Genomic DNA, 121292 nt, shown 5'->3' with positions numbered 1-121292 from the left:
AGAAAATGAACGGTCTACATATAAAGTAAGTGTTTCCCTAAAAAATTTATATAATATGGGTGGTTATATGAATTGGAAAAAAATATATAAGTTTTGAAGGGTAAAATAGTTTTTATAAAAATAGTGACCAAAAAATGATTAGCAAAAGAGGTATTTTCTTTATTTGTTGGTATAGATAAACCCATCAATACCATATAAAAAAGATATTTTATATATATTGTTAATTATTCTCTCCCTTTTTTATGCTATTAAATAAATTTAGCAGTAAATAGGCGTTTGAGAAAATTATGGAAAGTTCGAACGAAATATCGAAGGTTACTTTTTCTCAATCTATCTGCAAGATGGCTGGCGGTTAAAAAATAGAGAGAGGGAAAAAACAAAAACAAAAACTAGCCGTTAGAAGGGGACACGTGGCGGTGTGGCAGAGGATGGGAAGTAAGTGGGTCAATGACGTGGTGCTTGGTCGGCTGTGTCGGTTGTTTTCGGAGCGAGTTCCGTGTACGTAAGTGCGTGGGTGTATCGTGGACCGTCACCGCAGTGGATCACAGACTCTGTGGGAAACATCAAACAAGTGTGTGATGGCTTGATGGACGGTGAAAAGTGGGTAACCGAACATGAGAGTGGGTGGAGCCCACTGGAAAAACCCATCTTTTTTTAAGTTCGTGGTTTGACGGAGTTTATTATGCGGCTGGCGGCTGTTGCTGTTTTGTGCTTTTGGTTGGTTGCACGATTTTTGCCATCATCATAAATCCAACACTTGGGGGCTTTTATGTCTTTTCATTCTCTTGTGTTTTTCTCAACCACGGTCTCTGTTTGGTCAAAGGACTCAAACAGAACCATTTGTTCTTTCTTGGTGTAATGATAAGCAAAGGTAAAGTGTTAAATGGGGGAGGAACTAGGAAGTCTAGTGTGAAAGAACAAGGAACATGCATTAGATTAGCCACATTTAACGAGAACATTTTTTTTTAATCACATGATCCATGCAAATTTATTGACTTCAATAAAAAAATGCAGGAGAACATCAAAGAAGACTTCCAAATTTTGAAGAGATCTTCTATTAAAAAAATTGATATTGTCAAGTGTGGTGATTTCACCTTTTATTCATTTAAAATATCCCCTATACTGTACAATAAAAAAGAACATTGTATTCATAAAATTTATTAAATGACTAAGATCTCATACAATGACAATTAATGTCACTAGGAAATATATTATCGTGGGAGTTTTGGAAGAATTTAATTTCTTCTTACTCGATTTACTTGAATCCAAACGTGACTAGAATAAAATCTAATAATTTGGGTTAAATTACTTTTTTTTCTTAATTTATTTAGTAGGTTTAATTTAATTTTTTTATTTGTTTAAAAGGTTTAATTATGTCTCTTATTTTTTAAGATAGAGTGTGTGATATAATTGTATGGTAGAGATCATGATAACTATCATAATATAAAAAATAATAGTGATAATAATAATAATAATAATAAAAATAATAATAATGATGATGTCAGTGTGATAATCTAACCATAGTGATAATAATAATTACAAAGCTGATAAAAATGTCAATAGTGGCAACACTAGAGCTCTAAGATATGTAGGTTAACTTGCCTCACATAAGCCTGCAAGTATATGGCTTGTGCTTGCAAAATAAATGGTCCTCATTTTATGAGACCTGCATATCATCGTGTAGCCTGCAAATTAACAGGCTGACCCGCAATCCAAAAAAACAAAGTGAAAAAAGAGTCAAATTTGCGCAATTAATCACAAAACTTTCTAAAGTAGTTATTGAATAATTTCTTATGTAGAAAATATAGTTGGTCTATCATTTTGTCTCCAAGCAATAAATGAGTACAATGAATCTGATTATACTAAATAACCTTAGTTAACTAGAAAATTTTGTCTCACAAGGAAAAAACAAATAAAGTTGTGCCTTTATTAGCTTTATTCAAAAGCTATTTTTATTGAACTAAATCTGAAAATTATCGAATCTATTGTCATTTAGTTTTTGTAATCTACATTACTTGACGAGGAATATTAAAAAATTGATCACTAAAATTAACTTACTAAAAAAGCTTGCAAGTAGCACGGAAAGCAAAAATTTTATTTATTTATGAAGTAAGCAGCAACGGGGGCGTCGCTTCCGGTTCCCGGTCTGCGAAATGGAAAGGAAAATGAATTAATTGTACGGAATGAATAGATTAGATTACAGTGGATAATGAGAATTGAATGAAGAGAAGAGGCGGAGAGTGTTGTCGTCGGGGAACCATCGGGTGACCTAAGAGAAGAGAGAAGCAGAAGTTGAATTTGGACGTTGCCGTTGGTTACATTGGATTCGGATTCAAGCACCTCTTCTTCTCCCATCGTTTCTGCTACTGGCACAACCTCGCTGCTAGAGATGGAAGCTTTAATTATAAGCGCCCAAAAAAACGAACTTTGTTATTTTTAACATCAACTTTAATTATAAAAAAAAGTATAATCAAAACTAAATCAATGTTTATGTGAAACAAAATTGATTTATAACTTCTTACTATAATGAAAAAAACATAGCTTTTGTTACTAAGAAAACAATATAAAATTTTAATTTAATCTGGAAAGTATTTTAATAAATCATTAATGGATTTGGATCATGTAAGTGGGCTAGGAGTAGGAATTCAATCCATTTAATTCATCCATGTACAAATCAATTAATCAATCCAACTATAAAAATAAAAAATCGTTGAAAATTGAAATGCGTCGCCATTTGTTGTTATATAATGATTCATCCAACATATTTTGTAGCTCATTAGATCAAATAAATCAAAACATAATTGGTTGAACACAAGTTTTTATAGTTTAACTTTTACCCATCCATTATAATTTAATTTAAATGTATTGTCCATTTGACACCGTATCTTGATTCATGACCTTACCTTTTTAATAGAGAAAAAACATAACAGTTGATTCATAGGAACATAGAACCCACGTAGGATATATGAGAGTTTTTGGCAAATCTCCTATAAGATATGTCAGGAGCTTAATGATCAAAATCCCCAATAGGCATGTCAGATAGTAAAAGGCAAACAATGACTATTTTTTTCAAGCATTTCTTATGCATGTTCCAAATCACATTGCATTGTGATGATTATCATAGGCTATAATATGCAAACTGCTTTTGAGTTGAATAACTGGATTATAGACTTACAACAATTAACACCAGGGTTTTCTTTGACAAGAAGCTATGGGATCAGAAAAAATGGTACTAAGAGCTTCTCAAATACGAATCATTCTTAAAACTTGAATACAAGGGAAGATCAAGGGCCCTCTCAGCAACTCTTCGATCTTCATGAATTTTAGCTACCAAGCTTTCAAGGGATGGAAAATTGGCCTGTTATGCACAATGCCCAATTTTAGTGAAACTTGAAAAGTATATGAAGGACAGTACAAGGATGACGAGGAGAAAAATAGTAGAAGCGAATATAATATACACATTCAACTATACCTCGGGACGTATGTAACCAACTATAACAAGCCGCAGTTCTTCTCCATAGAAATCTTCGTTGAAGTCATGAAGTAACCATGGTTCCTACAACAAAAAGGCATAGATAATACAAAAATTCACAGGCAAGTAGTTATATCTGGAGGTGTGCAGTAAAACACTTACTATAGTCTTCTCTTTGTTGTTGAAATAAGGATTCCAACCAATGCTCATCACCATTTTAAAAACACCTCTGGCTGACAATCCAGCCCAATCAAAATAAACTCCCGCAGGATGCTCTGAAAGGAGATCTGAATAGCCCTTTGTTGATAAATTTGCTGGAAGAAAATAGCGTACAAATTACTATTAATATAATCATAGATCACAGATTGTTTAAGACAGTATAATAGACCAAAAATTGTTCAAGAAATAAGTTGACACAAACCTGTAGGGATCCCAAGTACCTTCGAGTCACGACCAAATCCCTTAACGACAGGACCAACAATATACCAAGGATCTAGGGGCAAAGTTCCCTCCACCCCTGCAAAAATTTAAAATACTAGTTCAAATATAAATGACATACAATAAAAGAAACACAACACATACAAAAAGGACTATCTTAAAGTATTTGGGGTATACAATCTTCAAATGGAGGCAGACCCCACTTTTCAAGTCGCAAATCAAGTAGGGAATTGATCACCTCATCTGCTGCAGTATAGAGATGCAACTGTTTTGGAAGTGATGGTACAGCAACTACTTCCATTTCAGCAGTCTTACCTGCAGTAACCCCAGGTCTGAAGTAGTCAGGTATACATGATTTTAGAAACAAGATATAGAGGAAAAGGAAGTATCCAGTAGACATAGAGAGAAAAAAGTCTATGATTAAAATCACTACCAAGTCTACCATTCACTTTTAGAAACCTTGTAGGAACTAAGCAAGCAATCTTCACCTATTGTACAGAGCTATGATATTTACAACATAGTGGACCATAATGGAAGGGGAGGGTTCAACCAAAATGTAGTACGAGTCAAACAGTGCTTATTTTGTGTATCATGTTCATGTCAAAGAAACATATAACATGACAGTGCTAGACAAATCCTTTGAAATTAATATTGTAAACTAAATTCTGAAGCCTAGTTCAAAGTATCAAAAGAGTTTCATGGGATATGGACACAGTTCTAGAAAGTGGTGACAAGCCAAGACCTATATCAATTGAAAGTGAGGAGATATCATAAATTAAATTTAAATCATAATAAGAGAGAAAATGGTAATTCAATCTGAACACACATGCACAAAGGAATATTATGGGGGAACTTTGTTGAGAGGAAAGAAAATATTATATGGATTCTCTCAAATTTCTATCACAAGACACTAAATCTCTCTTCATCAATCACATAAGGTGTGTTTGATATACATTGAGGGACGGTACAAGCAATTGAGCAAAGCAACACAGTAGGAGTTACAATACAGCTTTTTTTTTTTTTTTTTTTTCTGTCCATGCTTGAATCTAATTTTGGAGGTGAAGCAGGGAATTGCAATGGGTGTGATTCCAATTGGGTTGGGCTTGCTAATTGTTCTCCATTGGAATTAATGGGGTTTGGCCAAACTGATGAGTATTTTTTTACCTTTTTAAGTAGTGTGGTACTGGGACAAAAAAGTCTCATATTCCTGCGACGCCAACTCCCCCTCCGGCAGGACCTTGCCGTGCGCTTCAGGTCTTCAAAATTCAGTAACGCTTCTCACTCACCTTTTTATTCTTCTTCTTGACTTCTTGGCATTGTTGAAGGCGTCGAAGGTAGCCTGAGGTTTGAGAAGTGTGGTAGGTGTTGCCGTGCTGCACAAGGTTATCAGATCAGGGGAAAGGGGACAAGGGTGTCACCCTGATCCGGAATAATTAATTATTCTTAAATATAAAAAATTATACTATTTCGAAATAGGTGTTTTGTAATGGGTTTTTGAATTATTTATTCCTATTTGCGAAATAGAAATAAGTAATTCGAAAAATCATTTCATAATATTTATTTCAAAATACAACTTTTATATTCTAAAATAATTAATCTTGAAAGATAATATTCTTTCAAAATGTCCATTCTAAAATAGGGCGAAAGGGTGTTCACAGTGGCGAAAGAGTGTTTGTTGACGGTGGAGGAGGAGGGGAAGAAGTCGGTGCCGGTCAGGATATTTGTATCCATTCAGGTCTTTTGAGGTGTGCAAGAAGCAAAATACGGGGTGCAGGAAGTAAAATAAAATAGAATCAACATCACATATGAGCAAATGGTGAATTTAGTTTTTGGAATTTGTATTTTATTATTAGAAACTAAGAAAAAATTAAATACGTTTGATGTTTTTAAAATTAGAGTTTCTATGAGGTACCTAAAATTAATCTTTTTCTCTTGTCATTCTGGTCTTGTCCAAGAACTTAAGTGATAATGATAGCATAAGTTTAAGAAAAAAAATATTAATTTTAGCAACTTAAATGAAATCTTATAAAATTTGAGAAATTTATTTAAATTTTTCTTAGTTTCAAAAGACTAAAATGACAGTGAAATATAAAATTAGAAACTAAATTGACCATTACTTGTTAACAGCAAATGTAAGTTTGATGGTGTTTCTTCACGGATTTTAATGTTAATATGTTAGGATGTTTTCCTTTCCATTAAAAAATCTAAGCGGAGATAAAATAATTTACCCATTTCTTTTTTTTTTTTTCCATTTACCTATTAATGTAAATATTTGAATTAGAGTTGAATGTAAAAATGTGAGACTCATACTAATTTTAAAATTTATTATTTTAAATATATTCAGGTGTAAATCAACCAAACACAGGTAAGGAAATATTTTAATATTATTTATATACTTTTTTCCCCTGGTTGAAAGCGAAATACATAAAAAGAAATCTGTGTTCTTTTAACAGAGGCAACGGACGTATTTATTTTATTCCTTTTATACGATCGAACATAGATAGCGATCGGATACATATAAAGCATGAAGAAGTTTTTGTTTCTCCTTATTGTACATTTATTCAATTAGACTTTTATATATATATATATATATTGGATTGCTGACACGACTCAATTCACTTTGCCGTTCACACACACCCATTGGCCCACAAAGATAGTGTTACAGTTGATATTAGGATTGATCTCAAGGAATTGGCGTTCCTGAAGAATGAACCTTTGAGTGATGGTGAAGCAAGTTTCACCTTCTTCTACGCCATGGATTATGCTACATACTGGGTCTGCAACTGCAAAATTTATATAATAATTATTAGATTAGATTGTAGTTTATTATTATTATTATCATTATATAATCTATTATAGTCTCATCATCGTACTGTTGCATTAATTCTAAAATCTCACTTCTCTACAGACTAGCTCCACAATCACTAAATGATAAGGTTTGATTGAAATTGAATTTGAAAATTTTAAATAAGATCCCAAATTTAAGTTTGAATCTTATAGATAAAAAAAATGCTATTAAGAATAATTGATCAATCAGATTTTTTTATATTTTGCATGTTATGATAAAAAAAAAACTATTGAAATTAGACACCATAACTATTTATTGCCCCACAACAAAGTACATTATATAAAAGCTATAGACAAGTTTTGCCAATAGCACTTGGGAATCACTCAATATATATATATATATATATATATATATATATATATATATATATATATATATATATATATATATATATATATATATATATATATATATTACTGACTAATTAAAAATGCAATTGCACATACCGGTTGGTGTTGGTCGACTTTCAGCTATAAACATGGTAATGAGAAGAAATGATAAAATCAGAGCAAAGCTGATGCTACTAAACTTCATCATTCTTCCTCTTTAAATCCCCTTACGTATCTCTACCGTTAGTGTTGTGATTTTAGGCAGTGAACTTTTAGTTTATATAGGAAAAAACAAAGCTGCATAGGGACAACTAGTTTTCGAGGTATGTCATTGTGTTTTAAGATTAAAGCCGGCTATACCTTAATATTAGTTTCCTAGGCAAGTCATTAGATTTTAAAATGTTAATTTCTAGGCTGCAACATGTATATTATGTTGGATATTAGTGGCCTATTGATGGGTACGTTTTTGCAATGCATGCTGTTTGTGGCAGGCTGTAGCCGCTCTCACAAAAGTCACAACCATATATTCTTCACATTGGCTGTGAAATGTAAGTGAGAGTGTTAATTTGGATGTGAAATTTTTTGGTTGATAAGCAATTAATCTTCGGGGAGGTGGTGCTTCCAATGCAATAGACCAAAACTTTTCTTCCTCCTTATCCTGCAAAACGAGATATACTAGTGAAGATGGATGGCATACCACTTGATTTTGAAATATTTTATGAAGGAAATAATATCAACACCAATTCATAAATTCAATTTGGTCAAATAGTATTATAATAAAATATTTTCTTTTAATTTTGAACAATATTTGATGAAACATGACTAATTAAGTGTGTGTTTAGTTAAACTCACTTTCAAAAATAAAAAAGAGCATTCCTATAGTAGTTTTTTTTCACCGCCAGTAACCTTAAGTGTAACTATTTCGCAACCATGTCCTATTTTAAATATAAAATTACTCATTCATCATAAATAATATTGTTATTGTTTTCGTAAAAAAAAAAATCTAATTTATATCTATTTGCAAACATGTCTCCCACGGTGGGAAAACATTTTATATCCATTTGATTAACTCAATTTAGGGTGCCCCCTGTGATGCACTAAGAAGTTTGTTTTAAGAATGTGATGGACCTTAGTAGGTTTTTTTGTGAAAACCTAATGGACCTGCAAGACAACGAGGCTTGGAAGATGTCAGAGATCCAATGGACGCCATGACAATGGTTCATCATTATGGAAAATATCGAGCCAATGCTTCATCTGCTTAGAAGTAGAAGGAGTAAAATTGAAAAAAATGGTAATTAATTTTTAGGAAGGATCAGATTTGTGGATCTTATACCATTATAATCATTAATTATAAACTGATTATACTTAACTGTAGGATATCTGCACCTAGAGTTTAATTACATGCAGTCTATTTGGTTTATGAATATATAGGAATAAGAAGGAAAAGCCCAAAAGATGGGTGATGCATATTGTGCATGACTGCATGTATGCATATTGTGGATACAAGAATTCCAAATTAGGAAATTAGCAAAATAGGTTTCCGGTTAAGGTAAAAACTAATCGAATTTCTGAACCGGAAACCTATTTTGCTAATTTCCTAATTTGGAAATCTATTTCCTCTACTTTTATTATAATGCCACAGAGCAACTATAAAACAAACTTCAGTTGGGTTGAAAATCATCTAGCTAGCTTACTATACAGAATTGAATACAACCTGGTAAATGCTGTAAAGATCCTAGTAGCTAGCTCCTTGTGATTTCACTTGGAGCTTGCCAAGTTTAAGCAGCATTCCAACAACATGCTTCAGTTTAAAAACGAGCAAACCTTCGAGTCTTTACAACTTGGATGCAGGAAAACATCACAAGCAAAGCAGTTAAAGAAGAGATGTTGCAGAATGATATTCTTCTACAGACAGAGGTCTATGCACAACTGTTTATGGATCAAGGCACAGTGGAATCTTTAAGTTAAGTCTGCACCAAATAATTCAGTCCAGATTTCATATCCTTGCTCGTGCTATGAGATTTCAGCATGACACCAATTCTGAATGTCATGAAAGACTAAGAAACCTTGGATACTATAACCAGAAAAATTATTGTTCAGATCACTAAATATCAGTAATGCCCCCCCAAGATCTCTATGGGTCATCCAGTTCAACGAGCTGTGCACGTCTCTCAGCAGCCTGTTTCCGAATAAAAATACCCCATCTTAAAGCAGCCTTCAGCTTGAGCCAGCCCACAACAGCTTTTCCCGAGGAACGGTTTGGTTCATCATCAAAATTGTAGCCCATGGGGTTTGCAGAAATGTATGTAGATGAACTAGGGTACCCATCATCCTGAGCATTAAGGGTAGGATGTGATTGGCCTCCCATGTTAAAAATACGGAGAAGATGCTGCATATCGTTATTTTCTAGCATCTCATTACTTCTAATACGAATTTCCTCCTCTGGGAAGTACTCTTCAGCTCCTCTGTAAGTAGGATTTGAAATGGTGAGAGGCTCAAAACCATGCGTGGATGATTGTGGAGGACCAACAGTCCGCCCATTTTCATTTCTTGGAAGTTGGGTATGGTGTGAAACACTCATCAACTGGTTTTGCAGTGGAAATGCATTATCATCAAACTGAATGGAAGAATTAAGATTAGGATGTGGTTGCAAGGAGAATCTGGAAGCTGTCCCATCATGATAACCTGCAGACATTCATGTCTGGTCAGCAGTCAAAAAATTCTCATTGGCTCACCATTTTTTAAGATCGATTATAAGCAAGACAAGTCTACAAAGATTAATGTGGAATGTAAATAGCTCACTGCATTGTTCTGTGATGCTGTCATTCTCTTCTACTGTCAATCATCAAATGTGTTTAAATTGTTCACCATGTGAGGCACTAAAAATTTATTATATCTAAATCATGTCCTGCACGCTAAGTACCATTTGCTAACATTATTGGTTTAACCAGGGAAAGTTGAGGTAGGAGTATTCAAAAACCAATTCAATCTAACAAAAGTTGAAAAAATCAAACCTAACCTAAAACGAAGGTTTATTTATTTCCTCTATTAAAATAAAACTCATATCAAACCCAATAAACTAATCCAATCCAAATTACTTTTTATTGGATTGGATTTGAATTTAGTACTAAATTGATTGAATGATAAAGTAAAATAAATTCATGGGATTGGATTTAACGAATTTTCTCTTACAAATCCAATACTAAGAACAACATAAAAATCTGTCCACTTTGAGAGAACATGGGTTTTGAAGAGATAAATATTATGGGTACTGGGTGTATGAACAAAGTGAAGAAAAAAATATAGAAAAGAAAAACTGCAGGAAAAAAAATAGAGGGGGGGGGGGGGGGGGGATCAGAAAATAATATAAACCAGAAATAACAGCAAGAACCTTTTGCTTTTGTTGCTAATAATTTTTTTAAATACGAAATATATACCTCCAACGGCTACTCCTGAATCCACTGAAGGCTGGCCAGGATGTAATGGAAGTGGCAAAGCTGGGATGGATATCTGCTGAAGTGAGTTTGAATATTCATGGGAAGTCATTGGAGCCTGAGGATGAGTGGTATCCAAAGTCTTATCCTCGTTGTCATTTATCAGAGACTTCCCATCATACTCAATAACATGCATCCAATTATCATATGCCTTCTTCACCAACGTGTCTACATAAACCTACAACAGAAATCGTTGGCAATTTCAGAAAATTCATCGTTTTTTCCCCCTATGGTTTTGAAGAACTTTTAACATCTTTGTAATCTCCACTTATTCTTTTATGGAAAAAAATCCCCATCTTATCTTCTTAACACTTATAAGCCTATATTAAGTGGTAAAGCCAACTGCCAAGCTGATTTATTTAAACAAAGTTTCAGGAACAACAATAATTATAGATACCCTATGCCTGAGTATGAAGTTAAAGACTAGCAAAAATTTTAGGACCACTAGAAAGACTCCAAGAATAAAACAAAACTAAGCAAAAATATTGCAGCCAAGCACAGGACATTGTTATATTAATAACATTGGGAAGCCAATTATGTGTATAGTCTATTTTAGTTAGATGCTTTATACATCACTTGTGCAAATAACCAGATTGCACGGAAAAACAGAACTTTTATTATATGGCATAAGAAATCAGGTTAATCATATCATGGAAGAAACTCAACGGTGTGGTCTGAATTCAACCACAAATGGAAAATTTTCTGCGATAGTGCTCTTACCTTCTGATTCTCGGAGAGAGAATCAGCTGAGTAATATTGGTCGTTGGCAATTAAGCCGCTTAATTCATAAATATTATTGAAAACAACACCCACATTTCTTGCATCATCAGGATAGTATACATAAAGTTTTCCACTGAGAACACAAGTCTTTGCATGCTCAACAAGAATATCCCACATCTTATTTGACATGCCGCTCCCAAGAATCTACAATAAGGAAGTATAGTTAACCAAATAAATCCTTTGACATATAAAATAATTTTACATCATCAATTCAAATACAAATCAAAAAGAATTGAACATTTGGTCAATTGACATTAAAATCCTAAATGGACAAAAATCTAGATTCTTACATTCCGCAATCTCTGAGGGTCTCTGACCACAAATCTTAAGAAGTCTTCAACCGTATATATTCCAGCTTTATTTAGCCTTTTGTGAAATGACCCATCCTTACCAATCTTCTCCAGTCTCCAGACCTCATCATTCAAGGCAGGCGGGTAGTGTTTCTTGTATACTATAATTCAATTGAAGTTTCATTACAACAATTCTCTAGAAAGATATAACAAATATAAGGAAGTTATGAACTTACATTCTCCACGATGATCCTTAACTGTGAAAGGTTCTGATTTGGCTTCACGGATACGCATTTCCTCACAACAACCTGAGGCAACTTTCAGCCCCAATCTAAACTTCCTACTCCTTATCCAGCTAGAGTTGTCTGTAAATGTAAGCTCACCAAGTGTACCTAAACCCTCCTTCAGTGTGACTTGCAGATCACCAGTTAGAAGAGGCCTTTTTCCTTCCCGCTCTTTCACAATATGACTATCAAACTCTTCTTCATCCCAATTATCATCATCCTCATTATTGAAATCTCCCTCTAGTACAATAACATCTAGCCTGACACATGACTCTGGCCCTGATGTGACAATATGGCCAGTATTTGCATCAATCAAAACAATATGTATGGATGTCCCTTGCTCACCCTCCACTTTCCCACCAGTAAAGAGGGGAAGGGATAGCCTGGTCTTGAAGTGCAATTGTAAAATTTTGCCATCAGGGCCTTCTATCCACTTTGGGGAAGACCTGAATTTTACATTGAGTATTAGAGAGACCAATTATAGATATTATAAACTCATGGCGATAAATAATATCAGATGAACCTAATACTAATCACAGAATAGATATGGGTCACTAAATTTTAGACTTTAAAATGTAACAGAATCTCCATTAGCATAATAGACCATCTGTCTAATTCCATCTTTCCAACCTCAAGCAAAGCAAGTTATTGCAGGATATAATCTTGCTAATTGCCATTAAACCATAAGCAGCAAAAGAGCAGGAGAACCATGCGTGATGTACATTCATCTGATTTAAACATTTTCTTTAACAAGAGGGAACAAAAAAAATACCTGCCAGTATTATTAAGCTTGGCAGGGCCTAGTTTTGCCAAAGCACGCTCAACTTCTTCACTAACCTGTTCAGCAGCAAGCATTAAAATAAGAAATAAGATATGTCCTTGATCAAACATTATTCATGCAAAAGTAGCATGCATTCACTTTATTTATAAAGCTATTTCATTAAATTATATTTGACAACACTCAAACCTACACACTGCAGAACAACTTATTCCAGAAAGCCTCTGATGGATGAGTAAAATGGGTGACCTAGGGCATAAGGCTCCCACCTAATGAGGCTTGGGATGGGTATAAGAAGCCTTACCCTCCCACAGCAGAGAAAGCTGTTTCTAGCATGTTAGAGGACGTTTCCTCTCATAGATGAGTAAATGGAAAAAATGAAATACATAAACTTCTACAGTTTTGAATCTGAGATTACTAATTTCCTACCCAATTCCATGTAAGCCTGAGATCAAGTCAAGGCCTACCAGCTTGAAGTACAGTAAATTTTAGCTACAGGCCAGCAACCAGAGGTTGTAGTTTATGTGGCTGATTAGGTGAGCAGTAAAATATGCAAGTGATAACTTCAGGTACTATTGACCAATAAATAAACTAAAATTTTCACAAAATTAACAGATTAGCATATTAAGAATAAATACCACAATGAACTGAATTTTCTTACAACTCTGCGTAGAATAGGCTCCAGTGATGAGCAAAGTTTCTGCAGACTGTCCACCTTCAGGGCCTCAACAATTACACTGCAAAATAACATAAACAATGAATATAAGAAATTACTAGATATATAACCAAGTTTAAGACACCAAATTAAGCTTGAACATATAGAAACATAACTGCTTAAGTATAACACTAAGAAATAGCCAATCACGCCCCCACAGGGATTCCTTTCTTAGTTACATACTCATCTATTGAGATTTGAGACACAAACTCAGTTGAATTCACGTTCTTTCACACTTGACTAGTCAAAAACATTGCTGCGATTTTTTCCTTTTAAAAAAATTAAGCTAGCAATTACAATGCGACAATTCTAACTTCTCTATCAACTTTTCTGCAAACTCACTACTTCTCTATCAATTTTCATGCAAACATTGTAGCCTAAACCTCAAGGTTTTAAAAAAGTCTGTTATTGCAATTTTGGCCGCAATATCAACAAGGTTTTTCAAGCGTCCGCCACCGCAATTACGGCCGCATTTATCTGCAATTTCCCGCAACATCAATAAATGCGACGAAACCGCATCTGCGACCCATATTTAAAACCTTGCGCAAACCTAGCAACGAAGTAGGAACAAAACAATCCAAAAACGGAAGAGCACAACGCAATTAGCATTTACCTAGCCAACGCAGGTCGTTTCCGATCAGGCTGACCTTCTTCGGCGGAAGCCAAATCCAAACCTCGCTTCTCTTGCGCCCTTCCGTGCATTGTTCCAATCACAAACCTGTTTGGTTCTCGAGAAAGCGAAAGAAAAAGAGAAAAAAGAAAAAAGCACGGTGGCGGCGGCGGCGGCGGCACACAAGGTGACTAAGTAGGTTTTCTCAGTCAGGTAAGCTTCAACAGTTCATTTTCAGTTGACAGAAACCTAAACAAACATAAATAAGCGGCAAATAAAATACTAGTACTAAAATGGAAAATGTTATGATGCGAGTTAGTTAGCCCCACTTTTGCTTTCGCTTTTTTATGAGCCAGCCAAACCGCCGTGCATGGTTGTCGCCATGCATTCTGTGTTTGGTTTCATGTTTAGAATTGATTTTTAAGTTTAGAATTTATTTTAAATTCATCTTTAAATGTTTTGAAATTAATATAATTTTTTTATCAGATTTAAAATTTTATACCAAATTTTATTTTATGATAAAAATATTATAACATAAATCATATATTTTATAATCAAATTTAAACAAAATCAATTTTATTTAATTTTATCAATGTATAATCCTAACAAATCTAAAAAAAGGTGGGATGCGAAAGATCGTAAAAGTACGAAATGCGGGAAACTTCGAGGAAACGTCTCAGAATTTTGTTTTTGGGGGTCACAATGCTATTTTGCACTCTGACGCTTGTTTTGTCGCATGCCTCAAAACAAACGTGCCACTCCGAAAACTCCTTTTAATCTCTTTTCTTCTCGCTTTATTGGGCTTTCGTTCGGTGGGGAATCTTTCACGTTGTTTTTTTTATTCTTCCACGTGGCGAGCTTTGGTTGGTCGGTTCCTGACAGGTGGTTCAGTACGCAGCCGTCAGATCTTTCCGTAGTTCTGTTTTATTTACCTCGTCCTAGGTTCGGTTTCAGTTTTACGCTTTTACTAGGGACAATAATACTATAATAGTAATAATACACCCTTTATTCTTTATTCTTCTTTTTCTTTTCTTGGATTCTAAGATGGAAGATGCTCAACATCTACTCTAAATTAAGGAGAGTGAACAAAAATGATCAAATATTAAGTGATGTGAGAGAAAAAAAAAATTGCTTTGATAATTTAAGAAATTTATGAATTTGAACTCTATAAAATTTTGACATATTTACATTATGATGATGAAGATCAGATGTGTTATATTTTATTTAAAAGATGAAAATTAAAATATATAATCAAAATATGAATCATTTAATCTATATTGAACGGTTTAGATTCAGAATTATAAGATTGCGTGGAAGTAAATTGAATTTCATTATTCACAATAACCTAGACAAAAGATAAAACAACAACAATTAAGAACAAACCTCAAAGGGTATATAATCACTAAACTAACATGTGATGTGTGATAATAGAATCCTTTATTTTATTATTTCATTCTGTACGAGTTAAGAGATTCACAATATTGATGATTTATTAGAGGTAGATTTTGTCTTCATGTGTAGTAGAACAATTCATTCGTTGTTTGAGTGGATTATATTAACAGATACTTGTAAGAAAAACGTTCCAAAACTTACACAGTGAGAAAATGAGAATGATAGAGGTTTGTACGAATTCTCATGCCTACCCGAGTGAAGATAATAATATTCCTTATATAAAGCTACTATAAGATATATCTCATAGTTGTGTGGGATCAACTTAATAATTGAGAACATGCAACAGCCTGAGAATGCAAGATTTGGCCTTGCATACTTGTGTTGTGTGATCCTTGCTTAAATCTTTTAGAACACAGAGCGGGCATTGAAGGCGATGGGTGATAATTATACCGAACTCAAACACGCATAAAGTGTCAGAACACATTAAATTGTCAATTGGCTTTTATAGAAATGAAGAGAATTTGTTAACAGATATAGTAGGGTAGGGAGGATATATAACGATAAATAAGAGATGGTTACATGTGTATAATTCTTTTCTTTTTGTAAAAACTAATCCTCAAAGGACGGGTAAGCACGATTTTGAAAATAAGGATTTATATCCACTTCCAAAATTATTTTCTAAAACGTTTTTTTTCTTTGCGAAGAATATATATATATATATATATAAACCCAATATCTTATTTCAAATACATAATATAATGATAGACACTGGAATACAAGTTTGCCCTTATTTCAAATGCAAAATAAAATTTGCAAAGAAAAATTAATAAGTAAAATGGAAGTTCAAACATTTTGTCAAATAGAAGCCATTAAAGCCCCTAGTGCTACAAAAGAAAACATCAATCTAAGCCAAAATATGAGACAGAACAAAGTCCCTTTGGAGTTGTTTCGAATTTTATGTTGTGAATGCTTTAGAACAAGAAAGAGGGACTCTGAGATTAATTATAAATTTTCGTCATCCTTCATCTATCCGCAACACCAAAACATGAGACAGAAGAATGCGTGTAAAAAATTCTATTTGACATTAACATTGATTTTAAATATAACTAACGTAGAATAAGATTATATATATCAATTATACATATAATTGATGAACAAATGAAAAATGATTAACATCAATTTCTCAACTCAAGATGATGCCTCCGGTTATGGTATAAATAGGAGACATAAAAATGTCACTTAAAATAGTGTCTCTTACATCTTATATGACAAAAAAAAAAAAAAACTCATATCATGTAAATTATTTTCATACTACACTATTTAAGTATTTTGTTTTTTATTTTTATCCATTTTTGTAAAAAAATTGTAAAAAGACTTTCTGATTAGTAACAAATAGTTCCAAGTGGGCATAAACATATTCATTGAGTAGCTCTCTTGGTCCGTTCTTGCAAAATTAAAGACATTTTTTCCTTATATGGATATTTTCCTCTTAATGAGCAGTCATTTTTCTCTTCTCAAATTTACTATTGAGGTTCATTTAAACCTGCAATGGTTGTCAAAAGATCCTATCAAGCCCTTGCATAAGACGCAACTCACTTTTGAAAGAACCAAGCCTTATAAAGACAAATATTTTAATTTTGGTCAAATAACATCCTCGAAGTTTTATCAAATTTTCTGTTAAGTCACCATACTCTAGAAGCTTTCAACTAAATTCTTATTGTTTTCAAGCTTTTGCAACTAACCAGAAAGCCAACAGTCATTTGAACTTTTTAAATTTTGGGCGATAAGGCATTAAACATTTTTTGTTAAGGTTTTTTTCCTAGGTTGGTATTTCTTGGTTAAGGTTTAAATGAAACCAACTGCAACAGGTTTGATCTTGAAACAAGCTGCAACTTACTATTAGGCTTATCAGAATAAATACATTACCTAACTCATCAAATTTAACATTACTACGGTAACGGGTTATATAAAATAAAGCTGATTAAAATCTTGTTTAGATAATATTTTAAAAGTATTTATAAAAGAAGAAATAAGAGGGTAAAATACATTTAATCTTTTCCACAAGTTAAAATCAACCTTAACTTTTGAAGAAGTTAATGAAAAAACTTCTATTTAGAATATGTTTGGATACAAACTAGAAGTCCTTTTTGAGAGCTTATCTACTAAAAAAAAGCTTTATATTTTCAGTAGAAAAACTCTTAAAATCACTAATGGATTTATCCAAACAGGCCTTAAGTTAAGTGGATAATAAGTTGATTTCAGCTTACACAAGAAGCTCAATTCATTTTATCTTATCTTCTATTACATACATAAATTTATCTAAACAAAACCCAAGAGATCTTGATTCATTATAACTCTCCATATAAAGATGAATCATAGCGCCCCAAAAGAAACTGAAAGCCTTCTCAGAAACTAACATTTGAAACAATAAAAAGAGAAAAGAAATGAAAAACTAATAATTAAAATATGTGAATGAAGTAAATGTATAATACACAATAGATTACCGATTAACCAAAAGAAAAGGAGAAAAATTAGGTGTTTCTTCCATAACTCTTGAATCCCCAAAATGGAAAGTCAGGAATAGCCCTGAAGAAGAAACTCCTGTCATGGACATTAGGAACCAGTTAGGTAACCAACTAGATGAAACACGTCCAAATCCTGCAATATGAAAGCATGAGTTTTCACTTCTAGGAAGCCAAATTACTGCACTTAAAAAGCACCTCCACAAAAACACACTTCATCGTAGACTTGGAATGTTCTGAAGATGCAAGATGCTTAGCTTCCATTACTTCTTGCCCTGCTTCTTTCCTTTCTTCTTATCTCTCTTACTTGATGGCCTTGGCCGAGACCTCTGTTTTGCAACCTTCTTGAAAGATTTCTTATTACTTATAGGTACCCCTTGCCTTTTATCAGACACAACAGAAGGAGGGATCACTGCTGCCTCCTTCCTCTCACTAGGATAACTACCGTCCTCAGGGTTGATCTCACTTGTTACAACAGTGACTTTCAGATCATCATTCTCGTATGTCTTTGTTTCTTTAATCAATAGAAGGTAAATTCAATCACCAAATGTGAGTCACAACCCAAATGCACAAAGGAAATCAATCACACATCACATTTTAAAATTCCACTAAATAGCCTCGGATTCAAAACATAAAGTAAACAAACTTCGGACAGGTTTTACTAAAGCCTTTCAATAGCGTGTTTGGATTAGCTTCATGCTGATAATCAAATAATTTGAATTTCTCAAGATGAAGGCGTGAAGGTACTGCAACAAATAGTTAGTTCTACTTTTACATTCATAGTATCGCCATGATTGTGTGGGATAAAATTGATTCTTGTAAGTTATCCAAACACACTACAAGTCTAGAAGTTACTTATGTCCCAGTAAATCTTAAGCACAACACGAATCCATGGCTTAGGTCCTAGTTCTCTCATTAAGCTTATGTATAACCTAATTTGTAGAAACTCTCTCATTTAGCTTCTCCAAGAAAGCTGATTTTGACTCATGTATAAACTAATCTTAGCTGCTTATGAGAAAAGCTAAATTCATTTACATTCTTATCAATAATTGAAAAAAAAAAACAATGCAACTTAGAGGAATATTCCAATTGACAGAGCCAAAGAGTTAAGAAAATGTACCAGCAATAGATTCAACTTGCTCCTCGGTTTCTTCTTGGTCCCCATCAATTTCATCAGGTGGTGGCACGCCTCCATTAAGAACATGTTCTCTTTCCAACTTCCTCTGCAAAATAAGTCCAATAAAAACAGATAGCAAAACTAAACAAAATAAAATAAAAATCCAAATTTCTAGAAACCCTAATAATATGATAGCAAAGGGAGAGTACCCTTTTGCGTTCCTCGGTGCGTTTGCGGCGCAGAGCCTCGTTCTGTTGCTTCTGGGCTTCCTTTCTTCTCTTCTTCTTGCGCTTGTGAAAGCCGGTGACGTAGTCAGTGAGATCTTTCTCGTTGAAAGTGATGCCCAAAGCTTTGTTCTTCAGAGCCCTCTTCTTCAGGTGCGCTCCTTTGCGCTGTTGTTGCACTGCCTCCACTTCCATCCCGCAATCAACCAAAACCTAGATTACACAACTCCTTTTCTTTTCATTGCTACACATGTTTGTGATTTATTATTATTGTTTTAAACAAGGTAACATTTTATATTTAAGGAATAAGGATGTCTTTTTTTCAGGCCACTATTTATTTTATTAGTATAATTAAAATAAAATAAAAAATCACGTGAATAGTAGTATAAGATATAGAGAATTCAATTTTTTTATTACTTTAATATATTTAAAATAAATAAAGATAATTTTTATCTTTAATATTTTTAATTATCACTTTCATCTTTGTTTTTAAATTGAATTTCAATATATTTTAGAAAAAATATCAATAGTTAAAAATAACCTTATAACTAAATATAATTTGTTTATCATAAATCTAAAATATAACTCATGCATTTAAAATATTTGTTTATAACTAATTTTAATTATAATGTAATTCATAAATGCAAAGATGTTTTTATAATAAATTTTAATGATAATATAACTTATATATTAACAAAAGAAAATTATATGGACTAAGTACATTGAAAAAATTGTTTAGAGACTAGAGTAGAACTTACAAAAACTTTAGGGACAAAAATATAATTAATCCAATAGTTTATAATATTTCAGAAAAAAATATTATAAGCTTTTACAAAAATAAATCATGTCATGAAAATTCAAATATAAAATATTTAAATTTGTATAATTTATATTTTTCATTTATATATTTTGGTACTTTATAAAAATATTTTATTAATTTTTTTATTATCAATATTATAAAAAATAAAATAATAAGATTAGTATCAAGTTATTTTCTTATTTTTTTTCTTTATTTAAAAAATAAATTATCTTATGGGGAATTTTTTTTATTACACATACAAATAAAAGAAAATCCTTGTGAGAGCAATGGCCCTTGCAAAATTATACATGCATCGCCAATGATCATTGTGCATGAAATACTTGAATATTATTTAATCTTGATTGTCTCAATAAAATAATTAATTAAAATTTAAAGAATCATTTATATTTAATTGCATAGGACAAAAAGAACGATTAAAGATAAAATTCAAATTAAATGACGAATATAAAATATTTTTTTTTTATATTTCGAGTGGTATGTTTTTTAATTGTTTTGGATTGGGGGTAGAATAGATCCATGTATGATGTATCACACAGCCACTTATGACACGGCACAATCTATTTTCTATTCAATGCATCACCTCAACTTGTGACTCTTGTAAAATGCTAACACGTAATACTCCCTCCGGAGTACACACATCAATTTTTTGTTCCTTACTCCCGAGAGTGGCAGAAAAAACAATGCATAACAAATTGTTATACCTCTAAAAAAACAAATTGCTTTAATGCAGAAACAAGAAGAAAGAAGAGAAGGAGGAGAAAAAGAAGAAGAATGAATAAATTGCAAAAAAAGAGTAGAGAATAAATGAAAGAAGAGTAATACCCTATGCAACACGTAACACGTAAGTAATACCCTAAACAATTCATTAGTCGAAATTTCTTCCCTTTAATTTTTCTCACTTTTTTTTTAACTTAATACTTATTGTAGTATTGGAAGCAAGAAAGGTTCATGAGAAGATTGAAGATTGGAAAAGCCAAGAAGAGCAAGAAGAAATCGCCAACTTAAAGACTTCTCGAAAGAGAAAAAGCGATTACGAAGCATCAGTCTTTGAGTGACACGAAAAAAGTAATTCCTAATATAGAATTCCTTCTCCTAGTACTCCTTTTCTCAACTTTTTCTTTATAATTTTTTTTTATCAACTTTAATTTAGTGATAAGAATTTTAATCAAATAATTAAAGGTTAATTGACAAGTTGATCATGCATGTGGCTGTGGTCTAAGATGTACATTACTATTAAATTTCTTGTGAGAGTAAAAGACGTGAAAGATAGAAACGTGACATTATTAAGAGTGATAACAAAATAGTTTCTAAACTGGAAAAGAATATTTTTTTTCCAAGTAAATTAGTAGGATACAAAAAACGATTACGTATAAGTTATTTTAATTGAAGTAACTTATAAAAATAAGTAAAAATTTACTATTGAACTCATGTGCCAAACATAATTATTTTGTTTATCCTAACTTATAAGTAATAAAGCTAGCCTGTAAGTTATTAAACAAACATAGGTTTGTATTTTAATCTACACTATAGTAAATATAATTACTACATTAAAAATAATAATTTATTGTAAATGTTGATGGCATAAATTAAAATAATAATTAATTATAATTTTGTATATTATAATCTTAGTTAAAATAATAATTAATTATAAGAAATTGATTACAATTTTTTTATTCCCCAGAAAAATCAATCCAAAAATAACTTTTGCCACAATACTTAATACTTATTATTGAAAAGATCATTCTCGGAGAGAGTATGAATATTTGAAAAAAATTAGCTAAAAAATATCGTTTATATGTTAAAAATTAGCCTCACAAAGACTATATTTGTCAGAAATTAAAATTAAGAGAATTTATATTTTAGAAATATAAAATTTGTTCGGTGAAGTCGAGAAAGAATAAGAAAATCAATAATAAACTAATCAATCGTGTATTCGTGTTGGCTTAAAAAACAAGGCAAGCAAACTTTATTTGGTTTCCTCCTAACTCAAGTCATTAGCATTCTTCTTTGACTTTTTGGTCTAAAACCGGTTTCTCTTGTCACACCAAATGGACCGACCCGCCGCCATATTTTCCGACACCGTCAACCTCAACGGCACGGTGACGCAGCTGTCTCTGCTCGCCGACGGGAGGCTGTGGTGGCCGGAGGGCGGTCAACGCAATTTGAGCATCGAGAAAGAGGTTCTCGGGTTCACCGGCGACGGTCCCGATATAAGGCTCAAAACAATCGTGGAAACCGAAGATGGATGCTGTGGCGGTGCAAGCAGAGCAAAACTAGTCCGAAACGACGTCGTTTTTCGGCCATCGTCCGAGGAAACGCATAGGCTCTGGTGCCAGAAGCTTGGCGAATTCATCGATTCTCTCGGTAGCTAGTTAATTCGAATCTTTTTTTTTATCTGGCAAATGCAAGTTTGTTAATTGTTAGAGTGTTAGTTTTGTTAGCAGTGAGGATCCACTAGCTTCCTTCTCACTTAACCATTTAACCCACTTTATATCTCCTATTCAAATCTTTTTTGGTAGCTTGTGTGGCGAATTCTAATTTAGGATGTGAATGGAACAGGACGACCCAAGAGGCTTTTTGTTTTTGTTAATCCATTCGGGGGGACGAAATCTGCTGTCATTGTTTTTCGTGATCAAGTCAAGCCTCTGCTTGAAGACGCACAAGTGCAGCTTACAGTCCAAGGTTTTTGAGTTCCCCTTCATTCCTTTCTTTTATTAGTTCTGCAACAAATTATGTCTATCACTCACTTTTTATGATTAAAATTTAGGTTAAATTAGTTTTTTATTCCTTTAACTTATTATTTAGGTTTAATTTGATGTTTTTTTTTAATTCAATTTGATCCTTTAATTCTTAAAAATAATTCATATTTATATTTTTATGTATCTTGTGGTGAATTAAAATTATTTACTGACAACTTTAAATCGTCACAAAGTGTTATTTTTTATCATTTAGATTGAAAGACTAAATTGAATCATTTTAAAAATTTAGAAAAATAAATTGAACCCAAAAATAATTAAAGGATCATATTGAATCTAAAATACAAATTAAAAGAATAAAAAACTAATTTAATATTATTATTAGTTTAATTTTAATAAGTGTAAAGATTTTTTTTATACTGAGAAGCTATAAGAAATTACTTTTAAAAAATAATTATTACAAAAGTCAAACAAATTTATTTTTAATGCATTCTAATCAAAATTAACAACAATAAAAAAATATATATACAATCTATGCATCTGAATTCTTTTTTGTTTGTTATTATTTATCAGAAACTAAGCATCAGCTCCACGCAAAGCAAGTTGTTCAGTCATTAGATTTTTCAAAGTACGATGGGATTGTTTGTGTTAGTGGAGATGGGATCTTGGTCGAGGTTAGTTCATTGACATTATTGTTGTTGGTTGCAGTTCGTACCAAGTACCATTGTGATTGTGGTAATGGCTGTCAACTAATGATTGTTTTGATGTTTCTTTTGTACACATCATTGTCTAATGTTTCTCTTTCATAATCTTACTAGCGCCACACATTTTTAGTAGGTTGTAAATGGACTGCTTCAGAGGCAGGACTGGGACACTGCAATTAAGATGCCCCTTGGAGTAGTTCCTGCAGGTTTTCTTCATTTATTTTTTTAATTAAAACGTGTGAATGATGATGAGTGTAGTCCTACAAATTTTGTTACGTGAATATTCTAATTTTCTCTTCCATAATGTTTTATATAAAATGATTGATTCTATATCAAGGTACGGGAAATGGCATGGCAAAGTCTCTTCTTGATTCAGTTGGTGATCCTTGTACAGTACCCAATGCTGTTCTTGCCATCATACGAGGTTTCAAACTTTCAATTCATTGTCATTCAAACTTATCACATTTTCACATTTTATGGCCAATATTATTTTTTTTCAATGTGCTGATGAAAGTTATTAACTTTGTATTAAATGCTGTCAGGCCGTAAGCGAAAACTTGATGTGGCCACCATCACACAAGGGGAGACCAGATTTTTCAGTGTGTTGATGCTTGCATGGGGTAATTATAAATTACTGTCACCATAGTCGTGTTTTGGAAACGAGTGAATGTGAAAAAGCATCTAAGTTACTTGTGTCAGCATCTGGTTCTGGCCATGATATTCGCCGTAACATATTTGAAAATTTTAATTTTATTTCAGGTCTGGTTGCTGATATTGATATCGAGTCTGAAAAGTATAGGTGGATGGGAAGTGCTCGTATTGATTTTTATGTTAGTAAGCCATGTAATAAGTACCATGACATGCTTGTTTATGATGCTTTTCTTCATTGTTGTGTCCTTTTATATGAATTATCTTTGCATTAGTTATCTTCTAATACTTGGTTGAAGGCAAGAACACAAACCAGAGAGCAATTAATCATCATATTATATTAGTCATCTAAAAAGTTTACAATAAAACCAAAGTACCAAATTTAAAAATATTCTTTTGATTTCTTGCACTAGAATTATATATGTATGTCTAGTAGCGAACCACACTTCAGTGCCAATCTAGTTTTATGATATGTTTTCATTGTTATTTTCTTTACATTACCTATTGTTGTAGGCTCTCACTCGAATCTTGCATTTGAGGCATTACATTGGATGTCTTTATTTTGTGCCTGCACCTGGATTTGAAGCTTACGGGGACCCCACTAGTTACCCTGGAAGTTCTAATAACAAAGGCAGCAATAGTGAACTAATTGATGAGGAACCTTTGAAGTTACAAAGGCTAGGCTATCAAGGACCTGAAATTGACCTGGAGAATCAGAGTTGGAGAGTTTTAAATGGACCATTTATTTCTGTCTGGCTTCACAATGTGGCTTGGGGTGCTGAAAACACCAAGGCAGCACCAGATGCAAAGGTTAGTCTTATGCATAAAAAATTGTGTATACCATTACTCATACTTTTCACCTGATGAGTGATTTATAGTGAGAATTGATTCATATTACTAACATACTAAGGGTTTAGCTCAGTTGGTCACTTGGTTGAGCAGAGTGAATTAATTGTTATAAATCTCTTAGTACTTGATTCCTAGTAATATATATATATATTGCTAACATGGCAGTGTTGGCAACACTTTTAGAAGATCAATCGGTATCAATTTGGATCCAAACAGGTCCCATGGAGGCTAATATATTCAAACAAATGAAATGAGGAATGACTATTGGCATAATTAATTGCTTGATTTTAATGACTATTAAATATAAATGTCCATAATAAGCACCATACAGAATAGATCCATAGAGACACTCCAAATGTTGTCAGAATTGACATAAATGCCAGTTGACCCCACACCCCCAAATTTCCTCCCTCTATTGTGGGACAACTTTATTTGTAATTGACGATATATAGTTGCCTAAAACCATGAACTTGACAATTTAATTTGGTAAATTCAGTTCTCAGATGGTTATCTGGACTTGATCATTACGAAGAATTGCCCAAAGTTACCATTGCTGTCGTTGATGTCAGATTTGAATAATGGAGGTCATGTAAAATCACCATATGTCATGTATTTAAAGGTGTGGTCATCACTGTGCCTCAAGTTTAATACTTTTTCCTGCTTTGATTTATTTGCACAAGATATGTTACTTTGTGTATCTTGAAACAAATTATAGGTGAAAGTTTTGGTCTTGGAACCTGGTCCACGCTTGGGGGACCAAGAGAAGGAAGGGATCATAGATGCAGATGGTGAGGTTCTGGCAAGGGGGAAAGGGTCGTACCAATGTGAGCAGAAGGCTTTGATGGCCTATGATAAACTTCAAATAACAGTAGATCAAGGTTTAGCTACTATTTTTTCTCCAATATAAAAACCTTGATTTTTATAACAAAAAAGAAAAAAAAAACAAAAGAAAGAATAATCTTGGTTTAATAATTTTGGAAAAAAGCAACTATCAGTGCAACCTTATTTCAGCCTGGAGAGAAAGAGATGTTAGAGAGGAGAAATGTAAATATAATAAATTGTAAATGATATAAGAGATGTTCATATATCATTGTTTGATAATTTTCATCCTTCATTTTATTTCATCTATTGTTGGTCATTCATTGGATCGAATTAATCCGACAAACTTAACTGTTATTTTGATATATCTATATCAACGGAAACTGAATCAATTAAACTTGATCTCTAAGTAAATATGCTGAGTAAAAATATTATTTAACATTATTTATTTATTTGGTTATTGCACCTAAAGTTTAATTAATACATCATTCATATATAATTTTTAACGTTTTACTATTTTTTTTATAAAAATTATAATGAAATAAACCAAATAGTTTTAAAATGTAAAATGTATATAATTAATGTTGTATCATAATTTGTACAAACAGAAGTATTTAATTAATAGTCTACAAAAATAAATATTATTAAAATGAAAATGAGACTCGCACAATGGCGAATTGCCTTACAATATATTTTCAAGCTACAGCTAGGCCAGCAACAAAAATCCATTTATAGCAATCTTTTTTTGATTCTTCGGAAACCATATACAGTAATCTAGCTACATGAATACAACACATTGGATAGAGAATATTTAGGGGAGCACTGTCCGTATCAATAAGTCGATAATCATTTGTAGTTCTAGCCCAATGCAGTTATTTTGTCCAGAAAAATATTGTCTTACTTATTAATATTATTATTTTTAATTCTTTTATGTTAATTATCCAATCTTATAAATCAAAATCTAATCCAGCCGCCGTCGGTTTTTCTTTTCAAAAATAGAATGACTCTACAATGGAAACCTATCCATCATAGGCTTCTATCTATTATAAGCTCGATTAATTTCTTTGTAAGGAGACGGGAACATCTAATCCATTTGAGATTGTATGAAAATGGAACATCTAATTAAACAAACTACAATTTCAGCTCAAATTAATCCCCCTAAAAATAAAATAAAAAAGAGCACAAGTTTTGAAAGGACAGAAAGAAGACGACCAAGTCATAAAAAACCAACTTAAGATTACATTTAAAAAAAGTCATTACCTCCAACTTCTAAAACATCCTTGTTCGATTAGCATCAAGTTAATTTGGCTGGTCTTTCTTTCATGCTCACCATACCCATCTCTAATGTCTTCCAAGAGTATCACCACAAGAAGAAGAAAAACTTAATTTTCTCCTCAAAAGTCAAAACCCTTCCTTGGTGACAAATACTACTTGTTTTTGTCACCTTCTTCTAGCTTCCTCCCCATGAATCAATTGATCATAATCCAGAGGAGGGTGAGGTCAATACATGCACCTCAAAATTTTCATCATGAGATGGAACATGAACATTATCGTACTGTGTTAGATAACAATCATCTATGAATCTATGATGGTCTTATGAGTTAGAGTATTAACAAAGCAAAGAACTAAAAAAGATAGTCGATTAAATACTGCAAAAATGAATGACCTATTCTCAAACTCATTCAAGAAATACAGCAACCTGAAGCAGCAGGCACACCTCGATGACGTAGAGGCCGGGAAAGAAACCGTGAACCTCGACAAATTCTTCGAGGACGTGGAGAACGTGAAAGAAGAAATGAGAACGGTCGAGAAGCTACACAGAAAACTGCAGGAGGCGAACGAAGAGAGTAAAGTGGTGCACAATGCAAAAACAATGAAGGAGCTCCGGGCGAGGATGGACAAGGACGTGGAGCAGGTCCTTAAGCGCGTGAAAGTAATCAAGGGGAAATTAGAGGCCTTGGAGCGTTCCAACGCCGCCAACAGAAACATCCCTGGCTGCGGTCCGGGTTCCTCGGCGGACAGAACCAGAACCTCGGTTGTTAGTGGATTGGGGAAGAAGCTGAAGGACATGATGGACGATTTCCAAGGTCTGAGAACAAGGTTGTAATTTGTCTTCGACGTTAAAATATTATGTGTGGATTTCTATTTATTTATTTGTAGCTGAGATTGTTACTCTGGTACGTAACACGTAACAGGATGCAGATGGAGTACAAGGAGACCGTGGAGCGAAGATATTTTACGATAACCGGAGAGAAGCCCGATAAGGAGACTATAGAGAACTTGATATGGAGTGGGGAGAGTGAGAGTTTTCTGCAGAGGGCGATTCAGGAGCAGGGGAAGGGACAAATAATGGACACAATTTCGGAGATTCAGGAGCGGCACGACGCGGTGAAGGAGATTGAAAAGAATTTGATTGAGTTGCACCAAGTGTTCTTGGACATGGCGGCTCTGGTGGAGTCGCAGGGGCAGCAGCTAAATAATATAGAGAGCCACGTGGCGCATGCGAGTTCCTTCGTGAGACGCGGCACGGATCAGCTTCAGGATGCTAGAGAGTATCAGAAGAGTTCGAGGAAGTGGACGTGCTATGCAATCATTCTTGGCCTTGTGCTTCTTCTTGTGCTCTTGTTTCCAATCTTGATTAACCTTTTGCCTCATTTGTTAAGGTGAACAAGTGGTTGAAGAAAACACTCTTGAGGGCATTGCCATTTGCATTCTGAAATGAGCCTGTTTTTGCCATTTCTTGTGCGGATTTCAGGGTGCATGAGATGGAATCCTACCTTCCTGAACCACACTGTTCCTAGAACAGAACAAGGCTATTCTGAATATTTGATTAGGAAGAGAACAACGGGAAACCGGAACAAGATATTGTTGGAATATTGTACATGAGCAGGTTGACACATTTTTGGAATGGATACTCATTCCCATCGAACGGAATCAGCTTTCTCCATTTCTTAAAATTTTCTTACTCTCTATACTGATGATGGTTGAAGAAGTTGATGTTCAACCATGGGATGTTTTAAGAAAAATTACACTGTTGATTTGATTGGGGGTTGAGTAGTTTTGGTGTATTGTATCCAAAAGAATACAATATATGATTGTATAATTAAGTCAATAAGTAATTTGCACTATATATTCATTATTAAAACAAGTGTTAATTATTTTAGGCTCCACACCACATTGATTGTACTAAGTTGATGTTAGTTTTCATGAAAGACTAAATTGATATCACTTACCTTTCAAAGTAAGTGTTAATTATTTTACTCTCCAATTTTACAAAATTATCATTTTACTCCATAAATTTATAAAAGAGTATTTATTTTAGACCTTTTAAACTTTATATTCCATTGTCATTTTACGTAAAAAAAAAGGATAAAAGTGAATGGTATATTATTAAATTAGAAACTAAAAGTTGGAATTTTGTGCAGACAAAGTAATTAAAGAGTGAATGGAAATTCAGTCGATCTGAATTCAACCTAAAAATGGATGTGTACTCAGTATTCTTATTGATAGGTTCTGACCTTAATTTGGCGACAATGCCTATTGTCATTCAAGCTTCAGTCAGTGTTAGGCAGGCTTACTGAAGGTTCCATCAATGCTTGGGAGACTTCTGTATAAATGCCATATTGAATGACTGCATTTCTACCTGCTACAGCCATATTTTCTTTGTGCCATAGATCTGTTATCTGTGACAGCAAGCTTCTTTGTTAACTAAAAGGTTTAATTACATTTTTTACCCTAATTTTAATTGATTGTCACTAGCACTACAAACAGTTTTTGGTCATCACAGAGAATAATTTTTGTTCAAATTTTAGTTTAATATCTGTCTTCTGTTGAAAATGGACGAAAAATATGATGTTTATGTTATAGCGGACTAAACTAGAGTCATTTTTTATACCACAAGCAAATAAAGCAATCCAGTCAAATATCATAGGGAGTAACCATGATTAACAGGTATACGGTATACCAACTCTTTTTGACTTGCAACCTTTCAAACAAATTCTAAGTAACTGTCGTTTTCCTTATAATATTATATAATGTACACACAATCCCACCTTTTTCTTGAAATATTTTGAACACCAGAAGTTCAGAACTTGATATGAAGCGCACCGCTTTCTATTAATCAATTTATCAGATTTCAGGCTGAAATACTGTGCATAATGGCTGGAATTTATGGCAGAGTTACCATCTTTTATACAGCACCACCTTTCCACATGAACATCATTCGTACCATTGTTTTATCAACCGTAGCTTATTGTCATGAAAACCTATTACTGATATAATCTTTAACTCTCTTAGCAATTAAAATAACCGAGAAAAAGAAATGAGAAGGAAATTCTATATGATGCTATGCTTGCCAATTAATTAAGATGATATCATGGCAAAAGTTTGGAAAACCAGTAAAAAAAATTCCAAACAAATATTTGACTGCAGAGATCATTCAGATGTTGAATGCTTGGAAAAACCATACTACCAAAATGCCTTGTATTCTTGGTATTGACTTGTTTTATGCAAGAAAATGGAAATGTGTGTATCTTCAGACTACAATAAAATAAAGCATGGTAGAGGGTTTTCCAGTAATTTTGTGCATCTTTGGAATCTACGGTCTCATTGGATGTGTTTAGTAAGGTGAAAAATAGAGTGAATAGAAAATCGAAAGAAAGATAAAATGAATAAATAGGAAAAAATAAATAAAAAGAAGAATAAAAAGATACATTGTCAATCAATTTTTGCAGTGAACAAATAGTAATCGATTGAAATGTGTGAAAATCAATTGGTGTTTATGATGAACAATCATTCATATATATATATATATATATATATATATATATATATATATATATATATATTTGTGGCGGTTGCCAGTAAATACCAAAAAACCACTGCTACATATGCACAATTTCTAGTGATTTCTGACCGCCAAAAAAACGAACCACCGTGAAAATTCTGCTCATGTTAGCAAGGAAATAATAAGGTGTGGTCCCCACCTATTTCCACACAACCAAACCACCACCCCACTTTCTCATTTCTCACCTATTTATTCTCTCCCTTCCCTGTTTCCCCACCATTTCTACCCTAAAATTGCATAACTCAGATATGGGCTTCTGATTATATGCATATATCCTGTTCACCAAAAGCTATTACTTATGTCAATTATTTGAAGGATCTACCTCTCTGTTATAGATTAGGGATTAGGGACTAGTGCTGAAACACATTTATTGGTACAAAAGACAAAGATAAACAGCTGTAAACTCAATAATCAAGTTTCTGTAAGATTTCACCCTTGCTAAGAGGAAAGTCACTCAAACCAAACAACTGCAGGTAAGAAAACCAAAGCTGAAAGCACATCCACAATATAAAATAAAGCTTCAATGATCAGCACAAAGCCATCATTTGTAACTATCCAGGACCCAGCATTAAAAATGTATAAGCTGTAACCAAATAGAAAATTCCTTTCCAATCATCAAGATTAGTATCCAAAGAAAAAAAAAACATGAAAAAAAAGGAAATTCTGATTTAATATACAAGCACTGGCCACTCAGTCATGTACCAGCATTGGGCAGGGCTGCCATAAAGGAATTGTAAGAAGACTCAAGATCAAAGTGAAGCTGCCTCGCCTGTTGTTCCGTCAACTCATCAGCTGCACCCATCTTAGATAACCTTGCAATCCATTCCTTCATTTTGGTTTTCCCCTCAAAATCAGGCGGCAGGATTGTCAACTTATTAAGCGAAGCATAAAGGTCCGAGAGCAATGGGTGCACCTGATCCACAGCCACCATGTTAAGTTTCAAGGAATCCATTGAAGTAATAAAATTCTGAACACACTCGGCCACAGTAGCGGCAGAGGTGGAAGCAGAGGCAGCCGCAGTTGCACGATGCTCCACGGTGGCAGGCACACCAGAAACCACGAGACGGTTAATCGCTGCAGGGCACTCCATCTTGTAAGTATCTGCAAATCGCTCAATGCTAGGCACAGTGTCTTTAAGGGTGGAAGCTAAGGTTTTGAAATGAGCTATGAGCTTCTGGCACTCCAACTCATATTCCTGCGGTGAAATTATATCTCTAACATAGGCCTTCTCAAGCCTCTCAGTGGCTTTGATAATGGCATAAAGCTCCCCAAAGTTGTCATACATTTCTCTTTCGCGCTTGTCATTCCATAGCTTAATCTCCATGGTAGTCATGGCTATAAGGTTTAGGATCAGATCACACAGTGGGGATGGAGGAGGATTGGAGAAGAGAACGGGACACGCGCAAAGAGAAAGGTTTCTTCTTTACTGAAGAAAAAACACAAGACCCAAAACTCAGCATGATAACTACAGCTAAAAGATCACAACACCAAAGGGAGATCTAACAACTAACACCATTATTTCATCACACCAAACACCAAAATGCAAACAAAACAGTGACTAAAAGACTTAAACAAACATCCAACAGAAGAAAAAATCTAAAAATCTCAACTTTCTCTCAAATAAACAACTGGGTTGCAGAAAACTTATATCTTCGTATTGAAAATCAAGGTAAAACGTGGTTTTAAACAGTAGTAACAATAGTAACAGCAGTGGAAGTTCTAGGTTTCTGAAAATTTCCTAAAGTTTCTCAGCAACCAAACAACATGAGACGACAAGGGAGCATAAAACATTGAAGTTAACATACAATTCAGAAGATAGGAATGAAAAAAAAAATGAAAAAACAGCCACAAATCATAATAATCAACCCGAAATTTCAGAAAAAAAATTGCATAAATCAATAGCAATAGTCAATAGAAAAAAAAATCAAAATATGAATACAAGATTTGGAGAAAAGGAGAGAGAGAGAGCGAGAGAGAGAGGAGACTTACAAGAACCAGAAGACGTTATCGAATGGTGCGTTGTTGTTGCTTATGGTTTGTATATTAAGAATGGAAGGGATTGCATGACATAAATCTGGTGCGGTACGGTACACGGGAAAGAGAGAGAGAGGTTGCGTGTGGGCTCCCACATACTATTATTATTATTATTGCTGCTGGGCTTACGGCATTGACGTGTAGCAGTTGAAAATCAAATAACTCATCAGCAACGCCCAAATCTCAACGCCTCCTACTTTTTTCCGATTAATACAACATCTACCTCCAACAAGGTTAAAAAAAAAAGTTAATATTAAGTGAAAAAAGTCTCTAACTTTGTTTTACTAATTTTTAAAAAAGTTGTAAATTCATATACAATTTTATAAAAAAGAATGTAAAATTTGTAATTTGATTTATGACTTTCACTAAAGAATAGAAAGAAAAAAAATCAAAACATCTAAAGTCGAAAACGACTAAAACAGAATACAACTACACAGGTCGAATGTCTCAAACACGATTTATCCTATTTCAGATTATTTTTCAAACTCTACCATTTTTAATATAATTTTTGAAAAAAAAATTACTCCTCTAAGATTAAAAAAAAAACATTTGTTAAACCCATTGGTGGTAATTTGAATTGTTGCGACCGTCAGTGGTCACATGACATCTTGGCTTTTGATAAATGACAATTTAGGAAGTTACTTTTTGTTGGGGTTTGGGTATTTAGGAATCTTAGGCTTTGCCTTGCACCAAACTCATATTCATATAACACTCCTTCCATTCTTGTATTCTCGTATTAGCACAAGATTTCGTTTTTGTCTATCTATGTCCCCATCGTAATTGATGGTATAACATCAACATGCATATGATTATGGGTTATGAGAGAGTGAGAGTGCTGTTTCTTCTGTTTCTGATACCACTGCCAACGGTTCTGGGTTGGGGCAAGGAGGGCCACTATGCCACTTGTAAGATTGCACAGGTAGTTAACCGTACCACACTCTTTCTAGATTCATTATCACTATACCAATTATTCTTAAATTAGTTTCAAATAGTATAAAAATAAAGTTATAGATGGGACAGTGAAGTGTAAAACCTGCCATGAATAATATACTTTTGATGTTTAAATGAAGGGTCGGTTAGAATTTTAGTTGGTTTGGGAATACAAGAGGTTTTGGGGTTTTACTATGTGTTGTTTATCCTGAGACTGCAGTGTTGGTAAAATGTTGTTGGATGTTTCGAATTCTAGGAGTATCTTAGTGAAGATGCTCTATTTGCGGTCAAACAATTGCTTCCAGATTCTGCTCAAGGTGATCTTGCTGCCGTTTGCTCTTGGGCTGATGAGGTTGGCCATACTCACCGCTATCATTGGAGCAGCGCTTTACATTACGTTGACACACCGGATTTCAAGTGTAACTATGAATACTGCAGTAAGTTTGTTTGGCTCTTTGGTACATTGGCCTCGATGAAATTGTTGTGTATTTAGGTCCTCTTTGGATAAACTTATCAATAAGCACTTGTAGGATAAGGAAATAAGAAGATAAAATGAATTAAACTTCTTCCATAAGTTAAAATCAGTTTTTGGAAAAGTTAAATGAGAGAGCTCATCTTATAAAAGTCGAAGTGCATAAGTTGATTTTAACTTGTGAGAAAAATTTAATTCATTTTACCTTCTTACTTTTTTCTCCTATAAATGCTTATTGAGAAATTTTCCACACAAGAACTTAGACTGTTCAATGGCCACAAACTTTGCAAATTACTATGATTTGTTTTTTTTTTCATGATTCTTGTAGGAGACTGTCATGATTCTTACAGACATGAACATAGGTGTGTTAGTGGAGCAATATACAACTATACAATGCAACTTAAATCAGCTGATGCAGGCATTTCATCTGAATTTAACTGTACGCATTCACAGAGGATATTCTTAGTTTATTTGTTACATAAGAACATAGGTCCTTTAATTTACTGTTCTAATTCTGCCTTTACAATTACAGATAACTTGACCGAGGCACTTATGTTCTTGTCACATTTTGTTGGGGATATTCATCAGGTTTGTTCTTCCTAGTTCCTATATAGAATCTTTTTAAAAAAAACAGAAGTTGTTATTGGTTTATAAAGTAAATATGATTTTCAAATCTTTTGTCCTTGATTTGCATGAGTGGTGAACTAGAGTTTGAGTTTACCTGTGGGAAGGTAAGTTGGGAAATGAGAACTTGAAACTTCAAAACAAGGTTTGGTGGGAATGAGTCATGATATTATTCTCTATGTACTATGTGAAATTTACAAAATTACAATCACATGGTTCAGTATGTGTTTTTTCTTCTCCAAACTCGTGGTATAAAGGAATTGTTTTTTATTCCCATTTTCTGGTGCAGCCTCTACATGTTGGTTTCACTGGAGATCTGGGTGGAAACACAATAACAGTTCATTGGTACCGAAGGAAAGCAAATCTTCATTATGTAAGTGTCTAGAATCAGATTCTATGCTAGTTGATGACATGATGCAGGCTGATGGCCTTCTGTAACTTAATTGTATTAGGCATTTTCTCCCATTGTTTACAGTGTTTGTGATTGACTGAGAATATGTGTTTTTTTCCATAGTCTTTTAAAAACAAGGAAAAGATTTAGGATCTCTATCCATTTTTTAAAACAAGGGCATGAATTTTATTTTCAATTTCAATTCTATTTCCATTTATGCTTTTGCAGTTTGCACTGATTCCTATTTCCCACACTTGGCATTTGGTGCCAAATTTAAAGAAACCTTATTGTATACTCACATACTGTAGTTACAAGATACACCACTTTTGAAATTGCTTCTTAATTACGTTGTTACTTAGATTTTCTACATATTCCTTTGGTTTTGATATGTTGGCCGTAATGTGCTCATGCAATCTGTCTCTGTCAATAATGCAATAAATTGACTAAATTCAGTGATTTGGGTTTTTGGTCCAGGTGTGGGATGACTTGATTATTCAGTCTGCTCTAAAAACATTCTATGACTCTGATCTTTCTATTATGATACAAGCCATTCAAAGGAATATTACAGTGAGTCTTATTTTTCCCTATTTTTTAGTGCATTTATTCAAATGACAAAGATACCCAACATAGAGAAAATGAAGTTTTTTCTTTTGCCATCATGATTATTGCTTGCTTGGACTTGTAATATAGATATGTATAGACCTAGAGGCTGACTAATGATTTTTACTCACTATCTGCAGGATAATTGGCTAAATGATGTATCAACTTGGGAACATTGTGCTCACAACTACACAGCCTGTCCAAATCGGTATAAGCATCATACATTTCCTGTCCAACTTTTTTATCATTTTACTCTCTAGTTTTGTCTGATACTCTTGATTGGTTGCTTATTATTAAATTGGTTACTCTTTGCATTGCTTGGTAGTCAATATTTTTCTTTGTACATTAACAGATTTATATTCATTTCTTGTGCCTCATTATCATAACTTTTCTGCTTGAAAACATTGTGAATTGATAGAGTTGAAATACTTATCCAGTTATCCTAATCAATAACGAATTCTTGATACTAATTAGTTAATATGTACGTTTTCTTGTATATTTGGATAGCCAGGGGTTCCTTTTGTTTTGCCATGTTAGCATATTACTGGCAATTACAATACTTCTCATATACAACTGATATAAAGAATTTGCATCTCATGATTTGATTGGTTACAACTTACAATTATTCAGGTATGCTTCTGAAAGCATTAGCTTAGCATGCAAATTTGCTTACAGGAATGCTACCCCAGGAAGCACTTTGAAAGGTATTTCCTAGTTTCTCATCTATAAAAAAATATTAGATGAACTATTGAACTCCTGGATCTTCAGCTAGAGATTTCCTCTTCCCCTTCTATTGTACGTAGTGTTGTTTTTTGAACCTCCTTGTTTTCCCTTTTGACTGAATCTATTTGTTTCTTTCCTTTTCTGTGTTTGTGTTCCTTTCTACTTTAGGAGAATTATTGGTCTTAAATCTAATGCCATTTCATTCTCTTTTTCTTATTTTGAATCCTTTTTTTTATCAAATAATAATAAATATAAAATCTAAAGTGTGTATCACATTTTTCTCTGTACCTGAGCATGACCGATGCAATGCACCGAATTATTCAACATTAGATGATTGACACCCCTGATTTTATTTATTTATTTATTTGGTTTCATAATATCTGAAGGATGACCTCTCATTATTTGTTACTCTATTCAATAATGTAGATGAGTACTTCCTTTCTCGGCTGCCTGTTGTGGAGAAAAGGCTGGCTCAAGGTGGTGTGCGACTTGCAGCTATCCTTAACCGTATTTTCACTTCTTCCAAGACCAGAATTGCTCAAGCTTGAACACACATCTTCAGTGGATCATTCCATGGTAATTATAGCTGTCATTTGGGCATGCACCAAAAGTAGAGAGACCTTCAGTGCTCTCTGCTTGTTAAATCTTCTAATATGAAGTAGCAGAATTATTGCCCTTGACCTGTTTATATGCCATTATGCCTATTCATTGAGCCTTGTGTAAAGGACAATTTGCTTGATTTGGACAAGGCACTAGGCACATGAAGTTACCTAAAGCATTACGCTCACATGTTCCCTACCGGTGAGGCCTATAATGGTCTCTAGAAAATTAAGGATCATGGATGGTTCATGATCAGAGCCATATACTTTGCATCAATTAATGAAATTAATTTTGGACCATTGTAGAAGCCACCATTCTGTACCTATTGGAAGTGGTGTGATTGGCAATGGGACTCCTTTTGAAGTGAGAAATCTTGTTTTCAACAACCTTATTGTATATTCAGTTGCTTACAACAGAACCATCAACATGGGTCATTACCTCTTAATGGAACAATTGATACTTTCACTTCCCCTATATGAATTGATTATTACTTCTCTGTTGATAATTACTTATTTCTAAATTATAAATTTGTTTAAATAATTTTGGTTAGACGTCGTGTCAGTAACTGGCAACACCTTTGTAAAAGAAATAATTGGTCCCTCGAGTATGAGAAAGATGTGAATATGAAGTTTATTCGATACAAGTGTAGCCCAATTCATCAACTAAACGAACAAATTTTAATTATTAAAATTAGAATTTTATTTCAATAACATAGATCTACCTTTATAATTGACCTTTACCATATATGTTATTGACATTAATTTGATTATTCTGCCACGAATCATAATATAGTCATAAGAAAACAACACTAGAAACATTTATATCACTTTCGAAGTTAGAAATTTTGTTTTTTTTTAAGACTTCGGTAGTCTGAATGACCAAAGGCTGAAATTGAAACACAATAAAGAATAATTTTAAATCCTTTTATTTATTGAATGTGCTTTATATTTTTAAGACATTATATATATATATTGGTGTAGGACCTTTGACTTTCCCGGTAGAATGTAAAGTTTTCCTACAAGTTTTGATCCTTTAAGTCAAATATAAGAGTCTTTGATCTGAGACTTAATTACAGTTAGAGTTTATCATCGCTTTCCAACTCAGTGAGTTTTACCAACTAAATTATACTCATTTGGTAGATATAAAATATTTGATTGCTCAGCGTTAAAACATAATAATTCAAATCTTCCCTTGACAGGAGGATGAAGTAAAATGGATGTATGCAACATTCCCTTTGGGCCTAAAAAGCCCAATTGGCACTTGCAGATATTTGAGAGCAGAACTCATTGCATTTGACACGGAACCTCCATGAGACTATGACCAACGAAGTAGTATGAAACACAAACTGCGGGGCCCAGCCCAGTAAGGAATCAATCATTATCAACCGTTGATCAAACAGATTTATTGCACCTTCTTTGACCACTTGAATCGGTAATATACATTAACATTACTAGCTCTTTCATTGAAATGGAAGTTTCTAATCATGATCAAAGATGGAATGAGCAAAAGTCTTATTTCTCCTCCGCCTTCTAAATCCATATACACGTAACGGGGTTGTTAACCTGGGCACTTTTCATTTCTCAATTTTTTTACTTTGAATTTTTCTCAATACTTTTCTGTAAATATATTTTATTTGATACTTTCTTTATTGAGCCTTAGAAAGGCTTATAAGAGCATACAAGTATAATATTATTCTTTTCTATTTTTTCTTAAAAATAATAACCATCTATTTATTTATATCAAATAAAAAGCATAAATTTTTAACATCTTAAACTTATAATGTTATAAAATTAACTTTATGGTTGAAAGAAGAAGAGAAAAAAGAAAGGTTGCAAGTTCATACCTCTTCTATTAATATAAACTAATCATTAATATTTATTAATAAAAACACCATAAACATATACAAAATATTATTTGTTTAATACTTAAAAAATAATAATGAAGAATTGAATGATTTCATTTACTTTTTTAAACACAAAATCCGTATTTTCTTTCACTTTGTTAAAAATTTGATTTAAGACCTAGAATCTCAACTGCACCCTAATTTATTGGGACACAGGTCGGCGTACTGTGTGACATGCGACTGGAGGTATATTGGTGTAAGATGGTATTAATAACTTACAATACTAAGTTGCCTACACGCATCATATTTATAACCCTTACAACCTAAATACGAGAATTAATTTGGCACACACCAAAAAGGCGTGGAAAAAAGTTATTGAATCTTCGCCTCCAGCAACTTCATTACCAAACCAAAGGTTGCTGTTCTTAAACATCATGGATCATCAATGCTATTCTATTGCTTTTTATTCTCATTTGCTCATGTTATATTGAAGAGCTGTGTTGATTTTCTTCAAGATCTATATAGTATAAGTTTGATAGTTAAAGGAAAAGAAAATAAGAAAAAGACGCAGGTTTGATTTTTTCTTCTGACAAAACTAATATTCCAATAAAGTAACATTTGTTTATAAAAAAAATACTGTTTGCCATTTTTGGTTCATAAGGTTCATTGCATAACACTAAAACTGATTATGGAAATAAGCTGTTCTTTCTATGTGTTTTTTTGTTTCTTTTATCATGATTTTCTTGTAACTTTCAGCATTGATGTTATTTTACGGGATTGTCGCCGTGACAAACCAAATTGTTGATCTTTCTATGCATTTGTTTTGTTAGTAGGCAAGTAATAAATTTGCGTCAATGCAAACTCATCTTATTTTTTTCTTTATTTTCAATGCAAACTCATTTGATGATTTTAAATCTCACATGAAAAGAGTTTCAACAAATTTTCTCAATCTTCATCTCCTTAATCTACATGCTGTAAAAAGTTTTTTTTAAAAAAAAAAATTGGGTGGAATAAGCTTACAAGAGTAATAAATCATGGTTGCCTGGCTTATGATGATCACTCTCAGCATAGCCTCTAGGGTCTATATTGTTGGTATAGTTATTTAACAACAGCAACTGTTCAAATTCAAATGGTTCTCTTGTTTTATCTTTAATATTCTGTTGTTATCTCTTATGCATTTATCTTTAAGTTTAAACTGAACCTCTACTTATGTATATATATTACCACACTCTGATGGAATAAATGAGTGGTCATTCACGCTTCTATATGGTATCAGATTTGCCTCAAGCCTAACAGCCCTATTTCGATCCCACTCATGGATGGCTATCACCACCACTTCCGCTCCCCTTGTAGAACTGACGCTTGTGTACATATGACAATCTAACTCGCTTAGTGTTTTGTAATTTTGTTCAATAAGACGATTTTCTGCAGACAATATGTTTGATGGCATCATCAAAAAGTAAATCTTGCGTAAAATTATTGTAAAATCAGTTACAGTTTTGGGAGTTTCTAAACTTTGTGTGGACCTTTGTAACTGCCAAAGGCTGATGAGAAAGACTACATTAACCTTTGTTTTTGTTGTCCAATATTCTTGGAATTGATGGTTGCCAACTTGTCACAAACTGTGAATTTCTTTGCAACCCTCAAACTCCCTTTTGTCTCTGCTCATGCTCTTCTAAGAACCTAATTTGCATACCGTTTGTATATATAACTTGTTATTTCTTGTAAAACATTTCATCCTTCCCCTTGTTGCAGTTCAAACTTGGAAACACTAAAACCTCTGAAATTTGATATTTTCAGTAGGCTTAGGAAGTGTAAAGACTTGTTCTCTAACAATGGCATTGGCAAGGATTGCTAGGGCCAACCTGAGAAGATCAGGAGGTGCTTTGGGCAGTTCTGCTCATGAGAAGGATATGTTCAATGTGGGAGGATACACAAGCAGATCCAACATACCTTCCCATAAATTTTTTGAATCAGATCGAAAGTTTTCATATGTTCCAAGAATTAAGGAACAGAACTACATAAACTTTTCAATGAGGGGAATATCAGGAACACCATACGATCACTTTCCTTCTGCTAGCACACAGACTGTTATAGAGGAGTCCGAGTATGAGTTTGAGAGTGATCGGCAAAGATATGCAGGACTACAGCCAACAAAGCCAGGTGAAAAGCCTAGGGTGGTTGTTATTGGTACGGGTTGGGCCGCGTGCCGGTTCCTCAAAGGGATAGACACCAGAATTTATGATGTTGTGTGCATATCACCAAGGAATCACATGGTCTTTACTCCTTTACTAGCTTCAACTTGTGTTGGAACCCTGGAATTCAGAACTGTTGCTGAGCCTGTATCCAGAATACAGGATTCATTAGCAAGGGACCCTAACTCCTACTTCTTTCTAGCTTCTTGCACTGGCATTGACACAGGCAAACATGAAGTGAGTAAAATGATATACACCCTTTGGCCTATGTTTTTCTCTTTGGACATTCATATAGTCAAGGAATGCTCAATGTGAGATATATAAACTTAATAACTTACGTTTGTACGAAATTTTTCTATAGAATGCTGCAGTGCATGCTGAAGTTTTCCTAGTGAAATGCCTACTCTTTTTTTTTTCATGCCAACAGATCTATTGTGAGGCAGTTAACAATGGTGGATTGCCTCAAGAGCCTTACCAATTCAAAGTCGCGTATGACAAGCTTGTAATTGCATCAGGATCTGAGCCTTTAACTTTTGGTATCAAGGGAGTAAAGGAAAATGCTTTTTTTCTTCGCGAAGTGAACCATGCTCAAGAAATAAGGAAGAGACTTCTCCTTAATCTGATGCTTTCTGAAAATCCAGGTGGGTATTTCATATCCATCATAGTTTATTTTTAGGTATTCTCATTGTAGTTATGTCATTATGACAGAGAATAAACCTTGGTAAATGGTAGTGCAACACTGTAAGTATTATTCACATATTCTGTTTTCTTAGTTCTCTTTCTTAAGAGAGCGTGAATTTTCTTTTTCTTTTAGTATTATTCTTCAGCAGGAGCCATTTAAAGTTGTTACACAGGATTTTTATTGTTAATTTTTTCACTTTGCTTGTATTAATAACTATGAAGTTGTCATTTTCTTACTGAAGCCTAAGCTAAGAACGTTTTCATGTAACAGGCATATCGGAAGAAGACAAGAAACGCCTTCTACACTGTGTAGTTATTGGAGGTGGTCCTACCGGAGTGGAATTTAGTGGTGAATTGAGTGATTTCATCATGAGAGATGTTCAGGAGCGCTATACTCATGTCAAAGATTACATTCACGTCACACTCATTGAGGTACTTGGCTGAATTCACTTCCATATAGGAAAGCCTGTAGGGTGAGTTGAGGTTAAAATTTGTGTGCTTAACCATTATGATTACTTTTTATGATTAGGCAAACGAGATACTGTCATCCTTTGATGTTAGCCTACGGCAATATGCAACAAAGCACTTAACAAAGGTAAACCTTTTGAGTTTTGATCATATATTTTAATCTGTCTAGATTAGCAACTAGCTCACGGCTTCAACTTTCAAGTGTAAGCCTGACACATTCAATGTTTGTTGTATCAGTCCGGGGTCCGTCTTATGCGAGGTGTGGTGAAGGAGGTGCATCCCAAAAAGATAATTCTGAGTGATGGAACAGAGGTTCCTTATGGCCTCTTGGTTTGGTCCACAGGGGTTGGTGCCTCTGAGTTTGTGAAAACACTAGATCTTCCTAAGTCTCAAGGTGGAAGGTATGTGTGCTGCCTAAAAATAAAAAACATTGTTGCTCAATTGCGATCTCCATTTAATCGATGTTGTTGATTGATACAGAATTGGTGTAGATGATTGGCTGCGTGTTCCCTCAGTGGAAGATGTATTTGCCCTTGGAGATTGTGCTGGTTTTCTTGAACACACTGGAAGGCCTGTGCTTCCAGCTCTAGCTCAGGTTTGCCTTTACCTATTTTGTTTCTGCCAAATGATATCGATAAAGTGATCAAGAAAATAGTTAATTGTAAAGTTAAACCTATGCTGATCTATAATTTCCTTGTATCCAGTGAGAAAAATCCCAAAGAGGGTAACAATGGATGTAATTGCTAGTTGCAGTTGACATCTATTTATGTTTACTCCCGAACATGGAATGATATAAAGCCTCTTTCCGAGTGCCCTTTTGGTAGCTGCTCAGGAGGCTTACTAAAGAGGGTGTGTTTGGATACACGTTGGAACCACGTTGAATGGAAACATCACACTTTCCAAAGCAAAAATGTCAAAGAAACTATGTTGTAGCTTTCATATGAAAGTCCATTGACGTTGGATTCAACTTGATTCTCAAACACACAGAATATGTATATTTTGGCTTACCAAAAAATCACAGAATATGTATTGCTATGTACTATCTATTTGTAGTGTTAAATTGTTCATGTGACATTGTGCACATAAAAAATAGTAGTTACCAGCAACTAGGCATTCTAGTCACAATACATTTTCATAAAAGTATATTCCATTCTATGCTTGAAAAACAAGCATCAAGAGCTGTTCATGTCCCATGAACTCACCAATGTATTTGGTTTTTACAGGTTGCTGAAAGGCAGGGAAAGTTTCTTGTGGAGTTGTTCGACGAAATAGGGAATCAGAATGGAGGCAAGGCTTATTCTGCGAAAGGCATGCCACTTGGAGAACCTTTTGTATATAAGCATCTTGGGAGCATGGCATCAGTAGGTGGCTACAAAGCACTGGTTGATCTACGACAGTCAAAGGTACATTATAGGAATGTTTCTAATTTCTAATTCTATCTTTGATCTTTACTTACCTTTCAAGGTTTTTTTTTTTTTTTGGCAAATGTTAATTTTTGTCAGAATGTTATTTTTTTTTATTAATGGAGGAAATTGAGCTCACAACCTTTTTCATCTTCATTTTTTTCTTAATCATTCAACCCACTTTATATCATCATTCCTTAATCATTCAACCCACCTTATATCATTAGAGTTAAAGGGTGGTGTTATATGGAAATAAAAAAAAAAAACTGAGCAAAGTAAAAAAATAGCTTCTGATTTTGTGCTACATATATGCTGTGTAGGATTCAAAGGGATTGTCACTTGCTGGTTTTGTTAGCTGGATGATATGGCGCTCTGCATATCTGACACGTGTCCTTAGCTGGAGGAACAGGTTTTACGTGGCAGTCAACTGGGCCACCACATTAGTCTTCGGTAGAGACAACAGCAGGATAGGTTGAAATTTCATTCATTAAAGAAACAGCAAAACCAGTCAAATATTTTTCTTGGTAGAGTTCCTGATAGCAACACAGACATACATCATGATCCCAACTCAGTAAAGATAGAAGACGCAGCTATAAAGGCCCAACCGCACCTTGCGGATTATGTGTAACAGACTATGATATTAGTTAGCAGCAGTGTGGTTTTGTTCTGTTTAGCAAAATGCCAAAGTTGGTTAGTAGTTTGTGAATTCTGTTAGTAGCCTCGCTGATCGGTGAGCTTGTTAGCCACCAAAAGCTTATATAAAGAACCACTGAAAGAAATAAAACACAGAATATGCATTATCAGATTTTTTATTTTTTTTTAGTAATCGGAGATTACTTGACCTCGAATTCAAGTCCTTTATCACTGTTACCTCACACATCTGACCTCTGCTCCTATCAGTTTCACTCTATATATGGAGGTTAAATTAATCATTTTGTTTTATAGTTTTAGAATTTGTATATTTTAATTACTATAATTTAAAAGTGGTTTTTTAGTTTTTATGATTTATATTTTAAATTTTTTAGTTTCTATAGTTTTATTATGAATTCAATATTATATGAATTAAAAATAAATTAAAATACAAAATATAAGAATTAAAAAAATTACTTTAAAAGTTAAAATTATAAAAACTAAAAATTACAAATGATAAAACTATAAGATGAAATTAATAATTAATCCCTATATATATATAAAATGCCCCTTCTTTTTCTAATAAACCACATGCTCTTTTTTTTATTATTATTATGTTTGGTTTGTTTCAAAAGAATTAAGATGCTCCTATCTCTACTCTCTTGTGGTCGTGGGTTTTGAATCATTGCCCATTTGTTGACGATTTTGACCTTCCTTTACTTGTGCCACCGCATGAATTTTCTATTTTCTTACATGGGGTCATAGAGCACCTCTTTCTCTTGGTTTGAATGTTTGACATTGACCCTTGAACGTCACAGTCAAATTCTACTATTCAACAGGTCATCTTCACCTTGAATTTGTCCAAACAAAGGAAAATTTAATTCATTACCACCAGCAAAATTGATATATTTTCTTTTAAAGCTTAAGTTGGATTCTCGTTGCTAATAACTTCTATTATTCCTGTCCATGTGATTTATATGACACTTAAATTAAAGAACTAAAAATATTTAATATATTTTTTAAAATAATTTATTGAAATATGAGAATGTTTGTTAACATAATTTAATAAGAGGTTAAAAATAAATTATCATCTCTTTCATTTATATATACAGACAAAAAATGTATATAAGGAATGAAGAACAAGTACACTAACACGTACTCGTACTAATTTGTCCTCTCATAAAACTACAAAAAATCATATAAAAAGGGATAAAATTAAGCAAATGATATATGTATGTAGCTTTTTAAGTACACATGCATAGCGTCATTAGCGTGCATATATAAAAATAAAATTATAAGTGTTGTTTGTTCATATTATAACAAGGTCAACAGTCAATTATATTCATTACCACGGCTTTGAATTGTGTAGAACAGAATAAAGAAAGAAGGGAAAGTCGATGGTCAACAGTAGTTAACTAGAGCAAATCCTCTGGACTTTGAATGTTTAACAAAGGCCAACAGATTGTCATGATATCAGCGAATAAACAAATTCATCACTGCAAGTAAGATGCAATTTTTTTAAAAGTTATTATTGCTTCAATTAATCAGTAAATTATTTTGAATTTTTATTTTATTTTTTAAAAAATTGAAGTAATTACTGTAATTTTTTAAAACATATTTTAAATAACAAGGAAGTTTAACTCAAATGATTAAGTATGATATGTGAGTTGTTATAAACCTTTGGTACATGTCTTTGATTCATACAATAAAAAATGTTTTAATCAATTTTTTATTTATTAAAATATCACAATCAAATCCTTATTTAATAATAAAAAAATATACTTTGTAACATTCCATCATATAGGAATAAAAAATCTTGCACTAATAAATTAAGATGAAAACTAAAATCATGTTTATTTTGGTTTGGAAAATTTTAAAAGCTAACATCCAGCCAAAAGAGCAAATTAAAATCGAGACAAAATACTTAAGAGAAAAAAAAATATTTTTCTCATAAGCTTGAAAGATATGAAATGCGATTAATTAGTTTATTGTTAAGGTAGTTGATCTTCTTACTTATTTCTAATGAAGACAAATAATCAAGTATATATAGCTCAAAAAATCTGACGTAATTGGCCATGTAAAGAGAAAGATATACGACTCAATTGAAGATAATAGATACAAATAGTTACATATCAAGATCTGTGCATTAGTTTTGTCATGATATAATACGAAAAATAGTTAGAAAAAAATTAAGATTTGATAATTTATTATTATATTTCACAATTTAAATTGTAGACGATATATAAATACACACATATAATGCTTTTTACACAATTACATACAAACAAATAACTTTATAGTATTATAACTTTTATAATCTTATTATAGTTAATTTAATAAAAAAAAAGTTTGATATAGTTACGTTCTAATTCAACCATCTATTATTTATGTAGGGTGTCAAGATAAAAGAAAAGAACGTGCATCTATCATTGTTCAAAGAATCTCATTAATTTGCCCGAAAAAAAAATAGTGCTACTAAACTTGCACCAGAAAAAATGGTTCTACTGAAAACGACAACACAATGCTGGTCCCGCATGCCGGCTATATTTAAAAGTCCACCAGCAGGTGTGGGTTTAGTTTAATTTATGTGATTAAATAAACAGTTTAATTTGAGGAGGTTAAGATAAGCATAAGCTTTGTAAAGTTGTCATGAATCATGATATAAATATAATTTGAGGAGTACTATCTTTATTGCATAAAAATCACGTGTTGGATTCCTTCAATTAGAAAAGCCACAAAAATGATTCTGATTTTTTTTGGAGAATCCAAACCTTTTTTTTAGGTGTCACTTTGTCGCTTAGCTAAATGCCCCACCTACCACTACCATTATTTGATTACTCCATCCAAACGTGGCTCCTAATCAATGCTGCATATGCAACCCACCTCAGCTCAATACCTTAGCACTGATGATAAGTGTTACTAACTAGTTCTTCCTACATATATATCCCAACACTGATATTTTAATCTTATACTCTCTTTTTTACTATTTTTAGTGCCAAGGACATTCTTGATCGATCAAAGACTAATTTTTTGAAATATAAATATTATTATACACACATGGAGTTAAGAACCAAACTCTTAATTATATACATAAGAAACATAATATTTGCCTATTATCACACCATATTGGTTCAATTTTATTCTTATACTTATAGTTATAGTTCATTGCTTCCTCATCTTAATTTTTAAGACCCTTTTATGGATAAACCCTTTTTTTTTATTGAGAATCAATTTTGTTTTATTTTTCTTTTCTTACAATAGTGGGAAGAAGTTATGATCGTGTTAAGCTCTTCACCTCTTTAAACTTAAAGTTTAAACTCTGAAAAGACATTATTACGAGCACTTTTCAGTTATAATAGTATCTGAAAGTTATAAAATGAAAGAAAAACAGGCTGCTAAGTGGAAAGAGAGGGTTGAATATTTATTGATTTGTATTCAAAGATTAATTGCGGTGCTCTGAATCTTGTAAAGGGAAGAAGCCCTTGATACAATGTACTGAAAAACGTCACTATTCAAATACCTTGGTTTAAGATCGTGTTGGATTTTGTTGAGGGAGCAATAGATTCGTAGAATAAAAAAATACTACTAGTAAGATTATAACAGTACTATAAGTGACAGTTGTTAAGCTCATTGTTAATCACAGTTATTGACTATTATATTTAAGACAACTTGTGCTTTGTCGCTTTGCTTAGCCTAGCCATACACTTAATTTTCAGCAAAGGTCATGCACTTAATTTAATAGCGCAGTTTGACATGACCATTTCCCTACCTCTAGAAAATCTGAAAAGGAAACATTTATTAGATAAATAATGTTCCTATCGAGCTATTTTTCTTTTTTGGTAATGCTCCCTATGATCTAGTATGGGTGAAAAATAAAAATTCAGAAGACAAAAATAAAATAAAAATACACACTGTAGTTAAAACATTATAAAATAAGATTAAAAAAATGGAAGGCACGTGCAGATGAATCAATGTTAGTACATTGTTTTACTTGTGCTGATTTTCAAATCACACTGTAATTGTTGATAATCATAATGAATTGTGCCTATATCTAAGAATTTTATCGCCTATAGTCCCTAAACAAACCGCATGCGGTACAGGTTATTGTACTTTGATAGTTTAGATTTACCCAACTACTATATCTAAAACTATCTGTATTTAAAGTTAAATAATTTAGATAGATACGATCTATACGGTTTTTTAAAAACTTTATAGAAGATTGCGAACTTAGGGATATTCGCATATTGCTGCACGTTTCATGTACGATGCAGTACCGGCATTTTTTTTTTATCTGCCTTTTTAACTTCTTCCAGTTTTGATTTCTTTTAGAAAGATAAATCTCCCTTCCCAAAGCCAGAGAACAACATGGCCACTAAAGTTATGTATAAAAGCAATTATTTATAAAGTTGTTAATTTTTAAAACTTGTCTTGAAATTAAAAGTGTGTTTGGATCCACACCTCAAGTACGTGCATTCAGTGCTCAAATTACGTTAAATTGTTACAAAAAAAAAAAAAAAAAAAACACACATCGAAGCTACTTATAATTGTTTTCATCTTGACGCAATTTTGAGCTGGAGAACGCAATACCAAACATGCTCTAAAATGAAGTAATCAATACATTAATCTATTACTGGGAATATTTTTAAATTAAATATCATTGGCTTGCCTTTTGAAATTTAAATTCATCCATTGGTGTAGATCCAACTAAAATTGTACTCATAGTAAAAAAAGAAAAAGTTGTACTCAGTAGCTAGGTAGTTAAACAAGAGGCGATTGGATTCTTTGATAGGAAAAAAGAAAGAGATTTACATATGAACAAGATCATAGAAGGGAATAAAAAAGACCCCAATTTTTACAAGAACAAAAAGATCAAAAATTTTTGTAGCCCGAATGAGTTGGAAGCTAGTGAGCGAGGTGAGTAGGTGTAGCACATCCTCGGGTGGCTCTGCTGCGAGAGAAAATGGAAACAACAGAGTTTGCAAGCCCGACAACTATTCCAACTTTGACTTGTCCACGCTTTGGAATTGGACGCCCAGAGAACCTCCTTGGGAAGCTTCTTCCACCATTCATCATGCCACTGGCTCTTGCACCTGCCATTCCTTAAATTTCTGTGTTTTTCTCTGATTTGCTGAAGAAAAGAATGAAGGGTGAGAACTAAGAAGCTCTGAGAAGATGCTTATGCGTTGTTGTGCTGTGAGAGTGTTTGATGTTTTTGGTTATATATAGGACTGAGGTTAAAAAATGTCCCTTGTTTTGAGAAAGAATTACGAGGGTTGCCATCAGTTTTGACGATTTTGACCTTGTCTTGCTGCGGTCTTTTCTTGCTGCTGTACAGCCTGTACTGTTGGGCTATGGACAGACACGACAGAAACAGTGGTACGGGCAGCGCGGATCTTCTCGTCTCGGTCCAAACTATATTTCCAAACACAACATCAATAATATGATTTTATACTTGAAAAAACTTCGATACGTTTAATGGATTAATTATATAATTATTTCCTTAATTATATTTTAAGATTTAATTTGATTATATGATAAAAAGAGTATAATTATTTTATTTTAAATAATTTAGGATCAAATTAAACCTCAAAATATAATTAATGAACTAATTGTATGAAAATTAATATTTTTTTATATGCTATAAACACAACTTATGTCAAATGTAATTTTTAAATTAGTTGCTTGACAATCAATCAAATATGGCTAAGTTTTCACCCAAACTAATCAAAATATTTTGTACATTTTTCTTATATAACTTGAACCAATTCGATTAATAATAGGTTGAATTGGATTGCTTTAAAAAATTAGAATATGCTTTAATAAATATTGATATCTATTTTTAATATTTACAAATAAAAAAAAACTCAATAATCAAGAGAGAGTAAAAGAGTAACGAAATGGGCAGCAACGCAAATTTCACGTTTGGTGTCTTTAAGATGAGCTGATACACATGGCAGGACTAGCAAGGGGACCCCTCGCTGTCCCTTAGATAATGATCAATTGGTTCCATCATTTACCTTAAATTGGATTGGATTCACACAAGTGCTACTACTATCTTAAAACGTTACTTTGTCTATAGACATTTTCCATCGCTTGTGGATGCATGAAATCGATTGGTAATGGTCCCATGTAGAGATACCTTGCCCGTTTCACAAGTTCCACAGGGAAAAGGAGATTGTCAAGTTCAACTTTGGAGGGCATTAAAATCGCGTTGGGTTATGTGCTTCTTTCGACATTTGAAGGAACAATCATGACTCCTACACTCGTCAGCAACAAGGAATCATTTCAATTAGAGCATAAAACACACATTGCATCTTGCACTTTAGAATGTCGTCGAGACATTATTTATACGTATAAAACATGATAATTCCAGAAAAGTGAACCATATATCTTGATTTTATGGAAAGCTTTGCAAATTGTTACTTATTTATATAAAAAAATATAATTTTTAATATTTCATATAAAAAAGTGTAAAAGAATTAAAGGTGCAAACTATGATGTTAAACATGGATTATATGTATAATTAAGGAGCGTTAGTAATACTCTTTTTGACACTCTCTTAGATATTTTTTGTGATTAGTTAAAATTTATTAAAAATCACTAATTTTAAAAAGGTTTTGTTTCTCTCTCTAGAATTTATTAAAAATGATTGATTTTTAATAAATTATGATTAATCAGAGAAAAATATTCAAAAATGAGTGTCACTAATATTACTCTTATATATATCAACCCTAAAATTCAGTCAATACATGAACTGAAGGACTACTCACGAATTGCAAGCAAGAAAATGATGTCAAAAAATAAATTAACTCATGAGATCAAGAAAGTAATCCATATGGTGTGATAGTGATGGTGAAGCACTACGGAAACTTGGAAATATATTAATATAAGAAATAACAATTAGTGTCCTTAAGATATTAGTTAAGAAATAAAAAATTATTAAAATATAAAAAATTATGTTATTTATAATTTTTTATGGTCACATATGATGTTTATACTAATATCTTAAGAACACGCGTTAATACAACCCTAATAATATACTATCACACAAGTTTAGGATAGGTCTTGAGAAACAAGTCTTATATAGATAGGATCTAATATTTATAGCCTTTATTTTTATAGTTAGTTGAGAAATTAACAAATACTATTGCTGTTTTATGCCATGTCGCATAATGCATATTATTCACGTGGAGAATCTAATTGATATTGGTTATTTTTTATCGGGCGTCTACAAACCTTCCAATGACAGTTCCAATACCTTATTCTTATCCTGGTTAATGACTAATTAATGCTTTATGCTGCTTCTGAAAGCCATGTCTTTGATTTGACAACCAAACGTAGCGACACAAAGGGTACAGGTTCAGTGTTGGACTGTTAGTCAATTAATCAATTCGATTATTGTTTGTCTAAGCAATTAATAGGAAATAAGTGTGCAAGCCTTAGTTAGTTAATACATTCTCTTAATTAGACGTCACTCTCTTAAACATTGCATATAGACAAGTTTTGTGGACTAAGTACTGTATTATACAGCCATCTGGTTATTGTACAGTTGATTATTCCTTCTGTTTTTTTTTCTTTCAAAATTTTAAAATAAAACTTTGTGTTTCTATGATTATTATTTAAAATTTTAAAATGATAGTAATTATTGTATATTTAATTATATTATATAATTTTTAAATATTTTATACATTTATAACAATTAAGTAAAATAAAAATAAAAATACAAGCCATATTAAGAAACTATGACTAGTTTTAATATAAATAAAGATATTAGTTTCATTCTTTATCAATCTAGGTGTATTATCTTCCATATTTTTAATATTCTTTTTTTTTTGTAAATCAGTTTCAAAGATGTAAAATCAGTGGATACAAGATATAATAAGTGGGTATTTTTTATATTAATTTCAGAACTAATGTACAAAGTTGCTTTTTAGATAATTTTAGATCGATCTATTGAATAAGTTGAATTAAAAGATTTCAAACACAAATTATATACTTGTTGATTGTGAAATTTGCTTGAAGATTTTACGTGGTTTCAAATTACACTTCAACTTGAAGTTTTAATGTCTTTTTCAATATGTTTGATTCTAAACAAGGGTACTGAGATATTTATAATCAAATTTTACGTTGTGTTCTAATAAGACAGTAGCATTTAACTTCCAGTCGATCGAAATGGACAACCCAAGTGCATTTTCTAACATTTAAAAATTTTCTAAGTTGATACCAATAATACATAAGAAAATAATTACAAAATTTAGATTAAACACATAAGTTAGTTCTTTTATATGTCAGGAATTCTCAATTTAGTATCTATACATAAAAAAATATTAAATTAGTCCCCAAACATATAAATATTATCGGTTTGGTCTCTAATGTCATAATGTTCTGTCTAATGATCCCAAATTGACTATTAATCCAATAATCCCTTACATATTCATAATTTATTCTTAATTTGATCTCTTCATACATACATGCATGTACCTAACACATTCTCATCTTGGTCCTTATACTCAAAGGACTTGTATAAAGACTAAATTATGTGTTTAACCAAAACATATAAATACTCTTTGAGTTATAATAATTTTAAACATGGAATGTATAACTTTGTAAAAATCTTGTAACTTCATTTAATAAATTATAGTGGTATCTTTCTTCTATTTTTTTAGGGACATCTTCGTAATAAATCTAACTTTATTTAATCAAATCTTGTGCCTTTCTTCATGATTAGTGTAAAAACTAAAAAGACGCACAGTAATAATCCACATCGGTAGGTTTATGCTAACAGAAAGTTCGTTTGTCGAAATATGTGAATTGTAAGCTGTAGCTTGACCATGGTGAAGAAGGCCCAAATCGTACTGGGCTTATTTTGAATCTTGATAAAAAAAAAAAATTAACGCCGTTGTTCTCCAACAAAAATAAAGTCTGCTTGTTCTTTCCTATATTATTTTACTTCGAATTATGAATTCATTGCAAAGTTGAAACATATTATGTGATTGCAGAGTTTTGGATATAAAAAAAACTTTTGTTTTACACCAAAAATAAAATTCCTTCCGTTATGCATATGTTCATTTTACCCAATTTCGCAACAATGTACACTAAGAGAATGAGAAAAATTATTTTGTTCTATGCTTGGAAATGTAAATTGTATGTAAATGATAAAATTATCTTACAAAAAGTGACAATAACGGTAAGGATTATGCTATTGCTAGCACTAGTGATGTGGGGATACTCACAATGAAGCAATAATAATGATGGTTATACATAGGATTGATTTAAGAGTAAAATAATTAAAATCTAAAATTTAAATTTTAGGTCTATTAATAAAAAATCATTATGTTTTTAAAGCAAAAAAAGCTAAAATGTTGGTAAAAAAGTTTAACATATAATTCTTATTTAAAGAAAAAAAATTCAATATTTATTTTAAACCTCACCTACTATCAAATTAACCTTATAATACACAATACACGGATGATAACAATGATAATTGTGATAATAGTAACAATGATAACCAACACTATCATTATCAATGATGCAATGGTGATGATAGTAGAAATGATAATGATAGTGATTGTGATAACTGTAATATTAATTGTAGCAACAATGGTGTGATAATGTTAGAAATGATACTACTGATCATAACTATGATAATAGTTGTAATAGTGTGGTGACAATAGCAACAATGATGGTAGAGTGTGTGGTGAGTGATAATAATGATGATAACAATGACAATTAATGATAATGATGATCATAATAATAGTAAAGATAACATAGATTGTGATAATGATAATAATGACAATAATAGTGACAAAGATAATAACAATAACAACAATTTGTGACAATGTTAGTAACCATGAAACAAACAAGTTATCATTTATGAGATTGGTGATGGAGATTTTTTTTTCAATCTTATCTTTTCATTTAGGAAACTTTTGTACTAACAAACATGATAAGGGAAGAAAATAGAATAAATGTATTGTATTTTATTGATTCACCAATTAATAATAGATTAAAATAAAAATTAATAACTTAAACTTATTGGAATACAAGCGTAAGGTAAAGTCTCATATCATGAATGAGAATATTGAATACCATATAAGTGAAAGAAATACCTATAAACTTGAGTTTAAATGTTTTGGATTCAAGTGTGGTGTCAAATTCACTTATGTGATTGCTCATGGCTCATTAATGTAAATTTCCTTGGTGTTTACCCTTATTGGTTGCACAAGAATTAGTATCAAAGTTGATGGATCAACTTGCTGATCGACTCAGACGAATAAGATCACAACGGTAGATCCTAGGCTTGAGGATTCCTTGTATTGAAAGTCTTCTTGACAATGGATTTAGGCAGCGTGTCTCGTGGGTGGAGCACCTATACAAGTATTTAGAACATGTGAGCTCTAATGACCACCATGAAAATACTCTTGAATGAAAATGACTTTTGCTCAAGGGAGAGACTACCATTTGAATGAAACTCACGCTTGACGGGAAGATTGTTGGAGTAAAAGTGTGAGGTAAAGTTTTATATCATGTAAGAATAAGAAGATTGAATACCATATGAGTGAAGAAAAAACCCAAAAACTTGAGTCTAAAGATTTTGGATTAAAATGTGACATCAAATTCACTTCTAGAGCTGTTCATGATCCATTGATATAAATCTATTCATTATTTATCCCCTCGGTTGCACAAAATAACCTATTATAATTTTTTATTCCTAGCCCTCAAGGAAGTCTTCAAGGGTTTAACCTTAGATTACTTCATCCTGATTTTAGTCATCCATACCATTTGCAAGACTATGAAGTACTAGTAACACTTATAAACTCAAGCATTAATGATAAGTCTATATTAATGTAGAGGGGTGAAAGTGTAACACCCACGTTAGTTTTTTAAAAAATTCCTTCTTTTTTTCTTTAACCAAACAAAAATCAGGTACTATTTGAAAGTTTCTCGAATCTTCGTAAGCAAACTCAACTAGGATCTTGTATAAATGTAAGTTCCTTACCAATCCTAATGCTTATTCTGTCTTCACGACAAGCGACTCAAAGCCAACATTATTGGTGGTTACTTGGTTGAGATTCTTTCCAAAGACCATTCCTCCATACCCATACTGTTGAACAACTAGCAAAGATGAGCGCGAACCAAAATCATTTGATGCCAAAATATCCCCTATAACTCCTAGTTCTGGACAATCACACCATTTTAACAAATTTGAGAAGACCCGAGAATTCCTACAATTCCCTTGTCCAACTATGTATAAATCACAACCATTTTTTTCTAGCTCATTAAGGATTGCGGGGATATCTTCATCAGCATGGGCATCAATCTCTGAGAAGGTTATAGAATCATCATTGTTCACTGCCGTAAGTCTAAATGAACTTATATACTCGTCATCTAACTCTTTCTGCTTCTCACTATCCACTACAGTAGATAATATTCCTTGTGCTTCAGCTTCAATTGAAGTATCTACTTCTGTTGCTTCATCAAACAAAATAATTCGAACCACTGATAGGTGAATTCCTGGATGTCCTGCCATCCTCCACGCAATAGCCAAAGCTTCACGGTCATCAGGTCCCCCAACAAAGGGCATAAGAATACGAAGGTTCATTTTGGGAATTGACCCAAAATCACGATCAACAAAGATTCCCACAGAGCAAGGTGCATGTTGCATTACATTTTGGTTTATATCTTTGTATACAACACTGGTTACTTCAAGCGCACCTTCTGAACTTAATTGTTTGTGGAAGGGAAGGAGGATTAAGCTTGTGCGTTTCTCATTTGCAGAGTTGTGTATGTCCTCATGAATGGTTGCATAGGCTGACACCACATTTAAGGTCTCAAGTCTGACAGCGTCATGTGCCTCTCCAAATGCATCAAAGGCATTGGCAATGCTTTGTAACTCTGCCTCTGATTTGGTGAGATTTTGTACTCCGGGTTGGCTACTAGGCTTCTCCATATGTGCAGCAAGAAGGGCAACAGCACGTCCAGTAAGTTCAGTAAGGTACAGGGCAAAAACGTGTATAGGGGAAAGTCTGGTGGCATTAAAAGATTCGATTATGCTGATCATGCCTGTGGCTTGGCGAGTATTGTGGACACATGCTTGAATTCGAAGCTCTGCATCAAGTCTTAGTTTTTGTATAGTCTTTAGTTTGTTCTGCTCAAATCTCTTTCTTGGTTTGTAGATGGCGTTGATGATAGGAGACACTACTACAGTCATTAAAAGAACAGCAGAAGTAATAACGGCATAGGTTGGTATAGAAACAATCTGCAATAACACATCATGAAAAGTTATAGATTAAACTGCAATGGTATGAGTAATTAAGTACAATGTTTCAAATAGATCAATACCGCTCGATCCCAAGCAATGTTTAGCATTATTAGTGCCATGGCGCCCTTCGTATTCAGAAGCAAGCCTAAAGCTAAACCATCTCGAGTGCGCATACCAAAGAAGAAAGTGGCAAATAAAGTGCTTAAAATTTTTGGAACACACAACAAGAGTACAATCAGCAGTGTTAAGGGCCAATGGGCCTGGTAAAAAATGCTGGTCAACATAAGTCTCATTCCATTGCCACTAAAGAAGAGCGGTGCTAGAAACCCACAAGCAAAATCATCAGAAATTGACATGATAAACTCAGCAAATCTCCCATGAGGCAAAATTAATCCGTATACAAAAGCCCCAACAATGCCATGTGTGCCTAGAATATCTGTAATGTATGAACAAGCTAAAACCCCCATAAGCACAAAGAGTGACTGCTTATCATCCAACTCCTCCTTGTCTGTCTTGCGATCAATAAGTCGGAGAAAGATGGGACGTAACACAAAGATGCAGACAACAATGAATAATATAGTGCTTAACACCGAGTAGACAGCTATTTTACCATTAATTGAAAATGGAACCAGTAAAGTGAAAAGAATCCAACCATAGGTTTCACTGATCATGGCTGCTGTTAAGGCGGCTTTGCCAAGACCGGTATAAAGGAGTTTGAGCTCAGAAAGTGTGTGAGCTACGACAGGAAAACCTGTAACAGTAAGAACTAAAGTCCAAAGTAAATAAGCATTACTTGTACTTTCTTCAAGCTGATTTGCCGCCTTATTGTCGTAAAATTTTCGATGTAGAGCATACAAGCCTGGTGCCATCACCATGGGAAAGATGATCCCGGCAGCCGCGATGCTTGCAGGCTTCTTTTTTACTTGTAGAATGGTATCTAAGTTCACTTCCAAACCACTGAGGAATGCATAGTAGATCAGGCCAATGTGTGAAAGGACTTCGACATTAAGAACCCCATTTACAGGAAATATGAACTCAAAAATTGCTGTATATCTCCCAAGTAACGGTGGAGTTAGTAGGAAACCAACCTACGTAATTAAATTTAGAATACCCACAAATTATATTATAGGAATGATAGGTGAGAAACTTTTACAGTAATTTTTCATGATTAAATAACTTACAGAGATTTGTGAAATAAGACGAGGTTGATGGAGAGGTTTATAGATAAAGAAGAAAAGACGAGACAATGCAACAGTGAAGACAATTTGAAAGGCGAGAATAGGGAGCTCCGATTTTAGGACGTTATCAGTTTGCCAGATTCGACTAGGATTAAGCACAGATACCTCATAACATGCCGGTATTGTGTTCGCCATAGTTCCTTTGATATTTGTATCTGATTCGTAACTTTAAAATTTTCTTCTGTTATATATATAGTGGTTTCTTCTTTAAAACCGTTTTCAGTTGTGACGAATAAGACCCGAGATTAAAATGTTGTTTTGTTTGTATGTATGTATGATAACAAACATTCCAAATATAGGAGCAGACAAGTTTCGACTATACGTGTCTATAAGGTGGCACTTAACTTATTGATAGTTGTAATTTCCTATTACTAGCATATGTTTGCTACATAATATATTCACCCCTATTCTAAAGGAACAATGCCAGATTCGCACTAACAATTTTTTTACCTTTTTCCAACTCATTTTATTTATTTATTTTATTTAACTCATTACTCCTGGTGCAATTGTCATTTGTCGATCCAATATCTTTGGTGTTTCTACCTTCGAAGGATATCTTTTTCTTGTTCTCGTTCGGTCATATTTCTATTTCTTAAGTTTGTGATGGCATTGATGACGTAACTAATTAAAAAGTATATGTCATAATAATAACTATTATTTTACTTATAAGAAAATTATTTTTTTATCACATCATACATTAATCATATTTATATTTATCTTTTCTTTTTCTATCTCCATCTAGTTATCAATTAATATCAAGGTGTCCGTATAACATGGATAAGGTGAATATACCGGTTCAGATCCGTGGGTTGATCTGTCAAGCCTACAAAAGCAGATTCAGACATTTTTTTATAAATTCTTATAATTATAATCAATATTTGAGTCTGGCCCGTTAAGTTCGTAGACTTAACAAATTTTATCCGCGGGTTCATAAGTAACTCGTATAAAAAAATTAATTTTAAAATAAAATTATACAAATTAAATATTTGGATTGAGGGTTGAGACTTCAGAGTCTTCCTTTTCAAACTCTCACATGCCTCTCATTCCTCGACCTTCACTTGGCCGCATGTCTCATTCCCTGGTCCTCACTCTTCCACGTTATCATCTCATATCTAAAAGTATCTAAAATTGCTCTCATTAATCTCTTGAAAAATTATTTCAGGGTTACTACACTAGATTGTGTGGGTTATTATTTTTTATAAGGTTTTGTAAGGTTGGAAGTCTTGAAGAGTAGTTCAAGTATTAACATAAGAATAAACATTTTATTACCTTCGCCTTAATATAATTGTCCTATAAAATGAGAATAAATATTTTACTACCTTCCCCTCAACATAATTGTCCTGGAAGAATTTTATTTTTTGTCCCAATATAGTGTGTTTGGATCTCTGTTGAGTTCATTATAACACAAAATACGAGACAAAAACAAAGAAGGTGATACTTTAACAGAGACTGACCAAAACAAAAGAGGCTACCTACCATCCAAATCAGACTCTATAAATTTTCATTTTAATTTTTCAAACTTTTCTATCCAAAACTTTTTTTATCCATCAGATATTATTTTTCTCTTCCTTGAAGATGGTAACACCGATAGAGTAATTCCTTTTTTTAATCCCCCAGACATTTTTTTTTCTTGTCAGATAACAAAGTTATTAATGGAAAAATGTACCAAAAACTCTAATCTGCACCCTAATCCTAATTTTCTTCCTAACATCCACGTGAATGGTGACGGGGTTTGTTGAATAGTTTTCTCGTATCTGTATTTGGAAAGTGGGAGAATAGATATAAGAAGTTTCTTGTCGAGGAGGGGATGAACATATCAAAGCGTATATGTTTCTTGTTTTGACTGGGGGTTGCAAAAAGGCGAGTCCTTGCATTGTATTTAGTGTTCTCAATGTTACACATATGAATTCATAAAACATAGTAATGTCACCGTTGCTTTTTTAAGAAAAAAACTAAAATACAATTTTTGTCTTCATGAAAGTCTTTTAAAAATATTTTGAAAGTCATTACATTCTTTATATATAATCTTTTAAAATTTACATTATTTTTTTATATAAAAAAATCATTTAAAATCTTAATTGAATTGGTCTGATGTAAGTCAATGATTAATTTTTTTCAACAATTAAATGAACATTATATATTTCATTCTATATTTAACTGCATTTTGATTATTTATATTTCAAATTGAAATAATTTTTAAAATATATCACATTTAGTTATTTACAAAAACAAAATTTTATATTAAATATTTCTATTATATAAATGCCATATTAAAATATTTGTGTACGTTCGTCTTTTTTATATTTAATCGTTTCTTTTTAATTAATAATAGTCATTCAAATTTTAGACTGATTCCAATCAATGATTTAAATCATTTTAATAAATAAATTAATATTATATTTAATTACATATTTAATTCCACTATGATTATTTTCATCTTAGAATAAATTATTTTCAGAAAATATATAATATAATAAAATATTTTCGTAAACAATCGTATGACTTAAATTGATATACCATTTTAAATTAACAGTCCATTAAATTTTGAACTCATGTCAATCAGTATTTTAAATTTTTTCTTTATTGAATGAACATTATATATTTTAATTTTATATTTAATTATATTTTGGTTACATCAGGTTATTTTAATATTATAAATTTCACAAATTCTTTCACATATAATTATTTATGTTCAATCCTTTTTTAAGAAAGACAAAGACAATAATTTCGTATCTTGAAATGTTCAAATAATAATTTTGAAATTAAATTATAATAATTTTAATAAAATATTCTTAATAACTTTAAAAGATCGCGTCTTAAATTTGATTTAGCCCTTTGTTTCTACATTAATCTGTCATTGATTGGAAAGCGCAAAAACTCTTGGAGAGTGAGTTAACATAAGTGGACATTGTAAGACTAATAACAGCCTTTAGGCCGCGAAATCAACCATTGTTAAGTAACCAAAATTCAATGCAATGTTATGGAAAATTACTTAAAAGGTTAGTTCTAGCAGCAGATAAAAATTGAAAAATTAGTTTAATAAATTATAAGTATGTGATAAAATTAATTTTTAAAATAATTGAAATATGTAAAATAATAATAAAATAATAAAATTATTATTTATTTTAAAAAATAATCATAAAATTTGATAAATATTTTAAAAATAAAACAATAAAATATAAAAAAATAGAAATTAGTGTTTTAAAAAAAGTTACTACAATTAGATTTCCAAAAATATAACAAGTTACTAATTTTTTTTTAAAAAAAATCATTTACTTAAGAATCAAATAGATTTTCCGGATAATAAAAAATATTGAAAACTAATTGAAATATTTTGTAAAAACAAAGTAATTATCTATTTATTTTGAAAAAAAGAAAAAATAATACTGGAAAGTAGAAGATGGACAAATATAAGTCAAGTAATAATTAAATTTACAATGTTTTTATCTATCGCAGACCAGAGAAGAAAACTTAGTGAAAGAAGAAACATAACTATTATGTCCTCCATCCTCTTGCCCATCTCAAATTAGTTAATGCTGTAAGAAAAATGAACCATGAACTAACTGCAAACCAAACCATACTATGGACGATCTCAACACCAAAGTGAAAGTGGTGTAGATGTTATATCCTACTGCAATGTGTTGATTATTCAAAACATCGTACTGTAACAAACCTGTGAAAACAAAAAATAAAGTTTCTTTTAAAAAATACAACAATACCAAACAAGCTATAATTATTTACCAAAGACTAGAAGCATAATATTTATGGTATGTTTCAAAAAATGATAAAAACAATGCAATTAACAATTAAAAGTCTAAAATATACCATTTTATTAGGCAATTACTCGGATAAAAAAGCAAATTGGAATTAACTTGATTTAGTTCAGGTAATTTAAGAACTACAAAGCATAGTAAGTGTATAGATGGAAGGGAATGTACATAAATCTTCAGATTTACCAAAATATGAAAGTGCAAATCACATTGTTAAAAATTGAAATGAGAAGCAATGCATACACTAAACTTATGCAGCTCAATGCTCATGCCACTTCACAGCGTCATCTGTAACTATAATCTTGTGACTTCTACACCAAGGATTAGTTGAACAAGCTATAAACTTAAAACGCTGGCACATCTCCTGCAAGCATATATATTGTTTTAATAATTTATAATAATTTAAAAGTATGACAAGAGAATTTCCCTTTCATATTTAGTTGTGAAATGTAACTAGGGGGTTAGGGATAGAACAAGAAAAACTTGTTTAAGAGACGAAAAGTTTCGATATTCTCAAATTCTATATAAAATGTCATACATCTTTACTGGCTTGGAACTTCATGATTCTGTAAGGACTATCAAATTCAATAAAAAAGTATAAAAAGATTATAGTTATAAGTATATTTTACATACAATCAAATGTTGCCCAACTTGAAGGAGGCATGGTTGAGAAGTTCTGGTTATCATCATAGATGCAAAGCAAGTTGAAAATGTCACCAGTGCCATTGCTCTTTCCTGTGGACTTGTCAAAATCAACTGATGAGGATGGCCTTTTTAATGGAGGTGAATTCTTCTTTTGCGTGTCTATAAAAGTAAAACCCTGAATTGCAGAGATACACTTAAAAAACATATCCTCTTTGTTTTCAAGATATAGTAAATCTTGGAATGCAAGCAAAAATTCAGTCAGAGAAAACATGGCAAAAAGAGATATAAGTTAGAAAATGAAGGGAAAAATGAAAAGATGATAAAGTGATATTGACCATCTATTTCTATTTGACATTTCATGTTGCCTCTTATCCCTGATTTCCCACAGACTCCTTCCCTAATTTGTTGGAAATTGTAAAAGAAACATTGAGTTCTCAACGAGTTTTTCTCGTATGACTTTCAAACCCTTCAAGAAACCCCCTATTCTTTGAGAAGAAGTAATCTTAACTCCCTTTAAACCTGAAAATCCCTTTGATCTAAAAACAATTGGCATCCTCCAGTATTATACTTGGAGCATTCCTTCCCTTAACAATTAAAAGTCAACATCTCAAGAGACTTCTAACAACTTTAAAACAAGCATCAAGTTTGGAAGTTTTCACATGACATTACATCTTTTCACGAAGTCCTCCCAAGAAAAAAGTCCTTATATATATAATGAATTGAGATTGTTAGGAAACAAGAAAAATTAGGAGGTCAAATTTGTTAATATATGCATACATAGAACGTTAATACTGTCAATTACTCGTGATTTATACTCGATATCGCTTATCATCGTCGTTATTTTGGAGTGGCTACACATGTGCCCAGGGTTAGTAGCTAGTTAAGTGGAGCGTTGACACTAATTGATCCAGTGAACATGCATGGCCGCAATTAAAATCCGAAAAGACATTATAAATGGTTCAGAAAACTTTATGAATAACATGGTTACCCCACGAGATCTTGTTATTGGAGGTAGAATTTGTGCCACGTGGTTAGCAAGAATACTTTCTTCAAGAGAAAGTCTCCTGTTGTTCTTCAGAATACCACTCCTAGCCCCTCCATTTGGTGACTCATCAAAATTATAGATTATTTCACCTGTCCTTGAAGTTGATTGCAGTTCTTCTTTTGAAGCCCATCTTTTCTCCACATACCTAAAAGATCTTAAGCAAGTTAAGTACATTCGTAAATTGAAAAGTTGATGAAAAATATCTTTTAGTTTCAAACAAAAACAATGTCTTAAAGAAAAAGTCCATCATAAGTTTACTTGTCACGGATAAACTTCTCAATTCCCAATTTACTTCTATCAAAATTTGGTGGAATTTTTTCCTCCCAGTGCTTATTTGACTTCTCATTACCCATTACTGCGTAAAACATTAAAATCGAGAGATCAGTTCAATAGTCGATATGTGCAACCAAGGTAAATAAAAAAAAGGCAAATTGTTGAGATACTAGAAATAATTATTTTCTATGAGTGCTAACAAAACTCTATTATGACACCTATCATTAATACTTATGATTTTCAATAAATTTCAGTTAATTATAAAAAAAGTGTTGGAAGGAAAATGTTAAAAAATATTATTAAACTCATATCAATCATCATTAAATGATAAGTGAGTCTTACCAATACTTATGATTTTCAATAATGCTATTACACTAATTGACTCCCAGGACTCATCATATATTAAAAAATTCAATAATTCATGACCTTTAAACTTGTATACTTCAAAAAAATATCATAAAAAATAACAATTTAAAAAACGAACTTGTTATGATACTAACAATCTACAAATCAAATCCCCTGTAGAAGAGGTGTCATAAGATTTTAAGTTTAACATAATTTAGCATATTTAGAAACATAGTAAAAATTTTGAGCATTTTTTTTAAAATTCAACATACACAATTTTAAGTTAGAATTTAAAGTATTATAGTATCATCTATTTATTAAAACTATCATTGTTTTGTTGGCAAACATATCTTATAAGTAGAAAATTATATAAAAGCAAATTCAATGAAGTCAATAAACTTGTGCAAACCCTAATTGTACTTAGTCAAACAATTAAGTAAATCTATAAGTAACATGATAAAGTATAAATTTAATTTTCTCATATGAGCGAGTTATTTTGGTATAAAAAAAACTCAAAACTGCATGATCCTTAAGTCATAATGACCTACTGATTTGAGCACCAAACCTGTTGAGTTAGATTGGATCACAATGGGTCTGTTGCATGGTCGACTGGCTTGGACCAGTTAGGTGTTCAATTCTTGGGCCAACTGGTCAAATTGATTAATTTGAACCGAGTATGATAATATTATTAGCGAAAGTATAGTTAGTGTTTCTCTATTTTCTATAGTGATATTCTTAGGTTTATAAATATGTCATTTATTTTTTTATCTATGGAAATTGAACACAATACCACAATTCAGGCATCTTCACTTAACCAATTGAATTAGATTTTTTAACATATATACACCATTTATATATACAAATAGAGTGAGAGTAAAAAAAAGAAATAATAAATTCTAATTGATTTTATAATTAGAGTAGTTAGAAAATTTAAATCATTGTCCTAATTACAATTACTAACAAAGTTTAATTCATCGTTCTAATTACGATAATAAGAAAACTAATAAAGACAACAAATTATAAAAACATACCAATTTTTCTTGTTAAAGATACATGTCTTCTATGGAAATTAGCTTCTCTTATGTTTAGTTGCTTTTTTCCTTTTCGTATTCAGAAGGTAAAAAAAAAAGTATACGACATATTTTTCTGCCAACCTAATAAAAGAAGCTCACAGATTACCTTGCATTTCTTTTACGAGTGTCACTCACATCTACCCATAATTCTGTAAATATTAATTTTCATTAAGAAAACAAGAAACAAATTATATAGTTTCTTACATTGCATGAAAGAAACTTGATCTGGCAACCATGTATCTAAAGTTGTAGACCGCACCTATATAGTTGCAAAATGAGAAGGCTTCCATCATTATAATTTTACTCATAGAAAAAGAAAAATGTATGTAAACAACATGTATAGCATATTCTGCTTTGCTGTTAAAAAAAGAAAGAAAAAAGAGCATATTCTGCTTTATTGTAAACCTCCATAGAACAGAAATATCGGATATTGCTTAAAGAAAGTTCTTTTATATTACCAATTTGCAACTATTTGTATACAGTCACATAGAGTTACAGATAATACATTTTATTAATATAATATTACCAAAAGTACATAATTAGAAAATTATTTGCAATAATGAAATGAACTCTGCTATCTATACCAAGTTGTTAACGTGATTGACTCACAGATGTGTGTGGCAACTATGGAAGAAAAAAAGGAAAAGCGTAGCTAATAGGTGAACAAGCATAATTCCACCTCTACATCAGATCAGCAGGTCATTCAGTGGTATTTTTGTCGAAAAATCTCAAGCATTTATCATGTCAAAACTTTCTACATAGAAGAGAACTTGATAAACTAAAAGAACGCAATAAACAATTTAAACCTTTGATATATGAACTCCAAGACTTCGGTGAATTCCTGAACATTGCATGCAAATGAAAATCCCTAGGTTCACACTTGCCCATCGTGGTGCCCTGACAATATTTGGGAAATCAAAAATTAAATTTTATAAGATTGCAAAACAACTACTAGGGCTGGAATAAAATATTACAATAATGATGCAATATAAGTGAATATCTCTTCTCGCTTCTACAGGAGAAAGCTCACGACTAAAGTATGAGAAGAACGGATGCAGATTCTCTGCAGTTAAATATGAACTGCACCGGTGCAGTTGTACTTGTATCTAACGGCCCATAAACTTTAATCGTTTTTTTTTATATGCAAAAAGTAATTCAGCACAAGTTGGGTCAATTCAAATCTCCAAAACAGGAACTTTACAGCAAGAAAAAAAATGTACACCCCGTTTCCTTAGTTTCTTACAGGAATCCACCTCTGCTAACATTGGATAAACAAATGAACATTTTAATGGTTAGATTGTGAACTTCACATACTGCAGTTCTGTAGGGATCCCATTCCAAAAAGAACATTATGTAGAAAGAAATAGTTAAACTATTTACAATGCCATCTAGTTAAAAATTGTATTCGATGTGGTTCCAAAAAGAAATGACTTTTCTTTTTGCTTCACAGGGTAAGAAAAATTCTCAAATTTTATTAGATCTTCCCATTGCAAATAGAAAAATTCTCAAATTTTATGTAAAATTTTATCGAAATATTTACAATCCCCATAATTGGAGGATGAGAAAATAGATGCAAATTGAAAAGAAAAGGAATGAAAATGTTCAATTTAAATATCCAGATTTACTACAAGAAACAAATGACGCCCATGTGGATAAAATAAAAATGGTAAGAAACATTGGTGGAAAAAAGATAACTTGAAAACCCTACTCAATGATGTATTTTAATTTAAAATGTTAAATATGTTTTAGTTTATAATACTAATGAAATGACTTACCTATAAATGAAGAACAAAAATAGACAACTTTATGTGAAAAATAAAACCTGTGACACCTTTCTTATTTCTATAAATAAGAGACAAAAAGAATACATATCATTTTTTAGAAACTAAAATTAAACATGATCATATTTGTATGAAGCAAAAAATATTTAACCCTTAATTTAAGCGTAATGAACAAAAACATTATTTATAAAAAAATAATAAGTTCGTAAATGCATATACTTGTTCCGGCAGTCTGCGCATTCCCTGTTCTCAGGCAGCTTAAGAAGTCCTTCTAATATCTGCATAAAGGCACAACATAAGAAACTAACATAATAAAATAAAAACAAGAACAACCTTTATTTCCTAAATTTAATTTAAACTTTTCCCCTTTTTCTGTTTCCTATTGTCCTATATTTATTCTGATCTAATTGGGTTTCAGAGACTATTTAGTGCTTGAATCAAATAACTTTTATAAATACTTCTCTCCTTTAAAGAAGAGGTCCTGAACACCAATTTTGAAGAGTTATCATTATGAGATAATCTTGATTTGATAGCCTTCTCAGCATTGACAAATTGTAAATGGCTTGCTCGATTACTTGGAAAAATTGCTAGTTCACAACCTTTAAGGGGAAAATATTTCCAATAATTTACACGAGTGGACTCTTAATACTAACTTTTAGTCGACATGACTGGGAAAGAGAAGATAACTGGGAAATTGTGCGTATGGGCTGCACACTTGAACTCTTACTAATAGATTGACTAGACAAGTGCCCAAGCATCAGCTGTGAGAGTGGCAGCATGAGAATGGTTTTCCTGTGACCATCTTCCACCTATTTGCAATCAAGCCACCAAGATGCAATAGGACTTTGAAACAGTGACAAATTTGGGAAAAGCAACAATGGCAAGTACAAAAGAGTGATCTGGCTATGTAATCAGCAAGATCTCACGACAAAAGTGACACTAAATGCATTTGACTATAAATGAATCTATTATCAAAGTTTTTTTTTTTTTTTACTCAGACAAAACATGTAATAGACTTTAATAATTTTATAAAATTAACTTTATCATCGTAGATTCATTTATAGTTTTATTGCCCATAATTAATATTATTAGCTGTATAAATAAAAATATTTTAAATATCACATCAAAAAAGCTAAAATAACACTTATTTTTTACATATACTTATTATGAGACATAAAATTTGAGGTCTCTTAATTCATGGTTGGTTTCTAATTAAAGAATTAATTATGAATTTAGAATTGATTTTAAATAAATTTTAACATATTTAATTTTTTGTTGAAAGAATTTATGAGTTTGAAATAAATTTGAGTAATTTTTGTGTAAGATAAAAAATTTATATAACATTTTACTTTTAATTTAATTTTATAAAAAAAAAACCTAAATATAAATCACATTAATTCAAATACAAAATTAATTTAATTTAAAATCAATTTCATTCAAAGACGCAAATGACGCAATTAAGCCAGGAGCCAGGGGAAAAAAGAAAGAAGAAATTCCTTCGACTCAAGTCATAAAAAAAGTTGAGGAAAATGGATCGAATTGTCGAAACTTGATTAGAATAGAGGAACACAAATACATCAAAGAGGCAATGGAAATGAGTGTCACTTCTCCTATTCATGCATGGCTCGAATACAAAAGACAGAGCAACTTAAAAGCGTCAAGCAATAATTATCATAAAAGCATAACTTTGAATTTGATAAAATCTGTTAAAACAGAACCAGCATATGGATTGATGAAACCTTGGCGTGCTTGGCATTGAGCTCCTTGGAGATGGAGGCTTTCCCGTTCATATTGACGTGACAGTGCAGAGCAAAACAAGAAAGGAAGGAAAATGTTGCGTGTGTGGGTTAGGTTCAGCAACTGAGAAGCAGAAACAAAGAAAACGGTTTTATTAGCCCAAACAAAAGCATTGCTGTCTCAGTTTGGCGTGACTTCCAACTCTACCAACATCATCACTCCCTCTTTCTTTCTCACTTTGACATATCAATTTGGCTGGCATCACCAACGCAAATTAAATCAACTGACAACCCACAACTACTTATTCTTTACCTTTTCACCAAAATATATCAATAACTATCACAATCATTGCGGGCACAATCCGGCAATTATAACTTTTTTTTAATTAGTATTGTTAATTCGTAAAACATCATATTCATGCTTTGAGCTTTATTCTTTCTTTTAAATAATCTTTAAAATAATATATATTTTTATTTTAGCTTCTTAATATTTTATTAGTTCCATCAGATTAAAATATATCAATTTTTTGACGTGACACCTTTACAACAATACATAGAAATTGAAAACAAAAATTTAAGTATATAATTGATCAAATATAAAAAAAATTATTTAAAGACCTAAAAAACAAAAATCAATAGTTTTTATAATAAATTTTAGACCCATATACATATAAAATATTTTATATGAGAATGATTCTTTTACGTGTGTAAGAACGATGAGAAAATTCATTATTATCTATTGAACTAAAATAAAAGTTAAAATTAAAATATTTTAAATTCAAATTAAAATTTTGTTTGATTATAAAATATTTATATCAAAAAATTAAATATTCTAAAAATTTACATCAAGATTATCACTGTTGTTATTATTACTGTGATTATCGTCATTGTCATCAAGATTATCATTTACATCTATCATTTACATCAAGATGTAAATGATAATTTATGTTGTTAACTATCGTTACCGTGACTATCATTTACATCAAGATTATCATTGTCATCCTTATTATGATTATAGTAGTTGTCACTCACATAATTTTACTTTTGTGTTTTGTTACTCTTGTTGTCACCACCACCAACAATCATAGTTATGGGTGATTGCAATGACAATTATGTTAGTTATGACAGAAACAATCATGAAGCGGTGATAGGATTATTATGTTAGTTATGACAGAAACAATCATGAAGCGGTGATAGGATTGATATTGATGATTCTCATATTTTCCCATAAGATGAATGATTAATTTCAACCATTATATTAAAATTAAATTTTTATCAAGGCTTTTGCTGCCTCCCTCTTGGTAGAGAAAAACTGCATGTGACGACGGATAGATGGAGAGGAAGCTCGTGGAATTGAATGCAAGTGATTGTGGGGCTCTCTCTTGGAGTTGAATGTTGGAGAGGTAGAGGAACCTCATGGGGTTGAATGATGAGGAGGAAGAGGAAGAGGAAGGTATAATTTGAAAAGGGTAAAAAATTGGGAGGTATTGGATATAAATGACTCAAAGAAAACATGAGTTGGGATTGGGCCTTATCTGTTATCCAAGATTTTGTTTGTTAACACCTGATTGATTCACAGACTCGGCCACGGTGGCATCGGATAGAGGGTCAAGAAAGAAAGGATGCAGTGGTGCAGCGAGGTCTTCTCCGTGTCTGGGTCGGGTGCACATGCACATGCACTCGCTCTCGCTCCTACAGTTTTACTACTTCCTTTTGCAACACAAGTTTTGTGTTGCAATTCCAATTCCAAAAGCCTCTCTTCAAATTCAGCAACTTCTCTTCTCTGGCTCTTACCCATTGTAAGCTGGTACCCTCTGCACTGCCACTAACACAGCCCTCAAGTTCAAGGAAGGATTTTGATTTTGTTGTCGTCAATTTCTACCACTTTGTGTTCATCCAAGACCCACAAGCTGAAGTTGCCAAACACCGTTCTTTCTTGGAATTGGAGGTTCGCTTTCATTTTCTTTTTATTATTTCCTCTTTCTATTTTACATTGTATTTGGAGCTTTAATTTTAATTTTCCAATGACCAAGTGCTTGAGAAAATTTAAAATTATTCTGAACACAGTAGGAAATATACCTGTTAAGAAAATCATTTTCTTTATGAATGCATTCACCCTGACGGGCCTGCTCCAACAATGGTTAATTTGATGTCATTAGCTGATAATGACAAAGTTCATTTTGAATCCCAGCTTTTCCCCTGGTATAACTTTTGCCTTTTAACAGGGTCTTGACATCAATGGAAGAGTCTATTTGAATGAACAAGGGATTAATGCGCAGGTCGGTTTGGGTTTTGCCCATGTACTGGTTAAGAATCCTGGCATGAGCATCTCCATAGAAAGATATATTTTCTTGTTTAACCTGATTGGAAATGCCAAGCGTGATGTCCATTACATGGGAGAGTTCACTTGCATTATAATTATGAAAAATGCTGAACTTACACCCATTTTTTAGGTGTATGGGTGGATGAATAAGAGAAGTAGAAAGAAAAAAAATAAAAAATAAAGTGAGAGAAAGTGATAGTTTTGATGAAAATTGAAGAGGTAGAAGATAAATAGGGTCAAAATAAGGTAGAAGAGAAAGTGAATGTACAAATATGAAGAATCGATACTTCAATCTGCTTCATGTACCTGTGTCCGATACGTATTCAATACCAATACTCTTGGATACTTCGCTGATACATATCGATGAAGTATTCAAACCTATAAAACACTAATAACTCAATTTGTTTCATGTATGCCGATACTCTTTAGATACTTCTCCAATATGATTGGTGAAGTATCCAAGTTTTTAAATCATTTTATGAAAATCCAATACAACTATATGAAACACGTAAGTATGCATAATATAGAAACATAGAAGCACTTTCTCTTAATGAACCAAAAAATGAAAATTGTTCTTTTTATGGATGATTTTTATGAATTTTTATAAATTTCTAAATATATATGTATCTTACACATATTGTATCCTATATATTTTTTAAATAATCGTACTGCTGAATCGGATACGTGTTGTATAAGTGCATCATAGATGTACGATAATGTTAACTATTTACTTATTGTACTACAATGTTTATAAAGTAGCTACAAGACTTCCTTACAGTACTTCGTGGTCCAAATATGCCATTCTGATGTAATATATTACTGCAGTATAGTGGACCATCAAAAGATGCTATGGCATATGTCAACTGGTTAAGAAAGGATAACAGGTTTTCCAACATCTTGGTTCAGATATCTCCATCAGAAAAAGGACATACCTTTCCAATATTGAAGTTGCGTTATAAGTCTTCATTAGTACAGGTAAGCCTTAGTATGCCATAAAATATTCTTTTACAAATTAAGTTTGATAGGATTGGCATAGCTGTATTGTTATTTTCTTTAGGTTTTGAAGCTATGATCCATTTTTTCTTTTGGGGGCGATCAAATCTCGTCTGCTGGCTAGGATTTCCCTGAGCTGTATCTTTATAACAAATGAACAAATTTATACATTTTTTTATCTTCATATCTTTATGTTTAGGATGGATAGTTGTAGCTTTAAGACAATTTTATCAACTTATGACTTTCATTTGTCTACAGTTTGAAGGTGGTATGTCACATCTTTCATTTCTTGATCCTTCAATGAGGGCAATGGCTTATCACCTTCAGAATGGAGAGATAGATTGGAAGCAATCAATAAAACTGATCTTACTGGAAAAGATAACCCAAACAGAAATTACATTCTATTGGATGTGAGAAATGGTATAGGTTCTATAGTTCCAGAGTGAATCTACCTTTATTTCCTTAATTTAATTTTAAATTCCCCCTTTTTATGTTTCCTATTATCCTATATTTTATTCTAATTGGGTTTCAGACTGTTTGGTGCTTTAATAAAATGTCTTTTTATAATTACTTCTCCTTTAAAGAAGAGGTCCTGAACACCAATTTGAAAGAGTTATCATTGAGAGATAATCTTAGATTTGGTAGCCTTATGAACATTGACATATTGTAAATGGCTTGCCTGATTAGTCGGAAAAATTGCTAATTCACAACCTTTTTGGGGAGAATATTTCCAATAATTTACATGAGTGGACTGTTTATACTAACTTTTAGTCGACCTGACTGTTGAAAGAGAAGTTAATTGAGAAATTGTGCATACGGGCTGCACACTTGAACTCTTACTAATAGATTGACTAGAGAAGTGCTCAAGCATCAACTGTGAGAGTAGCAGCATGTGAATGGTTTTCCAGTGACCGTCTTCCAGCTTATCTGCAATCAAGCCACCAGATGGCATTTGGACTTTGAAATAGTGACAATTTTGGGAAAAGCAACAATGGCATGAACAAACGAGTGATCGGGCTTTGTAATCAGCAAGATTTCACGAGAAAAGTGACACTGAATGCCATGGATTGAGCAGAATGGATGAACAGACCTTTAGCATGTATGGACTTATGTTACACACAACCTAAACCCCCCCTTTTAGAGAGAAATTTATGAATTGCTTGAGTGATCAAACACTCAACTGGGTGGATAACATACATCAAGAAAATATTTAGAATTTATGCTTACAAGTTACAAGGTAATTAGTGAGAATGCTACGTCCTAAGTACACACTTGATACATACTATTTACTCAAATCTGCAATTTACTAGGAATAAATGCAATAAAATAGAAAAAAATTTATTGGTATAATGTCACTCATTCTGGAGCATACAAGTCAAATGCTCTAGGCTTGGAACAGTTATTATATTGAGTTTGAGGTCTCCTAAGGGACTACTCAAGAACAAGGGGGTAAGAAAGAAATCTTAAGAGTACTCCTATACTTGCGGTTATTCCTTCCACTCAACTCATACTCCCTAAAAAAAATAATTATTATTCAATAGCCAAAATGTATAAAATTTACAATGAGGATCTTTATATAGGCCAACAAAGCCTAAACAAGATGAAGCCCAATCCAATTAAACTAATCAAATCCAAAAGATAAAGCAAATTCCAAATTAAGTTAGAATCCAAAATAATCTCAAATCAAACCCCAATGATGAAATAAAAAAAAATCCCTATTTAATAACTAACCAGATAATTATCCAATCTACACCATTCCTCTTGATTGAGATAAACTCTTCTCCAGAGAGTCCAAATGTTGGAAATGATACCATTAGATAGTATTGACTATTGAGCTGATCAAAGTGTCAGCTTCAAACTAGGTGGCATTTGAAATGACATGATCCAAATGGACAAATGTTAGCCTGAGCCTTTGGATAGCTAATGTCATAGTTAATTACGTAGTCTATACTTTCCTCTTTGAATTATTTGTCTACCATACAGGTTACCCAAGGTGGAGATTGGGTATTTTGTCACTCAGGTGTGGCAGGTAATATCACAATGTTCTCCTGTGGTGACGGAAGGAGTAAGTATACTCTTTCCCATGATTAAGGGTGTGTTTGCATCACTGTTTATGTGCATTGGAAAGTAAGATTTGAATAAAACAAACATAAGGACATTAGTCATATAATCAAGGGCAACCTGAGCAACATTCATGGGCAAAATGTTACAAATGATATGTTCATTGTAATTGCCTATCTGAAAGGGAACCTGATTTCGCTCCTTAACTGGTAAACATGTCTTGTCTCCACATGTTACCTAAAAGGGGTGAGGGTGTGGTTCTAGCCTTATTTCTAATCTGGACATACTTATATTAGAAATAACACTCATGGAACTGCCTGTCAATGACTAACATACATGGAGTATCCCTTGTGCAACTACACGTGTGAAAAATGTTGGAATAGACTTGGCTGACCTAGCATCTGTTTCTTCTGCTCTTAGGTGATATCTTCAATTCATGTTTTTAAATATCTCTATATTTTTTTTTAAATATTTATAGTTTTCATAATTATAAATTCTAAGGATGAATACAGTATCATTGCTGTTATTCAGGTTATGAGTGGGATATTGGACATTTTCATGGGGCTCAACGACCTAGTGTGGACTGCTTTAGGAACACTTCATTTGGTCTGTCTCAGGAAGAGGTTGGGCCATTATCTGATGTGTCAGGGACCTAATCTGAACTGATTCAGGATTGATATACTCTTGTGATAAGCTGAAACATGCCATCAAGTTGTATGACTTTTTTTTTTTTTAATAAATGTCATAAAATCTTAGTTTTATCTCTATTTTTTGTTATTCACAGGAAAAAAGAACATTTTTTTCATTTATTAAATTGTTATGATGATTGATGAACATGGCATTCTTGCTGTGACTCAATCCTGATTTCATTTAGAGATTTTTTTCTCATTTAGCTATGAGCTTTGCGTAGATCATAGGTTGGGATTTGTGAATCACTAATTCAAAGTTCGATCTCCCCATTATGGGTATTAATGCACACCTCTTTGATATGCCCTCTTTAGATCACTGCTTCAGATCCTTTATCAAATGTAGATGAAGAAAAAGCAAACATATTGATGTATTGCACTGGAGGGATTCGCTGTGATGTTTATTCTACAATACTAAGGTAAAATATTATTAGAGAATGCTAATGAGTGGCCTTGATACTTTGATTAAGAAACAAAATTAAAAAGTATTGAATAAGAAGGAAAGCATTTATTATTTATGTTCCTAAAAACTGGATTGGGCTCACCTGTTTGATTGGAAAGCCGGTGAACTGACCTAGTGTCTAGTCCAAATAAACCATAGAACCAACCTTGAGAAGAACTAGTCACAAAAATAAAAAAACCGGTTAACAATTGGGCAGTGAAAAATGTTTAATAGGAGGTAGTTTTGACTTCTTTTTTTTCTTAAAAAATGAAAAATCAATCTAAGATATTTTGTCATTTTCATTTTGATTCTAGATGTAACCTTGTTATTGCAAATGGACATTGTTTTGTACTATTGAATTTCAGACCTAAGTATTATGATATATTTCATTTGGACTTATGTGTATACTATAAATATTAAAGAATCTATAAAATAGTGTTTTATTTTAGTCTTTAGTGTTGTAAAGTTGTGATATTATATTTCTTTAATACTATTTCATGTATTATTTAATTGTAATTATTATTTACTAATATCAGTTCAGCTATGGTTTGACCACTTTGAACCATTGAACTGAACCAATATTTTAATCGGTTTAATGATTGGTCCAATTTTTAAAACATTGTTTATTATATTGATACACAAAATATAATTTAATATTTTCTTTCTAAGTAATTAAAAAAACATTTATTAGTTTATTAAATGTTTCTTAACTAATGTTTTTAGGGCACTTATCAGTAATACCAGTTATTATTCCATAATTATATATTTTTCTTTTGCTTCTTTTGGCATTATATGTTTATTTTCAGAAAACTCGTACTCTTTCCATTTTGAACTTCTGTAGATCTTACTAAAATCTCAAACACCATGGAATATGATGCACTCTGCAATTCTTATATAGAAGAAAGCATTTCACTCTGCAATGTATACTTTGTATAACCATCCAAATTCAACCATCAGCTTCTAACACTATTAAACTTTTAAATGATTTATGGTAAATACATGGCAAACACCATCATTGGTTTTGTTTAGCAAAGCTGCTCATCCCTTTCAATGGCCAAAGTAATGCTACCCTTGTCAAGTTTGTTAGAATAGAGTACCTCAGAATTTCATGACAATATTTAATAGTAGTGGCACTAGTACTTGGCCTAATATTAGTATAACTAGGATCGTTGGGTTAATATTTTGTATGATCATATCACATTATTACACACCATACTAATAGAGTCTTATGTTGGGTATTGCTTTTTTCTACCTAAGCACTCTAAACTCTGCCTCCTTATACTTGTACACCAACCTCCCTATTGTCTTTTCTATTGACTAGGAAAAATGGTTTATTCATGGAACTGAAGTCACGTACACTTTCTCCCCCTTTTCATATTGTTAATTTTGGTGCATTGCTTTGATGCCATGCGACCGGCAGCAGGGATTTCAAAATTTGTATACCCTGAAGGGAGGCGTTTCTCACTATCTAAAGAATGAAGTCCCTGCAGAATGGGTAGGAAATTTATTTGTATTTGACTCCCGTCTATCTCTCCCTCCTTCTATTTACTATACCGGGGCCACAACTCAAGCAGAGTCAAATCCAGTTTCTGGAGATGATAATTTTGCAAAATGCTACGTATGTAGTTTGAAAGTCAGTGAATTGAGACATAGGAACTGTGCAAATCTTGATTGTAATTTGCTTTTTCTGTAAGATTCCTTTCTCTGTTGCATTTGTGTTCTTTTTAACAGGACTTATTTTTTGCATTTGGTGATTTTCATTATGTCAAACATGCTAGCCTTTGTCATGCAGATGCTGCAGACAATGTGTAGAGGATCTAAGAGGTTGTTGTTGTTTGACGTGCACTACTGCTCCTCGGCGTAGACCTGTCTTAAATGGAATGCAGAGATACAAAAAATGGCACTACTATCGGGATATGGATTTTCAAGGGAAACTGAAAATTTCAACTTGAATGCCCTTGTCAACCAATGGAAAAAGCTAGTTCCTCTCCATTTTTGTTGTTTTCCAGCTGTGCATTGGTATCTATTGGAACTGTACAAGTGTCAATGAATTTCTATGCATTTAGCTATTTACATATGGGTGACATTAGTTAAGGAATTAAAAAGGAAAAGTTTTTATTTGAAATTATATGAGAGCATATTTTTACCCATCCTAATAAAAAACTATTCTCTTTTATTTTTTTTAATTGGTGTCCTAGGAATATTGATTAGCATTTGTCTTTACATATTATATATGGGAGTTGAAGTTCTCTTGAATTGATCGTATGAGACAGTTGTAAAAATTAGATCATTTGAATAATTTATTATATGTATAACTGGTTATTTTCATATTTAAAAATTAATTTAATTTCGTTTGGATGTAAAAAAAACAGCTTTTACATATGAAAACAACTGAGGAAAAAAAAAGCTAGGATCCCAAACATTCAGTTTATTTTGGAAACAACCTTTTAAAAAATAAAACAGTTGAAATTATAGGTTGTTAAGTTGTTTCAAACATGCTTTAGTTTCAAGTTTCAACTTATATCCTGTAGTATACATTACATCTTTGCTAGAATAAAAAAGTAAAGCCTGTAGAGCAACACACTGGAAATCAACCATGTAGAAATTATGAATGTTGTGAGAACTTGTTTTTCTAGTTACCTCGATGACTCTAGTCCTTTTGTAAACTTGTAGTTAACTTCATTAATTAAAAGGGCAAACTTGTTTTACATTGACAATCAATTAAATCTCTATTCTGTCATTTTTTTCAGGAGATATTCTGTCATATAAGAGCACAATATTTTAATTAAATTAAAATTAGAAAAGCTTAAAAAGACTTTGATACTTATTTACACGAGTTATGTTATTGCAGGGACTTGGCACAAAGGATGTCATTCCTTTAGGGTGTTGTTTGTTTTCTGAAAAGAGAAACAATATTGAGAGGATGAAAATGAGTGATGGTGGTTTGGTAAGAGAGAAATAAGTTAAAAAATGTTGGAATCCATATTATTTCTCACTTATTTTCACTCTTCTCTCTATCTCTTCCATCATCTCTTTTTTATTTCTCTTCAACCAAATAACTTTACATATCACTTTATTTCTCACCTATTTTTACTTTTCTTTAATTTTCATCTACTCTTTTTCTTTTCTTTTATACCAAACACAGCCCTAAAGTTGCAGTGATAGTGTGGGAATTGATTAATGAGTATCGCAACATGAAAAGTAGCATGCTCGGGTGGAAGCTCTTCCTCCGAAATGAAACATGCTGTGTTTAATGTCAACATGGCGATAAAGGAACTTTTTGGATGTGATCAACAACTGATTATTGAGTGTCAACCTATGTGATGTTCAACACTTATGAAGTCAGAATACTTCAAAAATAAAAAGTAACAGTGTCGTATGGATACGTATCCAAAGAGTATCTGGTTTTTTTTACAAAAAAAAATTGTAAAACACAACTTCAATACGTCGGCATAAAAATAATTTGTTTGACCCATTTTTCTGACTTTTATATTTTAAAATTTTAACTTAATTTTTTAAAAATAAAAATGTCTCAACCATGCTTCAAAATATTTGGTGAATTGCATAAGGAGAGACTAAAAGCCTCTAGAAAAACAAATCCGAGCTATATCAACTCTTGCAGCATCCACAATAAAATTAAGAGCATAATAAAAAACATGAAATCTAAAATCTTCATCCATCGCGTGTTTGGCCATTGCATCAGAAGCTTGATAGCTAGCAAGGAATTTGAATCAACTCTGATTTTCCGGAATCCCCTAAACCAGGCGAGTCTTAGGCCAAACTGAATAGCCTTTTAGCTCAGCAACAAGCATAGAGCAACCTCCTAAGTTAGCACCAACACCACAGATGAGGACACACAATTAAGGGCAACTTCAATACAACTTTGCTGAAACCATGTTTTTATTTAATAAATTTATTTTTCCACTCAATAGAACTTTCTTTACCCGTATTTTGCATCCTTATTTTTTTTTTTTATCAACAAAGAAGAAAATTGTATCAACAAGATTTTTTAGAAGACCTCTGCCTATTTGGTAGACTAAAAACATAATTGCATTTTATTTTGTATCCATATATTTTTTTAACTTTTCATTTAACATATTGTATCCGTAATTTATAAAAAAAAATAAAAAAATTGACGTATCTCCGTATCCAGCTTGTATGGTACCTGCATCGTATCACATAATTCAACCCTAATTGTGTTTAGGACACTAGCAAATTTCGAGTTTCACGCTGCAACCATTTTCAATCACCGTGGAATGAAATAACAAATTTCCCTTGTGAGTAGATGATAAAAATTACAAAGGGGATTAACTGAAGTTATGGGGGTAAAAGAGAAAAGCACAATATGTTTGACGGAATATAAAAACTATGTATCAGTATCGGACACTAGTTGGAAGCAATACAATAGCAGAGAAAAAGTTAAGAGGACGAATGAGTGTTACTGAGACAGGTGAAGCATAATATTGATCCATTACAATTACGGCAGCATGGTTCATGGCATCCGTAAGAATGAATATCTGAAAGCACACATTTGATAGAACCAAGTATAGACTTACTATTTACAATAGCGATCAGCCTTCTTCTTGACGCGATCATCGAGGGCATCCTCAACTGACTTGAAGTTGGTTTTGGGTTGATAACCGAACTTCTTGGCTTCGACAGGGAACAGTTGTTCGTACTTCATACGCTTGGCCGCATCGATGGTGTATTCAGATCCCTCGCCCTCGTCCTCGAGGAGGGGGGTTTCTTCCTGCTCCTGTTTCTGTTCCTGTTCCAGTTCCTGTTCTTCAGGGTTAGGGTTAGGGTTAGGGTTGTTGTCGTTGTCCTTGCCCTTGTTCTTCTTCTTCTTCTTCCCCTTTTTGTCAATGGATTTGGAGCGACTGGCAAGGATTCCTCCTTTGAATGCTAATCTTCCTCCTTTCACCCGCTCGTACGGATCCGACATCCCAATCAACCACACCGCTGCTCTGCTTCTCAGTTCTCTTCCTCGAGTCGACCCGGCCCCAAACAATACAATCACCGTCTTTTCTATTTCAATTATATATTTGTGGGCTTTTTTCATTGTTAGACAGGCCCACTCACCTTCTGTTCAGCCATTATCACTCTCACACACATCACTTTTGCTATTGCCCCCCCCCCCCCTTCATATTTTTTTTCTTCCTAAAAATGAGTTTCTATTTTCTATTATCAAAATGAAAAAGAATTTTCATTTTTATAGTGAGGTGTGTTCTCCTAGCCTCCTAGTATATAAAGAAAATTGTATTTTTTTTCATTTTGACATAATATAAATCAGAAATGCATTTTCATTTTGTGCAAGTTGCTTTTTCGAAACTAATTAGATTAACGTTGATATAAATATAATTAAATTACCTTTTCTATATTAAAATTAAAGTAATTACCTTATATATCAAAGGGTCAAACTCAAGTTGGTTGAATCTGATACGTTAATCTTTTAAAACTTGTTTATTATTCTTACGAATAAAAACTAATTATTTACCATTGTATAATTAAACTAGATAGTACTCGTGTGGTGCACAAGTAAATTTGGAGGAGAAATTTTTTATTATATAAAAAGTTATATTAACAATTATATTATTTTTTATATTAAAAAAGTCGATTCAAATGTTCACAATATAAAACTTATTTGTTAATAAAAAGTAATAGTAGAACTATAAAAAAACTAAAAAATAATACAAGTTAATTGAATCTGATTAATTTTCAATACAATTACAAGATTATTTTTGACAATATTACTCTCCTGAACCAAAAAAAGCTTGTATTTCAACATGTCTTACCTCATTAAATTCAAAACCAATATTAAAAGAAAGGATCTTGCAAACGGGCGCTAGTTAAGGAATTAAAAGAGATTTTATTTTTATTAAAAACGATATGAAAATACATTTAAAATTCATAAAATAATTTTTTGAGTATTTCAATAAAAAAAAACCTTCTTTTTTACTTTCTTGACAACACTGGTTAGTATATGCCTAAAAGAATCTATGCAATCATTTTTTATGTACCCATGGTTATACAGTGAAAAAATATTAAATATATATTATTATTTAAAAAAAGTGTTCAATGTTTTTTTATAGTATTTTTTAATAACTTTTTTTAATGTTTATCATGCATTTATAGACACCTAATAAAATTATTGTCAAAATCAGATTTAACTTGAACAACATTGATTAAGAACCTATTGTAATTCTTGGTATAGAAGGAATGTGAAAACTCTTGCCTCTTGAAAAAAAGTGAAAACTTTCCATTTGTGATGAGTAGGGATGAAATTGATGGAATAAAGTTTTGCCTAAATAGTCCTAATCTATTAAAAAATTCAAAGGGATAAAAAACGCTTAAAAGATAAAATATACAAAATCATTAAAGTAATAAGACAAAAATTACAACTCAACCAAACTTTTATTCAAAATTCAATATTATCTTGAAAATACATGGGGAGCACTAATGATGTCAAGTCGAAAAAGCATCCAAACTGTCAATATCTATCTGCCTCCACCACCTCGCATATGATTTCATTCACACTTCTCTTTTTCTTCTTCAATTTATATTGGGAGAAAAAATGAGTTATTACAACCAAGGGGGAACATTAAAATCATGAACAGAAGTCAATACCCGAACCATACACATTTTTCTTCGACTGTTGGTTAATCTGGAAATGTGGAGAAGATAAAGGCCATATATGGTTCGTTCTTGACTCCTTCTAAGAATTCTACTACTTTCAAAGCTAATAAGCAAACTAGGAAACAAATAAAAGCCTTACCCACACATGCACCCAAAAAATTTATGGTAGTTGATGTGAAATGTAACACAACTTCAACCTTGAATAAAAAAACAGCTAGCTCTACCACCACCACCACTCCAACAACTAGCAATAGTAAATAATGAGGCTTTTTCTTCAGATGAGAAAGCATTCAAAGTCCCAACTAAACCAAAAAATATTACTTCTCCCATCAAGCAGAAATAGATCGTGAAGTCTGAACCACTTATATATGGAGAGCATATATATTTAAGGATGGCATGAGCAAATTGATGCATCAGGAACTAGCTAGGTAGGGTAGGACAACTTAAGGAAGACTTTATTTGCTGGACAGTGGAGCCAATAAGATTGTTAACAGTTGTCACCGACTCCATATTGAGTTTAGCAGATGGCAAGCTGCTCACAAGAATTTGGAATGCAATTGTAACTAGTGAACCACCAGACCTTACTATATTCCTGTTTGCGTTGTTAGAGCTGGTTGATGCTCCATCATCTCCTTCCTGGTCAGGCTGACCATCAGGCAAAATGGTAAATCCATTTGGTAGTAGGGGAATGTATGAAGGGTCTTCACCACTCATTGCTAAGTTGATGGATGGCAGATCAACTGGGCAATAAACCACAAATGAACCATAGGAATCTATGCAGCTTTCTTGTAGTATTAACATGTTCTGAGTACTGTTGTTGAAAGCCTATATATGCAAATGGACAAGGTAGAAATTATTTGTAAAACTGGGAATCCTACAAAAATAAAATGCAATATAATCGAGTTTGGAAGAAGACCGTCTTACTCGAAGAACTGATATACTGTTACCAGGGTGCAAACCATTTGCTATGTTGGCAACCTCTTGAACGGCATTACCGTTGGAAAGAACATCCCACTATACGAACAATAAAAAATAAGAATAAAAAACTTTAGAAAACCTCTCCTAGGTCACAACATGAATCAAATAAGTCGATTAAGTTGACTATATATGTCAACCTGAGGTCTTTTGTTTTCATCCTTGAAGAAATTAAAGACAGCGTGAGGAGGGGTGGGGAGCCAAATAGTAGTGGCTGCACTTAGCACCACACCATTAGGTTGTCCAGGATCTGAGCTTTTGTGGACAGTGACTCTTACTACGATTTCATTCAATCCAGAGAGCGTGGTCCATCGATGGCCACTTGATGTGCTAATGTTGGCACAAAAATTGGTGACCATCCTTTGAGCAAGTTTCATCATGCTCCTCTTGCCCTCAGGAGATGAAATTACTGAAATTAAAATCCCGTGTTATCGCAAGAAAAATAATTAAACATTACATGATCACAAAGATGGGTGATATACCTCCTCCTAGATTATCCCGGGTAGGATTGCTTGTAGCCATCAGATAAGTAAGTCTTTCACACATCCTCTGGAGGGTAGTAAGCCATCTTTCAGCTCCAAATGCCATCCCACTATAAATAAGATTTCTATAAAGCCGGTGAGGAAGAGTCTTATCTTCAATCTCTACGTGTTCAACCCAAGTAATCTACATGACAGCCTACAAGTTAGAAGAGTAACTATAAATAAATGTCACATCAGATATTGTTTAAACATTTACGTACCTTGGAATGCCCATCAGGCATGTCCTGGATCAAGCAACCAGAAGGACAACGATGAGACCGAAATTGAGGAGCATAGTGGCTATCTTGGGGAAAATCATAAGAAACGTCCATTACTGCCCATGTTCCCTGCTCAATTTGCTGACAGTAACGCAGGAAGTAAAACTCCCGAGTTGAAACAAGTGGAGAAAGCACTTGCAACTCTTGATACATCTGAAGTTGCATGCATTGAGGGAAATGGGCGTGCGTCAAACATTCATTCATAAAATAATTTACACAACTTAAGATTGAATTGCTGAAATGTTGCTGTGAGAGAGTGAAAAAAAAAAAGAGAGATTTTTTTAATAGAAAGGCAATGAAATGACCTTTGTTGAGAAGCTATTTATTTTTACCGTTTCCCATTATTTGTAGCTGAATTGTTAACATTTACAATTGAAGTGAATTAAAATTATTTTAAATAATTATTGTTATGTATTTTTTCTTCATTTTTAATATATTGTAATTTATTTTCATAATTTTTAATTTATTGTGAACCCAAAATTAATGTAATGAATTTTTGTTTTGGAGAAATAAATTACATTTTAAGAATATATGTTTTTTGGTATACTTATCATTTGAAAGTAAAAAATATAAATAAATTATCATTTTAAAGAAAAAAATATAAAATTAGAAATATGGGAAATGACATATGAAATCCAATTAAAATTCTTAGTTAGATTTTGATTGGAGTAAAAAAAATCTTGAGTGACATGTGGAACCCTAACAAATAACTTAAAATCCTAGTTGTAAGATTGGTATCGGAGATGCTCTTTATGTACCAATTGTAAAGAACCACTGCAACTGCCCATCATCCCAGAAGATATGACTTGAATAGTCCTTGCCACAGAGACAATAGTGGGAAAAAGTTGTATCCACTTGTTCTGCAAAATCAATTATGAGAACTGATCAGCAATTTAGAAAACCCAATCACGTGCTGTTCTACACAAAGAGATGATCGAGATCAACTTACTGGGTCCATAAACATATCAACCAAAGCTAAAGTATTCATTAATACAACTCCAGAATCTCGGGATGCTTCAATGCGAACGTTAGGATTCTTGGGGCGAGTATTGGGCTTGTGGAACATTCTTTCGTAGGCATCACAACTAAGAACATCTCTAGCATCGACGTTTGATTTAAGCCACAAGGGTTCGTTTGTCTGCACGAGCCTTAGAAATTCTTCCATGGCATTGGAAGCAATGTCTGACATGAGGGACTTGTCCATGTCCGAAAGGCAAGGGGGATGATAAGGCATGGATGATGAGGAAGTCCCTGCAGCAGGAAGAAGATCAAGATTAAGGGAAGAAGGAGCAGGACCAACCATCCCTTGGTTTCCATAACTCGCCATTGATAAGTCCAGAGACGATATATGAATAGGCTGGACCGGCGGGAGTTGGGAAATTGGTCTTCCAATGTACTTGGCAGCAATGCTAGATACTCTATCAAGCTGCAAATTAAATTGTTGACCAGTTAGTAAAAAAGAAATCAAAGACAAGTTTTGATTTAATTTAATTTGATGATATATATGCATGCCATTGACCTCTTCTTTGAGGTGGGCGTTCTCTAATCGCAACTTTTGGTCATCAAAATAACAATCGTCATTGAGAGGTGGGGCACCACAAGAAGGGCAGATAACATTCTTCAAGGCCTCCCTGATGGCTATGTTCTCGCAACGTATCTTGTCATTGTCAGCTCGAAGAGCACAATTGTCAGCTCTTTCGTGTTGGGCCTGAAGATCGAAACAAATTAAAGTCACTAGACATGCATGCATATATAATGATGATATCACATCAAATCCTATGCATGTCGGGACATCCACATGAATAATGTATATACCTTCATTTGGGTCCTCCTATTTTGGAACCAGAACTTGATCTGCCTCGGGGCCAGGCCTAACTCCCTGCTTAATTGCAACCTTTGTTTCTCATCCGGATGGGGGCACTCTTTGAACATTCTGAAACAATATTGAGTAAAGAGGTAGAAAGCAATAATAATAATAAGTAAAAGGAGGAGGAGTGCAAACAAACGAAGGTGGTGGCTTAATTACGACTCAAGCCTCTGAATCTGATTGGCAGTATGACGATGATAGCGCTTCCTCCTCTCTTGGGAATCTGAGCCATCTTGCTCCCCTGGGGACTGTGACCCACCGCCTCCGCTACCGTACTCCATTTTTTATTTTTATTTTCTGTGAATAGAACAAATTAAGCGACAAAATTTGAGTTGCCTTGTGACTTGGTTTCATGAATTGGTTGCTAGCTACGAATAAGACAATTAAGCATGCTGGCTGGCTCATGCTGCTTTTGAATAGGAATGCAAACACGTACCCACCTGGTTTGAGCGATTGAGTGAGTGACTTACGTGCAAAAGCAAAGTAAATGTTTGGTTTGGTTTGGGTTTTGATTGATTGAGTGAACCAACCTAAGAAAGATAGAAAAATAAACCACTCGATCTTCACTTAATAGTATTGCTAAGAGAAGAGGGTTTGGAAAAGTGGCGTACCAGGATGAAGGATCTTTGCAACTTTCTTGCGGGAGTACTGGGAATGAAAAGAACTCAGGAAGCTGGGGAATGCAAGGGTGTGTATAACAAACTATTCAGAAGGGTACTATTATTGCAACGTACGTGTAGATGGAGCCATAAGTTAAGGAAGCACCAGCAAGGGAGGTTTTAAATATGGGAACTAGAGTACGTATGTATGTATGTAAAGGGGTGGGTGGGGTATTGATCTCTTTAAATGACTGTGTAAGGGGTGGGTTTTTTTTTAAAAGTCCAGCACACTTAGTTATCTGGCAAACTGCTAGCTTGTTCTTCCGCAAGCTCAGAGGCCATTCCTGATGCTCTTCTTCATACGACTGGATGGATCATTTGTCCAAATTCACTATTCTTATCAATTAAGTAACCAAATATTATGCGTTTATTATATATATACACAAGAATTCATCATTCCCCAAAATATGCAATTATTGGAAACAAATCCGTCATTTTTCTTCCGTTTTTATTTTAATGTTCAGAATTTATGACAGACTCTCCCCGCTTTCTTTTTTTGGCGATCTAAATTACAAGCCAGTATAGGAAAAGTACAACGTAGGGTTGTTTCAGTTATTAAAGCAAGATTGGGTATCAAATATGAGCATTCAACTTTCTGGAAATTTTTCTGCCTATATTGAATACGATATCTTAACTTACCAAAACTACATTATGAAATATACGAATAGATGGTAAGAACAAATCTACCAATCATCATATTAATAACTAGTAAGATTTTTATGTAAAAATATTATATTCCGTATTAACTTATTCTCTAGCAATACTTTTACTATATAAATCTTGATTGTATTAAATGTTCTGCTTGTAAAATCAGACATCATATATTTTTAACTTTTAAGTAAGAAAAAAGAAAAATAAAACCATGTAAATTTATTTCATACAACTAAATCAATATTTCCTCATCATAAGGTGGATTTGGTCTATAGTACTCCTGAATTCAAATAACTTATTTGTTTCTTTATTAACACCTATTGATATTATAAAATGATCATTATTAGCTTTCATTAAATATGTTGAACCTATTTAAACATCAATGCAGAATGCATGCATTGTATAACCCATTAACCTCACCCCCTGGCCCCCACCCCATTTTGTCTCAAACTGGATGTCCTGTATCAAACGTTCGAATTTCCACTTCCTTTTGCGCGATCAAATTGATTATAAAGTTTGATAAACACACATACTTGTCTCTTTTTCTTTTGTTGAGTGTTTTTCTTTTATAAAATAAAGTTTGAATCCAAAGGTATGCTTATATATATATATATATATATATATATATATATATATATATATATATATATATATATATATATATATATATATATATATATATATATATATATATATTGAATGTGTATTGAGTAATAGTTGATATAAGAGTTTGTGCTGCGTGTCATGTCACATCAATAATAATGTCAAAGAAACTAAAAAAATTTCATGAACTTAAAAAACATAACTTACGGAGATTTAAAAAAAGAATTATAATGATTAAAATTTTAAAAAAAAAATGTTTGTGTTTACGAATATGTCATTTGAGTATATTTTATTTTGAAATATTTGTCTTTTGCAAAAAAAAAATATGACAATTTTCACATTAAAAATAATTGATGTGAAAGATAATAGCAAAAATATCTAACAAATTAAATATTTTTTTGTGGTGAAGTTTGAATACAAAACGTAAGAGACAAGAAGGTCTTAAACATCACCTCTATAAAATCCTAGATGAATCACATTGGAATGGAAGAGATTCAGAAATTGTGTTAGTATTGGACTATATAATTGATGATAACTTAAAATAATTAATTAGTACTATTTATACCAATAAAATATATATAGTTTTCGGTAGTTCATCACTTTAGAATTTTATAATTAAGTATGTTTGATTTAGTAGTTATGAAATAAGTGACATTCTATAAAGTTTTCTAAAAAATGTGAGTAAGACAAAACATGCTAAGAAATTTTGTATTGACTTGTAAGAATAATCATTGATCCTGAAAAGTAGCTAAGTTGTCAAGATCTTGAAAAAGACTACTTATAAAGGATTTTAACGGGTAAAGAGTTATAATCAACAAGAAGTATAAGTGAAGTGTCGTTGTGTGAGAATTACTAAAAAGTCGACAATCATGGATGACATCAACATGATAGTCTCATCTTTGTTCCAAAACACGTGAACGTATACCCTGACAAGTCAAGGTATCTACCACATGATTAGAATATAATCACATGGCATATATGTAAGTCACAAAATGCAATTAATTATTTCTCTCTAGCACGGTCATTTCTAGAATCTTGAATGCATATTTATGTGGAGAATAAGCATAATTCTTTCACGGATAGGTGGATAATAGATAAACATGATTAAGAAACCAAGATAGGATTTCAAAAATCTATTGCATCTTCTACCTCTATACATGTCCACCAAGTTAAGATATGGGTTGGAAAGGGTTATATACACACTTGATTTAAATTAAATGTGTACATGATATTTAAAACTTAAATATATGTTTGTCTATAAATATGTCACTTTTTCTTCTTTTAGTTAATGTATTTTTTTAATTTTTTTGTAAGTTTTCATTTTTATTTTTTGTCCCTATAAGTTTTTTATTTTATTGTAAATTCTCTTTTTTTTAGTCCTTAAAAGTTTTGTTTGATTTCATTTTTAATTTTTGTAATTTTTTTTAATTCCTTTGATGTCACTACTAATGTGACAATGATTTACAGATGTGACAAAATCATATCACACCCTTTGTTTGTTACATTAATTATTTTTTTAATGGAAATAAACAACATGACTAAAAATAAAATGAAAAATGATAATTTACATGTTTATATTTTTTTGTTAATAATATGTTAGTGTAAAATATTTATTAAATTTGTTGATTATTAATCTAAAAAAAATTGATTAATTATCTTTAACATAATTTTTCTTTTCAATCATTTTTTTTTCGTTCACAATACTTAAATTCAAAACTTCATTTTAAAAGACAGGATTTAATTCCAATGCAGACCAACGATTTGTTGGTATAGACAAGGAAGTATATTAAACTCTTGTAAAGTAAATATCAGAAGCTGCAGTAATAATTTAAACGGTAAGAGACTTAGTATTACTTTTAGGGATTAAAAAGTGATTTGTAATTTTGAAAACACAATTTTAATAGGAAAAAAAGGAATGATTTATAATTGATTGGATTTAAGAAAACATGAATTTAAAGTTAAATATAAATAAAAAAAAGTGATAATGATGGATAAATATTGTTGAGCCTCTACTTGATTCGCTTTAGTAAATGAAATATGACATGCTTGTTATGCTACACTCAATAACTCGGAAGTCATAATAGAAAGAAAATCGTTGGTAAGAGGAGCGCCTAGTTCGTCCCACCGTTTTCCTAACCGCGTACATACTCATGACTGTGTTCGTTTGTGATGAAAAAGAAGATAAAAAAAGATTGAGAAAAAAAAATGAATAAAAAGAAAAAGAAAGAGTGATGAAACTTGAAAGAGACCCAAAAATGCGGTTGTCTTCGATAGAGATATAGATGTGAAATAAGAGAAAAGAAAGGATGTAGTAGATCATAAATTAAAAAAAAACTAAATGAGTCATTTGTACAATTTCAATTTTATTCATGTGGGCTTGTATTTTTTTTAGGTGAGTTGTCTAATAATAAATCATCATTTAAATTATTTTAAAAATTAATAAATTTATTATATATGATATATTATGATTAGATAATTGTGTAAAAAAAATTAATTACTTTTTTTTAACTTGTTAGATTATAAATAATTCTAAAATAAGTTATTTTTTGTATGATATTAATTATTATTTTCCTTTTAAAATATTATATTAAATAACATTTTATTTTGTTATATATATATATATATATATATATATATATATAATCAAGTTTTCTAAGCACGAATTTATTATTGTTTTGCTATAAAAAAAAAAAAAGGAAAGGTGCATAATCAATTTCGAAATATGGCCTTGAATTTGACACAGAGGATCCGTAATCAAATATGAAAAAAGCATAATTGAATATGCTCACGGTCTTTTCCCCATAATCGAATTTATGCTCCTCATAATATAATATGTTTATGCTCCTTTCCTCATAATTGAAGTTGGGATGGTCATGAGACCCGCAAGGTGCTGAGGGCAATTATGTAAACAAGGACAAATTATACACTTTCGTCCCTATTTTACCTTAGTTTTGAGGAAAAAATAATATAAATAGGTCTCACCACTTTTTACAAATTTAAACGACATTTTTCATGCAAACGAACAACAGAAAGAAACAACTTTCAGCTACTTTCATGGCATCTTCAACTTTCACCTCAAACTTTCATCGCAAACAAACAAGCACTATGAGATAAATTTAACACGTCAAAATAATGTATTACAATAGATCATTTTTGGTGTTTCACCTGCATCATCTATGAGATGGTTCATCCTAGCCTGAACCTTAATTAGATTTCTGAACTTGTATTTATTTTTTAATTAAGTTTTTATGTCTACTTTAAAAAAACAAAAAATAAATATAAGTTTAAGGATTTAATTTACGTAAATAGTTTAAGAACTTATTTTAAAATGAAAAATAGTTTAAAGACTTAATTAAAAAATTGTCAACCTCTACATGCCAATTTTCTTACATCTTTGTATATTCTAAACTCAATATTCTTAGTTTTCCAACCAATTTAGAACTTGCTGAGGTGATAATATTGAACTGCAGAGATTCACGATTTTTTAATTACATCTTTGAATTATTTTTAATTTTAATTAGAGCACAGAGGAATCTAATTAAAAAATAAATAAAATTTCAGGAAACTAATTAAAAAAAGTCAAATGTGACATTTAATAAATAAATAAGTTGATGTCGAAGGCTTCTGTTAAGATAATTTTTTTAATAAACTTGACCATTTAACTAATTAACACACACACATATATATATAAAAGATGCTTTGTGTATATACCAGAAAACAAAAATTTATAAAAAATAAGTTTTTGAGTGGGTATTTAATTAAAAAATTTCTAGTAGTAGATTATAGGTTTAATTAGAAATTTTATCACCAAACTTGTATTATTTTGTGAATTTTATCACTTAATTTTTATTTTTGCAAATTTTATTATCCAACTTTCATAATTTTACAAATTTTACTAACCAAGTTTTTTCCACAAATTTTACTATCTAACTTTCAACATTTTACAAATTTTATTTGTCATATTTTGGAAAAAAATTACTATTTAACTTTCACATTTTACAAATTTTATTTGTCATCATTTTGGTAACAAAATTAGGATGGATCCAAAAACCTATTAAAGAAGGGAGACTAACTAACTTTTTTTTCTTCCCTTGTAATTGTAATTGTTTAAATGTTTAACTTTTAATAATTAATATTTAAAGAAACATCAAATTGAAACTATTTTTTATTTTAAATGATAATAATTTTAATCATTATCACAAAACAACAAATAAATAATTACTTTTACATAATTTTATTTTAATTATCACCTTAATTTGAACAAAACGATATCTTTAACTTCTCTAGTGACACATCAACCATATATAATAAAATGGACAAAAATAAAAATTTAAGTGATAAAATTCGTAAAATAATGAAAATTGGATGATAAAATTTATAATTAAGCTAAAGTCTCTAATTTTATCCATAAAATTAATAATAAATATTTTTTCAAACTTATTGTTTATTAAATAATTATTTATCAAAAATTAATTATTTAAATAATTATGTAAAAAAATCCCGACCCCTAAGATACGCTCCTAGATCTCTCCGTCCCTGCTTCCATTACTAAAGTTTTGGGTTAATAAATGAAATCAACAATGTACACATTTAAAAAAGAGTATTATTTTTTTTTTAAAACCATAGAAACGGAAGAAATGAAGAGGATTTTTTCCCCTTCTTTTCACGCCTTTTACTACAAGTAGTAAAGTGAAGGAAGCGATAAAATTAAAATAGATACATATCCCCTACAATTACACCGAGAAAATACATGAATCCGCGACTCTCTTTTATAAACAAAGTTCTGACACACGGTTAGAGAGGATGCAAGAAGTAAAGAACTTTATTTTTATATATTTAAAGTTATAATCTCTTTAACAAATATTTTGCTACATGATTAAACAATGACCCGGCCCATATTTTTGATCAATTTTATTAATGATAAGATAACTTTAACTGTTTATATTAAGCAGTCAAGCAATTGAACGATTCATTAAGAAGTACGTACAGTCAACGTGGAAATTTAGTGATGAGCGAGAAAATAGATGTATAGTACAACTTAATTTGTTGGTTGTTCAATTTCTATGTCCATCTAGAAACGTCACTAATCTCCAGTCAATAATTCGATGAAAAGAAATCAAATAAATACCACTTACCAAGTTGGTAAAGATGTTCAGGATTTGAATGTGTGTTTTTAATAAATGCACACCTGTCTAGCCAAAGATGAAAATGGAAGTTGAAACATAAATGTATGCATGTGCATCGCTAGCTCCATCGACCTCCATTAACGGATCCATGAATTTTTAGTTGTGGATACAAGTCAATACTTACATATATAAATTAGTGGGGGTATAAATTATTTTTTAACCATATTTTAGGTTACGGGGCAATTTATTATACACATAATACTCATAAACTAGGGCCATCCCTGCAACATATATTTAGGTATTAGAAATCTGCAACATATAGATGCCTTTTTTGTATTACAAAAATGGAATTCTTAGTTTCATATCCTTGTTGAAGCAATTTTTGCAAGATTTGAGATGGGCAAGGATGTGTGAGCATTTGTTATAGAAACAAGGGAGAAAAAATAAATACTACGTAGTGAACTAGTGAGCTCTAGTTGAAGTGTAAGTGTCGCTATTATGATTACGGTGGCTGTGAGTTCAAAGTTAGATTTTGACAGTCACCAATCGAATGCCAGAGTAATAATTTTCTCGTAGAAATTGCAGATACATTATACAGTACTAAAAAACTATACAACTAACACAATATCAAATCTAATGATTAATTGAATCATAATTAATTTTTGAAAATTACATTTACATAACTATAAACAATGAAATGATAAAAAATATATGCTAAAAAAAATATACTTCAATTTTTTTTTTACTGGGACTTCACATGTTATGCAAACTAGTATTTTAACTCATTAAATCAACAGGCCTTCCAACACAGTTGATAGCAAGGAAGGGCTTATTTTATGACTTAGGGGGCTTGTCCCTCTGACTTTTTTTAATGGAATTTTTAATATATATTCAAATGAAATTGTGCCATGTAAATATACTTTTTTATCACAAATAATCATTAATTTAATGTATATAAATACTCAGTTTAAAAGCTTTGTTCATTCAACATAAACATTTTTATACCTGACTTCCATTCTTTGAAAGTGAGAAGTGGAGAACATTTAAACATGAACGTAGCAGTCAATTTTCGATAGCCTTGAATTATTTATAAAAGAGTCATGACGTTTTGACATATTTCATCATATTGGAAAAGGATTTTCTTTTGAAGGATCATATTGGAAAATGATATGTAGTACGAATTTGTGTTACACGAAAACTATATAACGCACTACGCCCGTGATAAGTATTATTTTTTTGATAAACCATGTTGTTCTTTTTTTTATATATAATTGTTATTGAAAAAATATGACATTTTTTATTTTATAGATAAATATTTTATTTGTCTTTTGTATAATATTTATTACGAAGATATTTTTTTCTTTTTAGAAAAAATATTCGAAAGTCATTTTTAATAATATTTTTTATATCCATTATTGCTATTTTATCGGCTATAAATAATTATATTTACACAAATTTATCAGTTTTCTCTTTACATTGATTTGATTATAAATAATTTGAAAATTAAATAATATTAATTAATTTTTGCTAATGTGGTAAGTTAAAATAAGAATATTGTATGATAATTGTCACGGTTTGATCTAAACACATCACTATGTAAATCTTGGAGGAAACAAAATACTCACTAGGGTTGACATAGTCGTGAGAAATTTTGAGTAATATGCACGAAGTTTTAAGTTTAATCCTGGGTATCATTATTACAAAAAAAAAAAATCGGAAACAAAAGAGAACAAAAGAATATTATGCGACAAAAAGAGAACATTTGTGCCAAGATCTTCAGTAAAATTGTTTTGATTGAATAATAAAAGAAGTTTAAGAATGATAAGGTTTGTCTGTCACACTCTCACTAGGACTAGGAAGATCATGGCAGTGACACATGTATTTAATAATATAAGGTTTGGCCCCACGATGAGATATATGTGCAGTGAAAGAAGCTTAGGAAGGAAGGTGCATGTTGAGATGAGATATGACCTTAGGAATTGCTTAGAATAGAATAAAAGCGAGATGCTTACACCAACATACACGCACCCAGTGAGTGATAGAGAGATATAACTTTGACGTCAATCTTTCTCAGTCTGTCTACTCTAGTCACAATGACAGAGGACAGACCACACCCCTCACCCAACTCTGATAGTACCCTCTCAACCATTTCTCCTCCTCTCAAATGTGAAACAAAGAAATACGCCCAACACATTATTCCAACCTGAATCTTACCCTTACGGACAAAATGGCCAAGAGATCAGATTTTGCCCAGAAGCTACTGGATGATCTGCGCCTAAGGAAAGAACGAATGGCTTCATCTCAGACTCTGAGCTCAAACCAATCCCACCATTTGCCTATAGGTATGTATGTTACTGCAACATTATGTTTCTTATGTGTTGTATTGTAATTGATCAATAACAACATATGATTGTTTCGTTTCACAATTTATGTTCTGGATTTCCTTTTTCTCTCTCTTTCTTTGCCTGCATGATACAATACATGTTCCAAGTTTGTTCATTGTCGTTAAATGAGACTTCTGCCAAAAATAGACGAGCAATTAATAGAGCAAATTTTTACGAACATTAGAAGTAGGGAGTAGTTATGATGTATTCAAGATTAATTTTTTTTTTTCCCGTTTTTGCTCTGTACTTTGCTATTGAGTGTGTCACATCAGATCTGTGGGTCATTGCTGTCTTTAACTACACTTTTTTTATGTTACTGCTAATATGGCATATATTTAATGGTATAGGGCAAGGGATTGCTTTTGTTCCCTGAGCAAGAAATTTCAAATCCCTTGTTGAAAGCTATCTTTCAAATCAAACATCCAACCACCTTCCCCACTTACCCAATAATATTTCAAATAGACCATTGACGAGTTTGTGTCAGTGTTTTTTCCAAGCACATGTGTTGGTTTAAATTGAAAAAATTTCCGGGAAAGGTGTTGTCCTTTTGTCTATCTAATTTCATCGGTGAGGCAGTATTTTACTTAAGTATTACACTCTTCTGGTATTCTCTTTATGCATTCTTATAATCATGTGAAATCTCATGTTGGCCCAACTAATAGGAAGTGAACACAAGTTATTTAGTGATATGTACATGAGATTTTACTGAATAATAATGTATTGAAAAGAGTTTAAATAATATATGTATTGAAGTACTGGATAGAGCCTACAGTTTCCGTTTTCTAGTTCCATTTACTTAAAGGAAACAGAAATTCAACAAATGGGAATGGACAATTATACTTTGTGATCTTGGAAGCACACACACTATTAACAGGGTGCTTGCGTCGTGTGTAGCAAAATTACTTATAGATTTAGACTTGAGAATTTTGTGGCATGACAACAGCTGTTCAAACATATTTGAGAGAGGTTTATATGATGTAATTTTGCTAAACATGTTCAAACAGATGCATATGCTTACACCAAACAAACATACAGAGGATCCAGAAATACAAAGGCTACTGAAATTGTAAGTTATCATTTCGTATTCTATGCATAAATTAAAGCAGACAGCAAACATTTTTGAAGGTTAAATTGTTTGATGCTCTGCAGGTCAGTACCAGAACTGGGGAGATGCTGAATAGTTCTAGTAGAAGCTACAGATCAGTAAACAACGGGCAAATTTCCAATCAGATGGTTCCATATGGGAAAGCTCAGAGCTCAAGGCAAACGGGTGATCTGTCCCTTGCCCTGGCTTTTGCATTTGAGAATGGAGGGAAACTAAGAAGGAATGATTCAATTATGGGTTTCCTTCACCAAATTAAAAGGGGAACATTGGAATTCAGCATGTCAGAAAGACAATTTGCTTCAACTAGCAACTACCCTATGCAGATAAACGAGATATCCAAAGGTGCACAAAAACTAAATCAGATATTGAGAGCCGGCTCCAATGGTCTTAACATGGACTCATATTCAATACAATTTGCAAAGGAACTATTACAAGGAGCTATTGATTTGGAAGAGTCCCTCAGGATGCTAGTAGACCAGCAAAATAATTCACAGTTTATGATTACATCACAGAAGAAAAATAGAATAACACTATTAGAGGAGGATAATGATGATAACAATGACACAGGGATGGAAATGCAACTGGCACAACCAACTCTCTCTTTTGACAAGCATACTACTGAGAACATCCAACAATTTGGGAAGACTATTTTCATGCAGAGGCCAATTACTCTTACCAGCTCTAAGGAAGGCAGAAACTCAAATAATGAAAACAAAAATGTGAAGAAACAAGTTTCTCAGAAGCGATCAACTAAAACTAGCTCTGACATTAAGAATGTCAATGCTATTTCAGAAGGGAAAAACCAGATGGCCTCCAACCCAGAGAAGGGCAGGATTCCAAATGTGATAGCCAAACTAATGGGGCTGGACATCCTTCCTGACAAAGTGGAAAAGGAATCAAAACAGGCAATGCTAGTGAAAAGAGAAGGAACATCTCCCAAGCATACTGCTAAAGGAAGCATTAAGAAGACTGAACTGAAGAGCAAAGAAACGGATAATTTGATGCCTATGAAAAACCAAAAAGTGATAGAAGCCTTCAAAGTGCCTTCAACTCAGGGTGAAGAGATGATATTTGGAGCAAATAAAAATTTGCTTGTCGAGAAGACTAGCTCTGAGGTGGCTGTTCGGAATGGAATAAAAACACTGAAAGGATTTGACAAACCCAGCATAAAAATAGACAAGCCTACTAAAAGTTCCCCTCAAAAGAACCTTACCAGAGAAAGTCAAAAGGATGTTCAGGAAATAGGAAGAAAACAGAATAACCCAAATAACAATAACAGGGAACAGAAAGGCACAGTTAAGGGCAGAACCAACGATCCAATTCCCAACAATATGCTGTCCCAGCTGGAACAAGTGCGTGAAAGATCACAAGTTAAGTCCTTAACTCAGGAAGACAAGGAAATCAATGGAAATATTGTTCAGCCCGAAAAAAGACACACAAACACACTCGCCATGAACAACGAAAAGAAGCCTTGGAACAATGTTGGAGTTCAAAAGTCATATGTACTCTCCAAAAATGGGCCTCATGAAGAAAAGCATCGCAGAGAACAGCAACTCCAGCTGAGGGAAGAACATATGTTGATGATGAGACCACAAGGAAGGAGTGAAATGACTTCCATGAATTCACCAAAATCCCCTCATCAATTGATCAATCCTCAGAAGAAGCAGCTATCCACGAACCAGGTCACACTGTTTAAGAAAAACTCTGGAGAAAAAAATGTCGCTTCTATGAAATCGGAGGGCTTCTTAACTAATCACTATGATCCAGTCAGAGATGAAGCATCCAATGCCACAAATGAGAATGTAAAAGAAATTATCCATAGGAAGTCAGGCCAAATTTCCTCTCCAAGAGATCAAGAATTTGAACGAGCTAAGCGAAGTGGCATCAAAACTTTGATGGATGAAAAACACATCAATAAACTGGCCAGCAAGAAAATAAAGAATACTAGAAAACAAAAAGTTGACATGTCTGGAAAGATTGATCAAATGTTGACTGGAAGAAATGGAGCCAAGCTCATCACTGAACAAGGAAAACAACAGATTCCCACTCCTGACAAATTCCAAGTTTTGAATGAAGCGGAACATGAAAGGGTTAGCATGCTCAGAGAAACAGATGTGCACATCATTAACTCCAATGAACCAGTATCTGTGGCTGTGACTGAACCATTGGATATGAGGCACCAACCCCATAAAGAAGCTGAACTGCCTCCTACATTATCCAGTTCTGTTGGTGGAGAACTTCAAAGCCAACAAGAATTGGTAGCAGTAGTTCCCAATGATTTGGTAAGCTATTTTTTACCAGCATCTGAAACTATCACATATTGAGCACAAAATAAAAATTAAATGGTGACAAGATTTATTCCCAAAAGAAAGAAAAAGAAAACACCAAAATTCAGTGACAAGCAGCTAACATAATCCTTGTTGAATGAATTTATAGCATTGCCAAGATGTGCAATCGTTGCAAGATCAAGCTGCTCCTATGGCAGCAGATGAAGGATTCGTAACTGGTGAAGTCGAATTACATAAAACAAATGGTGAGTATGTATAGCTATAATTTTAGATTCAAGTTATATTTCCCAAAAATAAAATAGCTTCTCATGTCATGCATTCACAAAGTTCCCTTTACCAGTTCTCGTCCATTATCTTCCTTCGCCCTTCATATAGTTATAATCTTTCTTCTGGTTCATCATTGGCAAAAAGTTGCAAAAGAAATAATTCAATAAAAAATATAGATGGAATGAATCAATTTAAGTATTAGATGTTACTTAAATTCGTCTAATATCGCAGGACTTGATGAAAAGAGATTGTGTGTTAACAACTCAAACCTGAATATTTCGGAAAAAAGCATCCGACAGCCACTAACAGAAAGTGAAAACTGCCTCAAGTTGATTCTGGTCATGAGTCAACTATTCGTCAACACTGCAGAAGCACTTTTCAAACTCAACATCCCATTTAACGTTCTTCAAGGTGGTGATCGGGAAAATCAAGACGAAGGTAGCAAACTCACATTAGACTGTGGGTATGAAGTGATGAAAAGAAAGGGGATACTACAGGAACTCAAAGTTCATTGTTATTCAAGGATATCAATGGGAAGCATGAACATAATATCCTTAGATGACTTAATTAGGCAGCTGAATAAAGACATGGAGAAGCTTAAGTTGTACGGAAGGAAAAAAAGTTGCCAAGCTGATGATGTTGAGGACTACCTGTCTAAAATGCTTGAACATGATATTTATGATAGACATCCAGACATGAACTGCATGTGGGATTTAGGTTGGAATGATGAGACAGTTGCATTTATCGAGAAATATGATGTTATAAGGGATACAGAAAAGCATATCCTTAGTCTTCTTCTGGATGAGATCACCGTAGATTTTTGCATGTGAAGAAGGGGGACACGGAGCCAAGTTTAATTTTTCATGCATGTGTAATTTATAAAGGTAAGGATTTGATAACTGCAAGTTTTCATTTAGAAATTCATTCTGTTTTTTCGGATCAATTTAGTGTGGTTCACAAAATCAAATCAAGAAGCATGTCTTATTTTGTTTTCCCTTTTCTCTCTTTCTCTTGTTTTGAGCCCCACAAAACAAAACATAGCAGCAGAAGTTACCAAATGTGTAATCGTTCCTGAAATTGAATTTTTTAATTCCATAGCACATTAGACTATTCTTTTACGGATTTAATCATGCGACATCAAGAAAAGGGCGGCAGATGCTAGGTAGCTAGGCATGATGTATTAACAAAGCTCGGCGTGTTTGACACACAAATGCAACCATCTCCACCACTCCAATCACAACAACAAAGAAACGTACCCAAATAGGAAAAACAAAAAAGAAAAAAAAAACGTTCAACTACAACGACACCAGAACTTCAAAATTGAGACCTAAGAGACCCGCAATCAACACCCAAATTTCCCAATTCGAGTCTCGATTCCTTTTACCCCAAATACAAATCAATCCCAAAGTTTCATATCGAAATCGCTGAAAAGAAGAATCCCCGTAGATCTACTTGTGGTGGAAGAGTAGAAAGGGAGCATTTTTCCAAAGGAAAAGCAAGATCAAATGAAATAAAATTCAGAAGAATGAAAGGGAGTAACGAGGAACGTTTTTAACTTTATTTATTTATTTTTCTGGACTTATGTTTGATCTTGATTTGGATTTGGATTTGTTTCTCTAATGATTCTAAGTTTGGATTTGTGTTTGATCTTTACTTGCATTAATTATGTTGATGGAGGGGAGGGAATCTAGAAAGGAAAAAACAATTTCTGACAACTTCTTTAATTCGTTTTAAACATTTTAGTAAAACAATTTATTTATGACTAAAACAGTTAGAAAGTTAACAGCCACAAATTATAATAAAATTAGTGTTATATTATTATTTAACGATAAGATTTAAGGGAGATTAAAAAGTTGGTGCAAAAAATATCAAAAATCAAAATAAGTTAAAATTTTGTTTAAAGACCAATCTTTTGTTTGGTTAAAGAAAAAAAAATTGGAAACTAAAGAGAAATTTTTAAAAATTTATGTGATTCCTATATCTTTATTTCTCTTTTTCCACTTCATCAAACCAACCCCAAAAGTAAAAAATTAGCAACTAAGACATAATTATTCCATTTATTTAAGAGAAATATATGCAAAAAAGACAAAATTTATTTTAATAATCGTCCGTGTGAAAAAGAATTTTTCAGTAATCGTTAAGTGTGCTTGATTGTGAAAAAATAGGAGAAAATAATTTCAAAATTATGCATAATCCACACATCTTTCTCTTAACCTTAATTCAAATATTGTTTTGACAGTTTTCTTTCATTCTTTTTTTTTTCTCCAGACAACTAATTAATCCATCCTATAAGATGGAGTGAAGACAAGATGGGAATAATTTAATTTAATTTGATAGTATTGTCCGTACGGGGAACCACAAATTGTTATGTATATAGTTTGAGTGAATATTGGGTGCATTTGCAGGAGAAATTGTCATGGCAATGAGACGATGATGTGTTGGATGGATCCGTCTAATAATCTGTTGTGTTAAGGGGATATAGTTTTAGTACTATATCGTCAATTTTATTGGACAAACCCTATTCTTCATCAATTTGTTTGGATTGAAGATACTAACATGTATCTGTATCACTTTTCTAATAAAATCCTTTCAAGGAGGGCTATATTTTTCACTGAATGGATTACTGTTTACTAAAAGTTATCTGTAGATTGTAATTATTATTCTTAAATCTTCAAGATATAAGAAAAGATGAAGCATGGGACACAGTCTTAAAATTTGTTACTCATGACCCAAGGGACAACTTTGTCTCTCGCACAACACCATCCAAAAGTAAATACCCAGCCCTTTCTTCCACTCTTCTAGGTAGGGTGGTCTTTTACCATGGTCTAAAATAAAATACTCTTTACCCAAAAGATGGCTGTTGATTTAATATTTTTAGCTAAAAGGGTATTTGTTGTGAAATTGGTAAGGGCCTACATAGGTGGAACTTTTGAATTGCGTTGCTCCCAACTCGTGATCCTGGATACTTAACTATTTATTTATTTACTTTACATTCTTAGTATGATTGAGTTATTTCTTTCAGGGGTTATATAGAAGCAGTTCGGGAAATTGAGCAGCAGATTCAGAGGGGACAGGCAATGTCAAGTTTGATGATATTGTTGTCGGTTGTGGCAGGTTCTGCTCTACTTGATTTCTTTATCTTTTCATCAGTGGCCATCTCCTTCCCCTTGATTGGATTCTCTTTATGTCTGAGAAGCTGGTTTTTGTAACAACTTTCTGGCATCTTCTAGTATGTCTGTTGTAATCAAGTGCTGATAAAGATCTCCCTCAGTCTAGTATAGAAATTAGTAAACCAAGATCCGGTGATTAAATTACGAGTGCCAATGATTTCAACTCATAATTTACAACCAAACTTCTCACTGAATGTGAGCTTAATCAGTGTTATGGTTCTTTTTTTAATTGATACAGTACCTTAAAAGAACGTTATCTATTAAATCATAGTTAATTACATTTTCATCTATTTAACATCATACATTTATTAATTTTCAGTGGGGGCACAATTGCTGGTCTGTCACTAGGATCGTCATTGAGTACATTGAAAGCAAAGGTATATCTTCCATTAAGACAACTCACATAACCCATGTTTTTGTGAGCCTTTTTTGTCATTTACGGCTTCCTGCAGGTACATGCATTCTCTGTTTGTGATGACCCAGATTACTTCCACAACTTCACTCAAGGCTTGCTTGATGGACTCAAAGCTGGCGTTAGCTCGAGAGATATTGTCCACATTCAGAACGTGAGTATCTTGGTAGAGTTGAAGTGTTAAAACTGTTTTTTTCCTGGTTGGTAAGATTTATAAAGGTTCTTTTGTGGAAGTATGTAAAACCTGCTATTTTTCTTGGTCTTGCTCTTTTTGGTTTTCATGCTATATTCAAATTGGATAACTCCTTACCTAAAGGGGAAAAGAGTACATACTGGTAATTATTGACCAAATGGATGATAAACTACCACAGACCTAACATGCTTGTGTGTCAAATCATTACATGAAGTCTGTACAAACACATACATTTGTGATCTGGAAAACTTGCTTCATCATCTGGGTGATCAATGCTTTAAATTGGTAATGAGAATTTAATCGTTTACAGGCCAAGGGTCTTGGCTATGCAATGAATACATCCGAGGAGCTTAATTTTGTTAAAGAAGTTGCTACGGCAACTGGTGTTGTTCATGACCCAGTATACCGGTATTTATTTGTTCCATACGTTGTATATAGTCAAAGTGCTCTTTAAGAACGAAATTACTTCTTTATCTTCATTTTTTCACTAACAGAGGACCATTCTTTGTACATCACATGAATCTCATGTTCACAAATTCAGTAGCTTTCTCTATCTTATTTTAGTAGCATCATCTCAACTAATTAATTATTATTCTATAGCTGGAAAAAAAATAGTTTCTTGGTATGTGAAACCAAAACGCCATGTCATATTTGTATATATATCTTGTAAAGGTTTGTGTAGATGGTGTCCTTTGAACTTGGTGAACCTTCTGAAAAAATAATACTAAAAATTAATGTAATTATTTGATTGGAATCGTAGAACTCATGTAGTTTACGTTCATCTTCAGTTTATGGCCAATCATTAATCGTCTAGAGACGGAAAATAAGTCCTATGGAAAAGTTTGTGAATTTATAAAAACTTAATTCTATAATACTAAAAGTTATGGGCCTTGCATGTTAAGAAGCTGGCACCATTCATTAATTCCTTGTATAAGAAAGTATTAAATGTTCTTTTGCATTTTCAGTTTCAGTTATTATTATTTTTTTTTACTTACGTTTAATACTTCTTATTTTAATTCCTTTGCGTATACCTTAAGGGAACTCCTCTGTATATTCCAAACTTGAAATGGGGAAAAAAGTCTTAATAATAGAAAATGTAATAGTTGGATGTTATGCATTGAATGTTGCTGAGTTTACTTAACTTCATATTCGGTTGTTAATACCCTCTCAGTGGTAAGGCTGCTTATGCAATGGTGAAAGATATGTCTGAAAATCCAAAGAAGTGGGAAGGGAGAAAGATCCTCTTCATACATACGGGTGGCCTCCTAGGATTGTATGACAAGGTCGATCAATTGGCTTCTTTTGTTGGGAATTGGCAACGAATGGATGTCAATGAATCTGTTCCTAAGCATGATGGTATTGGAAAGATGTTCTAGAGAAGGAAAATGGAAAAACCTGGCATTGCCAGCATCTATATTTTGTGCTATCTTGCTCTAAAAAAAATTTATACTTGTATTTAATAGCCATATGCTCACACTGAAGCCTGCCTGAAGTTACCATTAGTAAAGTCCCAAAAACTTCAGTGACAAATAAATTTAAGTTTTTTTAAAATTATTATTGTTGGTGCTTGTTTTAGATTAGAATTAGAATGCCATTAGAATATATGTTCTCAATTTGCCAGTACAAAGTAGTTAATTTTTTTTCACGCATGACTTAAATTATAAAATTCTCTTGAAGGGAAAACTAATTTTTGGATTATCATTGGGGCAAAGTATTCAAATGATTTCATGATTAGTTTATATTAAAGAATCTGACTAGAATATGTTCAACCAATTTTATTTTTTTTCATTTATAAAGCTTGAATTCAAGATATTACCTAAAGAATTCAAGATAATACTACCCAGAGTCTCGTACCAAGAACATGATAATTGAAAACTAATTTGATATCAAATAGTTGATTGCATTCTTCCAAGCATGTATAATTATAATCCTAGACTTTGCTGGACATAACTGCGGAGGGACAAAAGGAGGCGAGACATTGGATAGGATCTTAGAGTATGTGATGTCCATATGTCAACTTGCACCATTATCCAATTGGTATCTGTATGTCTATATTTGGACATATTATCCGTATGGTTTTTTTTTTACCAAAGAATACTGGAATTATTCATCCAACTAAATCCGTATGTTATTTAAATGAAATGTTTTAATGTGTCCTTTTTTTATAATGTAGTAATATAAATATTTTAATATTAAAATTAGCTATAAAAATAATAAATAAAATTAATTCAAGTGAAACAATTAATTATATAAAGAGAGAGATGCTGATATAGGACGAGTTTGATACTATGTTATTAAAATAATATTCAAATTCCTAACTTGCAAAACATTAGTATTGAGAATGAGATGGGTAATTTTAGTGGGCTGTATCACTGTTATGTTATATTGATGCAGTGGTGTGCATTACTATGTGTACCCAGAGAAATTGCTGATACACTCGGAAATTTCATGATTTTTTCATTTTATCCTTTTGTAAAAGGGATACGAATCTGAACCTGTGACTTTTAGATTATTAGCAGGACGTTCTAACCAATTGAGCTAATAGTATAATTATGTTATAAAAAAATTAATATTGATATATATAACACTAAAAAATTTTAATGTATATTTAATGCACATATAAATTTAAATAATAAATTTTGTGACAATTAATTTTGATATAACTCATACGAATTATTTAATCTGTATATTTTTTATAAATAAAAAAATATTTACTATTAAAAAAATTAATTTATTAAAATTAAAAAAAACACTTACGGGTCACGTAATCCGTATGAGTCATACGAATTATGTACCGACTATGTAATTCGTATAAGTAATACAGATTACGTAATCCGTATGAGTGTGTAGACTTAAGTTATCTATTCAGCAAAAACTTTTAATTTAACGTTAGGATCGATGAAAATTTAATATACATACAAATAGTTATTAGGTGTAATAACTCAACCAATATACCTTACATGCATGGTAGAATATGGTGTTGACCCAAGGAGATGCACTAAGAGTTGAACTTGTGGCTATTGAGACTTGTTAGAAGCATGACTATAATGTAGGGAATTCAATCAATCAACCTAATTTGATTCTAATAAACAATCATCAATCCTAACCACATATTTTCTATTCATGTAGAAAAAATTATTGCATAAAGATAAATAAAATCTCATTGTGTTCTCATACTCAATGTCATAATAAAGACTAAACACGGAAGCGTACCTAAATTAGTTATAATGGAGTCATGAAAAGTTGATAAGGATCAAGATTGGTTTTGTGATCTTCGAAATGTAAAGAGCTTTGTTTTCTTCTTCTCTGAATTTTCTCTAGTCTGACTTATAAAGAGTTTGGACCATAACCTCTTTATTGATAAGTGTCATCCATTATCCCAAATTTGATGTTAGTGTCTATACAATTAGTCTTTCATAAGATATATGTCGTTAGTTATAAATTTATATTGATTAGATCACTTTAATATTTTGGTTAATAAAATAATGACTCTTTCAATTATGTAATATATATATATATATATGACCCAAAATTAGTAACATACATCTTTAGTTCGTGAAACAGATGTATTGTTTACAAGTGATCGATCTCGTTGTTTGAGAGGTAGACACGGTCATCAATCATAATAAATTTCATAAGCATGCATGGTGATGTTATATATTAAGAGGATCATATCCACATGCATGTTGTTGCAAAGGGAGTTGGTCTCTTCTTTTTTCTCGTGAATCGTGAGGGTGAGGCTAATGGTGTGTAGCTGACAAGCTTGCTGCTGATGCGTTGGAGCTTGTTTTGCGTGATAGATTAGCTTTCTGTTTGTTTGGTCGTTTTTATTCCTTTGTACAAAAAGCAGAGTGAGAGAGTGAATTTAAAATATAAAAATAATTAGTAATATAATTCTATAATTATTACTTATAAATATTTATTATATTATTAATATTAATACTTAAAATTTTATATTAGTTATATTGTTTAGACTAAATTCTAATTGTGATTTTCTTATAATTTCAAATTCATAATTTTAATTTCCTGAAATTAAATGAAATGAAAAATAAAAAATATCTTAATATGAATTAAACTCATGATCTTTTGCTCAAAGACAAAATAATAAATCATTAGGATACATATTTTATTTGGTTAGTTGTGTTAACATTATTTTTTTATGTATTATTAGTGAAGATTTTTTTTTCAAATTATCAAATTTTATAAATTAAAAATATTTAATATATAAATATTTTTTAAGTTTACGATAATAGTTAGAGTACAAATAATATGTATATTAAAATCAATTTTAAAAAATTATGTAAATAATTTGCATATTAATTTATGAAATTTGATTATAAATTGGTAAAATAAAAATATGAAAACTATTTAAAATAAAAACATATAAAATGATATAAAATAAAATTTAAAATATTTATATATTAAATATATTTTAATTATAAATTTTGATAATTTAAAAAATAAATAAATAACTTTTAAGTAATGATACATAGAAAATAATATTAATATAGTTAACTAAATAAATAAAATAAGTGTGTTAGTGTTTTATTGTTTTATTTATAAATAAAGATGATCAAAATTATAATTTAACCTATTATTTATTATATTATTAATATTAATAGTTTAAGTTTTATATTAATTATATTATTGATATACTGTTATATTATTAGAGTTATTAATTATACGTAAAAAAAAATTATGCTTAATAGTTAGGCATCTTCATTCAAATATTTTTTTTCAAACATAAAATAAAGATCAGCCTAGCTAGCTTCAAATGTCTGCATGCACGTGTAACCTATTTTACTTTTAAAAAATGGTGCTTTTTTAGCGGTTGTTCTATTATTACTCGTTTTCTTTTCGTCTAAAAGCTTCTATGTTTTTAAGGCTTAAATATATTTTAATTATATTTTATTTTATTCCCTAAAAATATATGTTTTGGTTATTATAAAAAAAACAAATATATTTAAAGAATTAAAACAAAATAGCAAAGATCAATACTAAAAAAAATGGAATTTTTCCGGAGTCAAAACGCCAAAAAATATTATTTTAGGAAAAAATAAAATATAATTATATGTCAAGGAGTTAAAAATATATTTAAACATTTAAGTTTTATTTTTAATATGAGTCTACATATAGTATTAAGTCAAGTATTATATATTATTTATAAGATAATTTCTTCTCTCTATTAAAGTGATCTTATAAAAATAAACTTGCGGGGATTTATATATAAGATTGTCATTTAGTGTGGACTATATAGTGTATTTTTTATTGGGGTTCATAATTTTTTGTTTTTGCAAACTGAAAATAGATAAATGATAATTATTGATTTTTAATTTTCAATATTATTATGATATATAACTTTTGATTTTATTTTTTACCATACTTTGATAGAGCATCTCATTTTTAAATGTGTTACTAAATAAAAAGGAAACTCTTTTGTTTTTCATACTTCAACTCGTAATATGCTGGATGAATGTAGTGCTTTTTTTTATATAAAAAATTTAGTACTTTTTTACCTTAAAATTATTTTCTAACAAAAGTCTATCTGGAAACCCCCACCCCCGGGGATATATGAATTCCTCAGTGAACCCACTCTAAGCACCTAGTTTATAGGCTTAGAATTGGGGTATTATATAAAATAAATATAATATTCATCTAAAATTAGTTTATGCTTTGGAAATTATCAATCCAATACGACACATCTTTTATTGTATAAATCGACGAGGAGTACTAGAAATATATTCTTTTAACATAATTTTTTTATTGATTGAAATTTACTAAAAATATAAAATTAGTATAGAGAATCATTGAATATAATATGAACCCATTAAATTTGTATTTTCAGTTAATGAAAAAGAATGTTTTCAAAAGAGTTTTCTTTTTCTTTTTTTGGAGCTATTCAAAAGAGTTTTCGGAAAGTATATTTTTTAAAAAAACTAGTTGAACTGAACTTTATTTATTCTATTGAAAATAAAATAAAATTAAGAGCTAAATATTTTAAGTAAATATAAATAATATAATAGTATCTATATTATCATTCATATTGTATTGACTTTCTATTATAATTAATTTATCTAAAGATTTAGGTATATTGATGTACATGATGATTTAATCCCATTTAGAAGTGGGTTTGTTGGTTTATTTTAAATGGCCTTACTACAAAGCAGATTTTTAGATTAAATTAGGTTCTTAAAAAGTCAAAAATTTTAAAAGAGTAAAATAAACTAATATGTTATTAATTCAAGTGATATTAGACTCGAACTTTTAAGCAAATAGTATCTGTGATAGAAAAAAATGTAATTAAGTGAAGAGATTTAAAAAGAAAAAGTTATAAAAGAAAAATCATGTCAAGTAAATAGGCGAAGCCTTAAAAAAATTATATATAACAAATAAATTAAATCTATACCTTATATTTATAAAAACAAGTCAGACTTATTTAAGAAAAAAATTTAACCTGATTTAAACCATGGTAGCCAGAAGCACAGGTGCTCATCACAATCGTTTCTTCTTTCACAATAACCCCACTATAATCTATAGTGCTGAAAATAAAAATAAAGGCGAGCCTTTAATTTACTGGCAAAAGAAAACATATGTTTCCCCACTTGTCATTTGTTTAATCATGACTTGTTTTTAGTGACGTTTTATCAACTGTGTTTCTATTCTTAAAACTTGAAAAATACTGTATTAACATCAGCCATAACGTCAATAAAGAACAACGCTAGTTGCAGAAAGTTACGGGAAAAAAAAAAAAAAAAGATGCACATGCAAGCATTTCATTTGAATTAAAAAAAATATACTTTCATTTTTAATTATAAAAATACTATTCTATTTTGTTGCATTTTGATTTTAAATATTTGTATCAAAATAGTACTAATATTTTTTCATTATTTTCTCTCCAAACTTTTAAAGATAAAATAAAAAAAAACTAATATTTTTATAGTTAAAAATGAAAATAAAAATATTTCTCAAACCAGATGCCTTGTAAAATATTTCTGCAAAAAACAATACTTATATGCCAATGCTTAATAATGTCAAATTCCAAACACTGTTATTAAAACCTAACACAATGTTCCTTCCTTAACACTATCAAGATACATTTTGATTGCTCCAAACGGTAAGTACATGCAATTTGAGTTTCATGTTCGTCCCATCTGTGGTGTCACACCCCATGCAAAAATTGGATTTAGTATCTATATCACAAAAATATTACTAGATAGCCTAAAAGAATTATCACACACCATGTACAAGAAGATTCTAAGATTTCCCTGTCCAGCAGAACAAAGAGCAGAAACCTAACATTACACCGTCCGTGTAAAATTACATCATTCGATCGTGTATGTATGGCTTGTCACTGGAAGAATACAATTTGGTTAGGGGAAGGAGACGGACATTTCCCACAAAACCAAAGCACCTTCCAATGCAGTATGCATATAAATGTGGAAGGGCACAGCACAACTCTTTCCATTTCATCTTTAAAATAGATCATGAAAAGCAGCGATGTATCAGTGGGGCCTTCACTCTGCAACGATGAACCTTACCCAACTTAGGGTAGGTGGCATTATCACCATTAAGAACCCTCTAAATATTTCAAGATGATATTGGTTCATATGGGTATGACAACCATGGATGCTTCAGGGCCTCAGATGCAGAGGGCCGCTTCTTAGGGTTGACTTCAAGCAAGTGAGCAACAAAGTCAATGAAGCCTTGGTCTCCCATTGGCAATCTATGCCTCAGGGATGTCTTTTTCGGAATCAAGTATTCTAACCGGTTGGTTTCCTGTAGATTAATAAACAATAAATTTACTGACAATCATTCAAGTAAACAATGCAAAGGCAAACACAAATTTAATACAACATGGTAAGAATTAAAAGTCAAGCAGCTAACATGTCTGAGTAATAATTAATAAGCCAATTTTGTTAATGTCTTCTAAGCTATGGATAAATGATAGAGCAAATTACAACAACCTCTCCTGAGGTTTGCTCTAATTACACATGCATCCTCTCCTTTTTTTACCCTACACAAAACCTCCTAACTTTTCTGTATTCATTACAGTTGCACCCCCTCTTCCTCAAACGGTGTTAACTCAGTTATGTGAGCACCTGAATGGCATGTGATTTCTTTTAAAAAAATTATCCCCAAAACTCCCCCATCTCATCTTCTTCGCAAGGTACCTCAAGGAAAACAAAAAAAAATTGCAGAGAAGATGAATAAATGATTTGCAGAAGATTTAAAAAATATCATATCAAATTTAAATAGATCACAAGCAATTTTTTGTGTATATCCGAACATGCTTAGGCACCCATAATGCTCAGACAACAAAAATCAATTTGAGGATAAACAACAAAAGAGATCATCATCAATAACAAGAAACAATTTGACTCAACTTTTATCAAACACCTTCTGAGCATCATAATTTGCTTTACATGTCCAACGGTGAACAGATCTACATCAAAATTTTAGAATACCAAAAATCATAAGAATTAAAGCAGATCTATCTTTAGTAGAAGATCACAGTGGCTACGCTGGCAGAGGGAGGGGAACACCCACTTGTGAATGCTGCAACGTGTGACTTGGGTTATACCGCCACTTGGGAAATGATTCAAGCTTTGGTGTTTTGAAGTAAAAGAGGTACAGAGGGACCTTGTTCGCTTCCCTCTCATGTAGGATTGAATCTCTATAATCTTCTCCGGCATCTGCTTCAGCATGGCCGACACCGTTTTGTCCATACTCACGCTTGATCAGAAGTTGTCGTCCACTAAGTGGTGGTTTGTCCGTGTGGACCGAGTTGATGGCTGGCGATGTTCACATTCTTCGAGACATTGCATTCTCAACAAAGGCGTTGAGTGGCAAGAGGAGCAGACACGTGACGTGCTGGAGCCGTGAGTTGAAATCGGAGAGAGAGGACTTGAGCGAATCAACCTTGGAGAGGAGGGATCGGAGGTTGTTGACGGCGAGGATGAAGTCCTGGCAGTGAGCCTTGCACACCTCTTCGATCTCCAACTCCTTCAACTGTGCGAAATGGCAGAGGTGGTGGTGGAGCGTCTCCAGCTTGCTGGAGGTGAAGGCCTTGCAGATGAAGGGTTGGAAGGGGAAGAGATAAGGAAGGGATGGGTATTGGGTACTTTGTTGGGTAGGGGTAATTTGGAATTTCAATAAAAAAAGGCAATTTTTTAATAAAAAATTAATTTTAAAAACAAAACTTAACTGACACCATTAAATGAGGGGGTGCCAAAGATATGGTTATGAATGGAGGGGATGCATGTGTAAGTGTAAATGTGTAATTAGAGCAAATCTCGGGAGGTTGCTGTAATTTGCTCTAAATGATCATACTGTGCACTGAGTTGAGGTTTCAAGCAGGTTCTAATAATCTCTTCAAAAAATAAAAGCATGTTCTAATAATAATAAAACTTTCAGTCCAGGCCAGACACCAAACATCTAATTTAACTTGCTACATAAAAGCCCTGGCTCCTAGGAACTAGCTAATCAACATCAACATTCCAAATTCATGCCTAGTCCAGTTGGTACACAAGGTTAGATATAAAATTCTTACCTGATTCCTTTCATAAAGCATGTGATTTTTGGTGAAGTACTTATATGTGTCCCGTCCTTTTGCAAGCATATTTTGATCAATTGGACCAATGATCCCAATCACCCGAGCAAGTAATGTTGCAGGTGAATCATTTTGGAAGAGGACCTACAAAATGCTTAGTTCAGTGCCACTGAAGAAGAAATAAAAAATTAATCATGTATTTAACAAAGAAAAGAAAGCACTCTCCATAATACAGAGATTCTACAACCGCTTTCAAGCAAAAACTAATAACAATCCCACAATTGCAAAGAAAGTCAGTGTATTTGATACTGTATTCTGATGTACTATCATTGGGTCCATAAATGGTGTAGAAACAAAAATCCCCATTTTAACATAATCAATGTGAACCACAACACAACAACTAACTTTTTATAATAGAATGAAATATATGAATAATCAGTATCATAGAAGATCATTTGCTCAAATAAAACAAAAATAACACAAAGCTATGCAACCCTCAGCCAAGAAAGGAGTTTGAAATCACTTCATTACTTTAATCAAGAAATTTCAGCATCTAAAAGAATCATCGAGGAGAAATAAATAGTCTTGCTTAAAATCAATATAAGTGGTGAACTTCCAGAAAAATAAACATTTGGACCGGAGGTAATAAAAACATTTGTATACCTTTTACACACGAGAAATTTTATGGCTCAAGAGATAAATTTCTGGTACTAAAACTCAACTGTTTAACATACTTTATGCCATTTTGAACTACATTAATCATCTTTGGTCCTTACATTGCCAGTACAAAGTTCTGCCAAGATGCAGCCAAGAGACCAGATATCAATCTTCTTGTCGTATGGAAGTCCCAAAATAACCTCAGGAGCACGATAGGACCTTGACTGAACATAAGAGCAAAGGTGATCTGTTTCAAAACAACTACTTCCAAGATCAATGACCTTCACCTCACACCTACTATAGCTTTTAACCAAAATATTCTCTGGTTTCAAGTCGCAGTGTATTAGTCCAAGGCTATGCAAAAACTGAAGAGCTTCCAAACACTGAATGGTAATTGACTGCACACATCAATTCAGAAGAGTTTGCAATGAGAATAGATAAGATGAAAATTAAACATCATGAAGTAAATAGCACACCACAAACCTGCAATCTTGGCATTGTAAAGTACACTTCACCACCTGATTCTCTATTAAATTTATGAAACTCATACAAGTTTGCTTTAAGTAGCTCACATACTATTAACAAATGCTCCTGCCATACAATGGGAAAAGAAAGAGTGATGAAATCAGATGGCAAATTTGGTGTACAACTATTAATAAACAAGGCATTAAAAAATTAACAGAAGTAAACATGCAAGATAGACAGCAAAGTTAGATGACCACAGTTTAAAAGAAATTTCTTCCAAATCCCATTCCTTTTTCTTTTTCGTGGTAAAATTCCCATACTCTGAATATACAAATAGATAGTCCTATAAGGACATAGAATATTTGAGAAAATTTAGTACCTACCAGTGTTGAAGGTTTTAACCATATCCAGGAATACTTTGCAAATTTCCAAAATCAGAAACATTAACTCATTACGCAGCAGTTTTAGTTAAAAAATTAACACAACAGTCACAATTGAGTGATATTTTTAGAAGATATATGGAAAAACAATAACAAATAGTAACAGTATTCATCATCACCTAAATAGACTAGGTCACAACAGTATAAATAAAAAGTCCAAATAATGGATGATGTAGAAATTATTAAAAAAAAGGAGGAAAATAAATAATATAAGACATAGGAAAAATGTATATGTGCCTAAAATGAATATTGATTGTTTTGAAAGCAATTTGTAATAGTATTAAGAGGATCAATAGCAATCCACTTACTCGATAATAGAAATAATCGTATAATCGAAGAATGTGATACTTGTCTGCAGGATCATGCTTATTGACATACTTGAGAAGCTTGATCTCGTCAAGACTTTGGTCAAAAAAGTCCTTGTTGTTCTTTATAATTTTAACACAAACATCCATGCCTGTATGTAGGTCATGAGCTTGTATAGCTTTGCTAAATGCAGCAGATCCCAAATACTCAGTAACATGATACCTCCCAGCTATTACAGAATTTAAAACAACATGGAAATTCTTGTCCTCCTCAAAGCCAGTTCTGAGCAACAAAAACTTAGTTTAAGAAGGACTATAAAGGTTAAAAAAAGGGAGAACATAGAAACAGTCAAGAAATCATACTTTACAGCATAGCAAAAAATCACCACAATCTCATTAAGATCCTTTTACACAAGGCAAAAATAAAATGCTTAAAAAGTTCTGCGTCATTAGCATGCACATATACCATGAAGGAAAAAGAACCTCACTGTTTCAACAATATCTTTAAAAGAGGTTTCATTTTAGAGAAATACATGTTATATTGTCTCATGTACTTATTTCTTGAAATATAAGAATTAAAATTAAGAATTAAAGCAACTTTAGGAATTCATAACAATCACCAACTAGTCTGCATCACAGGATTACTCTCTATCACAACTGAGCATAATCTCATCAATTTAAACAAAATAAAAAATGGACAAGATCCAGATTGTTTTGTAGACATAAACATATTGACATTGCTAATTCCATGGCAACTAAATGAAGACACACTCTATGCTTACAACATTGCTATGATAAATAATGCATTTTATTCATTATGAACTGTAAATGTACTGCTCACTTAGTTCTGAGTGCAGTCTTGGGAAAGAAGTGGAGGTTATACAGAAAGGGAAACAGTAGATCAGGTGACATCCTAAGTTTAATCCTACTTTCCGTTGTTTACAAGACCAAAAACTTCATGAAATGTTTAGAATAATATGAATGTTTAACCAAGTGTCTATAGGTTAAGAAAAAATGACAGTTATGATATGCAAACAACAACAAAATCTTATCCTACTAGGTGAAGTTGGCTACATGGATCACACAACGGCATTAAGCACAATTAAAAACCAAATCTTCAAGTATATTATTTAGCATCAGGTCTTCCTTGACGACTTCCTCCAACATATTTTTGGTTTGCCTCTCCTCTTTTTCACAACACTAAAAATCAAGCAATCTACTCTTTTTACCGGTGTTTCTCGTGGCCTTCTTTGTATGTCCCTAAACCACCTTAACCAATTTTTTGTCATGTTTATTTTCAATCAGTGCTACAACAATTTTTCTCATAAATAATCATTTTGTACTTTGTCCTTTCTTGTATGGTCACACATCCATATTAACATCCTCATTTCTACTGCCCCACACTTCTCTCATATTGTCCCTTTAAAGCCTAGCTGTGTAATAAAACTTGCCTTTGGGTTTGGTGTTACTTTGCAATCACATAACCCCAGATACCTTTCTCCATTTTAGTCATCCTACTTGTATCCTATATGTAACATCATCAATCATTTCTCCATCATTTTGTATTATAAATCCTAGATATTTAAACTTTCAAAATTGTGGTACAAGATCATCTCCCATTTTTACTTCCAAGTTATATTCCTCTTGCCTCTTGCTAAAATTGCTATGCATATACTCTGTCTTACTCTCCTACTTAAGGGAAAATCCTTTGTTTTCAAAGTTTGTCTCCAGTGTTGATTGCTTCCCTTTGATTCCTCAATCAAGAATATATCATCAGCAAAAGGCATGCAATTAGGGACAATCTTTTGTATGTCCCTAATAAGCACATTCAAGACTAGATTAAACAAGTATGGACTTAAGGCTGAACGTTGATGTAATCCTATCCCTATAGGAAAGTCCTTAGTCTCACCTCTTGGAGTTCTCACACAAGTAGTTACCCCATCATAGTGGGTCCCAAGCCCATATTAAGGAGGAGGGTTGTGCTATCCCCTTGGCAGTCAACATAAAACTCGTGGTTATATCAAACATGGATTACTTATCATATGCAAACAATAGATTTATAATTAACATATTATGAATTTGTAAGTAAAGAATACAAAAAGTTAAAAAAATATTGTTCCCCATATAAAAGCTCAAAAAAAATGAAGGATGCACAAAGTTCATATCAAAGTTTCAATAGTTTCAAAAAAAAAATCTAAAATATAATTCCAAAGTCATTTGAAAATTGAGGTAAATAGTAAGCATGCTTATTGGAGAAGTATACTTAACCAATAAATACCATGACTAGTGATTATAGCTTAGATAAGCATACACACACATACACATTAAAAACATGCCTGTTTTTTCTGTGCACAATCTTTAGATTGAAGGTTTCAAATTCCTCCTCCTGTGCCTTTATCTGCCTTACTTGCTCTTGCACAGCAGCTACCTCTTCATCCTCTAGCGATGCTCCAAGATCATCTTCCCTTGCAATTCCAGTCTTTTCATCTTCTTCTACTTTCACATGCTCTCTTTCAGAATACCCATAATTTGAGACTGTTGTTGGAGAAGAGTTTGTGGATCTTACAATGTCGGCATTATTCTCATAACTTTTAACAGGTGAAGAATCACTGCTCTTTCGCCTCCACAAAGCAAGCATGTCATCAGTTCCCACAAATGCATGAAGACAGTCATCAGCTTCATCTGTGTTGCCGTTATTTGACCACAGGGACTTATTGGTGGAAGCCTGAATCATCTGGCCATCCTTCAAAGATAGGGGAAATGAGAAGTTTCCATCACCATGAGTTTTCATCTGCAACGGTGCATCTTTATCACATCCTATGACATATTTATTTGATTCACTCTTTTCGTAGTTCTTATTTTTGTTTGATTTGTTAGTAGATTTCTTATCAAAATCATGATGAGAGTGCCTAGAACCACCAAGTCCTGCATCACGATCACGGAAATATTCTAAATCTCCTTCACTACTACCACCAACCAAACTTTCACGCACTTCACTACCAATATCTGCAGCATCACTGTTGATCCCTACCCCAATTGACCTAACTGAACCATGTTGATCATCATCCATACTGATGTCCTCTAGCCGTGATCTTACATTATCATTCAAAACCCTCCCATCTCCTAGCATGATGAGTTCATTTGTCTGAGGGACAAAGCCCCGCCAGACCGGTTCTGCACACATTAGGTTCAATTCTTCTTCATCCATCAATTGTCCATCATATTGAGCCATTAAATCATTATCATTAGTCCTTCCATACTCAGTGTGTGTTAGACCAATAGGATCATCAGTAGCTGTGACAGGTTCAACATTATTTTCCTGAAGATATCGCTCCCCGGAAAAGTAAGAATCCTCCTCAGCAAAGGATTGATCGTCATCCTCATCTTTGGCTGGACCTCTTTCCTGAGGATCTGGAACACTTCCATGTCCAGTCCCCTTTTCATTGTCACTAGGGTAATCAATTTCATGCGCCAAAAACCAGGCCTCATCCTCAATAGGTTGTCTCATGTACCCAACATCCTCATCATCATCATATTCATCGGAGTCCCAATATTCATTCGGATAATCAATAGATTCACTCAACTCATCACCAACTGTAGCAAATCCTGATACAAGATCAGATGTATCCTCCGCTATCCCTTGACTTACAGATAACCAACAGCCCCCTGTAGCCTTCCTCATACCTGAAGCATATATGAAAAAGTCAAATACAGTCTTCAGCACATCTGAACAAGCGTATCAAGTAAAAAATAAGTACATACAATCAGATTCAAAAATCAGAAATAAATCTGTTGCAACAATAAGATAAGTTATTGACAAGTAAATCATCAATAAATTGTAGTTAGGTGTACATGTACCCAGAAAGTTGACCAGATTTAGGATCAATTCTAGATTCTAGATGGAGTATTCAACTCATAGTACAATAGTTATGGTACCATTTCCCTATTTATTTTTTCATGTCAGAGGTAGGGCTAACGTTGCCTTTTCGAATTATGCACAATTGTTTTTGTATAACTTTTCTTTTAATTGAAAACTAACAGAGCAAAAGAACAAACCAATAACTTTGCATGTTACCTGCATCACTATTGAGAAGCTATAATATAAGAAAATAAAAAGATTTCTATAGAAACCAAAAAGAAAGTGAAATCATGCATCAAGTCCAGAAGAAAGATTTGTTTCTTTATTTTTCTTCAGAATCACCACACTGTAAATATTCAAACATTTGTATTTAACTTTTGAACTTTTGGCAAACCCTCTTAAAAGAAATTTATCAATTATTTCCAATCTCCTACGGATATTTTTTTCAACAGAAAAAAGGGGAAAGTACAGCCATGACAAAGATTAGATAAGCTCCCAAATTCCAAACAGAAAAATCCAAAATTCCAAATTAAATTCCTATATCCTATCAGCTGTGTACAGATCAGTCCTCTGTGGTGGTTCAATTGGCAATTCACAATGAATTAAAATGTCAAATTGTCAAAACTAGAAATATTCAACCAAGAAAAAGAGAAGTCAAATGCATGGATCAACACATGAAAATCTGATGTAGTGGTATGGAACAAAAAAAAAAGAGTAATTAAAACTAAATCCCCACAAACATGGAGGCTAGAAATTTAATTAAGGAAACAAGTGCCACTAGGGCATTTGAATAAGAAAACAACAGTAGAAAGTATTAAATGGAAAGTAAAAAGTTTTAATACATCAAAACTAAGAATATATTTCTTGCTTTCTTTTCAAATAATTTTTTAAAATTAATAGAAGACGTTAAATGCTTCCTTAACCAGTACTACTGGTTAGTCATAAGTAAGACCCATAGTTATTAGAATTTTACCATTCATAATCCAAACCACAATTTGATACAATTTGGCTAGTCAGTGGTGACTCCTATCAGGTCATAAATCACATATGACTGAATATTGCAATAGATGGATGATTATTATTATTCAGATTTCAGATACCTTAATGCTCTATTTTCATTCTTCTGGCTGTTACTCATTCTATCCACCATATTTTGTTGTTCAATTGCTCTATTTTTAGACTTCTGTAATAGAGACTTCACACATAATTATGACTTGTGATTTTGTTTCATGAGACTTACAGTCATTTTCTAGTTTAAATTTAAAATTATTGCATTCATCACTGTACATCATTTATCATTTATATGATATATTTCAATGGGTTTCTTGATCTTACAATTTGATATGATTTATATGATATATTTCAGGCTATATTTCAATGGGTTTCTTAATCTTACAATTTGATAAGATTTATGATTCACAATTCAAAAATTAGCTTTAACATTTCACGATTTGAATTGCAATTTGATAACGTTAGCAAGACCCAATATGTAAATAGGGTGGGCAAGCATATGGGATAAAAAGGGTACATGGGGGAAGAGTATATTTACTAGGATAGAAAAAAGAACAAACTTACAAAGCACAAAAATATATTTCCTAAATGTACTTCATGGAATACTATTCTGAATTCTGTAGAAACCTCACTAACTGACCCCTTAAGTGGCTTTCATTGATGATTTTTGACTGACTTCTCAACAACCTGTAATTACTTGGAGTCTTGGACCCCTAATTAAAGGATTAGATTTTTCTAAGCTTAATTAACTTATAGAACAGTCAATTCTTGACTAGCCAAAGGCCTAAAATATCTGTTACCCTCAAACAACACAGATTTAAGATTCAACTACTGAAACTCTTAATTGACATTTGAAATATAAAGATTGAGGAAAGGTTACCATTAAGCATACAAAATAAGCTGTAGTCGTCACCAAACAACAGATGCAGCTGCTATTAAGCCCAAAAGGGAAACCACTAATTGAAAGGCAAAAAACATTTGTGATCATATGAAAAAATTGAATCGTTGTAAATATAAGCTAACCTGAAGGGTTAATTTCCTGTCCAATAGGTACATCCAGATATGAACCAACAAGCAAAGTGCTATCAGCACCAGGGAGTTTTGAGGTTGGTCCATCTCGCTCAAACTTCTCCTCCCAATTAACAACCAAGGGCTTGTCATCTGACTTGAGTTTAACCGGAGGAAGCCTAGGAATCTCTTCCTTCAGATTTTCAGGGGGGAGAGGAAAACTTAAGCTTCCTATCATCTTCTGTTCAGAACTGCCTGGTGTCTTGACCAAGTAAATAGGCCTCCCCAATTCACCCACCTGCTCTTCAATAGATGTCCTAGTATCACTAATTTCTACCTTTTTTTTCTCCTCTATTTTGTAAGAATAAGTGGCACCATCAAAGCTTGTAGACACGTCCCCTTTTGAGAAGGGGAAGACAGTCTTGACAGAACAATCTTTGCTGGAGTCTGAAGACGAATTCACATTCTCATCCTTTCTTGGGCAGGGATTATCTGTGAAGTTCACTTCAAGAGATGAACTATTGAATTTAAGTTGGCGATCAAGTTCCCTAGGTTCTTTGCTTTGCACAACAGAGGCTTTACTACTACTTGCAGGCCACGTGGATTTTTTGTCAGCATTTTCCTCCCCTGACCCAGACTTTGAATTGGTATTGGCTGCAATTACATCAACAGTTTGACATTTGGATACAGTGGCCTTGACAGGACCATTGGTGGGGTTGAACTTCCAGGAGTATAAATCCTCCGAAGTTGTTTTCCATTTGGTTCCACACTCAATTTCCTTGACAATGAGTTCTTGACCTTGACCTTGAGGCTTCTGAAGGAAGGCATTCAAGTCCGGACGATTACTGATCTCACTGAGCAAAGCAGCCTCAGCTCTGGTGAATCGGTTCCTCCTAAGAAAGTCCAAAATCACGTCAACTGAGTTTGTATTTGTGTCCGCCATAGACATAGTGAAGCCCAGCCTCAGCCTAAACGAGAAAGAGTTGAGATGACAAAGCCCAGACCATTCTGATTCTTCTCTTCAGTATAAAATAAAATAAAATAAAATAAAAAAGATGTTAGCTAGAGCTGCTTACCTGGTAAGGTATCAGGCACAAACAAATGACGCCATTTGTTGTTTATGCAAGTGTCTCGAAACCTAACCTAGGAGGTTTGGAAATCGAATCACGATCGTTGGGGGTGGAAGCACTGCACTTAAACCCCACCCGACCCAATGTGGATAAAATTGGAATGCAATGAATCAAGATCTGGAAGAAATTAAAATAAAAGATAGAGGATTGTGTCGTGAAAGTGAATAAGAAGAAAGTTTAGGAGTGGGCTTTGCTTGCTAGCTAAAGCCTGAAGCTAATAGAACAAGCTATTACTGCTCTGACCTGAAAAGAGTTCCGTTGTTGTGCACTGCTGCTCTGCCTCCTTCGCCTCCTTCTCGCTCGGTTCTCTCTCTGTTTAAATTAACATAACACCACCTTAAATCTTTCCCGTTTTCAACCCATACCCACATTTCTATTTCTTTTCTTACCTTTAAGTTATCATATTTTAGACTTTACACATCATTTCAAGACTAAAACTTTTTATATTTGCTTCTAGCTTTGACGATTCAGACATTCGAAACGAAAATGCCACAGACAACATTAACTTTTTTTTATGAAATATTCTATGTCTAAGTTAAGAATAAAATGTTCCATCCAAATATGTTGGTGCGTGCGTGCGTGCCTCTATTACTACTGCACTAAACGTTGATTTACATTAAATAAATGAAAGTAATGTACTAATATGTTCAAAATTTAAGATGTTGCACCAAATACTAAAATTTTTAACATCTATCAAAAGCGTATCCTATGATAAATAACGAATAATGAAGAGCTAATATTGTTGCTTACTTAGAAACTGCACTCTTTATTCCTCCAACTTCCATTCATT

At 32.3% G+C, this 121292-nt stretch overlaps 14 protein-coding genes and 2 pseudogenes across 26 annotated transcripts; 7 read left to right on the top strand and 9 right to left on the bottom strand.

The window, feature by feature from the left end:
- Window positions 1–3040: 3040 nt before the first annotated feature.
- LOC100806927 (bifunctional riboflavin kinase/FMN phosphatase) lies at window positions 3041–5456 on the bottom strand. The gene is made up of 6 exons (XM_014778715.2): window positions 5075–5456; window positions 4088–4225; window positions 3894–3989; window positions 3635–3786; window positions 3473–3556; window positions 3041–3358 (listed from the first exon to the last, which is right to left on the bottom strand). Exons 2-6 carry the CDS (start codon window positions 4209–4211, stop codon window positions 3233–3235), a joined length of 582 nt encoding a protein of 193 aa, XP_014634201.1. The 5' UTR covers window positions 4212–4225; window positions 5075–5456; the 3' UTR covers window positions 3041–3232.
- A 3279-nt stretch (window positions 5457–8735) lies between these two features.
- LOC100806393 (calmodulin-binding protein 60 B) lies at window positions 8736–14449 on the bottom strand. Its single transcript, XM_026129529.2, has 9 exons — window positions 14368–14449; window positions 14042–14287; window positions 13375–13450; window positions 12708–12772; window positions 11888–12381; window positions 11652–11812; window positions 11302–11505; window positions 10525–10759; window positions 8736–9772 (listed from the first exon to the last, which is right to left on the bottom strand). The coding sequence occupies exons 2-9, from the start codon at window positions 14128–14130 to the stop codon at window positions 9222–9224; spliced, it is 1875 nt and encodes a 624-aa protein (XP_025985314.1). The 5' UTR covers window positions 14131–14287; window positions 14368–14449; the 3' UTR covers window positions 8736–9221.
- Window positions 14450–17866: 3417 nt separating this feature from the next.
- On the bottom strand, window positions 17867–19552 carry LOC100305880 (uncharacterized). Of its 2 annotated transcripts, NR_174633.1 has the most exons (4): window positions 19279–19552; window positions 19073–19175; window positions 18151–18466; window positions 17914–18031 (listed from the first exon to the last, which is right to left on the bottom strand). NR_174633.1 is itself a non-coding variant. In NM_001251202.2 (3 exons), exons 1-3 carry the CDS (start codon window positions 19486–19488, stop codon window positions 18216–18218), a joined length of 564 nt encoding a protein of 187 aa, NP_001238131.1. In that variant the 5' UTR covers window positions 19489–19541; the 3' UTR covers window positions 17867–18215. The 2 variants fall into 2 exon arrangements, 1 of the variants encoding a protein (NP_001238131.1); NM_001251202.2 differs by having other exon boundaries at window positions 17867–18466; window positions 19279–19541.
- Window positions 19553–22047: 2495 nt separating this feature from the next.
- On the top strand, window positions 22048–26111 carry LOC100798935 (sphingosine kinase 1). 3 transcript variants are annotated; one of them, XM_003530938.5, is made up of 10 exons: window positions 22048–22477; window positions 22673–22795; window positions 23383–23483; window positions 23647–23719; window positions 23851–23937; window positions 24056–24133; window positions 24273–24343; window positions 24675–24971; window positions 25507–25629; window positions 25726–26111. In XM_003530938.5, exons 1-10 carry the CDS (start codon window positions 22162–22164, stop codon window positions 25915–25917), a joined length of 1461 nt encoding a protein of 486 aa, XP_003530986.1. In that variant the 5' UTR covers window positions 22048–22161; the 3' UTR covers window positions 25918–26111. The 3 variants fall into 3 exon arrangements, with proteins under 3 accessions (XP_003530986.1, XP_025985313.1, XP_014634200.1); XM_026129528.2 differs by lacking the exon at window positions 22048–22477 and having other exon boundaries at window positions 22766–22795; window positions 23644–23719; XM_014778714.2 differs by lacking the exons at window positions 22048–22477; window positions 22673–22795 and having other exon boundaries at window positions 23416–23483; window positions 23628–23719.
- Window positions 26112–26810: 699 nt separating this feature from the next.
- Window positions 26811–28897, top strand: LOC100805869 (syntaxin-124). The gene is made up of 2 exons (XM_006584864.4): window positions 26811–27929; window positions 28025–28897. Exons 1-2 carry the CDS (start codon window positions 27487–27489, stop codon window positions 28494–28496), a joined length of 915 nt encoding a protein of 304 aa, XP_006584927.1. The 5' UTR covers window positions 26811–27486; the 3' UTR covers window positions 28497–28897.
- Window positions 28898–31183: 2286 nt separating this feature from the next.
- Window positions 31184–32820, bottom strand: LOC100500366 (vacuolar protein sorting-associated protein 28 homolog 2). The gene is made up of 2 exons (XM_003530936.5): window positions 32665–32820; window positions 31184–32101 (listed from the first exon to the last, which is right to left on the bottom strand). The coding sequence occupies exon 2, from the start codon at window positions 32006–32008 to the stop codon at window positions 31370–31372; it is 639 nt and encodes a 212-aa protein (XP_003530984.1). The 5' UTR covers window positions 32009–32101; window positions 32665–32820; the 3' UTR covers window positions 31184–31369.
- Window positions 32821–33293: 473 nt separating this feature from the next.
- Window positions 33294–37523, top strand: LOC100797334 (endonuclease 4). Of its 2 annotated transcripts, XM_003530935.5 has the most exons (9): window positions 33294–33628; window positions 33896–34076; window positions 34440–34550; window positions 34644–34699; window positions 35025–35108; window positions 35601–35693; window positions 35867–35934; window positions 36357–36430; window positions 36876–37523. In XM_003530935.5, the coding sequence occupies exons 1-9, from the start codon at window positions 33509–33511 to the stop codon at window positions 36995–36997; spliced, it is 909 nt and encodes a 302-aa protein (XP_003530983.2). In that variant the 5' UTR covers window positions 33294–33508; the 3' UTR covers window positions 36998–37523. The 2 variants fall into 2 exon arrangements, with proteins under 2 accessions (XP_003530983.2, XP_040873902.1); XM_041017968.1 differs by having other exon boundaries at window positions 33335–33628; window positions 34440–34699.
- Window positions 37524–40703: 3180 nt separating this feature from the next.
- Window positions 40704–44531, top strand: LOC100805330 (internal alternative NAD(P)H-ubiquinone oxidoreductase A2, mitochondrial). Its single transcript, XM_003532506.5, has 8 exons — window positions 40704–41324; window positions 41515–41728; window positions 42040–42200; window positions 42298–42363; window positions 42474–42637; window positions 42717–42831; window positions 43460–43639; window positions 43960–44531. Exons 1-8 carry the CDS (start codon window positions 40728–40730, stop codon window positions 44113–44115), a joined length of 1653 nt encoding a protein of 550 aa, XP_003532554.1. The 5' UTR covers window positions 40704–40727; the 3' UTR covers window positions 44116–44531.
- Window positions 44532–55280: 10749 nt separating this feature from the next.
- On the bottom strand, window positions 55281–57904 carry LOC100804266 (cation/H(+) antiporter 15). Its single transcript, XM_003532504.1, has 3 exons — window positions 57713–57904; window positions 56612–57619; window positions 55281–56528 (listed from the first exon to the last, which is right to left on the bottom strand). Exons 1-3 carry the CDS (start codon window positions 57902–57904, stop codon window positions 55281–55283), a joined length of 2448 nt encoding a protein of 815 aa, XP_003532552.1.
- Window positions 57905–61132: 3228 nt separating this feature from the next.
- Window positions 61133–68695, bottom strand: LOC100803735 (probable ADP-ribosylation factor GTPase-activating protein AGD15). 2 transcript variants are annotated; one of them, XM_041017967.1, is made up of 10 exons: window positions 68441–68694; window positions 67355–67510; window positions 66921–66979; window positions 65727–65817; window positions 65125–65179; window positions 63488–63584; window positions 63173–63374; window positions 62173–62359; window positions 61783–61903; window positions 61133–61442 (listed from the first exon to the last, which is right to left on the bottom strand). In XM_041017967.1, coding segments are annotated over exons 1-9 (900 nt in total). In that variant the 5' UTR covers window positions 68492–68694; the 3' UTR covers window positions 61133–61442; window positions 61783–61901. The 2 variants fall into 2 exon arrangements, with proteins under 2 accessions (XP_040873901.1, XP_006584926.1); XM_006584863.4 differs by lacking the exon at window positions 67355–67510 and having other exon boundaries at window positions 68441–68695.
- Window positions 68696–69681: 986 nt separating this feature from the next.
- Window positions 69682–77015, top strand: LOC100803201 (rhodanese-like domain-containing protein 8, chloroplastic; annotated as a pseudogene).
- A 2172-nt stretch (window positions 77016–79187) lies between these two features.
- Window positions 79188–79954, bottom strand: LOC100500388 (uncharacterized). The gene has a single exon (NM_001250346.3). The coding sequence runs from the start codon at window positions 79885–79887 to the stop codon at window positions 79498–79500; it is 390 nt and encodes a 129-aa protein (NP_001237275.2). The 5' UTR covers window positions 79888–79954; the 3' UTR covers window positions 79188–79497.
- A 1390-nt stretch (window positions 79955–81344) lies between these two features.
- LOC100796808 (homeobox-leucine zipper protein HDG11) lies at window positions 81345–85972 on the bottom strand. 4 transcript variants are annotated; one of them, XM_006584860.4, is made up of 12 exons: window positions 85831–85972; window positions 85656–85749; window positions 85379–85516; window positions 85168–85285; window positions 84872–85060; window positions 84302–84778; window positions 84111–84212; window positions 83296–83505; window positions 83036–83219; window positions 82694–82962; window positions 82503–82592; window positions 81345–82403 (listed from the first exon to the last, which is right to left on the bottom strand). In XM_006584860.4, exons 3-12 carry the CDS (start codon window positions 85498–85500, stop codon window positions 81999–82001), a joined length of 2166 nt encoding a protein of 721 aa, XP_006584923.1. In that variant the 5' UTR covers window positions 85501–85516; window positions 85656–85749; window positions 85831–85972; the 3' UTR covers window positions 81345–81998. The 4 variants fall into 4 exon arrangements, with proteins under 4 accessions (XP_006584923.1, XP_006584922.1, XP_006584924.1 ...); XM_006584859.4 differs by having other exon boundaries at window positions 85660–85749; XM_006584861.4 differs by having other exon boundaries at window positions 85690–85749.
- An 8246-nt stretch (window positions 85973–94218) lies between these two features.
- On the top strand, window positions 94219–99297 carry LOC102668494 (uncharacterized). Its single transcript, XM_006584858.4, has 5 exons — window positions 94219–94600; window positions 95647–95708; window positions 95792–98029; window positions 98184–98280; window positions 98534–99297. The coding sequence occupies exons 1-5, from the start codon at window positions 94486–94488 to the stop codon at window positions 99130–99132; spliced, it is 3111 nt and encodes a 1036-aa protein (XP_006584921.1). The 5' UTR covers window positions 94219–94485; the 3' UTR covers window positions 99133–99297.
- Window positions 99298–100858: 1561 nt separating this feature from the next.
- LOC100802681 (bifunctional D-cysteine desulfhydrase/1-aminocyclopropane-1-carboxylate deaminase, mitochondrial-like) lies at window positions 100859–103465 on the top strand (annotated as a pseudogene).
- A 5685-nt stretch (window positions 103466–109150) lies between these two features.
- LOC100802148 (uncharacterized) lies at window positions 109151–121021 on the bottom strand. Of its 5 annotated transcripts, none has more exons than XR_415400.4 (9): window positions 120746–121021; window positions 119388–120391; window positions 115831–117178; window positions 113498–113777; window positions 112768–112875; window positions 112404–112682; window positions 111628–111771; window positions 110625–111143; window positions 110333–110520 (listed from the first exon to the last, which is right to left on the bottom strand). XR_415400.4 is itself a non-coding variant. In XM_006584856.3 (9 exons), exons 3-9 carry the CDS (start codon window positions 120319–120321, stop codon window positions 110880–110882), a joined length of 3357 nt encoding a protein of 1118 aa, XP_006584919.1. In that variant the 5' UTR covers window positions 120322–120340; window positions 120449–120619; window positions 120746–120905; the 3' UTR covers window positions 110333–110879. The 5 variants fall into 5 exon arrangements, 4 of the variants coding, with proteins under 4 accessions (XP_006584918.1, XP_006584919.1, XP_006584920.1 ...); XM_006584856.3 differs by adding an exon at window positions 120449–120619 and having other exon boundaries at window positions 110333–111143; window positions 119388–120340; window positions 120746–120905; XM_006584857.3 differs by adding an exon at window positions 120449–120560 and having other exon boundaries at window positions 110333–111143; window positions 119388–120340; window positions 120746–120881.
- Between the last annotated feature and the right edge of the window lie 271 nt (window positions 121022–121292).

Source organism: Glycine max, chromosome 8 (assembly GCF_000004515.6).
Source record: "Glycine max cultivar Williams 82 chromosome 8, Glycine_max_v4.0, whole genome shotgun sequence".
NCBI lineage: Eukaryota > Viridiplantae > Streptophyta > Magnoliopsida > Fabales > Fabaceae > Glycine > Glycine max.
Note: the sequence above shows the minus strand (reverse complement) of the source record. Positions and strands in the feature narration are given on the sequence as shown.

Bases quoted from the DNA above. Each gene is read 5' to 3' on its own strand.
- LOC100806927 (XM_014778715.2), bottom strand. From the start codon at position 4,211: ATGGAAGTAGTTGCTGTACCATCACTTCCAAAACAGTTGCATCTCTAT. The intron at 3,990-4,087 runs GTATACCCCAAA...AAATTTTTGCAG, and splicing joins TCTGCCTCCATTTGAAGATT to GGGTGGAGGGAACTTTGCCC. The intron at 3,359-3,472 runs GTATAGTTGAAT...TGTGCATAACAG, and splicing joins TTGGTTACATACGTCCCGAG to GCCAATTTTCCATCCCTTGA.
- LOC100806393 (XM_026129529.2), bottom strand. From the start codon at position 14,130: ATGCACGGAAGGGCGCAAGAGAAGCGAGGTTTGGATTTGGCTTCCGCC. The intron at 12,773-13,374 runs GTAAGAAAATTC...GCTGCTGAACAG, and splicing joins AGCCTATTCTACGCAGAGTT to GTTAGTGAAGAAGTTGAGCG. The intron at 9,773-10,524 runs GTATATATTTCG...GAATGTCTGCAG, and splicing joins TTCAGGAGTAGCCGTTGGAG to GTTATCATGATGGGACAGCT.
- LOC100305880 (NM_001251202.2), bottom strand. From the start codon at position 19,488: ATGGAAGTGGAGGCAGTGCAACAACAGCGCAAAGGAGCGCACCTGAAG. The intron at 19,176-19,278 runs GTACTCTCCCTT...CTTATTTTGCAG, and splicing joins GCACCGAGGAACGCAAAAGG to AGGAAGTTGGAAAGAGAACA. The intron at 18,467-19,072 runs GTACATTTTCTT...TATTGATTAAAG, and splicing joins GCAAGTTGAATCTATTGCTG to AAACAAAGACATACGAGAAT.
- LOC100798935 (XM_003530938.5), top strand. From the start codon at position 22,162: ATGGACCGACCCGCCGCCATATTTTCCGACACCGTCAACCTCAACGGC. The intron at 22,478-22,672 runs GTAGCTAGTTAA...TGAATGGAACAG, and splicing joins CGAATTCATCGATTCTCTCG to GACGACCCAAGAGGCTTTTT. The intron at 23,484-23,646 runs GTTAGTTCATTG...CATTTTTAGTAG, and splicing joins GAGATGGGATCTTGGTCGAG to GTTGTAAATGGACTGCTTCA.
- LOC100805869 (XM_006584864.4), top strand. From the start codon at position 27,487: ATGAATGACCTATTCTCAAACTCATTCAAGAAATACAGCAACCTGAAG. The intron at 27,930-28,024 runs GTTGTAATTTGT...AACACGTAACAG, and splicing joins TTCCAAGGTCTGAGAACAAG to GATGCAGATGGAGTACAAGG.
- LOC100500366 (XM_003530936.5), bottom strand. From the start codon at position 32,008: ATGACTACCATGGAGATTAAGCTATGGAATGACAAGCGCGAAAGAGAA.
- LOC100797334 (XM_041017968.1), top strand. From the start codon at position 33,509: ATGCATATGATTATGGGTTATGAGAGAGTGAGAGTGCTGTTTCTTCTG. The intron at 34,077-34,439 runs GTAAGTTTGTTT...TGATTCTTGTAG, and splicing joins GTGTAACTATGAATACTGCA to GAGACTGTCATGATTCTTAC. The intron at 35,935-36,356 runs GTATAAGCATCA...ACAATTATTCAG, and splicing joins TACACAGCCTGTCCAAATCG to GTATGCTTCTGAAAGCATTA.
- LOC100805330 (XM_003532506.5), top strand. From the start codon at position 40,728: ATGGCATTGGCAAGGATTGCTAGGGCCAACCTGAGAAGATCAGGAGGT. The intron at 41,325-41,514 runs GTGAGTAAAATG...TCATGCCAACAG, and splicing joins TTGACACAGGCAAACATGAA to ATCTATTGTGAGGCAGTTAA. The intron at 42,638-42,716 runs GTATGTGTGCTG...TGATTGATACAG, and splicing joins CCTAAGTCTCAAGGTGGAAG to AATTGGTGTAGATGATTGGC.
- LOC100804266 (XM_003532504.1), bottom strand. From the start codon at position 57,904: ATGGCGAACACAATACCGGCATGTTATGAGGTATCTGTGCTTAATCCT. The intron at 57,620-57,712 runs GTAAGTTATTTA...TTAATTACGTAG, and splicing joins GTCTTATTTCACAAATCTCT to GTTGGTTTCCTACTAACTCC. The intron at 56,529-56,611 runs GTATTGATCTAT...GTGTTATTGCAG, and splicing joins ACATTGCTTGGGATCGAGCG to ATTGTTTCTATACCAACCTA.
- LOC100803735 (XM_041017967.1), bottom strand. From the start codon at position 68,491: ATGAACGGGAAAGCCTCCATCTCCAAGGAGCTCAATGCCAAGCACGCC. The intron at 66,980-67,354 runs GTTAGTATTAAG...GCCTTTATGCAG, and splicing joins CCCAGTCATGTCGACTAAAA to ATATTAGAAGGACTTCTTAA. The intron at 65,818-66,920 runs GTATATGCATTT...AAATATTGTCAG, and splicing joins TGCGCAGACTGCCGGAACAA to GGCACCACGATGGGCAAGTG.
- LOC100500388 (NM_001250346.3), bottom strand. From the start codon at position 79,887: ATGTCGGATCCGTACGAGCGGGTGAAAGGAGGAAGATTAGCATTCAAA.
- LOC100796808 (XM_006584860.4), bottom strand. From the start codon at position 85,500: ATGGAGTACGGTAGCGGAGGCGGTGGGTCACAGTCCCCAGGGGAGCAA. The intron at 83,220-83,295 runs GTACGTAAATGT...GCTGTCATGTAG, and splicing joins TGCCTGATGGGCATTCCAAG to ATTACTTGGGTTGAACACGT. The intron at 82,404-82,502 runs GTAAGACGGTCT...TTGCATATATAG, and splicing joins ACAGTATATCAGTTCTTCGA to GCTTTCAACAACAGTACTCA.
- LOC102668494 (XM_006584858.4), top strand. From the start codon at position 94,486: ATGGCCAAGAGATCAGATTTTGCCCAGAAGCTACTGGATGATCTGCGC. The intron at 98,030-98,183 runs GTAAGCTATTTT...ATGAATTTATAG, and splicing joins CAGTAGTTCCCAATGATTTG to CATTGCCAAGATGTGCAATC. The intron at 98,281-98,533 runs GTGAGTATGTAT...CTAATATCGCAG, and splicing joins CGAATTACATAAAACAAATG to GACTTGATGAAAAGAGATTG.
- LOC100802148 (XM_006584854.4), bottom strand. From the start codon at position 120,873: ATGTGGGTATGGGTTGAAAACGGGAAAGATTTAAGGTGGTGTTATGTT. The intron at 113,778-115,830 runs GCATGTTTTTAA...TTTGTTGCTCAG, and splicing joins ATTGTGCACAGAAAAAACAG to AACTGGCTTTGAGGAGGACA. The intron at 112,876-113,497 runs GTAAGTGGATTG...ATTGTATGGCAG, and splicing joins ACGATTATTTCTATTATCGA to GAGCATTTGTTAATAGTATG.